We start from the raw sequence: 136,724 nt of genomic DNA on the forward strand, positions 1-136,724 counted from the left end.
TTTCTCTTGTCTTGACTTTTACAACAGCCTTCTCCAGCTATGCATAGACTAATAAAAAGCACTTCATAGACATGTGTACCTCTCTCCCACCAGCCCTCTTTGACGGTAGAAATCATGTCTTATTCATATTCGTCTCCAGCCTCCAGTGCTGAGCTGGGCACAGAGTAGGCACTCAAATGCTTGATGAACTGAAAAGAAGTTCTCCTCAAGCAGGATATAACCCCTGGAAGAGAAGAGCCCTATCTTGGGTTCTGTGATTCCTCCACACAACTTAAAGCAGAACCAGACAGGAAATGTAGAATCAAGTCCCAGAAACTTAGCTTTCCCAAGGGATGTGCTTCTCTCTAATTGAGTTTCAAACTGCCCTGTCTGAGTCCCACTTTTACCCAGCAGTTAATAACTGATATGCGACCATAGACAACACATGTTATGACTCTTCCACTTTTCTTCCAAATCTAGGGATTTTATACTCTCACAACATCTTTGTAAGGAGGTCAAGAGATAATTATTCTCCATTTTATAAATGAGAAAACTGAGGCACAGAATGAAATCCTTTAATTACTTTTTGAGGAAGTGAGGCACTTTGCCTGGGTTAAGCTCAATCATTCCCTGAGCCATACCACAGTTCTGGAATTGGAAGATATCCCATTCTCCCGCCCCAGCAAGACTGCTGGTTAGTACTCAGGTGTTTCCTAGGCTTTGCCTCCACAATTACAAGCTTGTCTTTTTTTTTTTTTTTTTGGCTGCGCCATGTGGCATGTGGGGATCTTAGTTCCCCGACCAGGGATCGAACCCATGCCCCCTGCACTGGGAGCACAGTCTTAATCACTGGACCACCAGGGAAGTCTCACAATTACAAGCTTCTTTGGATAGCAGGGTGTGTTGCCACAAGGTCAAAGACCACGTTCCCTCTCTCTTCTAATTACCACTCTCTTCCGTGTCCGGTGAAGACAGATTCCACCCCTTGGGCCCAGGAAAAAGAGAAGCACCTTGGTCATTAGCCTGGGAAGTCAAGTAAGGCCAGGAGTCACAACCAGCAAGAAAAGAAAGAGATCTAAGTAGGCAAGAATAGTTTCAATGGGAAAAAGGAGAGAGGAGCCATCATTAAGAAAATCAGGACACTCCTTTCAAAAGGTTTCCAGCCGGGGAGTACCTGGGAAGAGTGGCAGCAGTGGAGGCACAGAAGGCCAGATCCCTCCTGCTGTACCCTCCCAGATTCATTTCTTCAAGGCACCCAGGCTCTTCAGGGCCTCCTGGGCCTGCGTCAGCTGCTGCTGTAGCCTCTGGCGGGTGCTCTCATTGGAGGCCCGTTTCAGGAGGCCCTGCATTTCTTCCACCACTGCCCGGTAGCCAGGGGTGTTGTGGAAGAGCCGTACCGCCCGGTCCCCACAGGAGGCCAGAAGCCGGCCAGTGATGTCAAAGGACAAGTCACTGATACATTCCCCATGGACCTGCTCGAAGCATTCCTCCTTCTCGCCTCGCCGGGTATTGTAGAGATGAATACTGCTGCCACTGGCTAAGGCCAAGACCTGGGCATCAGGGGAGAGTGCCAGGCGGCACGGCACAGTGCTCGCTTCTTCAAAGTGGCCTGTCCTCAGCAAGTAGGGGTCCTGCTGCTTCTTGTACTCCACATCTGTGTCCCACAGTTTCCATGTACCGTCCTTGGAGACAGAGGCCATCCTGCAGCATGGAAAGTCATGGCTGTAGCCCCAACACACCCTGGAGGGGAGGGCACTGGGACAGCACTAGGGACTCCAGCTAGGAAGCCAATTCCACTGCTATGTCTACTTCCTGCTGAGGGCCAGGCACCCCACCCACTTCAGAGCTGCTGCAGAAAATGGCAGGAGGATCCTGGCTGCCAAGTGCGGCTGTGCGCCGTTGGTAAGCGATCAGAGAGGATTCACTCACCTCCGGGAGTCGTTGGAGAAAGCGAAGAAGTGGACAGCTGCAGAGTGGCCCTTCAGTTCAAAGGCTCGCACAACCTCCTGGAAGTCCCCTTTTTTCCCAAAGCAGACTTCCCAGACTTTTACATCTGGGGTGAAGCCACACGAAGCCACAAACCTGCCATACAACCCAGGTTCCTTTAAAACTTAATTTTAAGGGCAACTTTTCCTGCAAATCTGCTAAACCTTTTTCCTGAGAAAGTTAATAATCTTGTATCTAAATAACTATCTTTTAAAACTGCTTTTATACATGACCTCAGTTCATCCTCATAGCCAGGCTATAAGATACATAGTACCTCCACCCTAACCTTTTAAAAAACTATATATGAAGAAATAGAGACTAAGGACTTGAATCTAGGTGTCCTGATTCCACACTGCATGCTCCTTCGGCTGTCTGAAGCTGGCTCTCTGCTCTGTCCCTGACCCCAGCCCTAACCTCTGCCCATGCCCGATGCCAAAGCCCCTCCTTCCTCACCTGCTACAAGGGGATATAGCAGCGTATGTATTGTTCATCTGGTTGGTGTTGATGGTAGACAGCACCTGACCTTTCAGATTCCAGATGAGGACAGCAGTGTCACTGGAAGCAGTCATGATGAACTTCCCTGAGGGGTGAGGGGAGTGACAGAAGTTGAGGTCAATGACCTGATTGACTGACTCATGAAGGCCTCTGCTGCCCAATGTACCCGTGCTCCCCTCCCGAGCCAAGGATCGCCACAGTTAAGGATTTGGCTGAAGACCGTGGCCATCACGTGCCTCCCCGGGGGATGTGCTGTGGCTCCCAGGGCTCCTCCTGTGGCACCAGGGCTAAGCATAACTCTCAGGCTGCACTCACTCACCCAGGAAGTATAGCTGGGCCATTCCCTGCTGCCCTGGGAAAGCTCCAGCCTCCGAAAGCCTCTCACCTGTGTCAGCAATGCCAATGTTGATGATGGGTGCCTTGTGCTTTTTAGGAAAATCCTCTGGGGTGGCCGTGAAAGTATAGCCCCCATCCTCTCGTTTGGTCATCTTGAAGACACGAAGGGTGTCTCCATTAGCCAGCCAGACGATGAATGCTCTAGAGACAGGGAGCAGACAAGTCTCTCACTCTTTTGGGCCCAGAGACCTGTGTGTGCCAGGTCCTATGCTAGGAAGGCTCTGAGGAAAATCAAGATCTCCCTTCAGGACCTATAGTCCAGCCTCACAACTTAACCCCTAATTCAAAATCTCTTAACACTCCTTAGAAGGTAGGCCTCTCATAGCTCTGGCTCCTTTAGCTTCTCTAGGATTCAAAAAACCATTAGAGCTTCCAAGACTAATCGGAAGCCAGGCTTTGCACTTCCCACGCAGGAACAGATCTTCCCACCTTTGCTTCCTTGCTATGTATCTGCATAGCCCTCTGTGGAGCCCCAGACAGTGTTCAAGCTGTCTGGATGTTCCCTTTCTGCCACTGCAAGGGAGACCCTGGGGCCCCCCTCACTATCCCAAAGCAGGTACGGGAAGGACACAAGCCTGGGTCAGGGCTTCTGCAGGCAAACCTGGGGCTCCATCCTGTCCCACCTGCAGTCAGGGCTGAAGCGCACCAGGATGGCATGGTCCAGCTCCACATTTGCTCTCATGCTGCGGTGCTCCCGCTGCAGGAAGTCCTTGGTGCTCCAGATGCGGACGGTACGATCATCTGCACAGGTGGCCAGGTACTTGCCATTGCTGCTAAAGTCCATGCAAGATATGTTCCCACTGTGGCTCTAGGGGAAGGGTTGCAGCAAGTATGAACAGGAACCCCTTGGGCAAATGCAGAAACCATGCAGCCATGACTCCAGGGCCCTGTTGCTTGGATTAACAGCAAGCTGCTGATGGGATGTAATGAGAAGGGATAGGATGGGGCGTCCCCACTAATTTTGGTCAGAGGCAGAGAGGTCTGTAACATGCACAGAATACTACAAAGGAAAAGTGCTGTGCATGGGTACCCATGTACCTTCAATGCTGCAGCCAGAAGGCGGTGGGTGAAGTTGTGTTGCTGAGGCTTCTCCTTGTGAATCCGATGATGCTGTTTCTGCTTCTTGGATTTCAAGGACTTGTCAGGTGGAAGTCCATTTGCTTTTTGGCCTGTAAGGAAGGGTCATGTCAGGCATCCATTCACAGACTCAATAAGCATTTACTGATCCCCTATGATTGGCCAAGCACTGAATGGAGGCACAAGAGATGACCAGATACGGCGTCTCTCCTCAAGGAGAGAGAGGGATATGGGAAAGAAACAGACCCGGGTTTGGACTGTGTCTCTACCACTGAGTGATCTTGAGGAGGCTGTCTGCTGTTAGTGTATATAATATAACTATAACTGTACAGTACCTCATTGCACATGCGAAAAGGCACCCTCTCTGGGCAGGTATAGCTCAGTGGGTACACAGAATGGCCAGTGGAGTACAGATCCTTGGCCAGATATCTCTAAGTGGGGGATAATGTGCACAACAGAATCTGGTGGCCCTAGTCTCGGGTAAGTTACTTAATTGCTCTGGGCCTTGGTTTTCTACAAGAGGTGAGAATTGGATGAGATAACATATACAAAGTGACAAGCATAGTACCCAACACAAGCATTAAAAGGCTCCAAGGGATCCCAGAGAGAACCCAGTGATCAATGAGCAGCTCGACAACATGTGTGGAGCACATCCCCTGTGCTGGAAATGGTGCCAATCATCTTTGTATAAAATAGCTAATTTAATTGAGAATCAGGCCAGGGGCAAAGTTGGCATGTGTGAGATCACTACAGATGCTCCTCAATTCCTACAGTACAAAAACTCCTGAGGCCACAGACAGAGACAAATGTGCCCTCTGCTTGCCCCTCCAGCCCTCTCCTCTCCTCTCACACTACAGTCAAACCAAATGCTGTTCCAAGTCTCCTTGGCTTCATGCATGTTGCCACTGCCAGGAATATTCTCCCTCTCTTGGCCTCCTGGCAAAGTCTTACACGTCTATCCTTCAAGACCCCATGTCATGTGTTTCCTACTTGACCCTCCACCGACAAAAGCAGGGCTGATCACTCCCACCCTTGGGTTTCTTGTTTCTAGTACTGACCTTTCTATGAAACCTACTACACTATTATTCTTCACTTAACATTTTCAAATGTCCTCCTCTACCCGACACTGGACTCCCTAAAGGAAAAGAGCCCAAAGCCTACAGGAGGTAGTAGGTACTCAATAAATGCGGCATGTCGGGGAACCAGCGCATCCGCAAATGAATGACCACCCCACTCCCCCTCCTTTTTCATAAAATAACGACCAAGGAGCGCGCTGGACAGTTTACCAGCGCCCTCGCAGCAGCCCCGCAGGGAAGCTCAGGCTTGGGGGGAAGGCGGCTCGGCCTCGGCCACGGAGAGCGCGGCCGCGCGGACCCAGGTTCTAACAGGTCGTCCCGAAGGGGCGCGACCGGCCCGGCGAGGCGACCCCTCGCCTCGGGAAGCAAAACTCATGTCACAAGAGGAGAAACTGAGGCCGGGGCGGGGGGAGGGGTCTCTGGCATCCCCCTCCCCCCTCGCAGGCCCCAACGGCGGGTCGAATCCCGGGGAGGCCGGGAGGAGCCAGGTCCGGCGGGTCACCCCTACCCGCCCCCGCCCCACTAACCGGCGGGCCGGCCGCACGTCTCCTCCTCCGCGCGCAGCCACCCCCGCGCTACGGCCGCCGTCGCCATCAGGGCCAGCAGCCCGAGCAACAGCGACAGCCCCATCAGCTCCGGCATCTGCGGCAGCTCCATGCCTGCCAGGCCACCGCCACCTCAACCTCCTGCCCCCGCGCTCGCGCCTGCGCGTCTCCGCGGGGCCGCGCACGCACGCACGTGGGGCGGGGCCTGCCGTTGGTGCGTCTGCAGGGGTGGGGCCTGACCGTTGGGCATCCGGAAGGACGTGGCCTGGCTATTAAAGGGGATCTGGCCATTGAGATTGTGTGGCCGCGGAGGGTGGGGGACAGGTAATGCAGTCTCTGCTCGGGCCTCCCCGTGAATAATTTACTGATAATCGTTATTAAAGGCGTTATTCCAGCTATCATGACGCTGGATCCTTTCAAGGAAGCAAGGGATCAATTATTACTCCCATTCTACTGGTGGGAAAGTCTTCTTAGTATGAGGGGAAATTCAGATGGACTTATACTTACTGTTAATGGAGAAGGGGAAGGGTAGTTCTGGAATTAGCGGATGGGACAGCCTCAGCAAAGAGCTGAGCAGGAGGAGGCTGTGTGGAGGCAGGCCGTGACCAAAATAAAACATAGCAGGTTAAGGGAATTCCCTGGCAGTCCAGTGGTTAGAACTCCACGCTTCCAGTGCAGGGGGCACGGGTTCCATCCCTGGTCGGGGAACGAAGATTCTGCAAGCCTTGTGACACAGGCCAAAAAAAAAAAAAAAGGAAAAAAAGTAGCAGGTAAGATTGGAAAGGTCTGGAGAGCCTGAATGCCAGCCCAGTCCAGCAAACAGAGAGTAGACTCTGCTGGTTATTTCAGGGTGAGATAGCTCAAAATCCGTGTCTTGAAGATTCTCGGGATGGACTAGTGTGTGCCAAGACCAAAGACAGAGAGAAAACTAAGAGGTTGCAGGGGTCCAAGAGGGAGGTGATAAGAGCCTGGACTTGTGGGTGGCCTGAGAGTAGAAAGGAAGTTGAAAAGTTGATTTTTAACAAGACACTTTTAATTTTGAAATAATTATAGATTCACAGGGAGTTGAAAAAAATGAACAGGAAGGTTCCATGTACCCTTCACCCAGAGTCCCCCGATGGTAACATCTTGCAATCTTGCGTAACTATAGTGCAATATCAAAATCAGGAAATTGGTATTGATACAGTTTACAGAGTTTATTCACCAAAAAAGAGATATTCTGACAGACCAGTGATAGAATTTGTACTCGCTTAGCTGGAGAGGGAATGTTCACAGAACAGGTGTGCTCCATGGGCCCCCCCAGCCCCAAAACCCAGAGCAAATCAAAGCACCAAGGTCAGGGATGCCAGGTTCAAACATTTCCATGGCCACCAGGGAGCCTTTCCTGGCAGTGCAGGCCCTCCGGCCTTCAGAAGGAGCATCTGAGGACAGAGGCTGCTGCAAAGACTAGATGACGGACAGACTCACCCACAAGCTCGTATGAGGAAACAGGTCCAGTCAGAGAGCAAAAGAAGTGGCCTCATTTCCTTCCCTTTTGTCCTTGGTGAGGGGAGAAGGGGAGACTGGCACTGACTCAGCTGTGGGCAGTGGGGTGGGGAGGGCTACGATGGGGTGTCCAGGTCCAGAACATGCTGGGACTTTTTCTCCTTAATTTGCTATTTAGAATCAAAGGCCCAGCCATGAACCACTTTCTCCACCACCTAGAGACAAAGTGGTATTTTTAAGAATTTCATTCACCAAGCATTTTGTAGGTGACATTTATTGATCCAGGAACTTTGCATTTCATTTAATCCTCTCACATTCCCATCCCACAGATTAGGGGATTCATGCTCTAGTATATGCTCATTAAGTGATCTTCCAGAGGTGACACAGATGAAGAGTGAACCTGGGGACACACACAGGTCTGTGACTCCAGTCTATCGATGTGGGGGGCGAGGACAAGCAAGAGTAGGGCTATGGCTCACTTGAAACTACAAGATTCTTTTACATTGTGAGTTCAGTTGATCTTTACAGTGGCCTTTAAGACAGGTGGTGCTATGAAATAACTTTAACCAGACCATAAAAAAAAAAAAAAAAAAACCCACAAAACTAGGCTCAGGTCAAGTAACTTACCCAAGGTGAACGAGGAAGCCAGGGATAGAACCCAGAGTCACACTGGGGTCTGCAACACTCTGATGTCCTTATCCCTCCCACCTTGCCACTGGGCCTTCTCTTACCCTCAAGTGTCCTACAGCCCAACTGGAATCCAAGCTCAACACTCAGAAGGACAACTAATGACACAACGCAGAAGTGGGGGAAAATTGAGCAGATCAGGGAGGGATATCTGCCAATGGATTTTGAGGGGGCAGTGAGATTTCACCTGTGCCTTCAGGGGTGGGCATTTAGACAGACGAAACAGAGGATAAAAGAGAATTCTAGGAGTGAAAGGAAGGCATGAGCAAAGGTGTGGCTGGAGGGATAGCAGGGCTCAGTCACAAAGCACCTAGAACATCTGCTAGAAACCTGGCCTTGAGAGACAGAGAAGCAATGGAAGCACAACTTCAATTTGCAATTGAAGATCCACCTTGCCTTGACTGGAGCCTCCCTACCTCCGGCCTCTGTGTCAGGTGAAACGAAACATTTCCTCATTGTTTAAGGAGCGGTTCTCAAAGTGTGGGCCCTGGACTGGCATCATTAGAAATGCAAATTCTTAGACTTCAACCCAGATCTGCTGACTCAGACACTCTGGAGGTGGGGGCCTGGCAATCTGTATTTTAACAAGCTTGCTACGTGATTCTGATGCATGCTAAAGTGCAAGAACCAATGATTTAAATTAACTTGAGCCCCAGATGCAGGTTATTTTGCATCTCAAAGCCTCCATCACAGTGGTTCTTAACCTTGAATGCATATTGGAATCACCTTTAAAAGTGCTTGTGTCTAATTCCCACAGCCAGGGATTCTGATTTAATTGGCCTAGACTAGACCTGCTCAAGATTTTTAAAAGGCCCAACTTATTCAAATGTACATTTAGGTTTGAATTGTAGCTGTAAAGGATACCATAGGCTAATGCAAGAGTCTATGTAGAAGTCATGTTCTGTCAGACCAGGGCAGTGGCCGTGGGGTAGACGCATATGAGGTCAACTTGAGACAAGAAGAAAGGGAGCAGGGCACAACCATTAAAAGGATGACCTAGCCATTGAGGATACAACAAAAACTGGTTAGAACCAACTAGACCCAAGATGGCAGAAGATTTAACTTCCAGGAGACCTTAAGCCTCACTGTACGCTCATTGTAATACGTTAGCATATGCTAAATGACAGACTCACAGGCGCCATGACAGTTCCAAGGCCAACCATAAAAGGCCAAAAAGTGGGCGTTGGCCCAATTCCTGAAAATCTCTGCCCCTTCCCAAAAATAGCTGGAATAATCCTCCCACTCGTTAGCCTATGAAATCACCCAGCCCATAAAAACTAACCACCCCATTTTGGGGGGGTGCTCTCATTTCCGAGACGACCCCATGCCCTGGGGCTGCTCTCGCTTTCTGCGATGGACCACATTCTGCCTATGGAATGTGTACCTCTCTCAGTAAACCTGCTTTCACTTTACTATGACTTGCTCTTGAATTCTTTCCTGCGTGAAGCCAAGGATCCTCCCTTGGTGGCCTGTCCCAGGGGCTCACCCGAGACCTCGCACCCCATTTTCCTGCAACAAACTGGCCAGGCCTTGGTAACACACCACAGGGCAGTGGGGTATGGGAAAGAGCCGAAGATGACTGCTTCCTGTTGGCACAAGCGCCTGGAGGGTGGTGGCCTTCCTGGGTATGGGGAGCATGGCAAGGTTCAGGTTGGAGGGGGAAGACTGTGAGCTACCGTCTTGGAAATGATGAGTTCTGTTTTGGCTCCTTCAAGGTTAAGGGAGCTGTGGAACATTCAGAGGGGGAGGTCAGGGTGGCAATCCAATGTGCGGTTGTGTAGCTCTGGGGAGAGGGCAGCACAGATACAGGATAGGGAGCCCTCAGCAGAGGGGCCGAAGGGGCTGGCAGTTCCCCGGGCTGGCCACAGAGTGAGAAGGGCAGTGGGCCGAGGAAGGGACAGGTGGGGGGAGAGGCTCCCACAGCAGGGACTGGGAAGGCACAGCCAGGGACGAAGAAGGAGAGCCTGGCAAGATTTCTGGATTTGCAGGGAAAGAGTGATTCAAGAAGGAGGTCCAAAGGCCCGGGAGCACTGCAGAGTGGTTGTTGGATTTGGCAATGAGGGAACCAAGTGACCTTGGAGAGAGCAGTCAGTGCAGGGGTGAGGCTGAGGTGGAAGGGGGGAGGGAGGAGGAGCCTAAAGGCGGGTGCTGGGGGCAAGTGGGAGGGGAGGAGGGAGAGAAGGCAGGTGTAGACGACTCTGTTAAGGGAAGGTGGCATCTAGAGGGGGACGCAGGGTCAAGGGGATGTCTTATGGGGACCTTTCTCACAGGGTGAGTGGGTGAAAACAGCAGAGCACAAACTGCCAGGAATTTACCTTTCAGAGAGCCTCTTGAAGCCTTTGTCTGCAGCAGCAAATAGCACCTAAGGCTGGGTACATCTGTCACCTGCACAGTAGAAAGTGGCTAAAACCAGAAACCCCAAAGTAAGACAGTCTGGGTGGGCACCTCATTAACCATGCAAGCTTGGGCTAGTTAACTTCTCTATGCCCCCAATTCTTCGTCTGTAAAGTGGGGGCAGTAGTCATCATTTTGATAACTCTTCCATAGTGTTATATGCCAGGCACTGTTGTAAGAGTTTTATGTATATTTACTCTTCAGTCTTCATGGCAGGCCTGTAGAGGTAGGTGTGGTGAGGATTGAGTGAGTGAGTAAATACACATAAAGCCCTTAGAATCGTGCTTGGCACGTGGTAAACACTCGATAACACTGCAGTTATTCATGTTATCATATTATTCTACATGAATGAGGGAAAGTCAAAGCCCCCAGAAGTCAAAGCCTCCTGTTTCTAGCCTGTAAACGCCTCCACAAACATCTCCAGAGGTTTCTGAGGATGTGAGAGGATTCAGACTCGCCTGGCTTGAATGTCAGCTCCACGAGGAGAGGGGTGCAGCGGTGAACAGACTCCACAGTAGACCCTCAGGAAATATTTGTCAAATGAAACAATGAAAGGGAATTCCCTGGGTGTCTGGTGGTTAGGACTTGGCGCTTTCACTGCAGAGGGTGCGGGTTCAATCCCTGGTCGGATAACTAAGATCCCGCAAACCACATAGCACGGCCAAAGAAGAGAAAAAAAAAGGATCGATGAAGTATTGGGGCCAACTCCCCATGAGTATCAGTTCCTTCTAAGACATCCTGACCCAGTGGCCACCCACCCTCTGCTTGTGCATCTCACACAGTGGGGTGGTCACCACCCCCTGAGGCAGCGTTCTCCTTCTGGATGAAAGGCCCTGTCACTTCCACTCTGGAGTCCAGGCTCTGCTCTCCAACGTGGAAGGTGGTGAGCCTCTCTGAACCTCCCCGGGGCCAAAGAGGGAGGATTTCCAGACTGAGTGTCTTGTCATCTCTCCCTGCTTCTACCCTTGACTCCCTTGTTAAGAAGCTCCATCTGATCTTGTTCTACCTCCACTCAAAACCCTCCAGGGGCTTCCAGCTCAGAGGACAAGCTAAGGTCCCTTCACGGCCAGTGAGGCCTTCTACAAGGCCACCTCCCCCTGCCAACCGCTCTCTTTCCATCCCTGAGCGAGACACACTAAAAGCCCCTGACAGTTTCTGTTTTTATTGGTCAAGAATGCTTTACAAAATCCACACACACGCATCCACACACACTCACACACCAGATGCCTGCCCTGGCTTGGCCACCCCCTGCCCCGCTCTCTCCTGGAATCAGACCTTCCTGACCTCACCCAGGGATGCCACCTGGCAGCCCCACCAGGCTACCAGTGGAGGAGCAGAGAGAAGGAACCTCCTTTTCTGCTTCCCTGCTTAGAAACAGAGGCCTGTGCCGGACCTGTGGGGGGAGCAGGTGGGAGGGACAAGGAAGCATCGTCCTCTTCTCTCTTTCAAACTCCCTGAGTTGCCAGCTTAGGCCCCCAAGCGCCACAGCTGCTAAGGCCTCGGGATCCTCTTCTAGTTGAAGCTTTCCCATCTCCATTTTGCAGACCGGGGGAGGATGAGCCCCCCAGGTTACAGCATTAGTTGCTATAGTAGAGCAGGGACTGGAACTCAGTTCTTCCTGGCTTCCAGGAGATCGAAAGAAACCCTGCTTGACAGCCAGGACCCAGGGCAGGAGGAGGGGAGCACCCAGGGAAAGCAGCCCAGGCCCGCTGAGTGAGCAGCAGGGTCTGGCCAGCACTATAAAGATTTGCCAAGGGTGCCCTCTGTGACTGCCCGGGTGGCTTGCTCGGGTATACAGTCCGGGTCCGTCAGGATACTGGTAGATGTACTCAGCTGGCGTAGGGAGTTCAGAACAGCTGGGGAAAGAGAGAGAGAGGGAGAGACACTTTCTAGGGTCAGGGCCCTACCCTTGGATGTTGAAGAGAAAGGGATCCGGGGAGGGGAGGTACTAGTTAGCAAGACTGTCAGTCTGCCCCTCTTAGGACCTCTGTCTGCAGGTGTCCTGGTGGCCCATCTGGGGGTATGGTGGGGAAGGACAAAACCCTAGGCTATACTGAAGGCAGGATGGAGCTGGGGTCTGAGTAGGGTGGAACCCCCTGCCCTGAGGCTTGGACACTCTGCTGGGCAGGCAGGTGGCTCACATACTTGGTCGGAGAGCAGGCAGAGAGCAGTACTGGTCCAACCAGGCCAGTGAGGTCTGGCGGAGGCTCTGCAGGCTTGCTGTAGACACCATCCCATTGAAGGACTCGAACAGAGGCCGGATGAGGATGCTGAACTGGACTCAGGTCAAGGAACAGGCCTGCCATCCAGCTGGTACTTCACCCACTTCACAGGTAGCCCTGACATCTGGCCACTGTCCAGTCTTGAACCCCAAGAACCCCTACTGCAGCCGCCCTCCCATCCTGCCAAGGCCCTCCCAGCTCTCCAGCTCTCAGCCCCCTCCCCCAGCTCCTCCATGGCCTTCCTTCTGGGCTGGACTATCCCCCATCCCTGGGTTTCCTGCCCTGGCTTAGTCAAGGACTTGACCAGGTAAGGGAGTGAGAGATTCGATGTCTTCCCAAGGGCCCACCCCAGTCGTGTTACTCCGAGTTTAGGTTCTTCCAAACTGCCCCTGGGATTTAATGAGAGCAGGGCTACGGTCCCCTCACCCAGGGGCTCCCCCTCCGTTTCCCTCTGCTCCCAGTCCATCACTGGGCAACGCTGCTGGGCAAGATGCCAGGGGCCTGGCAAGAGGGGGTGGAATGTGAGCCCCTTTCCCTGGGAACAGCTCTGAGACCCTGCCTGGCCTGGGGAGCTGATCCTGCATCAGGCACAGCCTGGTCTGGCTGCAGCGCTCATCCCCGCCGCTGGCGGAGCTAGGATACTACCCAGAACTTCCAGTTATGCAGCGTGCGGGTCCGGACGTAGTCATCAAACATGTCTCGCATTTGGTCGAACCGCTGGTGTGTGATGGGCACGCCGGTAGCAGGCAGCTGCTGCTGGCACAGGCTGGGGGCACGGGGCGGGTCAGGGCGGGGAGTCAGGCAGCAGGCCCGCCCCCCACCCGCTGCCTGCAGGTCCCCCACCACCCACCTGATGGCGGCATTGAGCTCCTCGATCTGGTCCCGGAGCTGCTGGGCCTCCTCCTGCTTGGCGGCGCGCTCCTGCTGCAGCATGGCGATGTACTCGGCCGTCTTCTGCAGCGTGGCGGCTTTGCTCACCTACGGCGGCACCAGGGTGGGCGCAGGTACTGGAGGCCCCCTCCCCGCCCCCCGCCCCCCCCCGGGACCCACTGAGCACTGGGATGGGAGGAGGCAGCCGGGTGTGTGGAGGGCCCAGGGGTTTGGTCTGGCGGGGGGGCAGGGGGGTGCCCACGAAGGGGCCCCGTGGCTCTGGGCTGCCAGCCTGGGCTGGGGGCTCACCTTGAGGTTGGGCTGCGTGCTGAGGGTGCCCACCAGCCCGTGCAGCGTGTCAAACCCCAGCTTGATATTGAAGCGCCGCTTCTGCTCTGCAGAGATGTGTGTGATGCGCCGGTTTTCGGTCTGCGGGGGGGAGGGGGGAAGCGGGCAGAAAACGGGGTGAGCCTAGGAGGGAGTGCCGGAGGGCCTGGGGGGAGCAAACAGATCTTAGTGTGAGGACTGGTGCCACCTTGCTGTCTGGACGGCCCCGGCTTAGGATGGGTTGAGGGGGAGAGATGCGGATGCTCGGGGTCCCCGGGCCCGGCAGGGAGTTGAGCTCCCCAGACAGCCGCCGCTCACCACCTGTGTCAGGGACTGACAGACCCACAGACAGACCGACACGGGGGAGAGGGTCCCATGGCCCTGTCCCTCTCCTCCTGGCCCCGGATGTTGTCCCCCTTCTTCCTTCGCCTCCCTCCCGCCCGCAGAGTCCCCCAACCCCTGCAACCCCTCTTTACCGCTGGGTGCTGGGGGTGAGAGCCGCTCCGCTTTGGGGACAATCAGGGCCCTGGGAGGGGCCCGCGTGGCCGGGCCCGCAGGTGGTCGGGGCGGTGTGGGGGTCGGGGTCGGGGGAAAGAAGGTGCAGGGGAACTCGGGGACTGTCTCCTGCTGGGGTGGAGGAGGGTGGGGAGTCAGGGTGAAGCCCCAGGGCTCACCCCCACCTCCCGGTGGCCGCCATCTCACCGGGGACCCTGGGGACCGGAGGAGGGCGCTGGACACAGGTGGTGGCTCCAGGGCTTGCTCGGGCTTGGCTGCGCACAGACAGAACTTTGAGGGCTGCTGGGGCCCCCATCCCATCATCTCCAAAGACCCCATCCCTCCCTCCCCGACAGCCCACACCCCTTTCGGGTTCAGGGCCCAGGTCCCTCATTCCTCGCCCTCCTGCCCCCTGGCTGCGCCTGCCCCTGAACCTGCACCCTCTAATCCCACGGGCTCCCCACTTCCACCTTTGGCCCCCATGTCCCCTTCCCGACGCACCTGCTGTGAGCAGCTGTGTGAGGCAGGGGTTGTTGCCCCCAGCAGAGGCAGCGGGGCCGGCAGTGGCTGGGGCCAAGGTGGGGGCGCCGGGCTTTCGCCCCCTAGGGCACGGGGTAGGGGGCTTGCCTCTGGGCCGGGTGCCTCGGGGCGCCACGAAGTGAGGCCCAAACGGGGGCTCTGAATACCCCGAGGGTAGAAGGTCTACGGGCAAGGGGGCGGGGGCAGGGCCCGGACCCGGCTGGGGGGTAGGTGCGAAGGCTGTGGGGGCAGACAGTGGGGACACTCCCGGGCCAGGAGGGACAGTAGGGAAAGGGAATCTGGGGGAGAAGAGAGGCTCTTCCGGCAGCAGGGCGCGCGGCAGCAGCGGGGCCGCGGGAGGGAAGGGCGGTGGGGGACAGGGCTCCAGGCCAAGCCCCTTGGCAGGGCTGCGGTACTGGAGGAGGCGTGGGGGTGCGGGAGTGGGTGGGAGCTCGGGCTTGGGGTCCTCAGGAAGGAGGAAATCGGAGCTCAGGAAGACACTGGAGTCCAGAGGGCCAGGGCAGCTGCTCCGAGCCTGGATGGGGGACAGAGAGCAGGGGAGAGCACTGGCCTTTCTGAGGCCGCCCAGGCAGCCTCTTGCCCTGGCTGAGCTCTGGGACTGGGCACTGGGAGAGATGGGAGAAGAGGTCCCTGGCCTCAGACACACACACCAGGGAAATGAAAGTCTAGTGAGGGAAGGAGTGGACACATTCATGCACAGATTAGGCATGAGAGAGAGCATCAGTCTTCCTGCCCGCCCACTCGTTCACCAAATAACTTACCAACCCATCCATCCATCCATCCATCCATCCATCCATCCATCCATCCTTCCATCCATCTGTCCATCCGTCCATCCATTCACCTACCTATCTATTCTCTCATCTATGAGCTAGCCCAACTGGCCTTTCCACCAGCCCACTAGGTACTAACCCACTCACCAATCCATCCAACCATCTATACTTCCTTCACTCACCCACCAATCCACCCACCGTCCATCCATCTATCCACTATCTGTATATTCACCAGCTGCATATCCATCCACCAGCCCATTTATTGATCAACCAAACTACTTATTCATTTACGAATCCATCCATGAGTGCATCCGTCCAACCAACCACTCACTTACGTATATATACACCAACCATGTAAGCATCTACCCCCATCTACAACCCAGCCATCCATTCTCCAACACACCCATCCATCCATGCGTGCTCCCACTCACTCACTTGCTCAGTCACTGGGCAACCATTTACCCAGTGCTGTTAATGTGCTTGAACGGTGCTAAGTATGGGAAGATGCAGTGGTGAGTGAAGCACAGCCCTGCCAGCAAGGAGCTCACCGCCTAGTCCAGGAGAGAGACCTCTCAAACAGTGAACTATCCTAGTGCCTGAAAACACTGATGATGGAGGGAAAAAGCAACTAGCCTAGCATCAGGGGGGCAATATCTGAATCGGGCCTGGGAGTTTCTGAGCCAAAATGATAGAGTCACAGCTTCCTAAAGGCACACGGTCAGCTTCTGCCTCCGTGCTTCCGTTCACGCTTCTCCTCCCCATCCTGCGTGCCCTCTACGGGTCTCTTCTTCTGCCCAAACCCAACTCATTCACTAAGGCCCAGAACAGCCCCCTCTTCCAGGAAGCCTTCCACAAGCAACCCAGCTCCACGCTCCCCTGTCAGGCCCCCTCCCACAACCATCCTGTCTGTGCTGCTTCACGGGGGTCCTTCCTCCCCAGCTGAACAGTGCCCTCCTGGAGCGCAGGGAGGGGGTCTTTCTCCCCTTCTGGTCTCTCTCGGTGGACCGAGCATACTCAGGAAGTCCCCTGAATACCCCCTGGGCGTGGGCAGGTGGAGCTGGGCAGGGCTGGGTGGGGCGGGGCGAGCTCACCTGCAGGCGGTTATGCCCCGAGAGGTGGGCCACGCCCGCGCAGGCAGAGGGCACCTCCGAGCCCAGGATCCCACTGCTGAGGACCTGAGGGTCAGCCATGGGGCCGAAGCTGGGGGGCTCCGGGAAGCCTGAAGGTGTAGGCGTCTGTGGGGGGCGGTAGTTGGTGAAGAAATCTGTAATTCAGACACACAGGGTTAAGGCCAGGGCTGGAAGCAGTGGGCTGGCCCTGTCCCCAGGCTGGGCTGGCGGTGGGGTGGGGGCCGGTGAGGGAGGGGGGCCTTCCACAGGAGATTGTGAAACTGGGAGAGTTTCTGTCTCACTCAGGGGAAGCAGCAGCAGTGGCTCGGGTGGGACGGGCCTGAGTGGGAGACAGCAGGGGACTGCGTGGGGGTGTCCGCGGGACCCCAGGAAGCAGCTCTCCCACCGAGCCCCGACACTGGCTCCTGAGGACCCCTCCCCCATCCCCAGGCCTTGTCTACCCCTGTTACCAGCGCTGCTGGGGACTGGGGGGTGGTACTAGAGAGTGCCAGGGAGGGAAAGGGTGGGGTCCAAGGGGAGGAGGTCTAGGCTGGGGAAGGGCATGGGGTGTCAGGAGTTCACGGAGTGAGTTAGGGGTGAGACGGGTCAGAAGGTCAGTGGGTCGGGGACAAGCTGGGTTTGTTGGAAGGTCAACGGGTAGGGCTGCAAGGATAGATAGAGCCCAGGAGTGGGGGTGAAGGGGCTAAGGCGGTCAGAGCAGGGGTCAGAGGATGGGCTCAGAGTAGGGGCAGGAGTGAGGGGGTGCCAGAAGGCCTGGAGGTGTTGGTGGGGAGGCGGGCAGCCAGATTGAGGTGCGGGTTGTGTAAGCCCCAGGCTATTCTGGTTTTGGGAAGCAGCTGCCTGCGGCCTAACCACATCCCGGGCCTGGGCGCCGCCCGCCCACCCGCTCCCTTCCGGGCACCTTTCTCTGACCCTGAGCCGCCTTCTGTCTGCACCAGCTCCCGAGGCCTCCTGGTCTGGTCAGACGCGACCCCACCAGCCTTGGACGGACCCCGGCCCCCCGGCCAAGACAGTCGGTCAGGCCTTTCTCCCGGGGGCCCCTTGAAGGGAACCCAGGAGTGGGATAAGCCTGTGTCAACCCGCGAGCCTGACGGTCTTACGGTGAATCTCATGTGACTGTGAGGCCCATGCATGGCTGGGCGGCCGGCTCTGCGTGGGCCAGTCTCACGCAGGGCCTGTCTGTCTGCCTCCCTGTGTGTCCGCCCCACTGTCTGTAGCTCTGTCTGAGTCTGTGTGCGCCTGCCCTGGGGTGAGGTGCTCAGCGTGTACGTCTGCCCTGTGCCCACATCTGTGTGTGTCTGTGTGTCTTGCTCAGCCACGAGGTCAGAGGGGCCTTCTCGCTGTTCTCCTGCTTCCCTTCAACAGAAGGGCTAGGTGGCGGCGGGGAGCGGCCACTGATCCCCCAGCCCCAGCCCCCAGGGACCGTGGGCCTCGTCACGTACCCCAGGCTGCTCAGGGCTGCGGAGTGGGTCCTGCCCACTGTGCCACCCACTCCCCAGGGTCCGGCGGGGCTCCCGGAGCAGCAAGCCCCGCTCAGCCCGAGTAACCACGTCCCCCGACCGCAGCTTGTCCCCACCCTACCGTGGCAGAAGTCACCTCCTGGCCCCAGCCACTCACAGAGCCCTCCCAACCTGTCTCCCCCCCCCACGGACCTGCCATCCCCTGGCTGAGCCCCTCTCCTGCCCCTCGCCTCCCTGAGCGCCACCCCCCAGCCTCGCCCCCCTCGCTGAGCCCCCTCCAACAAACCTCCTCCCTCCAGGGAGTTACGGCCCCCTCACGGGGTTTCCTCTCAAGTGAGGAGCTCTTGGGGACAAAGTGGCAGCCCTGATGGCCCTGGTGCTCCCTGCCCTCCCAGTTCACAGGGCGCTTGAGGGGACCACGCTGGCCCCCTCCCTGCGTGACCCACACCCCCTACCATAGGTTGCCCTCGCTGGCCCCCACTCCGGCAGCCGCCGCGCACTGAGAGAAGTCGCTTCCTAGCTCCAGTCGGTCAGGTTTTGCCCAGAGCCTGGGGTGGGGGCGGCTGGGCTCCTACCTGGGGCAGGGGTCTGTGTGCCCAGACAGGGCCGCTGCCCTCGCAGGCTGGTCTGCTCCCAGGGCACTGCCATCAACACTTCTGCCCCGCAGCCCCCACCCCACCCCCACCCCTGCCTGGGTGGGGGTGGTTCCTCATTCCCTAGTCCCCGCCCCATAGGCCTCCACCTCTTAAATGACAGGCCCAGGACCCTGTCAGTTAGGAAGGAGTGGAGGGGTCACCCAAACCAAGCCTTCATCCCGGGAACCCCCTTTCTGCCCCAAGGCCTCCGCTAAGACAGGCGGAGCCTCCATGTCTGACCCCCAGCAGGGCCCCGGAGTCCCCTAAGTGTGTGACTGTCAGGAGACGTCTCCAAGGTCTAAGTGAAGCAGTATGGGAAATAGGCTGCTATGGAGACACAAAGAGACCATCGTCCACACGTGCTATACACACGATACCTCTGGAGGGACACGAGAAACCAGTGACTGGTGGCCCAGGGGCTCAAGAGAGGGAGACAGGGCAAAGGGCTACTTTAAAGAATGCTTTATAAGATATGATTCCTGAGATTTTCTTAAGAATAACATAGGAGGGGAGAAGTGGGTGAGGTCTAGATGAAATAAAAATGGCCAGGAGTTGATAAATGTTGACGCCGGTGAGGGTGCCAGGAGGGTTCACCGCACTGCTCTCTCTCCTTACCTGTGTGTATGCTCAAAATGTTCTTTAGTTTTTTTAAATGAATTATATAAATGCTAATAAATAGAACCTAACAAAGGACAGGGATCAAAGTCCCTGTCTCCCCTGAGAGTGTCCCAGCATCTACTGCTTTCCTAGGCGCTCCCCAGAGCCTGCAGCTTCAATGCTCCTGGTCCTGTTCCCTGATAGATCCCCTGTCTGTCTTGCTCTCACCTGAGGCCACACCAGCTGCATCCCAAAGCCCGACAGAGGGAGACCAGGAAGATCCCTCAGAAGTCACCCAGATCATCCGCCTGCCCAGAGGGACCTGGGACAGGCCTGAGGTCTCAATCACACTGGGGCTTTCTTCCCACTGACCGTGGCCATCCACCCACCCAGGGTGAGGGGCCTGCCCTACCTGAGATCTCCATGAAGTCATCCAGGCTGGGCTGTAGAGGCGTCAGGTCCGGCTGGATCATGTCAGCATTGCCAACATAGGCTGGAGAGGGCAGTGGTGACATCAGCAGCGTCGGGCAGGGTGGAGGGGGGCACCCATGCCCGGCCTTCCTCCCTCGGCTGCCTGGATTCCCTCAGGCCTCCCTTCCCTGCCGCAGCCCCTCACCGTCCTCGGGGGGCAGCTGCAGGGGCGTGGGGCTGGGCTGAGTCATGGTGAAGAGTGTGTCGGAGATGTCGGACAGAAAGCAATCGAGATCCAGAAGCTGCCGCCCGCCGGGCTCCTCCTCCGGGCCCCCCAGCAGCACGGGCACCACGCTGGTGAAGAGCTCCTCGCACCATCGCTCCGGTGGCTGCCACCCCCCTTCCACCTGGGGAGACAGAGCCATCAGCGGCCCCCGGGAGGGCGCCACTGCCCGACTCCTTCCCAGCCTGGAGACACAGGGGTCTCCCACTGCCCCCTGCCGAGGGGATGAAGCGGTCCGCCATCCAGGGGGCCTTCTGAGCAGAGCCCCTCCTCTCCTCTCTCAGGGGGACCCAGATTGCTGCCTGAAGGGCTAAGGTCACCCCACTGGCCTCTGACAACTCCCCCCAGGAGAGAGACTGGGATGGCCTGCTAAAAGAGATGGGGTCTCTTCCTGCCCCTACACGTTCCCCTACCTTGGTCCCCAGTTCTTAGAGCCCTCTGTCCCCCATGCCTCCCCACCACTTGCTCAGTCAACCAGACGGCTTGGGGTCTTCCCACCACTGCGCTCCAAGGCTTTCCTTCCCACGAGGAGAAAAGCTCCGTTAATACACCAGAGGACAGCAGCCACGCCCACTCCCCTCACGTCCACCCTTACCCCACCACCAGCCCCTTGCCCACCCAGAGGGAAGCGTCCATTCTCTGGGTCCAGGGAGCACCCACCTGCTTCGGGGCCAGGAGATCCCCTTCCCTGCTGGACTTACGGAGCTGCAGGAACACACAGAGGCGGACACTGGATCCCTTGCTCCCTCCTCCCTCGCTCCCCGCCAAGACCTCCCCTACTCACGAGCTCCCCCAGATCCACCGGATCCCTCACTACCCCTCAGGAGCTCTCTGGCCCTGGGAGGTAAAGAGGCTGCGAGGAGGCCCTGTAGCCACGAGGTGGCGCTGTCAGCCGGGGTCTTAATCGGAGACCGGGTCGGGGTTGGGGGAGGAGGGGAGCGCCTCCAGGCCTCCTGCAAGAGTGGCCGTGGCCAGCCCTCGCAGGGGAAAGGGCCCCCCACTGACCCGCTTCTTGTAGTAGATGCGCCACTTGTGGTACTCGCGCATCACCACCTCGATGCGCCGCTTCCAGTAATTCCCCTCCAAGACGACGGCCTGGGGAGGGCGGGGAAGGGGACTCAGTGCGAGAGGCAGCACCGACCCCGCCGCCGCTCACCCAGTCTTCCTCTGGGCCAGCCCCTTCCAGCTCAGCGCCGGGAGGGATGGGCAGGAGGGTCCCGGCTTGCTGGGGCGGCAGGTGCTTGGTCCGCGGTCTCAGCTACCTCTGGTTTCCGGTGCTCGTCAGCCTCAGGCCCCTGCAGGGGGGTCACGAAGCCACACACGGGGCTCTTCCTCCGCTCCACATCTGAGAGAGGGGGGCCAGGTCAGGGTTGCCCAGCACCTTCACCTCCCACTCCAAGGGGACTGGGACTCAAGTGCCACAGTATGAAATCCTGCCTGGCCTTCCATGCTCAGATTAAGCCCCAGGAAGCCTTCCTGCCTGCTCTAGCCCTCCCAGATCTCCCTGTTCCATGCGACCCTGTGAAACAAACCTCCCACACCCCACCTGCCCTCTTTGCAGCCTAGTAGATGTGCAGACAATGCTTGCTGAATGGGACTGTGGGGCCACAGGCAGTGAGTTGCCCCAAGACGGTCCTGGTCAGGCTGGTGGGCTAGAGGTCCAGAGTGCTGGTTCCTTGCCTCAGGACGCCCAATTCCATCTCAGAGAACCACCCCGGTCCACTCCAGGCCACCTGCCTGAGCCCTTTGCCTCTCCACTCCCATCCCTGTCTCCAACCCTGATCTCTCTCCAGGCTCCTTTTTGGCCTATAAACAAATTCCAGGCTCTCCTTTACCTCTCAAACCTTCCCCTTCCTTTGCTTCCCAACAAACTACATTTCTTCTCATCACCCCTTTGCTTTCCTCTCAAACTCTGGAAGAGCTGTCACTCACCACCACCACCTCTGCGCCTCCCGGTCGTATCGTCACCTCCTGTACCTCAGCATCTGCCCCCACACCCACCCTGCTGACCCAGCTCCTGGACTCAGGCTCTGGCCCTCCCCAGTCCCGTCCTTGACCTTGGCTGCAGTGCACCCTCCTCCTCCCTAAGCCCTGGGAAGCTTCCCTCTGTTCTCCTGTCTCCCTGACCACTTTTCACTGGCCCTTCTGCCAAGCCTTCACTGGCCCTTCTCCCCCAACCTCTCTCATCCTGCTCCTTTCCAGCTTCAGACCCATCTTCCAGCTGCCTGGGGAACCTCCACTGGGATGTCTCAAAACATCACTCTCAGATGTTTGGGAATTTCCTTCCCAAGCCTGAGCCTCCTCTGGACTGCCAGCACTGCTTCCCAGTCCTCTGGCTCCCCACCATCTCCCAGTGTCCCCATCTAATCCATGGACTAACCCTCTCAATCCCAAGGATATGCGACATTTCTTCCACTGTCTCCTCCCCTCCACCAGACACCTGGTCTGGTGTCATTTCCTCGTCTAGACCTCCTCGACTCCAGCCTCATGCCCTCCTGCCCGTCTTCCTTCTGCAGTCAAGTCAGTTCTTCCTAAAGCACAGCACAGGCCTAAAACCCTCCATGGCTCCCTGAACCTCCAGGATAAAGTCCACACCCCTTAGCTTGGCTTCCAAGCCCTCCGTGACTGGTTCCGCAGCTTCTCCTGCCTTTGCATCTCCTTCACAGGCCCCGCCTTAAAGCCAGACAGCTACCCCCCCGCCCCGCCCCAAAACAGCCCTCTGGTTTTATTCTATGTGTAATGCCTTTCCCTTCCCTCCTCTGCCTCATCCACATCTGCCCGCCCATCAAGATAGCCCAGGTGGCCCCTATTCTAGGAAGCCTTCCCTCGTCTGAAACCCCGTGGTCCCATCTGCCTCACTTTCCACCCTGCCTCGGCCATTTCTCTGCATGCTGGCCTCTCTGCTGGGAGTGAAAGCAGGAGCTGCGCCCTTTAGCCCCAAATCCTCGCATCTAGCCAGAGCTTGGCACACAGCAGGCCTTCAGGACCCTGGGACTCCTCATGCAGTGACTTTTCCTGGCAGTCCTGACAAAGAGGACTTCAAGGGTGTCCATGGGGCCCATCCTGCCTCAGCCCACAGCAAACTTCCTCTGGGACAACTGACACAGAGGAGCGGGGACCACATGAACGAGAAACTTACTGGGACCTTTAGCATCATTTACAAAGTTCTGTCCTAAAGTACATTCTCCAAGACTATCCCTATGGGATTGGGGGTGAGGGTTGTCCTGGTTGCTGAACATGGCTTGGACAGAAAACAAAGGGATGGGTCCTTGGCTGTGTGGACTCCTGCAGGTTAGAGCAAGGAGGATCTCAGAGTGTCTGCTCCTGGCTTCCTAGTGGACGATATGAGCACCAGGAAAGACCAGGCCTGCCCAGGGCCCCCAGAGAGTCAGCGCAGAACAGTCCTGGGCAAGCTCTTCCCTCCCCCATCTGGCAACCGTGTGCTCTGGACGGAAGGGCAGGGATCATGCGGCTTCCTAGGGCTGGGACGTGCTTTATTTAACAATGACAAGTTCATCCATTCATGCAGGCTCCTAGCCCTTGCAACTATGCTGGGATAGACGCTGGGACAGGGGACCCATGGATGAATCAGGGATGAATCTCCCAGTTTAGTGGGAGAGACAAGGAAAGCGCACCCGTTATATGAGCTAAAGCAAAAGGTGGAGAGTCTGCCCATGAGAGTCTGCGCAGTGTTCTGGGAGCTCAGAGGAAATCAGGATGATTTGGGGATGTGGAAAAGGAAGGGATCTTGGAGGCCAGGAGCTTGCTCAAGGGTGGCAGGTGTGAGGGGGAGGAGCCAGGCAGCCCTCCAGCAATCCCTCTCTTCCCTCTTTCCTAAAGCCCACCCTCAAACCTTCCATGCTTGGGGAGGAGTCCTGATATTTGTTATAAGCCTGCTGTGGGCTGTTGCTATTATCACAGTAATAGTAATAAATCCCAGAAGCTCACCTTCGGGGAGCCCTTGTGTGTGTCTGGCCCTGTGCTGAGATACGGATTTTCTATCTCACTGAAAACTCACAGCAAACCTCAGCCACAGGATCTAATATGATTCCCACTTTACAGATGAGCAAGCTCCAGCTGGGGGAGGCTAGGGACTTCCCCAAGGTCACAGAGCTAGGGTGTGCTAGAACTTGACTCAGCCCCTCTCTGTCTGACTCAGAACTTGGGGTCCTTCCATCAACTTGTGCCACAATCTGGGTGAGGACCCCTGGGTGGCATCAGAAATTTCTTCTGCAGAGAGAAGGGTTTGCACCCCATCCAGCTTTGAGGGGAAAGGGTAGAGGGTGAAGGGTGGGGGAGGTAGAGACACTTTCTTCCCCTGGCCTATCGGCTTTCTGGTTTGGCCGGGCCGGTCCTGAGCATTCTCAGGCGAGGCCTGGAAGCCAGCCAGCTGGGAGCAGTGGAAGGAGCGCTGGGCTGAGCTGGAGAGCCCTGAACTCCCAACCAGTCATAGCTCTGCTCCTTCTGCGCTCGGTGACCCTGACCAAGACGCTCGCCTTCTGGGCTGCGCTTGCTCACCCATAAAACGGGGCTGATAGAACCTCTCTCCCGGGGTGTTGGGAAGCCGTAAATAAGCTGATTTATGAAGGTGCTGGGCGCGCAGACGAACAGAAACCAAAACCAAACCAAACCCCACTCCTTTTCTCTGCTTGAATGGAATCCAGTGGGGCCAGTACAGAGAATACACTGCGTGATCCCTCCTGTGCTGTGTGTTCCCAACTCAGCTCCGCCTCTGATCCTACAGGAGGACGTTACTGAGCTGGACAAGGTCCAGCACAGGACCGACTGGTCTCTCAGCCTTTGCTGCCCTGCCATGGGGGATAGGTGGGTTTTGTATCCCCAAATGAATGACCGTGACCTCCTCAAGGGTACATGAGTTTCAACTGTCATTTATCAAGCACCAACTTTGTGCCGGGCCTGTTTTATACCTATTAACCCCATGTCAGCCATGAAAGTTAGGACTCTTGGCCTCATTTTTCAGATGAGAGAATGGGTTCAGAGAGGTTAGACAACTTGCCTGCAGTCACACAGCCAGCAAGGGGCAGAAACGGGGTGGGAAACCAGCGCTGGGTGATTCCAGGACCAGAGTCCCTTCCACTTTACCATGTGGCCTCTCTGGGCCCCCTTCCCCCGAAACTCCATGGGGGGCACCTAAGGACTTCAATGGAAGGCTGGTGGGGACCCACCAGGATCTGAGTGTCCCCTCTGCAAAGTGGTGCAAATGGCCCAGATAGTGTGGAATGCCCCTCTCTACCCTGGCGTTTGAGGTACCCAACTACACTAACGGGATGCAGAGTGGACCTTGAACTGTTCCCCAAATCTCAGCCCACTTTAGGACTTCCAAGGGGTGACCCCTGCTGTGCCCAGCTTCACAGTGGAGAGTACACTTTGGGACACATCCCCCAAGACCGTCTGGGTTTAGACGCTATTGAGGGGTCCTGATGCCGGGCACCTGGTCTCCCCCAAAGCACTCTGAGGCTGCTGGCCCTGAGGGCCCTAGGGGGTTCCTGGGGCAGCCCCCGCATCAGCCCTCCTGCTGGGGCCCGTGGTGCCCACTCACACTGGATATACCAGGCCCTCCAGATGGCGTTGTTGAGGCGGATCTTGTCCCGGCACAGCAGCTTGAGGCCTTTGAAATTCTTCCACTTGGGAGAAACCAGCTTGCCACTGTCAGAGGGAGAGGGCTGGGTCAGGGGGCATGGAGAAAGGGGAAAGTTGGAGGGGGCTGGCTCCCCTCTCTTCCCGTGCACTAGGTAATCATCTATTTGGGGCCATTTGAGGGACCCTCCCCCCAAAACCTGCCCCTCACTCTAACCTGCCTGAAATGCCTACCCTGAGAGGCAGACCTGTAAAATACTCTCCCAGGTCCCCACTTAAGGCCTCCGTGTTCTCTGGTGAGACCTGCTGAAACCTGTTTATCAGCTCAGTCCTCAGAACGACAATGCCCAGCGGTCTCACAGGCATCTGTCTCACAGGCTGGCCAAGGAGTGTTCTCTCCCATTTCTTACTTAAGGAAACTGAGGTACAGGAAGTGAAGGGGACATGCCCAAGGTCACATGACATGACAGAGACTCACTCAGGTGCTGCGGCTTTCTCTCCACCTGTCTCACTGGCCCCTGTAGGCTCAGGGGATGGGTAAGATTTGTCTGAGTAGAGAGGGAGCCTCTTCACCAGAGGCAGCCTCCATCTAGCCAGTTGCTGCCTTTTCACCGCCCTTGTGGTATCTGCCCAGTCCAGAATCCCGGGACAGCAATCTGGACTGAACTGGAAGGTGCACCCCTTCCCAGGGGTGTGTGCAAGACGACAGCCACCAGGGCCCAAAGGAAGGCAGCTAGGATGGCGAAGTGATGGGTCCCTGACCCTGACCCTAGTAGTCAATCAAATCCATGAGATGCAAGGGCTCTACCAGGCGAGGGGCTTGACTCTCAGCGTCCGATTGGGCACAGGCCAAGTCTGCCACCCCCGGGGAGCTGACCTAGTCAAGATGTTCAGGGTCTTAGACACCTGCTGGTCCCTCTCTCTTCCTTCCTCCCTCCCTCCTCATGGTTCATAAGCTGGGGTTATACATGAGTCCCCTCTGGCCCACCTTCTCCAACCCTTGCTCACGTGGAAGCCTGAGGCCCCAAGGCTTAGTCTTACAGAATGCCAGACCTGCTCTCTCCAGGGGCCTCTCTCGGTTCCTGGGGGTAAGGGACTGGTGGTTGTCAGCCTGACTCCTGCAGCCCCTTGAGTGCATGGGTCACTGGGTCCCCCTACTCTCTGGTCTCCAAGCTCCTGTGTTTGCTTTGGGGTGGGGGGCACTGCTACCCCCGGGCACAACAGGCCTCATTACCCAAACAGAGTACATGGCCCAAGCACCCAGGCCTGCTGGCTGGCCCCCCTCTCTCCTAAGTTAGATAAACACCATCTGTCTAGTAAGGAGCCATGGAGTGGGGGCACTCTGATACCTCCTGGGCCATCTTCTTTTGTGGCACCTGGGGGGACTCCTGAGTTTGTTGCCGCAGCCTGTATCTAGGCAACCTCCCAGCCCACTCTCATCACCCAGCGCCCTGCCTCCAGCCTCCTTGCCCTCCCTCCTCCATTTCCCTGCTAAGGCTATAGCGTTTGTAGCCAGGCAGGGCTGGGGGAGGTGAGACAGTGACATCCAAGCCCGAGAGGAAAGGATTTGGTCTGTGCTGGACCTGTTGGCTGGGAGGGGAGGAGAGAGGCCCAGCCTGGAGCAAAAAGCTTGTAACCATGGTTCAAGGGATTCTTATGACCAATAGAAATTCTGGGAATCTTGGGGATGGGCTGGGGAAAACTCTGAATGCCCCCCCTTCCCCCCACATATGTACCCTGTGGAAATTCCTTTAGGGTTTCCCTGACAGGGTCCTGCTTGCTCCCCCTCATCCCTGAGGCCATCCTTTCCCTAGCTAGCCAGCTCTGACCATGAACAAGTGTTTTCTTGGAACTTCTAGAACTTGCCTCCCTGAAGCTCCTACTCACAAAATCATGGAGCACAGGCCTCCTCCCAGTGCAGCAGTCCTCTCTGCCCATCCAGCCCTGCTGAGGGTGAAAGCGGACCAGACGTCTGCAGGACCTCCCCCAGGTTAAGCTGGCCAGTTCCTCCCAGCCCCTCTGGACTCCCTGCCTTGCTGTCCCTTCTCATCTACTTACTCTCTTGGGACACCCTGCCTTCTGCAATCCTCTCCCCTCCAAGGAACCCTTATAATTAGGGGTCTTTAAGAGCTAAAACGCTGTCCCAGTCTCAGCCTCAGTTGTGTCCTCTATGGGGGAACTCAAAGACTCCTCTGATGCTGAGCCACTACCATCCCTGGCACGTAGTCCCCCACCTAGGGCGGGCCACAGAGATTGAATATTCTGGGTGTTTAGGGAGAAAGTCCAGCCCTCTCTGCCCCAGCTGTCCCTGAGTGGGGTCACGTCAACTTCCAGTCAGCCTCCTGGTGTGGGCGGTTCTTGGAGTGTGCTCTGTCCCCTGCCTTGCCAGTTCCCCTGAGCCTCCCCTCTTGGTCACCGGGGTCTGGGATGGGGGTGGGCATGGGCCAGCCCGGCCAGAGTGGTGTCTAGTGTAAAGCAGGAAGCTTAAATGGGGAATGGGTGGGAAAAGGGGGGCCCTGGGGGAGCCTGGGGGGCAGGGGTGCCCGCATCCGGTCTCCCATGACCTTAGATGCCCTGTCCCAGGAGGTCCCATGATGTCTGAGGAGGGGAGGGAGGAAAGGGATGGGAATTTGAACTTTCCACACAGGTCTGGATGATCAGATTGCAACAGGACCTGGGCCTGGGGCCAGAGCGTGTGGGCCAAGGTTACAAAGCTTCCAGCCAATGGGGTCGAGGCCGGGCGCCACTGTGGGGGGTGGGCAACACTCCCCCGCAATCCCCACCCCAGCTCTCGCTCCCAGCCAGAGCAAGTCCCGGTTCTCAGAAGAGGAGGAGGCGCCGCAGAGGAAGAGGAATATTTACACAGAGAAAAGATCAAGGCCGGCCGATCCCCCTTTCTCCCTTACGGTCCTCGGTTGATAATTTATCCTGGCCCCTCCGCTCCGGGGAACTTTGCTCCGGGGCCCTGAGCCAAGACCCCGGTTCGCGCCCTCCCCCGGGACACAGGCGTGGAGCTGGGGCCGGGCGCGGCAGGCGAGCTCTGAGACGCGCCAAGCTGGGGTCCCAGGCAACATTAGGCGCTCGGCCTCGCGCGGAGACCCGGGTAGGCGAGCCCAGGCCTCCCGGGGACCAGCCCCGCGCGGGCTGCAGCACCACCCCGCCGGACCACGGCTGGGAAACGGACAGTTGCGCCCCCCGGATCCGCCGGCACCTTCCTCCCGCCACCCTAGACCTAGCAGGTCAGGAACAAGTGGCCCGGCAATTGAGGCGTGCAGGGGGGACGAGAGACGGGGTTTCAGTCGACGTTGGCTATGGATTGGGACAACCATGGGCGCAAGGAGTACCGCGAGGGTGGAAGGACAGAGTGGGCCTGGCCCGGGGCTGCCGCGCTGGGAGTGGAGGGCTGCAGGTTGTCCGGTGGAGCGGCCCCCGGAGTGGAGGGTGGGGAGGTTGGGATGGGCTAGGGTCCTGGGAGGGCAAGGGATGCCCTGGGGGCATTCTTTGGGGGCAGAGGAGTCGGGACGGGGTAGAGAGGCCCGCGGTGGGCCTACGGAGGTCGAGGAGGAGGGCAGGAGGTCCCAGCCCTAGGGAAGGAGTGTTGGTGGTGAGGAGTGGGAACCAGGAGGTGCACAAGCCTGTCGGGGGCCAGTGGGCTAGGCCGGGGTCAGGGGACGCTCCGGGATGGGGAGAGGAGGGTATCCAGGATGTGGCAGGAGTCTCGGAGAGCAGCCGGGACCAAGGCTTGGGGCCGGGTGGGGTGTCCGGGGTCCCAGCACGTGGTCCCGCCACGGAGGGCCGAGGCCGTCGGCCCCGGAGCCGCCCTCACCTGTAGGCCAGGCTCATGCACTCGAAGAGGCGGGTGAGTGTAGGGTCGATGCTGCGCGGCCCGAAGTCGGCGGGCCCCAGGGGCCCCTCCTGGTCGCGCCGCCGGGTCAGCGAGTCGCTGTGCGGCGATGACACCATGAAGTGACCGCTGTGGATGACCTGCGAGCGGAGCAGCCCGCCTGCGCTGCGCCGAGTACACGGGTCCTCTGAGTCTGTGTCTGAGTCCGAATCCGGACTGGGGACGACCCTCGGGCCCTGCAAACCCGCGACCAGACCCGCCAGCGCCCCGGCCTTGGCCATCGCCGCTGCCGCCGCCTCGCCTGCGAGCCGCGCGGCCCGTGTGGCCAGACCGGCTCATTAGCATGTCCCCGCCCTCCTACCCCGATAGGTCGCTCGCGGGGGCGGGGCCTCGTGGCGCGCGGGCGTGGGCGGGGCGGCCTTAAATTAGCATAATCAATGTTCCACGTGTGAGAGCGCTGGGGTGAAGCTCCCGCGAGTCTGGAGTTTGGAAGAAGAGGAGGTCTCTCCCCTCTCGGCTTTACTTATGCTGTGCCTACTTAGAGTACTGGTGGAGCCGCCCCTACTTCACCCAAAAGGGTTCTCAAGAAGAGTCGTTCACACCTGAGCCAGAAAGCGCCTCAGTGCCAGGGATTCCTGCTCCCAGCGGTGGCCTCCCGTGAAGCCCCTCACCTATCTACTGCCCCTCTGCCCTCTCTGATCTCCCGGCTCACATTCCCTCCCTCTCAGTCCTCCACACAGCTGGAAGCACCCACCTCTCCTAAGTCTTCCATGGCGCGACCCCCAGTGAGGTCTCAGTACCTTCAGTCAGCATTCTAATCATCGCTGTACCTGCACAGACGTCCTGGGGGTCACAAGAGTGTGAATCCTGCCTGGCCACGCAGGACTGGTACCAGTGGTGATGGGTGACAAGTGGCAAAGCAGAGCCTTGGTCACCCTCCCCCGGACATCCCATAGGCAGGCCATCTGCTCTGGGCCCCCTCCTCTCACCCGCGCTGTGGTCCACCTTTTGTTCCTGTTTCTGAAGACCCTCTTCTCACCCAGAGGACACAAACTGGCTGTTTGGTCTGAGGCAGTCACACCTGTCACCTCACTTAACAATCGTTAGAAGTGAGGTTCTTTTTTTTTTTTTTGAGGTGGGGCTCTTGCCCCACATCAGGAGGGGCACCAGAGTCCACAGTATCTAGAGAGGGACAGCCACAAAGCCTGGTCTAGAAGAATTCCAGACTTCCCACCCAGGGCTATCTCTGGTGGTGGGGCAGGGGAGGGCTGGAGGCAGATGTTAATCTCCCTTGGCTTTGCAGAGAGTGTGGCCTACGATAATTCACAGGAGGGGAAGGGGAGGATGTGGTCATTTGGGTGCTGAAGGCTTGGAAAAGGTTCCCCCCCACACTTTCTTCCAGTCCATGGTAGGGTCACACAGCTCCCACAATCAAACAGCAGTGCCCCGAGGGCCCCTGGGACTGACTGAGGTGTTGAAATGATTACCCAGGCTGGTCACGGGCCAGCCCTTTCATTCACCATGTCCCCTGGACAGGTTCCCTCTGTCCCTACCAAACAGTCACCTCATGTTCCCAGGAGCCCAGCTACCCTGCTCCACTTGCTCCCTGCTGTTCTCTGCAGGGAGTGCATTCTCCCTGCCCACCTCTCCCAAATTCCGGGGGTCCCTGCGTGCCCACCTCAGCCTACCTCCTCTGGAGAGAGGGCCATTCCTAAGTGGCCCTTATGGGGTCCTTGGCACAGTGAATTATCCCTTATGTGCCTGTCTGACTTCTCCCCCGGCCTCTGGGCCCTGAGGCAGAACTGTGTCCTGGAGTACCTGAACCCCCACCCTGGGCACCCAGGGACTTGGGGAACACATTGTGGGGGTAGGGATAAGAAGCAGGGCCTCCTCTCCCTTGGAGCCTCCTAGCTTCAGAGGCCCTGGCTTAAGCAGACACCTGAATTGATCCTTCTCTGCCACTAATTCCATGAATGGCCCTGGGCAATTCTCTGTCTTGCTGGGGGGTCTGTCCCTCTGTAAAATGGGGAAGTTAAATTCAGTGATTTCTTAGGGTCCTGCAGCTTGAACCACCCGTGGTTCTAAGTCCCTGCTATCAGCATTCCAGCTCACCCTCCCATGCTCCTCCCACCTCCTGTCCCCAGGAGAAAACCTGAGCTGTGTTCCGTGGTTCAAAAGACTTTCCCTTGAGCTGGTTCTCAGGAGGTTGGATGATCTCCCTTGCCCCATGCCCTAACCCTCCACAGGCATCTCCACCCCATTTCTGCCCTCCTCAGGGCCTGATAATACCTTTGGAGGCTTGAGCACTGAAAAGAGAATCCCTCTGCACATAATTCAAAACAAAACAATATTACAAGCAATAAAAGGAAGTCCAAGATAAACAAGGACCTACTGTATAGCACGGGGAACTGTATTCAGTATCTTGTAATAACCTATAATAGAAAAGAATCTGAAAAAGAATATATATATGTGTGTATATATACACACATATATACACACATATGATGAATATATAAAACTGAATCACTTAGGTGTACACCTAACAAACGAACACAACATTGTATATCAACTATACTTCAATTAAAAAAAAAGAAAAACGATTTGTGGGACTTCCCTGGTGGTCCAGTGGTTAAGAATCCCTCTTGCAATGCAGGGGACACTGGTTCAATCCCTAATCGTGGAACTAAGCCCAGGCGCCACAACTACAGAGCCCACATGTTCTGGAGCCCATGCACCACAACTAGAGAGAAGCCCAAGCACCACGATTAGACCCGATACAGCCAAAAAAAAAAAAAAAGCAAATAAAGTAAAAAAAATTTTAAAAAATCAAGTCACCAAAGCTTCCAAGAGTTTTCTATTAAAAAAAATTTGCCACAAAAAATACAAAACGGTTACCCAAATGAATTTTGGAAAAAAATTAATTCACTTATCTGAATAAAAAAAAGTCCACAAATTCTGATTTCTCTCATGATATCTTCAATTTTTTTAAATGAAAGGATACTTAATGTATCTTTTAAAATTGAGATAAAATTCACATACATAAAGTTCACCATTTTAATCATTTTAAAGTGCACAATTCAGTGGTTTTTAATACTAAAAATTTATGATGTTGTAAAACCATCACCCTTATCTACTTCCAGAACATTCTTACCACCACAAAAAGAAGCCCCGTACCCATCAGCAGTCATTCCCTCATTCCTGCCTCCCTCTACATCCTGGCAACTGCTAATATACTTTCTCTCTCTAGGGATCTGCCTACTCTGGACACTTCATATAATCACACAATACATGGCCTTTTATGTCTGGCTTCTTTTATTTAGCACAATGTTTTCAAGGTCCATCCAGGAGGTAGTGTTTATCAATATTTCATTTCATTTTATAGGTGAATCCATAGGGACGTACTACTTTGTTTATCCACTCCTCAGTTGTTGGACATTTAGCTTATTTCCACTTTTTGACTATTGTGAATAATGTTATGAACATTATTCATGTATAAAATTTTTTTTAACATACGTTTTCAATTCTCGTGCTTATATACCGGGAATGTAATTTCTAGGTCATACGGTAGTCTTTGTCTAACATTTTGAAGAACTGTTTTCCAAAGCTGTGCACCAGTTTACAATCATAGCAGCAGTGTATGAAGGTTCCAATTTCTCCACATCCTTGCCGTCACTATTGTTGCCTGTTGTTTTGCTTTTAGCTGTCCTAGTGGGTGTGAAGCAGTGGGTGACATCTTCAATTTAAAAAATATGTATATCAATCACTACATTTTAAAAAGTGTTCTAAATGCCTCAACCTTCCCGAGCCTTGAATGAGTGCTTCATTCACCTTGTGCAGCCTCCCCCAACATATCCATATGGCCATTTAAGGGAGTATGCATTCCTCATTCCAGGCACTGTGTCCAACACTTTTGAACCATCATCTCTAACGCTACTGAAGTAGTGTTGTTACCTTCATTTTACTGTTGAAGAGACAGGCTCAGCAAGGGGAAGCAGTTGCTCAGGGTCCCCAGCTGAGAAAAGGCAGAGCCAGATCTGACTCGGAAGTCCAGGTTCCTTCACCTACGCGGCTGCTGCCCTCATAGACCGAAGGCATAGCCAGTTCAGGGCGCCCTTGCCCAGATGACAGTGCCGACTTGCGTGCACTAGCCCAGCTCACCCCTTCGCTCCTTTCCTATTTGGCCTCATTCACCCATTGTTTATAACCTCTCACTACAGACAAGTCTTTTTTCACCACCATGGAGGTGTAGGATGGGTTCCTGACTGCGGTGTGAAGACCTGGCTGGCCCAGAGGTCCTGTTGACACCAAACTCTGTCTGTCTCCCAGTCTGAGTTCTCAGGATTCCCTCCCCCCACCTCCAGACTTCTCTTCGATGTCAGGAAAGCTCATCCATCCTAGAAGTGCCACCCCACTTCTTCTTCTTTTTTTAAAATATCTATTTATTTGGCTGCACTGGGTCTTAGTTGCAGCACACGGGGTCTTTAGTTGTGGCATATGGGATCTAGTTCTCCGACCAAGGATCGAACCCGGACCTCCTGCACTGGGAGCTCAGAGTCTCAGCCACTGGACCACCAGCGAAATCCCGCCACCCCACTTCCTGCATCTTCCTGGAGTTCCCACAACTCTTGTTCAGATACACCTGTAATTTCATTCTGTCCTACATCCACATGCACATGCCTTTCTTTCCCACTAGATGGCAAATTCCCTGAAAGCAAGAATCACATCTCAGTGGACCGCTTTCCTCTCAAGTGCAAATGTGGAAATGGGTATTGGTTGAATGAATGAGTTTATATTACATCTATCTACTAAGTGTGCTCTCCCTGTCTACCTACCTACCTACCTACCTACCTACCTACCTACCTATCTACCCATCCATTCATCCATCCACATCCACACACACAGGTAACATTTATTATTATTTATAATGAGGAATATTATTATGAGCCTGTCCCAGTGCTAGGTATTTCACTTTTGCGAAAGTTAAAACATATAGAAAAGCAAAGATTTGGCATTTTTAATATCCATAGAGATGGAAAGTGGACTAGCAGCTGCCAGGGGTTGAGAATATCCGGGTGCTGGAAAATGAGGAATGACTACAACTGGCACGGGGTTTCTTTTGGGGTGATGAAAATGTTCTAGAATCAGATAGTGGTGATGTTTGCACAACTTTATGAATATACTAAAAGCCAGTGAAAAAGGATAAATTTGATAATAAGTGTATTATATTTCAGTAAATAAAAATTAGGCACTTTAATATATTATTTCATTTCCTGGTAATTCTCTCCGCTGTGTGTGTATGTGGGTGTGTTCGTGTTTTTAACACCATTTTACAGAAGGGGAAACTGAGGGTCTGGAAAGGGAAGTGATTCAGAGGGTTGTTGTGAGAATTAACTATAAACAGTTAATATTTACGGAGCCTAACCTACTTGGTCTAGGGAATCTTTCTAATAGTCTCGTGACTTTCAACCCATTTTGTGGATAAGGAAACAGTCTTTGCCGAAGGTTACAAGGTAAAAAGAAAATGGGATTCAAACCCAGGCAGTCTGATGGAAGCCTGCCTCACAAACACCTAATTTCTCAAATTAAAAGGGCTAGCAATCATTTGTGAGGATGTGGTGTGCGCTGAACCTCACCCGCTGTCACCACCACTGTGTGGCTTGGCATGATCATTTTGGAAAGCTATTTGTCAGTATCTATCAGAGCTGAACATCCACGTACCTCGTGACCCAGCAGTTCCACAGAAACGTGCGCATATGTGCACCAAAAGACATGTACAAGACTATTCAGAGCAGCATTATTCTTATAAGCTCAATATTGGAAACAACTCAAATGTTTATCAACAGAAGAACAGATAAATATATCGCAGCACAGACACACTACGGAATCTTAACACAGCAACGAGACGAACACTCTACCACCAAATGCAACCATCTGGATGAATCTCACTGACAATGTGTTGAGCAAAAGCAGCCTGACATGGAAGTGTGGGTGCTGTAAGGCTTCATTTATATAAAGCTCCAAAATGGGCTAATGTCTGGTGTTAGGCTGTGTTTTAGCCTTGGGATCAAGAAGGGGCTGCTAACATTTTGTCTCTTTGCCTGGGGTCAGGTAACATGGGTGTGTTCACTGTGAGTGTTCACTGAGCTGGATACTTATGATGCGTACACTTTCTATATGGATGGTAGACTTATAATTTTTTTTAAAAGAGAGCCTAGGTTTGCACATGCACACGCAGCCTCCTGAAAGCCTGCCTCCCCTGGGGGTGGATTGAGCATTCTATGTGGTGGGGAGAGACAATGCTCCATGCCCAGAAGAGGATTTGGCAAGCGGAGAGATCGTTGAGTGGGTTGAGGGAATGAGGATGGAGAGGTAGATGAGAGTGAGAAAGAGGAGTCTTAGCTGTGTCTCTAACTGGCGGCAAGTTGGGAAGTCATTTCCCCTGTCTGGGTCTCAGTTTCTGTATCTGGAAAATGGCTGAACAAATCATGAAGGGAAAACTGATAAATATGACTACATTACAGTGAGGAAGGGCTTCCCTTGTGGCTCAGTGGTTGGGAATCTGCCTGCCAATGCAGGGGACATGGGTTCGAGCCCTGATCCAGGAAGATCCCGCATGCCATGGAGCAACTAAGCCCGTGCACCACAAACAAACAAACAAAAAGATATAGTCTCATCCTATGAGGAATGAAAAAAGTCATTTCCCTTTGCAAAAAGCACCCTTCATGCTTATATATTTACTTTTAGTGATGCTACGTTTAGTAATATTTTCTCCTATATTTGCGTGTAGTGATAGTACAAGTAGTCATATTGTTCATACATTTTTTAAAAGATTTTTTTGATATGGACCATTTTTAAAGTCTTTATTGAATTTTTACACTATTGCTCCTGTTTTATGTTTTGGTTTTTCGGCTGTGAGGCATATGGGATCTTAGCTCCCTGACCAGGGGTTGAATCCGCACCCTCTGTGTTGGAAGGCGAAGTCTAAACCGCTGGACCACCAGGGAAGTCCCTGTTCATACATATTTAAATTATGAAAATACCAAGTGAAAAAAAAATCCTACATAGAATACCTCTCATCTGAATTGAGAACAATTTGTGCTCTGAGATTGTGAGAGTGGAGGAAGAGGGAAAAGAGGAGGAAAGGCAGAGGAGGAAACATATCAGAGTAGATATCAAATGAGTATCCAGCTATCTGCCCACCTGTCCATTCATCTACCTGGGCATGTATCTATGCATCTAGTCATTTACCTATCTGTCTATCCATCCCTAATAGTCAAACTGTCCACCTATCTATGCATTCATCTATCTGTCTATCCATTCCTAATCTGTCAATCCACCCATCCATCTCTTCATCCATCTATCCATCCATCCATCCATCCATCCATCCATCCATCCAGCTCCTACCAGTCAATCTATCTGCCTAACCGTTCTTCCATCTATACATCTACCTAAGTTTCCATCTCTTTATCATCCCCCTACCCAAATATCCACCCAGCACACATATGACTGCCTGTGGGCATAAGGCCCTCAGTTAAGCCAGGGGTAGGTGGGTGGAGTGATGTTCAAATACTTATAACCTGTCTCCCGCCTCCAAGCAACTCAGGATGGTAGGGTGAGGCATGCCCCCCAGCAACTCAGAAAGGGGCAGAAATAGTGCCCGAGACTATTTCGAGGCCCACCTCAGGTACATCCTCATCTAGAGAGCCTTCCCTGTCCTCCAGGCTGTGAGTCAGGGAAGGCTGTCTAGGAGAATGTGTGCTTGAGGTGGACCTCAAAAGACAAAGTGTGAATCAGACACGCCAAGAAGGGAGCAGATGTTATGGGAGGGAACAGCAGGGGCAAAGGCAGGGCTGGAGAACCACAGATTGGCAGGTCTGGCTGGGTGAGAGCAGGGAGCCAGCAGCCCACACAGCTGCTGCACCCCCAGCGCCACCTCCTGGTCCTGCCCCGCATCTGGCTCCAGTGGGCACTGAGGCATCTACACCAAAGCGTAATCCGTGGGCCACTGCCAGGTTGTGGATTTCCTTACCAGTTCGTGATAAGAGAACTACATAAATTGCAAGTAAGTGTTTAGAAACATTTATATCGATTTAACAGAGTGATCTGATACCTATTGAATGTAATAAGAAGCTGAACTTATAATTTATCTGTTTTTTTCAATTCAATTTTTCTAGTAATCATTTTCTGTTGTATTTTGCATACTTATACATCCATGGCAGATTAAAAATAAAAATGGGCCCTTTGTCCTTTTGTAAGGACTGCAGGCACTTAGAGAAGCTCTGGTAGATGGCACAGCTTCCACCCATGTACACTTTACTGAAGTGACCTCAAGGTCATTAATACATTTCCCTGAGCGCAGGGCAAGGCAAGGACTATTGTCCCCATTTTGTAACATGACTGGCCCAGGTTCTTGTGGAGTAGGTGGCAGGGCTGAGATTTGAACCCAGGGCTGACACCACATCAGGCAGCTTCCCATGAGCTCCTGCTCCAGGGTAGGCTGAGCTGGGGGATGGGCCCCGAAAAGGAAGAGGGAGCACCTGGAGAAAGAACAGCAGACAGGGTGGGAGCTAGGGTCCAGGGCCTGTCCCAGTGTGTCAGTGGGTGCTCAGGGCACTGAGGGAGGGCAGGGAGACTTCCCAAGGAGAGCGGCCTGAGAGTCAGCCTGGGCTTCCCCACATGGTCCCAGAAGAACCAGGCCAGGCCCACTTCATTCCCTCTCCCTCTCCTTCCCTCCTCTTCTCCTTCTGCATCCACCCCATCCAACCCTGTGGACTCCCTGAGGCCAAGGCTTCTGCCCATCCCTCTTGCACCCAAAGTCCAAAGTTCAGCCAGCAAAACAGATCTCTGGCTGGCCCTCGGCAGGAACCACTGCACTTTCAGACACATCCTCCCCTCTTGTCCCGGGGGACACTAGATAAACATGGATTATGATTACTCCTCACCTATGAGGGAACAGGCTCAGAGAAGTTAAGTCACTTGCTTGAGGTCACAAGGCTCTAATTCTTGAACCTGTACTTTTTTTTTTTTAGGCTGTGTTGGGCCTTCGTTGTTGCACTAGTTGCAGCGAGTGGGGGCTACCCATCGTTGTGGTGCGCGGGCTTCTTATTGCAGTGGCTTCTCTTGTTGCAGAGCACAGGCTCTAGGTGTGCAGGCTTCAGTAGTTACAGAACGTGGGCTCAGTAGCTGTGGAGCACAGGCTTAGTTGCTCTGAGGCATGTGGGATCTTCCCGGACCCAGGATTGAACCCATGTCCCCTGCATTGGCAGAAGGATTCTTAACCACTGCACCACCAGGGCAGTCCCCCCTGTTCTTTTTGACTAGTATGGTTGAATAGTAGAGAGGAGAGGGAAATCATTCCCTTAGGGCCCTGGGGTGCAGCCCATAGTGGGGCAGGGAACAGATGGCTGGTATGTAGGGCCAGCTGGGGAGGAAGAAAACAGTGGCCTGTGGCATGACCAGAGGGATATCTGCCCAGAAACTTCTTTTATTATTATTTTTTTTTGGCTACACCTCACAGCTTATAGAATCTTAGTTCCCCAACCAGGGACTGACCCCAGGCCCTAGGCAGTGAGAGCGCAGAGTCCTAACCACTGGACGGCCAGGGAACTCCCTGCCCAGAAACTTCTTATGCAGCACTGTGGTTGCTTCCTGGGCAGCCTGAGAACCACATCCTAGGCCAGGAAGAGGCAGGAATGACGTAAGCCAGGTCACAGACCTTTTCCCTCTTCTGTTGGTAGAATGGTAACACGGGATTATATTTTTGCAGGACCATTTGGCAAAATCTATTACACCAAAAATGTTGGTACTCTTTGACCCATCAAGTTCAATTGTGGGGATTTGTCCTATAAAAATATCTCCATAAGTGTGCAAAGATGTACAAGGATGTTGCCTGCAGCACCGTTTATAACACTGAGAAACAGAATGGTTGAATAAATTTTGACAAATCCCCACAGTGGAATAGAATGCTATGTAGCTGTTAACAACCTCATCTGTAAAACAGTGATAATAATAGGATTCATCTCTCATAGTTTTTACGAGGATTAAGTGAATTAATACCTGCAAAGTGCTTCCATAGTAATGCTAGCTGTCATCACCATTACAGGTGTAGAAATGGGGAAAAACAGCTAATACGCAATGCTGATTCAAAAGGAAAGTTGTAAAACAATATATGAGGGCTTCCCTGGTGGTGCAGTGGTTAAGAATTCACCTGCCAATGCAGGTGGCACGGGTTTGAGCCCTGGTCCGGGAAGATCCCACATGTCGCAGAGCAACTAAGCCTGCGAGCTACAACTATTGAGCCCACGTGCCACAACTACTGAAGCCTGCACACCTAGAGCCCATGCTCCCAAACAAGAGAAGCCACCGCAATAAGAAGCCCGAGCACTGCAATGAAGAGTAGCCCCCGCTCTCTGCAACTACAGAAAGCCCACAAACAGCAACAAAGACCCAATGCAGCCAATAAATAGAAAATAAAATTAATTAATTAATTAAAAATATTTTTAAAAAACCAAAACAAAAACCAAACAATATGTGAGGGGCTTCCCTGGTGGTGCAGTGGATAAGATTCTGCACTCCCAATGCAGGGGGCCCAGGTTCGATCCCTGGTCAGGGAACTAGATCCTACATGCATGTTGCAACTAAGAGTTCACGTGCCACAACTAAGGAGCCCAGGAGCTGCAACCGAGGATCCCGCCTGCCCCAACCAAGACTCAGCACAACCAAATAAACAAATAAATATTAAAAAAAACAAAAACCAAAACCCCCCCAACAATATGTGAAGTATGATCCCATTTGAGTAAATGAATAATAGTAAACATTCACATATGAAGAAAGAAGAAAAGTCTGAACGTACGGCCGCCAAACTATAACACTGGTGAGTCTTTGGTGGGGGGTGATAACAGAGACATTTACTTTGTAAATTTCTATAAATTTTAAAGTTGGGTAATACCCGTGTATTGCTTTTGAAACCAGGGCGGGGGGATGGAATCCTCCAAAAAAGTAAACAGGAGTAGAAGATAGTATGGGAACGCCTCCCCTTCTTTTGAGGACCCAGAAGTCCAGAGATCAAAGCTGCCTAAACAACAGGAAAGGACTTTCCTGGTGGTGACGTGGTTACGAATCCGCCTGCCAATGTAGGGGACACAGGTTCAATCCCTGGTCTGGGAAGATCCCACATACCTCGGAGCAACTAAGCCCATGCACCACAACTACTGAGCCTGTGCAATAGAGCCCACGAGCCATAACTACTGAACCCACGCTGCAACTACTGAAGCCCGTATGCTCTAGGGCCCATATGCCACAACAACTGAGCCTGTGTACTGCAACTATTGAAGCCTGCGTGCCTAGAGCCTGTGCTCTGCAATAAGAGAAGCCCTCTCACCGCAACGACGAGTAGCCCCCCCACCACTTGCCACAACTAGAGAAAGCCTGTGCACAGCAATGAAGACCCAACACAGCCAAACACACACACACACACACACACACACACACACACACACACACCAAAAAACATAAAAACAGGCAAGGCTCCCTATCTGGCTGATCAGACACCAGGGAAGGTGGGGGTGCAGCTTCCCACCCCAGCTTGCCTGACACTTTATTCTTACTCTGCAGGGCCCAAGGACCCTATGGGGACACCTTCTCTTTAGGGCACAAGGCCCAGGAGGCTGGCTCTTCAGGGAGGCTGGGTCATGTCAGGCAAGCCATTTGCCCTCCCTGGGCCTCAGCTGCCCTCCCTGTTACATGGGCAGAGCAGCTCAGCCTCTTGGTGTGTTGTGAACAGCTAGGGGAGCAGAATGTGTCACGGGCATCACAGCAGAGCCAGGGATGGGGGCCAGCCTGGAGCTGATGTTTCACCAAGAAGAGCCGCCATGCCAAGAGTCTGTCGTCCGTAAAAATGCCCGTGGCTGCCATTTGCCAGTGGGTAGCTTTCACTCACAACACTGCTGATACCAAATGCGTGACATCTCTTCCAACATCACTTCTCCAGTTCTCCACTACCAGCTGGGTGTCTTCCAACTCGGTTCAGTTCTGACACTGTCTACCCAGAGGTAGCGTCAGATCCCACAAGTTAAGGGCTCGGTCCCACAAGCCTGCCTCTGCTTCAGACGCCAGTCAAAAGTCCGGGTTGTCACCTGTACTTCTGATCGACTGGCTATAAATCAGGGGATCCTGTGACCCCTGGCTGAGGTTCCATAATTTGCTAGAAAGGCTCACAGGACTCAGGAAAGCTCTTTGCTTTCATTTTCCAGTTTATAATAAAGGAGAAAACTCAGGAAAGCCGAACGGAAGAGATGTGCAGGGCGAGGTATGGGGGCAGCAAGTGCAAGGAGCTTTCATGTCCGCTCCTGCTGCACACTCTCCCAGCACCTCCATGTGTTCACCAACCCAGAAGCTCTCCGCACTCCTTCATTTAGAGGTTTTTACAGAGGTTTCATTACATGCGCACAATTGATTAAATCATTAGCCCTTGGCGACTGAACTCAATGTCCAGCCATCTCCCCTCCCCAGAGATGGAGGATGAGGCTGAAAGCTCCAACCCTCTAATCATGCCTTGATCTTCCCAGTGACCAGCTCAAAACTATCTAGGGGGCCACCAGTCATCGTATTAGCATATAAAAGACACTTATCACTCTGAAGATTCCACGGGTTTTAGGAGCTATGTGCTGGGAACCAGAGATAAAAACCAGATATGTATGTTTTCCATTGTACCAAGGCCAGGCCTCCCAGTGGCCTGCCAGGCGTGTCTAATCAACCCACCCAACCACCTGTCACATAGGGCTGCTGGTCCCCGGTTCACAGAGAACACCTAGCTCAGGGAGTTGTTTGTTTACATCTGTTAGCGTAGGACAGTAGTTCCAGGTCACGCAGTTAATGAGTACTGTAGCCTGGATTTGAGCCCAGGTGTCTCCGAAGGCAGAGCCCAAGTGTATCCCTCCACTGGGCTGCTCAGAGGCACTGAAGGCTGACGTGACCTCCCCTAAACATCAAGTATCAGATGAGCCCACCCAAGATTGAGCTGAAGTGCAGGTACCAGGATGGAAGGGGCAGCTGGCACATAGTAGGTGCTTTGTGAATACTTGCTGAGCCAACAAAGGACTGGCAAGTCCTTCTCCCTAGGCTCTCCAGGAGAGGGGTGAGGATTAGGGTCTCAGCAGCTCTCAAGACTCATATCTATGACCTAGAAGTCTGTAAGTCAGCGAGGGCCACAGAGCTCATGTTACTCAGAGGGAAAGTGGGGCTTGGTGTGGCTCAGGGGCTGTCTCAGACCACTGGCATGTCATGTCAGTGACCAGGCCAGGCCTCCTGCCTCCCAGCTCTGGGCCCTCCACTCTGTACCATCAGAGTCTCACGGGGCCAGGAGAGGTAGAACAGGGACCACTGTTAGTCAACCCACTCTACAGAGGAGAAAACAGTGGGCCAGAAAGCAGGTGCACCCAGCAGGCTAGCCTCCTTCTTTGTACATTTCTGGCCACCTCTGTGTGTGTCAAGGTAGGGTATGGGCATGGTTGCCCAGAGTCAGTCCTGGGAGAGCAGAATAGGGGTGCCTTGGAGGGGTGGAATGATTGTCAAGGCCAGGACCTCCCTGGTCCCTCACACCCCTGCCTGCCTGAGAAACGTCATGGTTAGACAATGCCTGGGCAGTCCAGGGCTCCCCGGCGCAGAGGCATAGACCTTGGTGCTCAAGCCTGCTCCTGTTCTGTGACTTTGGACTCCTCTCTGAGTGCGACCCCTATACAAGGAGAGAATGCTATAATGGGCTTTGAGCATAGGCTTCTCATCTTTAAAATAGGTATGGGGATATGATGTTATATTTATTTTAAGGGTTGTTGTGAAGATTAAATGAAAGTGCAGCCAGTGGTCAGCACATAGTAATTGTGGGTTTCCTTCTTCCTTCCCTCTCTGCCTCTCTCACCCCACCCTTTCTTTTTTCCTTCCTTCCTAGCCAACACCTCTGGGTATGGTGTTAGAGAAAGAACCAGGTGCTGGAGGACACAGACAATGAAGGGACAACCTCCACCAGGGAACTTGGGGATGGAAAAAGCCTTCTCAAACCAGCTGTGGGCCGGTGACAGTCAGCTCAGCCCTGCCCAGAATCCCCTCCCCCCACCCTGCCCAGTGCTGGGGAGCTCTGGGAGTCATACCAGCTGTGGTCCCACACCAGCCCCATCCGGGCATCAGGGCCCTGGACTGACATGGAAAGGGGGGTGCCAGGGAGGCACATCTCTCTCACCCAGAGTCATACAGCTAATGGGGGCCCCCAGCACTGACTGTCACCTGCCCATCCACAGGTGTCAGATATGCCAGCTGACTTCCACATCTCAGGGCCAGCCAGGGGGATGCATCACCTATTTATTGGTGCCAGGTCCTGACCTGGGAATGTTCTGTTTCCTTCCGGTTGGGGTCTGTCAGGGTCCCCTATACAAGGTCAGCTTAACCCACCTCAAAAAGGAAAGACAAGCATGAGCTGCCTTTGCCTGTGTATCTCAGGAGGAGGAAAGGCAGATGGGGGAGTGGATGAGGTGGGCACAGGCCATGAGGACACCCGTGAGCACCCAGGGACACGCCCCTCCTGTGGGCTGCTCCTTGCACTCAGAGCACAGGCTCTCCCACAGCTGCTGCGCAACGGTCCTGGCAGATGTGCAGAGTGAGGCCCAGGAGAGGACAGGGTCACCTGGAGGAGAGGCAGAGGCAGCAGTGGGAACAGAAACCAGAGCTTTGGAATCAGGCTGCCTGGGTTTGAATCCCAGCCCTGCCATTTCCGGGCTGTGTGACCTTGAGCCCGTGCCTTGACTTTTCTGGGCCTCTGTTTCCTCACCCGTAAAGTGGACAGAATATCCTTTCTGTTTCAGGTTATCAGGATGAAGGTAACAGCGATAGGAAAGCCCCCCACAGTGCCTGGCACACAGTTGGTGCACAGCAAATTTCAGCGCCTACCCCCAGCTCCCCTGAGCCTCAGGGAGCAAGCCCCCCTCCTCTGCTTCACATCCTAGCCCAAACCCCTTCTTCAACCTTGACCGGGGAGAGAGACCTGGCCTAAAGAAGCCCTCTCCCAGCCCAACAGCTCCAGCATAGGTCTCAACCTGCCTTTGTCCACCATAGGGCCAGCAGCGGGGTCAAGGGCAGCCTCAGAGGGCGGACCCTGGAAGGAGAGTCTGAGTGTTTGGGCAGGTGAGGTCGTGGGAGCGTCCAAAGCGCGGCCCCTCCCACTTCAGTGCTGCTCTGCCGTTTGTCAGACCTCGTTACCACCCACCTCGCTTTACAAATGTCACCTGTACCAGGGTCAGAGGATTTCATTCACGGCATTCCAAGACGCCAGGTGGGGCCCTGACCCCAGCTCTCAGCAGCCCTCTCATCTGGGCCCAGGTTGAGTCCTGATCCCAGCCTGAGCCCTGATCACAGTTCCAAACTAAGCCTAGCTCTGAGGTAGACTGTGTCCTTCGAGGGGTAAGGGGGGGTGGGAGTGGGGGTGGAGGGACACAGTCAGAAGAATCATCCTTCCAAGAAAGGGAACATCCTGGTTGCCACAGCTCAGAGCTCCTCAGCTGGGACCTCTTCCTCCTGAAGCTGTCCCCACCCTGAGGCTGAGGAGCTGGGCCTCCCTGGGGTGGGCCTGAGCCCACTGCTCAGGTTCCCAGGCCCCTCTTCTGAGGATCTGTCCAGATGCTGAGAGAACCTGGGCAAGATGGAGGCTGGGGATAGATCCCTGGCCCCACCTGCCACCTGATTCAGCTGGCACTGTCACATCATCCTCCTTGTGAAGGACCATAGGGACCTTGTTTGGAGGGGGCTGCCCTGTCCTCCAAAGCATCCTGGTGCCCCAGTTTCTTCTGTCCCTGTCTCCATACCAGGCGACAGGGGAACAAGCCTCCCCATGTCACAGAGGGAGAGCCAGGCCCAGAGAAAGGAAGTAACGTGCCCAAGGTCGCACAGCCAGACACAGACAAGTCCCGGCCCCCCAGGTGGACTCAGGAGACCTGGGATGGGGGCAGGGTGGCTGGGAGCCAGCAGGGAGCCCCGGCCGCCCCAAGTCAGACCACTGTGTGTGCCTTTCACCTGTTGGCTAGAAGCCTGGTGACTGGAGATCTACATGGCTTCCCTGCCCCACTGAGACAGCTGGCTTCTCCCTGTCCAGCCAGGAGGAGTCTGGGTCTTTGCCCCTGATCCTAGGGCCCACCTGGAACCAGCTTCTCTACTGGCGCCTACACCTGCCCAGGCCCGGGGGGGGGGGGGTGCGGGGGGGAGGGGTACAGCAGGGAGGAAGGCCCTCCCTCTTAGCTCCCTGGCCCCACCTGCAGCTCCGTGGAGAGCCCCCTGGACCAAGATTCAATCCCAGCCCAGCCAGGGGGGCTGAGGAGGGGCGGGAGCCTGTGAGCCTCCTGGAAGGGGAGGCAGGATGAACTCTTCTTGGAGTCTTGATCCTGAGCCCTCTCTAGGGGTATGAACTTGCCTCTTTCCCCCGGGCAACATCATCCTGAGTGAGGGAGGCAGGTACACGAGAGTATTAACCCCTTCAGCTCAGCAGAGCCTTAGAAGCGCCCCTCCCCATTTGACAGATGGGGAGACTGAGGTCCAGCATAAGGAAGGCTCCGGCACTCCTTGGGCTAAGCACCTGCGCCCACGGGCCCCCCCTCCATGCCCCTTACCTGGATTCCGAGCTATCTGTGGGTGGGGTGGCTCCCAGCGAGGGCCACGGGGTCTCCCGGGCGGTGTCCGGGGCGCACGCGGGATGCTCCGACCCGCGGCCGCTCGCTACCGGTGTCTTCTCCACGCCGGCGGCAGAGGGCTCTGTGCGCTGCACTGCGCCGTGGGCCAGGCTGTTAGCAGCGGGTGTGGACGCTGGCACAGCCCGGCCCCCGCCCTCCCGCCCGCTCGGGGTGTCCTTTGCCCCTTGATCCGGTGCCTCCTTCTCTCCTTAGCACGTGGGTGGCAGCCGCTCACCCAGCTGGCGGCCTGTGGGGCAGCCATGGCCCGGGCCATGGGCCCCGGAGCCTGCCAATCCCTGTCTGAGACCCGCTCGTGCCCGCTCACCTTTCATTCCCCTCTCCGCGGGGGCTTGGTGCCCGGCTCCCAAACCGCGGGCTCGGTTGGAGAAGGGAGGAGCCACAGATGCGGAGTCAGGCCCAGGTGCGCAGAGGTTAAGCCCTGAGCCCCAGCCCCTCTTCTCTCTTGAGTTCCCATCCTGCCCACTGAGCCCCATCCATTCCTTGAGTGCTGCCAGCTCCACCTGTGCCCAGTCCTGAGCCCCCTCCTGCCTCTGAGCCCCACTCTCTGTCCTGATTTCTCTTCACTCTCACCGATCCCCACTCCCATTCCCTAAGCAGCCCTCCCCTTCTCACGCCCCCCCCCCCCCCCCCCCACACACACACAGCCTCTACCTTCCCTGAACTCCCTGTTCCTCCTGGAAACTGTTTCTGATCTCCTCTCTCTCCCCTGAGTCCCTGTCTCCTCCTATGCCTCTGCCCTCTCCCTGACGCCCCCCCCCCCACCCCCGCCACCGCACTCTCATCCTGGAGCCTCTGTTCCCCTCCCTGAATCCCACCACTTTCTTGAACCCCCTGCCCTCACCCGCTGCGGCCTCCTGGAGTCCACTGACCTCCGGATCATGTGATCTCCCACCTGGGTCCCCACATTCCTCCTCATTCTTACATTCATTCCACAAACACCCTGAACACCCACAGGGTAGCAGCCCAGAGAGGACAGGGACAGGCCCCCAAATATTCATAAACAATGAATATTTTTTAAGTCTATGTATGTTTTATGAAATATTTGGGGCATACTTATACTAAAAGATTATTCACAATGTTCATCTAAAATTCAGATTTAACTGAGTATCCTGGACTTACCCTACCCATATGTAAAACAGGGGAAGCAGGGAAGTTTGGACCAGATCTGCTCTCTCCAGGGCCCCTCTTAGCTCCAGCTACACCTATAGAAAAACCTCAGGTTGACCTGGAAGTGGTCTGGAGGTGGTTACATCACTTGCAGAATAAGAGGAGAGCAAGGTGAAGACCGGAAGCAGGGTGGAAGGGATGGCCTTCACATCAGAGAAAGACAGAGGGAAGGAGAAGTTCCTTGAGGCAGTTCAATTCTGGAAGGCTTCCTGAAGGAGGAAGACCTTCATGGTTACCTTGACACTGAGAAAGAAGAGAGGTGAGTTAGATGGCCTCTGGTGGATGGCTCCCCCTCCCTTAATGGAAGCTGGGGAGGCTTGAGGGTCTTCTCGTTTAAGGAAGTTTCCTGAAGATCAGTAGAAAGTATCTCCCCCTTTATATGAAGATTCTTTAGAGTGAGGACAGGGTCTCATTTCAGCAGCAAATTACTACCATTTCTAGCTAACATTTGCCAAGTGCTGACCACTTGCCAGGGTCCTGCCTACACTTCCTAAGCCCTTTATGTGGGTTAATTCATTGAATCCCTTCAACAACCAAATGGGGTGGGTGTTTTTCCTTATTTTACAGATGAGGAAACAGAGGTACAGAGAGGTCGAGTAATTTGTCCGAGGTCCATACAGGTGGAATTTGAGCCCAGGTGTCCTGGCCCTGCATTTGCCATGTAACAGAGCCTGTGCTGGGGGCTGGGATTGGAAAAATGACACAAATTCTGTCCCTGCTCTCAGGCGACCTCTAGTGTAACAAGGAGGGGATATGAGTGAGTCTTTAATGACATGGGTACAGGTCAGGCTGGGATCAGGGCTGGGACAGAGTGTGCAGGGAAGGAAGGACTGATTTCTGCCTGTGAAGGAGGAGGTGTGTGCTAGGCCAAAAGGATGGGTCAGTTCTCAGGACAAGGCATTGGGAGGAAGGGCATTCTATTTTTGTTTTTATTTTTGGCCATGTCACACGGCTTGTGAGATCTTAGTTCCCCGACCACGGATTGAACCTGTGCCCTGGGTAGTGAAAGCACAGAGTCTTAACCACTGGACAGCCAGGGAATTCCCATGAAGGGCATTTTAGGTAGAGGGACATCTTGGGCAAAAGCAGGAGAAATGTCGAGATGCAGCGTGAGGCTGGGAATAGGCAAGAGTCTGGCTTGACTGGAAGGGAGTCTATAGGTTGAATATGAGATGGGAGAAAGGAAAAAGGAAGAAAATCATAGAGGAACACAGACATTATACAAAGAAGTGTAGACTCCATCCGGGAGAGGACAAGGAGCCATAAGAGAGTGTCCAGCAAGGGCAGGACTGGCCAGATTTGCTGGAACTGCAGCCAGAGGGAAGCACTGCAGGGCCAGCGTGGCGGGGGGCGGGGCGGTGCTCAGCCCAGGAGTGGCCAGTCTGCCTGAGCTGGGCCAGGACCGCCTTGAGGATGTGGATGGAGGACTTGCCCCGCTGAAAGGACTGATTGTCACTTTGCCAGAGGTCTTGGGTCTCATTCAACTCTAGATCCAGATGCAGAACAGGACTCTGTTAACAAAAGAACATACTTGTAAATGTCAACAGAACTGGGTGAAGAGGATTTGGGGGCAGATGGAAGGTTTAGGGGTGACAATGGCTTTCCTGGTTTGAGTCCAAGTGCCTGGGAGGAGGCTGACCCTCTAAATCACATAAGGCGGTACGGAGGAAACTGACTGTGGACAGAGGTGGGAGATACTGCATGGAAGGGTTGCCATGGGGTGACGTCCAGCAGTCCTCAGGACAGCAGGTAATGTCTGAGAATCTCACAAGGAAGATGATGCAGCTCTGAGGCTGCTGAGGGTGTCAGGTTGTTTCTTTCTTCAGCCTGGATTGGTGCCTCCCATGTACCTAGCCCTGTGCTGGTGGGAACATGTTCATAATGTGGTGGGAGGGTGTCCCCTTCCGCAGAAAGATAAGACAGCTGAAGTCAGAGCCTTCACTTTTTATGAAGTGCTTGTTTAGACTCCTGTGTCTATACACCAAAACTATTTTTTAACAAAACAAAGGAATTCTACACCTGTTTGAATAGCTATAAAGAAAAAAGACTAAGCATATAAAGTGTTGGTAAGGATATGGAGTACCTGGAACTCATATACTGCTGGCAGGTATGTTAAAACAGTTTGCAAAACTTTTTGGCAGTTTCTTTCTTTCTTCCTTCTTTCTTTCCTCCTTTCAAAACTTTTTGGCAGTTTCTTTCTTTCCTTTCTTTCTTTCTTTCTTTCTTTCTTTCTTTCTTTCTTTCTTTCTTTCTCTCTCTCTCTCTCTCTCTCTCTCTCTCTCTCTCTTTCTTTCTTTCTTTCTTTTCTTCCTCCCTTCCTTCCTTCCTTTCAAAACTTTTTGGCAGTTTCTTTCTTTCTTTCTTTCTTTCTCTCTCTCTCTCTCTCTCTCTCTCTCTCTCTCTCTCTCTCTCTCTCTCTTCATTCCTTCCTTCCTTTAAAAACTTTTTGGCAGTTTCCTTCCTCCTTCCTTCCTTCCTTCCTTCCTTCCTTTCTTTCCTTCCTTCTTTCTTCCTACCTTCCTTCCTTCCTTCTTCCTTTCAAAACTTTTTGGCAATTTCTTTCTTTCTTCCTTCCTTCCCTCTCTTTTTGGCTGCATTGGGTCTTTGTTGCTGCGTGGGGCTTTTTCTAGTTGCGGTGAGCAGGGGCTACTCTTCATTGCAGTGCACAAGCCTCTCATTCCAGTGGCTTCTCTTGTTGCGAAGCACGGGCTCTAGCCACGCAGGGTTCAGTAGTTGTGGAACGTGGGCTCAGTAGTTGTGGCCCGAGGGCTGTAGAGTACAGGCTCAGTAGTTGTGGTGCATGGGTTTAGTTGCTCCGCGTCATGTGGATCTTCCCAGACCAGGGATTGAACCCGTATCCCCTTCATTGGCAGGCCGATTCTTAACCACTGTGCCACCAGGGAAGTCCAAGGCAGTTTCTTAAAATGTTAAAGAGACACCTACTACCTGACTCAGTCATTTCATTCCTAGGTATTAATCAAGAGAAATGAAAGGCTATGTCCACACAAAGACTTATGTGCAATGTTAATAGCAGCTTTGTTTGTAAAAGCCTCAAGCTGGAAACAATCCAAAGGTCAAGCAACAGGTGAATGGATAAACAAATTGTGGTATATCTGTATAATGAAACACTATGCTGTGATTAAAAAGGAACAAACTGTGATAAATGCAACAGTCTGGATGCAGCCAAAAAAAAAAAAAAAAAAAGCAAGGGAGTGATAATCCCTAAATTTGGGAATTCTGGGGTGTGGTTACCTTGGGTGTGGGCAGGCAAGATAGGAACACCGAGATGTAAGGTCTTTTTTTGTTTGTTTGTTTTTTGGTCATGCTGCATGGCACGTGGGATCTTAGTTCCCCAACCAGGATTAGAACTTGCACCCCCTGCAGTGGAAGCATGTAGTCTTAACCACTGGACTGCCAGGGAAGTCCCAGATGTAAGATTTTGGGGAGGTTCCAGTTCTGGAGCTGGGTGGTAGATTCACTGATGCTCATTATAAATTAATAAATCTACAAATAAATGAACTAAGAGCAGGCTATGCATGGACTAGAGATGAGAGTGTATTTAAAAAAAATAAGAATTAGGATTAATCTTTTCCTGTGTACCTGAGGTCCAGATTTTAAAAGGTATGTGTGTGCACACGCGCGCGCGCGCGCACACACACACACACACACACACACACACACACACACTGGGATAACTAGATATTCACATGCAAAAGTATGAAGTCAGATTCCTACCTCACACCATATACAAAGATTAACTCCAAATGGATCATTGGGGACTTCCTTGGTGGCTTAGTGTTAAGAATCTGCCTGGGAATGCAGGGGACATGGGTTTGATCCCTGGTCCAGGAAGATCCCACATGCCATGGAACTTAGTTAGCCTGTGTGCCATAACTACTGAGCCCATGCTCTAGAGCTGGTGAGCTGCAACTACTGAGCCCACATGCTACAACTACTGAAGCCCACGAGCCTAGAGCCCATGCTCTGCAACAAGAGAAGCCACCTCACTGAGAAGCCTGCACACTGCAATGAAGAGTAGCCCCTGCTCACCACAACTAGAGAAAGCCCTTGCACAGCAACAAAGACCCAATGCAGCCAAAACAAAACAAAACAAAACAAAGAAAGGATCAATGACCTAAACAGAAGAGCTAACGCTATAAAACCCTTAGAAGAAAATACAAAGGTAAATCTCTTTTATCCTGAATTAGAAAATGGTTTCTTTGATGTGATGCCAAAGCACAAACAACAAAAGAAAAAACTAGATAAATTGGACTCATCAAACTTTTCATAAAAACTATTGTGCATCAAAGGATGCCATCGAGAAAATGAAAAGACAACCTGCAGAATGGAAGAAAATTATAAACCATGTGTCTGATAAAGGACTGGTTTCCAGAATATATAAAGAACTCTTACAACTCAAAAATAAAGAGAAAAATACCCAACTGAAAAATGAGTAAAGGGTCTGAATAGACATTTCCCCAAAGCAGATATAAAAATGATCAATAGTACATGAAAAGATGGTGAACATCATTAGCCACCAGAGAAATGCAAATCGAAATCATGAGGTAACACTTCATACCCACTAGAAGAGTTATAATAACAAAAAGATAGAAAATAACAAGTGTTGGTGAAGGAATTGGAACCTTCACACATTGCTAGTGCAAGTGTAAGATGGTGCAAGCGCTTTGGAAAAGAGTCTGACCTTTCCTCAGAAAGATTAAACATGGAATTATCATATACCCACCCATTGGTACATAAGCAAGAGAAAAAAACATGTCATAAAAATTTGTATGCCAGTATTCATAATAGCATTATTCATAATAGCGAAAAAGGGTAAATCACCCCAGTGTTCACCAAGTGATGAATGGATAAACAAATTGTGGTGTATACATACAGTGGAATATGGTTTGGCCTTAAAAAGGAAGGAAGTACTGACATGCTATACAACATGAATGAACCTTGAAGACATCATGTTAAGTGAAATAAACCAGTCACAAAAGGATAAATACTGTACTATTCCACTTATATGAGGCACCTAGAGTAGTCACATTCATAGAAACAGAAAGCAGAATCCTGGGTGTCAGGGGCTACGGCAAGAGGGGAATGGAGAGGGAGTAGTTAATGGATTTAGAATTTCAGTTTGGGAAGATAAAAAACTTCTGGAGATGGATGGTGGTGATGGTTGGAGAACAAGGTGAATGGACTTAATGTCACAGAACTGTATAATTTAAAATGATTAAAATGGTAAATTTTATATTACTTGTGTACCACACAAACAAAAAAAATCAAAAGGAATCGTGTACTAATAAATGCTACAACATTATGTTACATGAAAGAAGCCAGTCGCAAAAGACCACATACTATAGGATTCTATTAGTGTGATATGTCCAAAACAGGCAAATCTAGAGAGATAGAAAGTAGGCTAGTTGTCTGGGGCTGGTGGTGGGGGTGGGATTTTGGGGAAATGGGGAGTCACTGCTAATGTGTATAGAGTTTCTTTTTGGGGGTGATGCAAATGTTCTAAAATTGTGCTGATGGACCCACAACTCTGTGAATGTACCAAAAACACATCGAAGTGTGCAGTTTCACTTGTTGAATTGTATGGCTTATATCTCAGTAAAGCTGCTTTTTTTTTTTAAGGGGGTGGTGATTGAATCCTTGGAGAATAATGAATTTAAAGACTGAACCAGGGAGCAGAATCGTGAAGATGAAGTGTCGCCTTTCTCTGGTCAGCCCCTGGAAGTCCCTGGCAGGTAGCAGGTGTTCCTTAAATTAAATCCAATGGATCATTTCTAGAAAGAGGAACTCAGACTTCCCTGGTGGTGCAGTGGTTAAGAATCCGCCTGCCAATGCAGGGGACATGGGTTTGAGCCCTGGGCTGGGAAGATCCCACATGCAGCAGATCAACTAAGCCCGTGCGCCACAGCTATTGAGTCTGCACTCTAGACCCCTCAAGTCACAACTATTGAGCTTGTGTACCACAACTACTGAAGCTTGCATGCCTGGAGCCTGTGCTCCGCAGCAAGAGAGGTCTGTGCACCACAACAAAGAGTAGCCCCCACTCACTGCAACTAGAGAAAGCCCGCACACAGCCACGAAGCGTAGCCCCTGCTCACCGAAACTAGAAAAAGCCTGTGCACAGCAACGAAGACCCAATGCAGCCATTTAATTAATTAATTAATTATTTTTTAAAAAAGGAAAGAGATGGTGGTAAATGGTGTTGAAAAAGAAGGGCCTTGGCAGTAAGAAGCAGTCCATGCCCTTGGCTAGAAAAATGCACTTGAAGTGGTGGTGGTGTGGGGGTGGGGGTGGGGGTTGGGGGGAGGGATGAAGTCAGACTGAGTCAAGGAATAAAGGGGTGATATGAGGAAATGGATGCAGGGAGTGCAGAGTGTAGATGGTATGTTAGTCGGCTTGGACTGCCATAACAACATACCACACACTGGGTGGTTTAAACAAAAGATATCTATTTCTCATAATTCTGGAGGCTGGAAAGCCTGAGATCAAGGTGCCAGCAGATTTGGCTTCTTTGAGAGGTCCCTTCCTGGTTTGCCGACAGTGGCCTTCTAGCTGTGACCTCACATGGTGGAGAGAGAATGAACTTTGATCTCCTTACCTCTTCTCATAAGGGCACCTCTCCCATCATGGGGCCCCATCCTCATGACCTCATCTAAATCTAATTACCTCCCAAAGGACTCACATCCAAATATCATCACATTAGGGGTTAGGGCCTCAACATACCAATTTTGTGGGGAAGTACTCAAGTACTCAGTTCATAACAGGGTACTTTCAAAATATCGGGGCGGGGGGAGGTGAGAGGGAAGTATCAGTCTAAAGGGAGAGATAAAAGGTGAAAGAGACAGAGAAAAAAAGAGACCTAACTACCACAGTGGGGGAGGCATTCTGGAGGAGGCAGGTGAAGGTGAGACCCCATAGCAAGGGTACCTGGGCTGGCTTTGGAATGAGGGGAGGCTTCTCCTCCTGGAGGCAGGAGGGAAGGAAGGACACTGGGGCAGGTGCAGGGAATATCCAAAGAGGTGGGGCAGGAAGTGGCAGAAGTTTTGCTATGTGATGGGCGGTGGAGTCACCTACTGAGGGGTCAGGAGCAAGTGTGGGAGGTCTGAGGAATGTGGGGAAGGTTCACAGCAGCCGTTTTTGCGGGGTATTCCACAGGGGACCCACTGGGCTGGACAAAGGGGGATTGGTGACAAAGACGGGCCAAGCCAAGGCAGGAGCGCCCATCAGATCTCACCAGAGCCTCTTGGAGCGAAGAATGCCTGTTGCCCGGAGTAGGAGGGGCCGAAGGAGGGCCAAACAGGGGCAGTGTCCAGGAGACCCCTGGAAGCTTAGTGGAAATAGTGGGTCTGGAGGATGCAGACCAGAACCAGGGAGATCATAGGCAGGAAACTGGGAAGTTGGAAGGGCTCTTGATAGTACCCAATACCTTGGTGGAGGGACAACAGGGACTATGGGGCACACAGTGTAGCCTGGGGAGGTAGAGAGGGCTTCCTGGAGGTGGTGAGGTTCCAGCTGAGTCTTGAAAAGGAAAACCAAATTTCAATTACCATAAAAATGTGGAATAAGCATTGCCTTCACAGTCTGTCAGCAAGCCTGTCCTGCCCCACTCCATCAGTTTTGTCTCTTTCTCAGACATCTCCATCATGCCCCCTCTGCTCTGGCCGGATTGGGAGAGTCCTTATTGGGCTCTTTCAGCCTCTATGCCTTGGCTTATGGACTTCTCTTTGGTTTCACTATTTTCTCCTTCAACTTCAGAACTCCTATTCATCCCTCAAAACCCAGTTCAAATGTCACTCCTCTGGCGAGCCTTTTTTATTGCCCTGGTGCCACCTTGGTGCTTTCTCAGTAGTGTGAAGTGAAAAAAGTTCACTTACTGCTGTTTGACTTTAGACAAGTGACAATCTCAAAGTGCCTGTTTCCTGACAATGGCACTGGCCAAGCCTAGCTGTGACGATAAGGTACATGACATCCTCAGGCATCACGTGGAACTCACAAAGGAAGACATCGACCCATGACCCCCACCATTCTGTCTTGTACTAAAGTAAGCTGAGTGTGAATGTGCCTCTGCTTTAATCCAGGAGCTCTTTGAGGACAGAGACGATGCCCCGACAGGGCCCAGCCCAGGGCCCAGCATGAAGGTATCATGTGCTTCGTGGATACTGCACATATAGGAAGAATTGATATTGTCTGTCGTTTACCGGTAATGAGACTTTGGGGAGATGACATCATCTCTGAGAATGTTTCCTCATCTCTAAGATAACAATGACTCATATTAGGTATTCATTTAACTACAGGTAAGGGATTCAACATTCACTACCTCTAATCCTCACATTGGGTATCATCATCCCATTTTATAGAAGGTAAAACTGAGGCTGGTGGGGGGCGATGAATGACTTGTGCAAGTTAGCGGCAGGGCAGAAGCTCCTGGAGACTGGCCAAATTCAGAAAATTGTGTGAATTCAAGGGGTAAATGTGAAATAGCCTTGCAAACTGGGGGTGGGAGAGTCCGCGCCAGGGGCGTGGTGAATAATGCCCAGGAGAAGGGGAGCGGAGAGCACCGGTCTTAGATATCCCGACGGCAGAAGGATGGGTTGCCAGGCGATCCGCGGGTGCTGGAGGCGCGGCGCCGCTCAGCCGGGGTGGGAAGGGGTGCGGCCCGCCCCCTCCCCGCCCCACCCTCAGTCTCCACGCCGCGGCCCCTTTAAGAGCGGGCGGGGCGCCCTCTGGCGGCGGAGCGGCGCGCGCGGCCGGAGCCGGAGCCGGATCCCGGAGCCGGAGCGGAGCGGAGCGGAGCCGGGGCGGAGCGGGCCGAGCGGGCCGAGCCAGCAGCCGAGCTGGGGGCGCGGGCGGGCGGCATGTACCGGGCCCGGGCGGCGCGGGCGGGGCCGGAGCCCGGCAGCCCGGGGCGCTTTGGGATCCTCAGCACCGGGCAGCTCCGGGACCTGCTTCAGGATGAGCCCAAGCTGGACCGGATCGTGCGGCTCAGCAGGAAGGTAGCGCGGGGGGCGCGGGCGGGGGGCGCGGGGGACGGGCCGCGGCCTGCCGGACCTGCCGAGCGACCGAAGGGCCGCGCCGGCCGGGCCGCGGGGCCGCCGGAGCCTGGCACGTACGAGTGGGCCCGGCGGAGCCGCCCCCCGGGGGAAGGGGCGCCCGGAGCTGGCCAGGGGCGGGTGGGGCGCCGGAGACCCAGGGAGGTGCCCATGCACCCCCGGGATGGCCGCGAGGCGTGTCCTACAGCGGATGCTCCAGGGAGGTGTGTTCCGGGGGACAGGGGGCGTCTGTGTTGTGGGGGGCCCTGGCTCGCACACCCACGTTCTGGAGGGCCAGAAAGGGGAGGCGCCTTCCATAGGGAGAACTAGGGGCCTGTTTGACACCTGGGGGGACCGTTGGGAGGGTGTCCGTATTCTGGGGGTGCAAAAGGGGGCTTTGTGTCTTCCGTTGGGGAGGGGTACTGAAAGCTGAGGTGTGTATTCCATAGGCCACCAAAAGAGAAAGTTGTATATTTCACAGGAGATAGGCCCGGGCTGGTTGCCTGTGGGGGGGCAGAAAGGGAAAGTGTACATTGGAGGGAGGCAGGCAGGAGGGGCATGTGCCTCCTATAGGGGACAGATGGAGGGTAGTGTGTTCTCCAGGGGCAGGGAGGGGAGCCTCGGCCCGCCTAGTAACAGAAGGAAAAAGCGTTCTCCAGGGCCAGGAAAGAAAGGGGTCTGCTTTCTGCAAGAGACGGAAAGCTGGGAGCAGGTGCTAGGGGATCAGGGAAGAAAAGGGGGTGTGTATTCCTTGGGGTGTGGGGATTCCACTAGAGGGCAGAGGAGGGGGTGTGAGGGAAGAGAGGGGGGCTTGAGGGGGTGCTGTGCAGGGACAGGGTGAAGACATCACTCTGGAGAGGAAGAGCAGGGGGTGGGAGTGTTTTCGGCACAAACACCTGAGGAGGAAGCAGACAAAGGCCTGGAATGAGAGGGAAGCTGCCCATGCATGGAAAATGGGACAGAGGAGGGAGGGGGACTCCTGGGGGACCTGAGCAGACATATTAATTGAAAAATTAAAAATTAACTAACATTTGTAGAGGCCTTCGTAGTTTTCCTCGCTTAAGTCACACAACAACCCTGTAAGGTGGATGCTTTTAGCTCCCTTTGTGGAAGAAGAAACTGAGGCAAAGCAGGGTCTGGGCTCTTATAGTCCCTCCACCTGTTGGCTCGCCATCCTGAGATTGGGGCGACTTCAGCTTGGTCCACAGGCACTGTCGCCCAGGGTGGCAGTAGGTGGCCACGGGCAGACTCCCTGAATGGGCATCTTGGCTCTTCCCTGCCCGCAGTTCCAGGGCCTGCAGCTGGAGCGCGAGGCATGCCTGGCCTCCAACTACGCGCTAGCCAAGGAGAACCTGGCGTTGCGGCCCCGCCTGGAGATGGGCCGTGCCGCCCTGGCCATCAAGTACCAGGAGCTTCGGGAGGTGGCCGAGAGCTGTGCAGACAAACTGCAGCGACTGGGTGAGGGACGGCCTGGTGTCGGGGGCAGTTGGCCATCTGGTTGGGTGGCCTTGGGAAGTGCCAGGATCTGAAGGTTGGGACTTGGGCAAACCTACTCCTCGGTCAAGTTTGAGGGGTGCTACTCCTGGAAAATTCCTGAGTTGGGAAAGCAAGCAGTCAGTGAGTAGACCTGGCTTGGAGAGGCCAGAATGGGGCCCTGGGAGAAGAGGGGCCCAATACCCAAGGGTCTGGGGTGCTCTAGGAGACAAGGCCCTTGCTTCCTTCCTCTTTTGCATTAGGACTGGGGGGAGGCGCACACATTGAGCCAGCGGGTGTGATACAGGTGAGGAAACAGGCTCCACAGAGAGGAGGGGAGGTGTAGAATCGCACACAGGGTCAGTGAGAGAGTCAGGACTGAGCCCTGGGGCTCTTGCCTACCTGTCCTGGGTGACAGGCCCTGAGGGCAGGGGCTATTCACTCCGTCCCTCTGTGGCCCTCAGAGGAGAGCATGCATCGCTGGAGCCCCCACTGCGCACTGGGCTGGCTGCAGGCTGAGCTGGAGGAAGCTGAGCAGGAGGCTGAGGTGAGAGGAGGGCCAGCTGGGCCTGGGGACCGGGAGGGGGCCCCCTCCTATCATCATCCCCCTCTTAATTCTTACATTGCAGGCTTGAGAGCCCCTCTTCCAGGAAGCCTGTCCTGAGTGCCTGGCCCCCAGGAGGGCCCGCTGCATTGCTGTCCGCACTGGACACAAGGCCCACCATCCCCACCTGTGACTTTCCCTACAGCTTCCTGTGAACATCTCAGGGCAGCTTAGGCGGGGTCTGCAGAGGAGCTGGGACAGCCGTCTCAGTGCTGGGTTGAGAGCATAGTGCTCAGTGAGCTGAAGGAGGGGGAGGGGGAGGGGCCCTGGACCTGGTCTTGATGAGAGACCCTTGTCTACTTCAAGTGTGTCCCCATCTCTGATCCTGCCTCACCCCTGACCCAGCAGGTCTGAAGATAGTAAGGAAATCAAGGCTTGAGAGTAGAGGACTTTGTCCACAGTCACTCAGTGAGTGGCAAGGCCCAGGCTGGAACTCAGGTGCCCCATACGTGAGCTGTAGGGTGGTCGCCATCGGGAGGGTTTCAGGGTGGGAGGAGAGAGGACCAGCCCTCAGTCTCTGGTCATGTTCCTCCCAAACTGTCCCTTCCTTCCTGTCCCAGGAGCAGATGGAGCAGCTGCTGCTGGGGGAGCAGAGCCTGGAGGCCTTCCTGCCTGCCTTCCAACGAGGCCGTGCCCTGGCCCACCTGAGGCGGACCCAGGCGGAGAAGCTGCAGGAGCTGCTGCGGCGCCGGGAGCGGTCTGGCCAGCCAGCCCCCACTGCTGCTGCGGATCCCCCCAAATCCTTCCCCGCTGCCGCTGTCCTGCCCACCGGGGCCGCCCGGGGGCCACCAGCAGTGCCCCGGAGCCTGCCCCCCTTGGACTCCCGCCCCGTGCCCCCACTGAAGGGCTCCCCTGGGTGCCCCCTAGGTCCAGCCCCTCTGCTGAGCCCTCGGCCCTCCCAGCCAGAGCCCCCCCACCGGTAGGATCCAGGGTACGGCCCCCCAGTGGGGGGCCCAGACAAACTTGATGCGTGGCTCCTCCTCCTCCCCCACTGCCTGGGTGGGGGGAGGGGCAGGCCCCTCCCCCTGGCCCTAGGCAGGCCCTGGCCCTGGAGGCTGAGCTGGGGAGGAGGGTCACCTGGAAGATGCCCAGAGAGAGGGCCCGGGGGGTGGGGTGGGCAGGGTATTATGCCTCTGGCACTGAGGAAACTCTGCCTTTTTTGCTCCCCGGCTGGGGCTTCCCGGGTGATGGGCCAGCCCCAGCGAAAGAACTTTACTCTTGGGGCCCTGGGAAGATGCCCACTTCCTTCAAGGGGCCCTGCCTAGGGGGCCTGTCGCCCCCTGCCACTCCACAGGGCTCGCACAATGCCAAGGCTGACAGGAGTGTTTTCCATCATGTCCTGAGCCTACCTTTCCCCCAGTTCTGGGGTCCACCACCTAGGAGCCAGGTGGTCAGGCCCCAACTGCAGGGGCGGGGACATCATGACCATGGGGCTACTACCTGCCCCATTCATGCTTCAGACCCTGGGGCAAGGTAGGCCAGGGGCTTCTGACCTGCACAGGTGAGAGCGGGCCATCCCCTGGAAAGACCATTCTGTATTTTTCTGTCCCCGTCTCCTTAGAATGGAAACTTTTTGAGGGCAGGTCCTTGTCTTTGTATGTTCTGTCCCCAGCCCCGCCTCCCAGGGGCCGTCAATAAATGTGATGATGAGGAAGCCGATGCTGCCCGACTCCTCTCTGCGCTCATCCAGCTGCTCTGCTGTTGCAGCCTCCGTGCATTTCAGCTCCTGCGCTTCCTGCTCTTGAGATGCCCTCCCTTCCCCTCTGCCCATCCAAAGCCCAGCTGTCCTTCAGGTCCAGACTGCTTCTGCCTCTTCCATGAAGCCTTCTCTGATTACCAACCCATGGGAATCTTTCCTAATTCTTAAACTTCCCAGCACTTCTAGCCAGAAGCACACTCTGTTCCATCACTGTTCTCCCACTGCCTCACCTGTATGCACATTCTTTTCCTGGGCAGCCTGTAAGCCCAATCAGGATGGTACCTGCTCCTCTGGCCTGCCGAATGACCACCTCCACTGAGTGATGGAGAGGGTTCCACAGGGCTTAAGCTATCTGTCTGCAGCTGAGGTAAACACTAGGTGGCCAGCTTGGCTGATGACTGTGGGACAAGAAGACGGGAGAGTGAGAACATGTCTTGGATCAGCTTAGGTCAAGTCTAATGAGATGAAGTTTGGCATAAAGTCACAGAAGGTCCTGCAAGTGAGAGGGGACAGTCAGAGTGCTATAGAAGCTAATGTGATTTTGGTCCATGTTAGTGTTGCTATAACCATCTAGAATGAGGCAAGTGCTGGGTTGGCTCTACTTTTTACTGAAGTTTTAAACTCTAAGGGAACACCCAAACAGCCCCTTTGGAGTATAATGAGAAAGATGGGGACTAAGTCCCCTACGGAACAGTTGAGGGATGTTTGACATTCAAGTATGCGATGCTAGCCTTTGAGTCTCTAAAGGACTGCTTCACATAGAGCCAGAGGTCAGAGTCAAGACCAATGGGGTGGAAACCACAGGGAGCCAGATTCTGCCTCAGTATGAGGCTCTTGATTCATGGTTGCTACGGGAGGTAGGTTGGTCCCCATCCCTAAAGACAAGTGAGCAGCATCTGAGTGACTGCTTGATGATATCTTCAGAAATTTAGGCAATAGAGGGACTGGCCCATGTAAGCTTTTAACAGCCCCTCAAGTCCAGTCAGATTCACCCGCATCAGGGGCAAAGCACTGATAGTGTCCATTTGAGAACTTCCATCCCACAGTGGCCTCAGTTCTCCTGTTCCTCACTGCTCGCGCTTGAGCTGCTGGAGGCGAGGGCCCCCAGAGGTGACAGAAGACTGAACAGCCCCGGAAGACCTCCTGCATTCTCAGCACAGCCTGCAGCAAGCCGGGCCCCTCTCACCCTGGCCTCCCATTCCTGGTCCATGCTTTTAGGGAGTTTTTCATTTCTAACCAAAAGGAAGAAAGGCTAAGGGTAGGCATGTCTGAGCCTCCCTCCACTATTGTGAACTGGGGAGCAGCCTCTACAAGGCAGAGGCTGATGTCCATGATCTGGTTTAGCCTTCCCTCTCCAGGGCAGGTAACAGGAGGAAGGAATGACCCAGGCAAGGGAGGGACTGGGAAGGGAGAAGAGTGATACCATGGGAACAAGATGGGGTCCTTCGAAAGGCCTTCCACACCCCTCACCTTCCTCAAAGAGCTCAGGCTCAGTTTTAGAGGGCGCAGGGAGTAAGGCTCCTCAGTATTTAGCTCCATCATGAAAAAGACCAAATACCTGAGGCAGGTGGGTATAGAAACCACCAGAGTGGAGTAGACCTAGTTCTGGGCCATGGGAAAGGCTTAGAGTTGGATGGTTAATAAACTTTATTAACCTCTCTGCTTGAAGGTACATGGAATGTTCTGGAAAGTTCCAGGCAGTCTGAGCACTCCCACCAGATCATTTCCTATTTCCAGATTCTGGGGTCCCAGGGAATGTTCCTGGCTGTAATCCTCTGAGAGAGAGAATAAACTTGAGGGTCTCCATCAAGGGGCCCCTGAGAAAAGTCCTACCTTTTATAGGCCATGAGTGCTTTTACAAACCAAAACCAAAAAATTGCCCAAATAACAAAACTCTCACCCCTTTTTGATAAAAATAAGATGTTCCTGCCCTCAAGAGTCTGTTACGTGCACCTCCTTGTTTGGAAATCACTAGCTTCTGTGTATTTTCCTAAGTCTCCCTCCTTGTTTTGCAAATATGAAACATAATAACATTACATGTACTTTTGCGTGCCTGTGTATGTGCTAATCAAGGCTTACTGAGCTAAGCAGGCCTGAACCAGAGTGAGCTCAATCTTTACCACTGAATCATGTGGTCACTGCAAAGCCATGGCTAAGAACTTGCCCCTGACCCCCAAGGCCAGAGAGAATCCAATGGTTTCCAAGAGACCAAGTTGGACTAGCTGAGGGTTCATCCCAATTTATACAAGGCTTTTACACAAAAGATTGAGTGCAGGAATTGGTGTTGTACCAAGGGACCTCTGGCTTTGTCTGGGTCCTTGCCACTGCTGTAGACCTCTCAAAAGATTCTTCTTATCCCACAATGAAAATAAGATTTACACTCTGCTTCTCTGTATAAAGTGTGAGCTTTTATAACAACATAGGAGGTAACTGAGGAATCTGCAAACTCAAATGCCTGTAGGGGCCAGAAGGTCACAGTACAAAGCAGCTCCATTCCCACAAAGTACACTCTCCCCCATTTTCCTGGAAATGCATGATTCCTGTTTCTTCCCCCTCCTGATAGACATGGGATATATAGAGATTTCTCTACTAATAGCAAGGGTGTACATTGTCCCCTGCTGGTGAGAGTGCAATGGACTGGGAAGCAAGGTCCTATCTAGAAGGCAGACCTTACAGCTTCTCCCAGGTGGTCATGCAGGTATGGGAGGAAGCTCAATGGTGGCACACTTTTTTGAAAGAAGAAATCTAGATTTTTATGCAAAGTCTCCCAAGTTTTGAATGTTGGCTAAAGTTAAGACACTGTGCTAGCCACAGCTAAATGTTGCATGCAGATTGGCTGTGGCCTGTGGGTCAGTTCTTAGTCCTCCTGAAACAGGCCTTCTTTTGTCTAGCACTATTCCCCACCCTAGGACTGAGGGTGTGAACACCGATGGGGCAGAAGCAGGGTCAGAGGGCCAACCCACCTCAAGACTAGCGATGGGGCTCCAGGTCTGGACAGCCTCAAGGGACACTGGCGAGATGGCTAGATCCATAGTGACTCTATGACTTTACGACAGATGGTGAAAGTGAGCTCTCTGCACTGGTGTCTGGGGGATGAGAGCATCGAGCATCCCCAGCATATGCAAGTTCATGAGGTCCAGACTCAGGTCTCGCTATCACCCTAAAACACTAACAGAGGGACCCTCAGCTGCCTTGCACAAACTCCATGGCTGCCAGGGCTCCAAGCCTGCCCTGAGAGCCAAGCCGCTGAGGGCAGGCGAGGTGTGCCTTCTACAGTCCTGCTCAGAGGCAGGAAGCAGTGCATGACCTCATCACGGGGCCGAGGAACTGAGAGGGCAAAGGCCAGGAGAGAGCACTGAATTCCAGAGAGTGGACTGAAGTAACTGCCACTTACCAGCTGTCCCTTCTCTCAGCCTCTCTTCATGGGATCTGGTGACCTTCCAGGAAGCCCAAAGGCCGGAGACAAGACCCCCACTCCTTGCCATTTTCCCAAAAGTGGGTGTGGTGGCCACTCACTTGGGCTCCACCCTTGGTGTCTCAGCTTCAGGCTGTGGCTAGAAAGGATGGAGATGATAGATAGATAGATAGATAGATAGATGGACAGATAGATAGATAGATAGATAGATAGATAGATAGATAGATAGTCAATAATGACCAACAGACAACTCACTGGCCTAAGGTAGGCTATTCTTACTCATCTTGGCTCATGCTGGGACCATTACAGAGGGCAAGGTGCACCCAGCGAATGAAATGCCAGAACCTGAGAGGGAAGCAAGAAATCTTACCCCTTCAGCACTGGGAGGTGTAAAGGATCTCTTCACCCAGCAACACACAGAGGACAACGGAGGGAAAAAGTCTGGCTCAGGAGGAATAGAAGTCCTGATCAAGCCCAAAGACAGCATCACAACTGCCTAGCCCTTTGAGTCCTGTCTTCTCGTCCGCGTCTCCCCACTTTGGATCCGTGTGTGCTGTTCACTCAGCCTGGTACTGTACTTCACCGCCTACCCACCCCAGTGAGCGCAGCCTAGAGCCAGCTGGGCCCCTCTTGTCCCAGTCTCCCTTCCTAGGTCCAAACTTCTAGTTCTGTTTCAGTTTGTGACCAAAGGGAGAAAAGGGTCTGAAGCTGACCATGTCCCAGCCTTTCTCCTCTTCCAGGAGCAGGGGAGCAGCCCCTAGAAGGCAGGGGCTAATGTCTATGGCCTGGTTCAGCCTCTCCTCCCCAGGGCAGATAAGAGGCTGAGAAAGGATAATTGTGGGGGGCCAGGAAGGGAGAAATGATATAACAGGAACCGGCTGGGGGAGGGTCCTTCAAAAAGTTTTCCCTACAACTCCCCTCTCATGAAGAGCCCAGACTTGGTTTCAGGGATGTTAGGGAGTGGGGTCTCTCAGAATTCAGCTCTGGCCTAAAAAAAAAAAAAACCAGAGGTAGGCAGGATGGCACTGTAGAATAGAGTGGGCCTAGTTCTAGGCCTATGGAGAGGCTTAGAGTTGGATGGTTAATAAATTTTATTGACTACTCTGTTTGGAATTGCATAAAATGTTCCAGAAGTTTCACAGAGTCTGGACCCCACCACCTCAAACCTTCTGGGTCTATCTCCATGTTCTGGGGCCCCAGGGAATGTTCTTGGCTGTGATCTTCACTGAGAAAACAAACTTGAGAGGTCTATGTCAAAGAGCCCATAAGAAAGGCCCCAGATACCACAAACCATTAGTGCTTTTACAAACAAAACCCAAAAGAACCCCAACTCCATTTGATAAAAACTTTGATAGAATCTTGCCCCAAGGACACTCTGTTATGCCCCAACTCCTTGGAGAATCACCAGCCTTGTACATTTTACTAAGCTTCACTTCCTGTAGTTTGTTTTGAACAGACGTTTCCTCTTGTTTTCCAAATATGAAACATAATAACATTAAATGTCCTTTTTTAAAGAACACATGCCCTTCCCCCCAAACCAAGGATTACTGAGCCCAGCATGTCTGAACCAGAGTGGGCTTAAATCTTTACTACAATCAAATGGTCACTGCAAAGCCATGACTAAGACCTTACCCCCAGCCTCCAAGGCTAGAGAAAACAGAATGGTTTCCAAGAGACCAAGTAGAACTAGCTATGGGTTTATCCCAATTTATACAAGGACTGCACGCAAAAGATTGAGTGCAGAAATTGGTGTTAATATAGCAAAGCACCTCTGGCTTTGTTTAGAACCTAGACTTAGGCCCTTACTCTCGTGGTAGGTCTCCTGCAAAGGTTTTCTTATTCCACAGGTTTGCACTCAACAGTGCGTACACACTGAGTACCTGCCATCTCACAGCTAATCCACGCCCTGCTTGCAGTGATTCAGTTAAGAGAACTGGATTACCACAGCTCTAGCCAAGTGATAACCCAATGCTTAGCACCAATTAGGAATACAGTAAAAACAAAAAGAAAAAAAAAAGGAAAGAAAAGCCTCAGTCAGCTCTGAATAATAAAGTGTTTTCATCATGTGCCTCCTGTCATTTAATAGTCCTGTCTACCCAAACTCCCCCAATTCCCACAGCCTCAAGTAGCCAAGTTTCAAGGACTTGGCTTGTAGGGCCTGCGATGAGCACTGCCAGCAGGCAACACTCAGGCAACTCAAAATCCCAGTTTGTTGCTCTACTTCTGGGAAGGGAGGAGCTGCACAGTTAGCAATGGGGATGGGGCCGACTGGTCAAGGAATGACCAGGTGCCAGGCACACAGTCCCAAGGATAAACCTGACTCTACTGGCACTAAATATATATACAATTTTTGGCCGCCACAGCATGTGGGATCTTAGTTTCCCTACCAGGGATGGAACCTGCGCCCCCTGCAGTGGAAGCACGGAGGCCTAGCCACTGGACCGCCAAGGAAGTCCCTGGCATCACAGTTTAAACACTGAGCCTATTAGAATATGGATAATCAAGTGTGGCAGACTGCAAGAGAGCAAACGATTTGCTCCTCTGCCACCATGCCCACAGAGTAATTTCTCCAAGGTCATATATTAGATAAGCATGGGCACAGGAAGGCTCATTCCTTAGGCTCATGACCTTGCTTTCTTTCCCACTCCCACTCGCACCAACAGAAGGTGGAGTGGGGTCTGACCACACGAATGGTCAGGTTCCCACAGATCACATCCTCACCCTACAGCGGGTCTCACCTGTGGCTTGGGGGACTCACAGAAAGACAAGTTTCGTACAACCCCAGAGTTTTTCTTTTGGCAGCCACAATTGGTCACGTTGCACGTTTCAAGGTTACAGAGGAGCCCAACGTTACACACGTGGGGCAGGAGCAGACGAGTCTCGCTCGGAGCTTTACAAGAAAGCCAGAGCAAATGTTCCAGAAGTTGACAACATCTGGAAGCAGGCACCCCTGGGCCTCCAGGAAACCCCTCACTCTCGGGCTTTCGGGACTCTTCATGGGGGGGGGGCGGGGGCGGTTCTTTCTTGGGCATCGCAAAGCCTCCTTCTCTGGACCAGAAGGATAGGGATGTGCAGGTCAATGGCTAAGCTGGCCGGGTGGGGAAGGGGAAGGGGAAGGGGAAGGGGAGAGCAGTTCCTTTGGACCCCAGCAGAGGTAGACAATGCAAGGCAACGGGTTCAAGATGACAGGAAAGGCCATTTTCTTGGGGGGAGTGGCTGGGAGGCTGGCTGGGGGCTGCTCCCCTTCTCTCTGCTCTCCGATTAAAAACGAAAGCCCACGATGATAAAGATTGTGAGCAGAACGAAGACGAAAGCGGTGTCTCGGATCTCGTCCCAGTGTAAACCCTTCTTGGCCCGGTCCTCCCGCTGCTTGCGAAGGGCCTCCCGCCGGGCCCTCAGGCGCCGCTCGCGCTCCAGCTGCTCGCCGTAGTGCGCCTGGTAGAAGGCGTCAAAGTCGAACATGGTGCGGTTGGCTCCCGACGAGGCCTGACCGCGGCCGTGGGTCCGAGAAGCGCGCGGCGGGGTGCGGGGCGAGTCGGGCTCGGCGGCGGGAGTCTTGGAGGGCCGGACGCCGGGGCCGCGCAGGTCCTCGTCGCTGAGCAGGCCGCGGTCATACTTGCGACGCAGGGTGGTACTGCCCAGCACCACGTAGGCCTGGGAGATGCGCGTGAAGCGCTCGGCAGCCTCGGCGCTCCCCGAGTTGCGGTCCGGGTGATACAGGAAGCTCTGCCGGTAGTAAGCCGCCTTGATCTGCGCCTGCGTGGCGGTGGAGGGGACGCCGAGCAGCTCATAGAGCGCCGTGCGCGAGTACGGGCCGTCGCCCCGCGAATAAGTCCTAGCTCCTAGGCTCAGGCCTGATCCCGAGTTTTGTGGGATCCCCCGGGCCTGCCACAACCTCCAGAGTAATAGCCGCGGCAACCTCAGATCGCGCCGGGCTGCCATCTTGAATGAATCAGGCGGGCCGTGCAAGATGAACTGGCCAATGGGAGGCGTGCGTTTTTCGCTGCACGTCCGCTCTATAGCCAATCGAGTACAAGAGAAGGCGGGGAGAGCGGTGGAGCATGCGTATTACGAGGCGGGCGCCAAACTGATGACATAAAAGCCGGGCTCGGGGAGCCGCTTGCGCTAGACGTGTGGCCGAAGCGCGGGGATGGCGTCTCGCGGGCGGAGACCGGAGCACAGCGGGCCCCCGGAGCTGGTGAGGCCGGTGACCTGCGGGCACCCTCTTTTCTTCTCCCAGGGCCTCTGTGTCCTGAATCCTCCCCCGACTCCCCTTCCTTTTTTTTTTTCTCCGTGCAGTTCTACGACAAGAATGAAGCCCGGAAATACGTGCGCAAGTAAGGGGAGCCTGGATGTTGTGGGGCGTCGGGGGTCGGGAACCGGCAAGTTGCCCTGATTGCGGAGGTTGCTTGGAAAGCACGCAGAATTTGGGGGTGGGGGAAGGAATAGACCTGAGTTGATTCCATTTTCAACACTGGCAAAGTCAACTTTAAACCTCAGAATCCTCTCTGGATCTCAGTGACCTCAACATCAGAACGGGAGTGATCATACCTACTTTCTCTAATGTGGCAGCTTATTTTAAGCGCGTGACAAAATAGGTTGGACGCAGTGGACATGTGTAAGGAGTCAGTGCTGTTGGGGGAAAGGAAATAATATTCATTGAATGCTTACTGTATGCCCCAATTTACATCATCTCAGTAAATCTTCAGAACAGCTGTTGGTAGAGTATCTGAATTTCACAGAGGGTGGTTTTTTGTATGATTATGAAGTCCATTAACAGATGAGGGCTAGAGCAAGGACTTCCAAACGTCTTCTTTCTGATACAGTACTCTGTAAGAAAGTTCTGCAGATACCTGTTTTCTCTTTTTTGTTCAAATTAGAGTACCAGACAGAGTCAGCAAAAATCTCTGGGTAGTTGTCATTATGTTGTAAATAGAAACTTTTTTCCAGTTGCAGAGCCTTGTGTTAAAGCATTTTGAAAACTGTTATGTGTGACCCTTTCCCTGGATCTTGGGAAAGCCAGATACACTCTAGACCTCTTCTGTTCAGTATGGTAACCAGTAATCATCAGCTGTCTATTGAAATATATTTAACCTGCTAAACTTAGTATGGAGAAAGTGTGAAGTATTTTATTGATTGTTTTTTATGTTATGTTTTGAAATGATGTTTTGAGCATATTGGGTTAAATAAAGTTTAGTATAGAGTGTAATATTACAGTCAATTTTACATATTTAATTTCTTTTTAAACGTAGCCTCTAGAATGTCTCAGGTGGTTTGTATTATGTCCCTGTGGACAGCGCTGCTATAATTTTTGTTGTGCCTTGTTGACCCTTCTATATGGGGGTAGCTATACTTGATAATTCTTCTAGAAAACATGTTTTTAAGTAATACAATGTCAGAGGCTGGTGGAGTTGAAAATACCCAATGGTTGATCCTTAGATAAATGATTTGTTCTCTTCACAGTAGCTCTGCAGCTGGCACGCTTTTAATTTGTGTCAGAGCAAAGTAACACGTTGTATTGCATGGACTTTTGGGCTCACTTTTATTTTTATTTATTTTATTTATTTATTTATTTATTTATTTATTTTGAGGTACACCAAGTTTAATCATCTGTTTTTATACACATATGGGCTCACTTTTAAATGGTTGTATTTGAGTTTGTTGACTGGGAAAGGGTACCTCAGGATGATTGTTCCTTTCTCTTTTTCTTTGGCTTTTCTTGGTCTGGGTGAGCTTTCAGCCCAGAACTCCTTTACCACTTGCTGTGTTTCTGTCTTTTTAGCTCACGGATGATTGATGTCCAAACCAAAATGGCCGGGCGAGCATTGGAGCTCCTTTATCTGCCTGAGGGTCAGCCCTGTTACCTGTTGGATATTGGGTGAGATCCTGGGGCCCAGTTCAGATAGTCCAGGTGGTGGGATGTCTTTGCTGCTCACACTGTTGAGTCCCTGTTTAACTGTGTCTTCTAGCTGCGGTTCTGGGCTGAGTGGAGATTACCTCTCAGATGAAGGACACTACTGGGTGGGCATTGATATCAGCCCTGCCATGCTGGGTGAGTATGTCCTGTCTAGCACTGGGGTGGACTCCCCTCCGTGAGCGTGGAGCAGTGATGCAGATTGTTTGATTCCTCACCTACTCTTCTCCAATGTAGATGCGGCCTTGGACCGAGACACAGAGGGAGACCTACTTCTGGGGGACATGGGTCAGGGTATCCCCTTCAAACCGGGCTCCTTTGATGGTTGTATTAGGTAAGAGTCTTAATGTCCTGCTTTTAGTCCTGGAGGCCAGTGCTTCCCAAACCTGGCTCTGTAGCAGAATCGCACAGAATACTTAAAAATACACATCCCCCAGGATTTTCAGATTTATAAGGTCAGTGCAAGGCCCTCAAATATGTATTGTTTTGTATTTCAAAACTACTCCTGTGATTATCTTGCACTGCCAGCTTCAGGCACCATGGTATAGATATCTCTGCTTTGTGTGTGTGTGTGTGTGTGTGTGTGTGTGTGGCCTGGGGGTGGGGGGCAGGGAGGTGGTCTTCTGAGCCTCCAGGAGCCATTTTGTGGGTCCCAGCAGCCATTTTGTTGGTCCCAGCAGCCATCTTGTTGGCCCCAGCAGCCATCTTGTTGGCCCCAGCAGCCATCTTGTTGACTTCTTTTCAAAGAACTTTGTAGTGGAGGGTGGCCCCGACCACTCCAATCTCTTCAGTGGCTTAGGAGTCCTTTCTGAGGCATTAGGTTCAAGTTTTGAATGCGTACGTAGTACTTTGATAACAGATCTTAGAACACTGAAATTACTGTTAGAAACATGAAGTTGTTCTTTGTTTTCTGTGGTAAGTTCTGATTAGTATTTGGTTTAGTGTTTTGTTGATGGGGTAGAAGTGGGGGTAGGGGAGGAAGTCATAGTTTAATTATTCCGTGGGGGATGACCTCCTGTGATAATAGATTGAGCTGTAGGGATACACAGTAGGAATATGGGTGAGGAGTACAAATTTGGATTTGAAGATTGTCTTTTAGAGTAAGGGATTAGCTTACATGTGGGAACAAGATTGGAGAGGAAAAAAAGCGTTTCAAAAATAGCAATTGCTTTTTAGTAATAATCAGGTGAGATGTTCTAAGCTACAGAAAACCAAATGTCAGCAATGTGGTCCTGTATGTTTCAGTAGTAAACAATCATTTTTAGTTTGTTTTTAAGAGGACAGGTGGTATGGCAAGCTTCTCCTTTTCAACACTTGTTACGTGCAAGAAATTGTCCGAGGTGCTGTGGAGTTTGTGGAAATGAAAGTCCAAAAGTTTGTAAGATTCTTCATGGTTTTTTAGGTGCTGTAAGATATGGACCAAGTTACTAAACACGAGCTCCCAGTGTGGGGTGTGCACTAGGGAGTCGTGGGAGCCACCAGAGTTACGAAGAGAAGTAAGCGCACAGGAAAGCTTTGCGCAGGAGGGGCCGGGGCTGGGCTTTGAAGGCTGGGAGGAATTTGGATAGTCAAGGAGAGGGTTTCAGAGTGAAGGAACAGTGTGGGCAAATGCATAGAAGTGGGTGGGGAAAGGAGTCTCATAGACATAGGGATGAGAAATTCCACGGAAGATGAGAGTGTGTGGGGTTGGTTCCTAGAAGGCTTTTAACTCCGTCCTGAAAAGTGTGGGCTTTATTCAGTAGTTGATGGGAAGCTGGGGAGTGACAAGATTGGGTCTGCGTTATAGGAAGATTATTCAAGAGAAGTGAGAGGAGAGATAAGTGGTTGAAGCAGTGGCAGCGGTAACGAGTGCTGACCCAGGAGAGTGGTGGAGGGAAGTAAAGCCGGGAGAGGCGGTCCGACACACCAGCAGGGTTTGGGGGTCTTGTGCGTGTGTGTGCACAGCAGTGAGGATGGGAGTGCCGGAAAGGAGGACATACTCACTGCTTGAGGTTCTAAATCTGGGGATCGTGGAGACACTTAGCAGGTACAGTTAAAGGAAATGATTTAGGAGGAGAGCGAATGGCTTTGTGTAAGTCCAAAGCGTGTTTCCCTTGATTGGAGGAAGGGATGAAGGGGTAGGTGGCAAGGAGAGCCTTGACCTGCTGAGTAATGCTAAACTTGAGATGTGTGTAGAGACAAGATTGAGGAAATGTTTCCTTGGACTGGCCCCGAGAAGTTCCCGCTCACCTTCTGTAGACCCTGTTGGATCCAGTGTTGTAGAATAATGACCTGGAGTGGATCTGCACGTGCCAACGAAGAGTTGTGGGCAGGAGGGTTTCATCTGGAGATCGAGAATGTGTGGTGTTGGTTGTGAAGAGGTAGGGATGAGCTGCGCGTGTCGCTCCCTTTCCTGACTAGGTCTCTTCCTCTTTCAGCATTTCTGCGGTGCAGTGGCTTTGCAATGCTAACAAGAAGTCCGACATTCCTGCCAAGCGCCTGTACTGCTTCTTTTCTTCTCTTTACTCTGTTCTGGTAAGTATGAGATCTCCTCCCCACCCGGGCTGGCTGCCTGTCCCTCCCTTGCCCTGCAGGTAGCGTGATGAAGGGGAGGTGCCATGTGGGAAGGCCATTCAGATGACTGCAGGGATGGCAGGACCTTTTTGTGGCTACTTAGGTCCCCATCCTCAGCCTAAAAAAAGAGAAAGCTCGGGGGGCTGACACTCTAGTGAAATGAGAAGACACCGAGGTCAGAATCTGAGACTGATCACAACTCCTGTGTCCTCTCTGCTGAATTTTAATCAGAAGTTGGCTTGGGGGCCTGGGCTGCAGAGAGTAAGGACGGGGATAGCATGTCAAGGACACACAGGACACCTTCTAGAGTGCACACATCCTCCAACTCCCACCTTGCTTTCCCCCTGCTGCCAAGGCTTAGATGGGGAGCAGGGTGGTTATTTACCACTGAGAAAGCTTTCATTAGCTTTATTTTGTCTTTAGAAATGATGGTGTCGACTTCCATTGTTCAGTTTGAGATTCTGAGTTCTGAAAATGACTTATTTCACTTTTTTTGTTCTTTGGGTCCAGGTGTTTCTTGGTCCCCGTAGTCACCTCACCTCACCTCTGGCTTTCTTAGAGCGGGTTGTTCTGGCAGTTAGCTGGCTGGTCTTGTGCATTAATGTGGTTTTTCTTCCACTCAGACCCTGGGGTTAATCCTGAAGTTCTGAGGGCCTTTGGGTTTGGCTTACTCTCTGCCAAAATGCTCTTCCCTGAGACATTTAAATAGCCAGCTCCATACTACATTCAGGTCTCTGCCCCAGTATCCCCTCCGAGAGAGGCCTTCCTTGAACCAAAACTAAACTTGATAGGTTCTGTCACGTACCACCCCTTGTCCTAAGTATTTTTTTTTTGGTGCTTAATCACTACTGTAAATTAGCTGCCTCCCGCCCTGAAAAGTGAGCTGCGGAAGTTCAGGGGCTGTCTCCTTTGTTTGTGGCTATTTCCCAGCCCTGAGAACAGGACACCTTGCACGTGATGGGAACTCAGTAAATATTTTGTGAGTCAGGAAAGGAGGGCTGAGTGTGTTTGGACCCCATGGGATATTTGCAAGGTAGCCATGTTTCTCTTGCAGGTCCGTGGAGCCCGGGCTGTCCTGCAGCTGTACCCTGAGAACTCAGAGCAGGTGAGCCCCTCGGCTAGTGGAGGTGCAGGGAAGGGGGAGGGACCCAGAACAGGTAAACTGTCCTGCTCCTCGCTTACCTGCTCTCCTGTTGTCGGGAAGGGACAGAACAAGCAACCTTAGGCTGCTTGGTGGGAAAGGAGGGGCTGAACTCCCCAGAGCGGTCCCTGTGGCCCCTGCTGGCACATTTTATGACCTGATGTCCTAAGGAAGAGGGGTGCCTGGGGTGGGGGCGGGGGTAGGAGGTTTGTCTTCTCTTGACGGAGAAACCATCTGATACTGCTGATTTCCATAACTGAAGAAATAACGGGGTGGGAGAGCGGACCTCAACAGTGGTCTGCTCTGTGGAGGGTGATGCGTGAGCAGGGAGGGGGTGGGAGGTACCGACTCCGAGGGACACGTGGCGAGCTGTCCATGACTAACAACACGAAGGAGTCTGCCTCGCAGTGGGTGGCAGTTCATTTCCTGAGATTTGAGTGAGGAGGTGGGTCCTTGGCCTAGAAAGTGAGAATTGGGGAATTGGTGGTTCTGTGATCTATCGAGGGAGGTGTCTGCCGAGGCTGGTTCTAGGTTGCACCTTTTCTGCGTGGCTCTCGGGGACGTGGTTGGGTGTAGTCTGGTAAAGAAGACCTTCAGTTCTCCCAGGCAAGGTCCATCCTGGGGCCAGGTGGGGGCCAGGGGGTTGGGCAGGAAGCTGCTGCTCCCCCAGCTGCTCTGTCTGACACCCCGCTATTCTCTCCCCAGTTGGAGCTGATCACGACCCAGGCCACCAGGGCTGGCTTCACTGGTGGTGTGGTGGTGGACTACCCCAACAGCGCCAAAGCCAAGAAGTGAGTGTCGGGGCCAGGGCGCCACCCCTGCTGCAGGAGAGAGGGTGGCCGTGCCGTGTGGCCCCCACAGGCCCCTGATGAGTGGACCAGAGCAGTGCTGCGTTGGGTCACAGGGGGGCCCCTGGGCAGGCAAGAGGCTTGGCTGTGTCTGTACCTTTGGGGCGGGAGGGGGGCGGGAGGACGTGTCTCGCCCTATGAGGCTTTCTGAGCGGCCCTCACTCTCTGCTTTCTTGTTTCAGGTTCTACCTCTGTTTGTTTTCTGGACCTTCGACCTTTATACCACAGGTGAGGGACCTTGAGTTTGTAGGCCCATCTTTTTCTTGTTCCCTTCTTGTGGGGCTGGGCCGTGTACCTCTTGGGAGGGCTCAGGCCTGGGTGCCAGGCCTTCTGGGGTGGGGCAGATGGGTTGAGAGATCTCCAGGGTGATCTGAGCACTTTGGTTCCTGCAGGGCCTGAGTGAAGCTAACGAGGAGGAGGAGGAGGAGGAGGCCGGGGAGTCCACGTTCACGGCTGAGAGGTAAGGCTGCTGTGCAGCCCTGCCTAAGGCGCAGGCGGTTGCTGCCACCAGGTTCATCAGACACGGCGGCAAGACCCCTCTATTTCTCTCTGCTTTCACCAAGTCTCCCAGGGTCCGATGTGGCAGTGATGCCAAGGCGGAAATCGGACCGGGGAACCCTCTGGGACTGTGCCTGCATCTACCTCCAGCTGAGCAAGGGGGGCCCTTCCGGATATCCGTGGGCAGCCTTCCTCTCTGCCTGCCCTCTTGCCACACCCAGCAGGCTGTCCTCTCCTCTCAAGGCTACCTCCTTCACCTGCATCCCGGACCCCATCCCCTCTTGGCTCTTGTGGCTCCCTTTCCTCTCCGGCATCCTCGTCTTTATTCTCCGAAGTCATTCCCATCAGCACACAGATGTGCTGCGCAGTTTCTCCCATCTTCAGGAAGGTCTTCCCTTAACCCCGTAACAGCCCCTGGCTGCCGCCCTGTTTATCAGCTTCCCTTTATGACTGAACTCCTCACACCGGCTCCCCTGCCGTTCTCAGTCTTCTCCTCTGGTCCATGCTTGTCTCATCACAAATCGCTCTTGCCACCACCAGCCTGTCTTGCCAAACCCAGAGTCACTTCCCAGTCTCTTCCTTCTCCGTCCTCGTTGTAACTCACCTGCTCAGTAGGAGTTGACGCAGCCAACCGCGCCCTTCACGCTTTCGTCCTTTGGCCTCCCACCCACTGTCCCGGTTTTCTGTTAACCTCGCTGGCTGCTCCTCCTCAGTCCACTCTGGGGCCAAGCCTGGACCTCTTTTCTCTCTCTGCTGCTGCCTTAAACACACCAGCTACAGATTCAGAACCTCCAGGTGTGTATCCTTGGTCTCAATCCCACCTCTGAATTCCAAACCACCTCCCCTCTTAAGTCTCCATACCTGAACTTCTCACAGGTCTCCAGAACAAAACAGAGTTCTCAGTCTTCACCTCCGAACTTCTTTCCACCTTTCTTTCCATTCTCAACCCTTTCTGTCTTCCTTAACATCTCACATCCAATCAGTCCCTCCCTTTTCCCCAATCCTACGTGGTCTCCATCACCGCTGCCCAGATGACTGAAAGCTACCTCAGTTGTCTCCCTGTTTTCTGACTTGGCCTCTTTGAATTCATTTGCTGTGCAGCAATACAGAGCCTCCCCTTTGTCTTGTACTTTTTAAAAAACGTAGATCAGATCTTGCCACTTTTCTGTTCAGAAGCTTCAGTTGAGTTCTCCTTGCCTTTATTTTCCCTAACACCTTTCACTGCTCTACATCAGAAGGATTTGTTTACGTGGTATTATTTCTGTCCCCAACTAGAATGAAAACTTAGTGGGGGCTTGTATTGTATCCCTGACACCAGCAGCGTGTCTTGTTAGCAAAAGGTGTTCAGTATTTGTTGAAGGAACAATTGATGATACAGTAGTAGAGAAGGTTTTTCTTAGTTCTGATTGATAGGAGTGAAAGGTCTTGAGACTTTTAAGACATTTAAGAGGAAAGACGGGCAGAGAATGGATGAGTTAGGAAAGCCCAGGGGTGGTGAAAATCATGAGTGTGGTCCTTGTGTCCGCCATGGAGTGATGCCCCCTGACCCTTGACCCTCCACAGATCTCCCTTAGCTTCCTCCGCCCATTCCCCATGGGGCCTTGCGGGCTCTCCCAGCTGTTTCTGCTCTAAGGTGCCTATCGCTTGCTCCCAGCGAGTGATCCCATCTCCTGTTTCACAGGGAAGTACAAGTTGTTTAACTCCCTCCGTCCATCTTAGGCTCCCTCTTGTCCTCACACCAGTGTCTACAGACGACATGTCCTAACTGTAAACTTAGGTAAGTTGTGGGGCCTGAGCATCCTTTTCTCATCTGTTTAAAAATGGGGGGATGTGCCAGCCACTCGGGCAGTGTGTTGAGGAGTCAAGGGCATGTCTGTACAGGACTCAGCTCGGTGCCTGGCGTGGACCTCATCTTCCTACAGCCTCTTCCTCCTGAAGTCCTGGGATTTGGGGAGGGCAGGGAGGAGGCCGTTGTCTACTGTAAGGCTGACCGGGCTTCTCCTGGTGCTGTCACTTCTGTCTAATCACATTCAGGCCGCTTATAAATAAATAGGTAAAGTAAAACAAAAAGACAAAAACGAAAAAAAAATTTTTAAATAAAGTTCTGTAAACGTTTACCTAATTTTTCTGTAATTTCCTCCCCTCTCCACCCTGTCAATGTTGCTTGATTTAGTATTCCTTAATCCTCACCACCCCGCCTCTACCTCTTGTCAGCTGCTCTCTCCAAAGGCTCCGTCCCCTCTGGCATTTGCACTGCAGACTCCACTTCCCTCTTGGCACCTGTGGTCCGGGCCGCTCACCATCTTCACTGCCTCTGTCTCCCCGATGACCCTGCCCCATCGTCCCTCCTGCAGCTGATTATCTTCCCCCTGTTCACTGCGGTACCCCAGAGCCCGTCCTTCCTTAGAGACTCCTGGGGATTAGTCCTGCATCTCCAGCTGCCTCCTGCATCACGTCTGGCACATCGGACTCCTGTCCCCTCATTGTAGGCCTTCTTAACTTTCTTCCGTGAGCTACTGTCTCTGTACACCTTAACATCTAGAACGTGTTGTCATTCCTTTGGTAGAAGGCCTCACTGCTTCCTGGAGGGAGGGCATGTTTCTTGCTGGTGTTCACACCACCATGAACTGGCCCAGCCAAGGGGGATTCTGAGTTTTTTTATTTAATCTGCCTTTTATCTTTAGGTTAGAACAGATGAGAAGTAGCAGCAGGAAGGCTGTGTCAAGCAGTCGGGCTTCCACTGGTCTTCAGGCAAGGAGGACGCTTACAAGAATGACTCAATCCTCAGCAGATCCTCTGAGCCTCACTTGGGCCCTTTCCCTTCTCCCAGTCATGACTCCAGGCAACAGGGCTCTTGTACTCCCTAACCTTCTCCTTCAGTCCTTTCCCTGTGCCTCATTTCCATGCATTGTTTTTGTCTGGAATGCTGTTCCACCTTCTGCACGAAGAAATACCAGCTTATCTCTATGGCCCTCTTCTTTCCCCCATCACTCCCTTAGCAGCTCCTGGCCTCTCTGCACTTGCTTTGCCTCGTGCGGGTGGTCGCTGCCACAGCCCAGCCGTGGACTCTTCAGGGGGCAGGGCTGCTTCATACCCATGGTAGAACCTCTCTGGGCCGAGCATGCAGGTACTCGGGAATCGGTTACGCAAATGGCAAGCAGCCTCCATGGGATGCGAAGGCTGAAAACAGTTTGATTGCAACTGCCAGGTGGGGATGTGGTTTGAGGGCCCAGGCTCCCCGTTCTCAGGGCCTCTCTCTCCGGTAGAGCTGTGGGAGGTCCCCTTTCTCCTCAGCCAGGACTGGAGGCCGAGATCAGCCCTGGAGGACCATCGTCGGGGCTGCCACGAGCTGGGTGGCCTTGTTTTCCTGCCTCAGACATTTGTAGTTACTAGAAGCCCCAACTGGGTCTGTACCAAGTGTGCTGACCCCACAGTCAGACTAGGGCCTTAAGTGGCAGCAGCGGGCACGGGGCCTCTGGCTCTCCTTGCATCCGCTCTTGTGAGCCAGTCCTGGCCTGGGTTGCCCCAAAAGTAGCTTGGCCCCTGCCTGCCCCACAGGCAAGTATGTACACCTAACGTGGTCGCCCACCGCGAGGATGCCTACACGCAAAGGGGACCCCCACCTCGCCTGCCTCCTAAACAACTTCTCTGGCCACAGCAGGTGTCACCAGAAAGGGGGTATCCAGAATGGGGATTTCTGTTGCGGAAGGGGCATCTGAGGCCACCTGACTCGCGGGAAGCTCACCACGTTCTGCTGCCCAGGTTAACCCGCATGCCCGCCAGGCCACCCCTTCCACCTGGCTCACAGCTGTGTCTCCCGCACAGGGTCCCATTCAGGATGGAGAGGCGGGGGCTGGTGAGGAAGAGCCGGGAGTGGGTGCTAGAGAAGAAGGAGCGCCGGCGGCGGCAGGGCAAGTGAGTGCGGGCCGGGTGGGCTGTGGGCTGGAGGGGGTCTGGCCACCCAGGGCCCGGGGCTCACCTGGCCTCAGGGGTCCCAGGGGGTCTTCATTCTTTCTCCTGAGACTGTTCTGTTTCTCCCGCCATGGTTATTTCTTTGCACAGGAAGGTTCGCCCTGATACTCAGTACACCGGCCGCAAGCGCAAGCCCCGCTTCTGAGCAGGCGGCCATGACCTGTGGGACAGCTTGGGGACCACACTGTTGGGAGCTGTGCCACCCAGCCCAGGCACTTGCCTTTGGAGAGTTTCCTGTATTGAAGTGCCTACTTTATCATCTGATAAAAACAGTTTTAGAAAAGTTCTAAAAAGTTTTAAAGTTCTAAAAGTGTTTTCTTCACTAAAAGTTGAGAGCATCTTACTTTGTTCTAAAAGCACCTTGTTCTAAAAGCAATAAAGCACTTTCTCTGGCACTCTGGCTCTGTTATTTTCAGCTCTGTGATCCTAAACCAACTTCTGAAGTTCCTCTTTTGGTGGGGGCTTGATTCCCAGGTATGAATTAGGTTTAAGCAACAAGATTCCTTTAATTTAGGGCTGCTTATGTGTGACTTAGATGAGACTATTATAAATTACAACACCAGGCAGAGTTGGGAAGCATGGGTAGGATGAAATGTATCCATGGTACCCGTTGGCCTGAGGCCTGTGCCCAGCCTCTGGTTTCCTTTTGGTCTGAAGGCATCACCCAGCCCAGCAACCTAGGCTGACCTTTGGCCTGAGCTGGTCAGTTGCTGACCAGCCAGGAACTGGGCTGCCTGAGGGGCCTGTCTTCTCTCCAATCCCTAGTGGTCAGAAGGGCAGGTTCTGCCCTGGGGTGTGGGGAGGACTGCCTAGCAGGCTGATGAGAGGGGATCCAGCGGTCGCTTGTGACTCCTGGAAGAGTGGGGGGAGGGAGCAGATCTGGGCCTGCAGTACAGAATAGACATCAGGCGTTAAGCAGGAGCGGGGGGTCAGGGGGGCTGGAAGTTGAAGGCTGAGGGAGGGGGTTGGGATCCTTGGCCTGAGCCCCATGGTGCCACTGATGTTCACCCCCGAGTTCTAAGGCCATGACGCTACCTAGAGCAGAAGCCTAGTACAGATACAAATGTTTATTCTACATAAAAATTTCACAAAATGGGCAGCTGGTTGTACCGAGACCTTTGGTGAAGGGGCGGGGGGGAGTCGCTGTTCAAGAAGGCAACAGGGACAGTGGTCACAGTCACTGGGCAGGAGCAAAGCTGAGGGGAGGTGGGGCCCGGCCCCGGCCCCGGCCCCTGCCGCATGCGCTCGCATGCACACGCCTTGCCGGTCAACGAGGAAGGGGGTTTTGGGTGGGGGCGCGTTTAAGACTCGAGAGGTCCCAAGACAGTGGAGGCGCCCCTCCCTGGCTGGCTGCTGAATACTGCATCCGAGACCCCCGACACCCACGTGGGCACGTCAGTGGGGGGCAGCAAGGGCAGGACGAGATTGCAGGCCTGAAGTGACACTGACTTCTCGAGCACAACAGAGCAGGGACCACTGTCCCAAACATGCAACACACAATGGCTTGAGGACCCGACGAAGGCCTGCCGGGGATAGTGGCTGGCCCGGCCGTGGGCTTTGCCGGTGCAGAGGCCTGACTGAGACCTGCTCTGCCTCCCTCCCTCCGAGGGCGGGTGGAGACTAGGCACCAGTCAGCCTCTTCCAGAATGTTACCTGGGGTCAGGCACAGCCCAAAGGGGTTGCTCCTGGGGCTGTAGGAATGTGGGAAGGGAGGCTGAGGCAGCTGAAGACCTGGTGGACTCTGCCCCAAGGTAGGGGAGGAAGCCTGGTCTTGACACGGCCAGAAGCCACCCGGCCACGGCACCCTGAGCCTCCCTGGCAGTGATCGGCTGTTAGAGGCTTAGCGCTGGGCTGTCTCTCAGGGCCACCCCTCCCCTAACCCAAAAAGCAGCACCATGTGGCCAGCTGGCCCCCAGCCCTCAGGGGGCTCGACTTAGGGGGACAGCTGGAGAGGACACAGGATGGGGCAGGTGGGCTGGTCAGTAGGAGGCAAGGCTGGGGTCCAGAGAGAGCCTCTATCCCAGGAGAGGGCAGACCCCAGGCTGGAGTGGAATTACTGAAGGCCGGGGGAAGGGAGCATGGCTAAGCCCCGGCCCCACTCCCGCCCACAGCCCTGCCTACGGGATGGCCTGGGCCAGGCCCTGAGGCTGCCCCTTGCTGGCCCGTCCCCACCCAGCTGGCCGTTTCCCAGCCTGGCTGCCCTCTGCCTCTTCGGTACAGACACACACTGTCACAAAGATCATGCACACGATGGCGCAGGGCAGGGTGGGAATGGGGGGAGGCGTGGCAGAGGAAGGAGCAGGCGGGTGGGGAGGAGAGGGCTCTGAGCCAGAAGGTGGCAGCAGCCAGGTGGGCCACCTGGGAGTGGACCATCCGGAGGGTGGAGTGGCGGCGGGGCGGGGGGCCTCTATCCGAAGATGCCCCCGAAGGTGGAGGCAATGACGATGCCCAGGACCACACAGCAGATGAGAATCATCATCTTCTTCTGCAAGGGGGGCAGGGGGGGCAAGGAGAGGACTCAGGGGCGTGGGCCAGGGGCCAGGAGGGGGCCGAGCCTCTGGCAGGGCTCTGAGGGGCCCGGGCCCCTGGGGAGGGGGCTCTGATGGGGGCTGAGGGGGACTGGCGCATCTGGGGGACTGAATGAGGGAGAAAGGGACGGCCTGGAGCGTGTCTGGGTGGGGTCTGAATGGGGCACTGAAGGCCCGGGAGAGCCCAGTGGAGGCTCTGCTCAGAGCTGAGAGGCGGGCAAACGCAGAGCGGGGAGGGATTTGTGACGGTCCAGGGGGCTCTGTGCGTGCACGCGGATGGGGGCTCAGGCGGGGCTGGGGCTACTGACCCGGCGAGCCTTGCTCTGGTACTTGACAGCCTTCTTGGTGTCAGACACGGCCCTCTCCACGTAGTCCACCGAGTGTTCCACGTTGTACTCAATCCTGTCAATCATCTCCCCCTGCAGGGCCAGGGGCACCCGAGCTCCAGAGGGCTCCCCTCAGGGTTGCGAGGGGGCCCGGGGCAGGATTTCAGGAAAAGAGCACCTGAGGTTAGAGGAAAGGGGGATGTGAGGAGGATGGGATACAGCTTCTCACCTGTGCCCTTCACCTCTGCCAGGCACCCTGAGCAGCTCCCCGACATGCAGCCATCCTAGGGCGGGAACTGGCCATGCAGCCTCAGCCAAGGGGGCAGGGACCATGCACAAGACGCTTGGCTGGGGCCCTGACCCCGGGGCCGGACAGAGGACGGCGCCAGGTGGAGGAAGGCAGGGGCGGGAGTGGGTGGGAGGGAGTCTGCCACAGGGATGATGGCGGGCCCCCCCACTCCATCCTCCCCAGGCATGATGGTTCCATTTAGCCCTGACAGGCTTTGGTCTTCAACCTTTAAGAGCCCCCTGCCCAGTTCCACGGCCCCCAAGGGCCCTGCAATCTAGTTCCATGCAGCCCCCGGAGGCCACTTGACCGTGACCCTGCCCAGGACTCCCAGCAGCAGCATGTTGACAGCTGACCGCTTTCTCCAAGTCCGCTGCTCCCACTGGCGTCCACAGCACCGTGGTCTCTCACCCCCATGGCAGCAGCAGCCTCCTCAAGGCCTCCCTGCTTCCTAACTCGGGCCGTGCCACTCCCACACTGAAAACCCTCCAATCTAGAAGGGACTCTGGCAGCCCCGCACTGCCTGCCAAGACCCCGTCTCCCTCATCTCCAACCTCCCTGTGCTCTAGCCGCCCGGACTTCCTTTCTGTTCCTCACGCAAGTCACGCTCTTGCCGGTCTCAGGACTGTGGTGTTCTTGGTCCCCCTGCCTGGGCCAGCTCTTCACTCTTCCCCTGGGAAGTCTTTGGAGCTCAAATGCCGACTCCTCAGAGACGCCTTCCCTGACCACCCTGTCCAACGTGGCCACTGCAGTGACTGTGTTACTCCAGGTGTGGCCCTTGGACTATAGCATCAGCATCACCCTTGAGCTTATAAAACACAAATTTATGAACCCCACCCCCACCTACCAATCTCTGGGAATGGGGACCAGAATAGGGAAATGTATAACAAGCCATCCAAGGGGCTCTTGGGCACTTTCAAGTTTGAGAACCACTGCTCCGTCACATTGCCGGCTTCTAACATCCGGCACAACTGGAGAATACACCGTTCATCATTTACTGCTGCTGCCCTTTTGCCCAACAGACATTAGCTTCGGGAAGCAGGCCCTCAGCTGTCCTGGTCACAGCTATGCCCCCCAGAAAAGTGCCCCTCCACAGTGCCCCCATGACAAACAGCCAAGGGACAAGACAGGACAAGGCTAGGTGCAGGTGGGTAAGGCCATGCGGGGCCAGAGGTCCTGGAGGGCCAAGCAGAGCCATGCAGAGAGGATCCTTCAGGTGGGCAGGGCCCTGGGGGCAGTTTCAACAGCACGCGGTTAGTTACCTGAAGACTCGGTCCCTCCCGGGCAGGGCAGCGTGGCGGGCAGAAAGGGTAGGGTTAGTGAAGCCCTGGGTGCTGCTGGGGGCTGGGGGAGGGGTGGTGGGGCCCTGGGCGCTCACCTGGCTCTCCACCAGCATGGCCATGTCCATGAACATGTCGTGCAGCTCCCGGATGCTGTTCTCCAGCTTGATGATCTCACTGTGGCGTGTCTCAATCTCGCTCAGGGCCTGCTTTGAGATGCTGGAGTCCATGATGATCTAGAGGGTGGGAGCAGTGGGCTGGGACCCAGGGACCCGCTGAAGGGAGCAGGGCGGAGGTGGGGGAGATCAGGGCCAGGACAGCAAGAGGCCAAGGGCTGAGGCAGCTGGGATGGGCAGTGGCCTGAGCAGAAGGTTCTGGAAGCAGGGCCTGAGGCTTCTTCCTTAGCTGCAGCCCTCCTCCCACATTCTGCTCGGCTCTTACTAGCTGTTACCTGATTTCTCTGAGACCTGATTTCCTACCTGCAGATTTCCTACCTGTAACATGGGGCTAATAACACTCCCCACCTGTGCCCACGCAGAGTAACAGCTGAGTGGTAGTTCTTAGCACCAGCACTGCAGCAGCCCAAGATGACTGCCCCAAGGACCCAGGCCTTGGTCGGCCTCTCCCCCGTCCCCTCCCCTCCTGTTCTTCCTCCCAAGCTGAATGTGACGGACCCCTCCTCCTAGAACCATGTGCCCAAGCTGCCTCCCCAGCCTATGTGCCACCTCCTTCAGGAAGCCCCCCAGCTCGGTAGAACGTGCAGCTTCACTTGAATGTGGAGAGGCCAAGGGTGCTGTGTCCTCCAAGACGGGTAAAAGGTCCTGAGGCTGGTGGAAGGAGCCCCTAGCTGGTGGCGAATAAGCAGGGGTAGCCAGGAAGCGGACCCGACTGGGAGGAACCGGGAGACCCGTCTTAATTCCACCTTTGCCACTAACATTTATGGGACCTCTGCCTGGTCCCTTCCCATCTCTGGGACTCAGCCTGTTCTTCTCTAAAACCTGCCTCACAGGTGGCTGTGCCCAAATACTGCCCAGGTCCGGCACCTTGCACGTACACCAGGGTCCTGGGAGGGAGGGCTCATGGCGGGAGGGGTCCACACTCACCCCGGAGGCAAAGATGGCCGGGTTCCCACTCTCCAGCATGTCCTCCAGCTCCTCGCTGGTCGTGGTCCGGCCGGCTGTGAGCAGGGGTCACACTGAGGCAGGCCCTCCCCAGGGTGGTCAGCGGCAGCCCGGCCCCGCCCCTCACCTTGGCCCCGTCCTCCGCCCGGCCCCACCCCTTAGCTTACTGATCTCCAGCTGCCTCTGGATGCGGCCCTTGCAGCGCTCGCGGTAGTCAGACTGCGTGGCGTTGTACTCGGACATCACCTCCACAAACTTCCGGGACAGCGTGGAGTGCTGGGGGCCCGAGATGCGGGTGCAGGTGGTCAGGCCCAGCCCCACTGGGCCCCAGAGCCTCAGCGCCCGGCCGCCTGCCCCAGAGGCCCCACCCTCACCTGTGTCTTTCGGATCCTCAGGTCAGCCGATGAGCGGTTCAGGCCTTCCTCCTGCTCGATGCTCTGCTCAATGCCTGGGGAACAGCCGGCTGCTGATACCCTGCCCGGTTCGCTGCGGCCTCACCACCCATACACCCAGAATCTGGCTCAGGACCTCCCCTGGGGGCACTTTGGTTGTCTGTTGAGCAGGGTCACACAGGAGCAGAGCAAGAGGGAGTGCCAGGCACTGATGGAGGAGGGGCCAACAAGGGCTCTTCCGGGCATGACTGTGTGTGGATGTGTGCACCTCCTAAGTGCTAGCCCTGGTGGCTCAGGCCCACCCTGTCTCTGCTGCTCAGGAGGGCTGTGCATGGCAGAAGGGGCGGGGCATGCCATGGGGGGGGTGCAGGGCCAGGTGGCCACAACCACAGGGCATGGGACCTCCAGGCCTGTGCACTCGGGGCACGCACACCTGTGCTCTCACGAGTGCACGGGGCTGCTGTGTGGGACCAGGCAGTGCTGGCTCCTCCTTTAACCCTCTTCAGCTGAAGAGGTCCCGGGACAGTGCCCCAAGGGGAACACTCCTTGGACGAGGCCGCAGGCATCTGTCCTGAGGCCCAGCCCCGAGCCTGGCACAAACACGCCTTGCCAGGTAGCTGCTGAGTGAATGGTACGTGGTGGCACCCTCACAAAGGAAAGCAAGACCCAACTGAGTCAGGGGAATCCCATGGGCTACGTGGAGGAAGCAGGCCCGGAGTGCCCCCCACACCCCAGACAAGGCCTGGAGCCCAGACTCACTCTTCAACTTGGAGCGAACTTTGTTTGCTGTCTTCTTGATGTCGGACATGAGTTCCTCCAGCTCCTCCTTGGTCTCTGGGGAGGTAGAAGGGGTGGGGGGTAGACACCCTGGGCTCCCCCATGCCTGATATTCAGGCTCAGGCCCGAGGGGGGGCTCTGGGAAGACCCTGGGTCTCCCCTCGGCCCCTGGCTAAGGCTCTGCCTGCCCCTCCAATTCGAGGCTGGGGCCACACCAGCTGCAGCCTCACCCCTTCTCGTGCTGCCTTCCAAGAAGCCTCCCTTCCTCCTTCGCTGGCTCCCCCCACCCCCTGCAGATAACAGATGGGTCTAAATTTAAGGCAGAAATAATTGTGGCGCAGCTGGCGATGCCGGAGTTGGCACGGGGGAACATTCAGTTGCTACTTGCCTGAGTCGAAGGTTGGGGTGCGGGCTCACCTAGCGCTACCTGGTGGCTCGGGGGTAAACATCCAGTGGATGGGCTGACGGGGCCAGGGGCCAAGCAAGCAGAAGCCAGCCCCACCCATCAAGCACCTTGGGCAAGGCAGACTCTGTTCCACCCCAAAGCCCTCTCCCCAGCTGCTGAGCTGAGTGAGGGCCAACTGCTGAGCGCCCGGTAGATGCATGGGGGCCGGAGGCACCCGGCCACGGTCGGAGACGGGAGAAGAGCTTCAAAGAGGTGGGCCCCTGGGGTACAGTCGGCTCTGGAGGCAGCGTGCCGCTGGGCCTATGAGAGGGTGAAGCTGGGGGAGGGCTAGGGCACAGTTTCTGGCCCTTGTTCCAACCGGAACCATCTCCCTAAAGCTGGCAGAGGCCGTGGGGGTGCCCATCCTGCCCCGTTCCCTGCGAGGGGATGGTTGGCAGAGTGGGGCAAGACAGCTGCTTCCCTCTGGAGCGCTGGGTGGAGCCCAGCCTCAGGGCAGCCCCCCATGACCGCCCTGGAAACCAGGACCGAGCTCCTGGCGGCACCCTTGCTCGTCCACTTTGTGCTTGCTTCTGGGGTTGGGGACTCCCCCAGAAGGGACTCAGGAGGGGCATTTACAGTGGCCGATCCAGTGGGGGGGGGCCCTTCCCAAGTGGAACGTGAGTGAGGTGGAATGGGGGGCTTCCAGGAGCGGGGGAGGGTGCCTTGTTCACAGGAACAAAGGAAAACTCGGTTACCAGCTGCTATGACGTCTCAGCCTCTTTTGCTCAGACCCAAAATAGCCCAACCCGGATGGCAGCCCCCAGAGGAGGCAGAGCAAGCCTCGGCCCAGGAAAGCCCCCCACTCACTGCCAACCTGCCTTGCGATGTCTCCTCAACTCTGCTCCGCCTCTGCCCTAGGACCCCCTCCCCTTGGGGAGTGCCCGTTACTCAGCCCACATCAGTGGCCGTCAGCCGGGGCCTGACTGCTCAGCTCCCGGCTGGCGATTCTACGCTGGTCACTACTGATGTCTGGGGACGGTGGCACAAGGCAGCCAAGGCTGGGGGAGCTGGGCAGCTCTGTCGCCCCCCCACCCGCCCCACCTTCCAGCGGGTGAGAGGCTAACTCCCAGCTCTTTATAGTCCTGCCCCCAGGCAGCCCCCTCCTGAGCCTCACCAGGAGTGACCCACCAGGGACACGCACGGACCCAGACACACGTGGGCACACAGACAAACCACGTCACGTGCTGCCGTCCCAGATGAACCTCTAGGGAGAGGGACAAAGCAGGACGACATGGTGCCTGCACTGGGTGGATGCCCTGCTCTGGGTGGTCCCTCCTTCCTCTCCACCCCTTCCTAGGACAGTCTCCCCGGCTCCCAGCTGACTCACTCTGCCTTCCAAGGGCCTGGCCCTGGCCCCAGGTTCAAGCACACTCTGGGGCCATGGAGAGACTTACTCTGGGGCTTGAGGATGCCTGTGGGCCTGGGGCTGAGAGGCCACAGGTAAGGGAGGCGGTGCTGGAGTTGAGGATGAAACCAAGCCTTGGGTGCCTGGGTGGTGGGCTATGGGCCATAGGCCCTGCCCCATGAACACCTGGGCAGCCGCCGGACCCTCCCCCGTGCTTTGTACTGGGGCCCCCTAGGCTGGCGCCTTCCAAAAGAGCTGGAGAAGGGAGAGAGGAGGTGCGCGAGCCGTGAGAACAGGCAGGCGGTGCACACACGCAATCTGATGAGTCCAGGTGGCTGACCTGGGCCCTGGTGCATCCCTGCCTCCCCGGGGCCGAGGCTGAGGCCCCTCCAGGGGACGGGATCGTGGGCCTGCAGGCTGTCAGCCTGGCCCATGTTAGTGCAGTAGTCACCAACACCTCCACGGGAATCGCCACAGCCAGGTCAGGGGGACCCGTCTGGGGACAGAGTGAAACGCAGACCCACACGGCCTCCCTGTGCAGAGGGAGAGAGGGGACTTCCTGGAGCCCTGAGAAGGCCCGGCTCCAGGGCACCAATGGCCAAGTGCCGGGGCTGCCAGCTTTCTCCGGAAACTCTGCCCGCTTGGCCGGCTCGCCCTCCCACAGCGCTGGTGCCTCAGCGCGGCCATCTGCTCCCCTGGGAGGCGAGGGAAAGGGAGGGGCTGGGCTCAGAGGCCTTCTGTTGATCAGCGGCAGCTCCCTCCCTCCTTCCCTCCCTCCCAGAATCCCAGGGCTGCAGCCCGCCCGCGCTGCCTCGGAGAAAAGCCAGCTTACCTGGGGAGGGCGGGGCCGGCTGTCTGACCCCGCCCCTTCTACCAGGCGTCGGCGCGGACCCCCCACCCCAGGCCTGGGACAGCCACGTCTCCTGAGGCTTCCACGGAGCCCGCCGCAGCCTGGCCAGGACCAGGCAGCCCTCAGCCGACCCGCAACGAAGGGTGTCCTCCCGGTGGCCGCGCCTCCCTGGAGGCCCGTGGGGCCCCTCACACCTACACACTCACTCTCATCAGGGTTCGGGGAGGCCAGGATGGCGCTGTGCTTCCGCTTCACCTCCTCCACATTCTCCGAGATCTTGTCAATGAAGCCGCGGATCTCCTCCACCTGTGGACCAAGTCCAGGTGGTCCGCAGGCGAAAATCCAGGGAGGGGGCTTCTTGGGCCCAGGGCTTGCCCAGAGTAGGGCGGGAGGTCAGGGCTCAGGACCCAACTGGGCCAGGTTTCAGAAGGGAGGTGTGTGGGGGGGGGGAGGGGGGTGCTCCCAGATCCTTCTAGACCGGGGCAGGGGTGAGGAGGAGCAGGCAATCCCAAATGTTGCTCCCCTCTGAGCCTTAGTCTATTCACTCTCAGAATGGGCTCATCATTCGGCGCCTCTGGGCTGCTGAGCCAGGCGCAGGTGTGTAAGAGCCCTGGCCTGCCTCCGAGGTGAGCCGTGGCCGCCCCAGGTCTGCCGGTGTCTGGGGAGAGGCAGGTGTGCTGCCCCCACCTGTTCGAAGAACTCATCCATGAAGCGGTCTCGGTCCACGGTGACGGTGACGTCATCATCGTCATCGCTGTCCTTGGCCTGCACAGGGGTGTGCACACATGAGCGGACCTGTGGTGGGACCACTGGGGCCCACGGGACCTGGGACCCCCAAACTGCCCGGCATCCACAGACAGCAGGCTCGCAGGCTGCAGCTCGGGGACCCTTGGCGAGGACAAGGCCGGCTGTGCCCACAGCTTCCAGCCACTGTGAGACCCGGAGGACCCCTGGGGACCCAGCTCGATTATGGAGAGAGGCCTTGCTTGTCAAGTTGGTGACAGGGCCAAGTACCCACCGCCATGCCAGGCACTCCTTCCCCTGCGCAGCTGCCTCCCCTCCCCCAGAGGACTGGCGTCCTCACCCTAGGGTGCTGCTGGGGAGGCCCTGCCATGGGCTAGGCAAGCAAACCTCAGGGCTTAGTCCCTGGCCACTGGCCCCAGCTCACACCTTGCCTGAGACAGGCTGCCTGGAGCTCCTAGCCTGAGAGCTACTGCCTTTGGGGGCCTCTGTGATCCGCCCGGCTTGCTCCCTCAGACCGCCCGGGGACCTCTCTCTCGCCTTGTTAGTCTTGACATTGACCTTGGTTCTCTTTCCTGCAGATCCAGGGTTGGGTCTGGCAGGCACAAGACGCCAATCATGTTGCCACTTGGCTCGGGGCCTGCCTTCGGCCTCAGCCGCAGGTGCAGGCCCCACCCCACGGCCCCAGGAGCAAAAAAGTCAGCCCGTCATGGGGTGGGGGTAATTATAGCTTGGACTCCCCAGCATGCCAGCCACCTCATGACTGCACGCCCCACACCTGGAGTCAGCCAGGGTCAGCCCACTCTGCCGGCAAGGCCAAGGTCCCTCTCCACAGCCAAGGCCAGGATACTCAGGGCAGGATGGTCACCTGGGGTTCTCGGGCTGCGTCATGCCTCCTCATTTCTCAGCACCCCACAGGGAGGAGGTCCTGGCCTGCACCTTGATGCTCTCTTGCGAGGATGGAGGCAGGCAGAGGTTGAGGGACCTGGGAGGCTGACGGACTGGGGAGGCTGGGCCCCTGCCGGCAGGGGAAGAGGCCGTGTTCTGGGCCCAGCACAGACACTGACTGGCTGAGGGACTTCCCCTCTGGGTCTGTTTGCTCCTCTGTGAAATGGGGACAGTGATGCCTTGCTGGGGGAGGTGGGCTGAGACCAGATGGGGAAGCCCAGCATGTTCTGTAAAGGGCTATGGCCCGGGGGCTCTCAGGGTCCCAAGACCCCACCAAAGTGGGACCAACCAAGAGGGGGGTTGTTTGGGAGCGTTATGGAGGCGGCCCCTCTCATCAAGAGATCACACCTCCTCCCCCAGCAGCTAAAATAAATCCTCGCTCCCACAAGTGCCTGTGGCTGCCGCCAGGTGGCCCCCATCCCCCACCAAGCCCACCCTTAGCCACAGAGAATCTAGGAGCCATTGCCACACTTTCAGGCCCAGGAGCGGAGCCAGAGGAGCATTCCCTAGGGAAATCAAGGCAGGGGGCAGCCTCAAGGAGCCCAGGGCCCACTCCCCCGCAGCCAGCCAGGTTGGGAAGTGGCCCCAGGAGTTCCTGCCGTTCAGTATCCTGGCTTCTCGGTCCTTCTGGTGCCCAGAGAAGGATGGGGTGGATGGGAAGGGACAGAAGGAGAATTTTCCAGCTCCCTTCCCTTCCGGAGTAATGACCAGCAAGAGCCAAAGACAACGACGCCTGAGTCACCAGAGATGAGAGTCACTGACAGGGACCCTGGGGCTGGTGTCCCCCTCTAGGCCTCAGCTTGCCCACCTGTGAAAGAAGACATCTTCTCCAGGCATCCAGCCAGCTCTGACCTGCTACCTGCACAGCCTGCCTGCAAAGAGGCTGGACTCGGCCAGTTTTTCCAACAGAAGGGTGGAGGGAGAGATGCCACACCCTCCTCCATGCTCTCCATCAATTGGAGGGTTTAGGGCCTGACTTCACAGCCTTGGTCAAACCAGCTGTGGCTCTGAGCAAAACCTGGAGGGTTTGCTCCAAGGGCACCCTTCCTTACCAAGTGCTACTACTTCCTCCTCCTCAGGACCTTTTCACTCTTATCCCCACCTTCATCTCACTGCCCCAGCCTGAAATCTGAGATCCCACCACACCCCACCTATAACCATCTCCCTGCCCCTGCAATCTACCCACTATCCTCCCTGCTGTCCCCATGCGGCTCCCTCTGCCAGCAGCGCTGATTCCATGAAGCGGACATTCCCCTCATCCTTAGATGCCACCTCCTTCTGAAGCCTTCCTCAGCTCCCAGAGGGTATCTCGCCCCTCTGGTTCCCTACACCCTATTCACATCCCTACTGGAGTCACAGCCACACACCCTCGAGCCCTAAGGGACCTGAAAAGTCACCTTGGCCGCAGCTTCCAGCCCCAGCTTTCACACCTCTGGGGATGGAGAGCTCACTAGCTCTCCCAGGCACTTCTGCCTATCTGGGGCAGCCTCAATTGTTGGAAAGTCCTTCCCTTTCCTGTGGTTTGGCCCTAAGCCATAAAGAACCTGTTGGTACCCTCTCCCTGGGCTGGCCCTGCCAGAGATCTGAAGGTAGCAGCCCCATCCTCCCCGGGTTTTTCTTCTCAAGTTGACCTTTCCCTCTCCTTCAGATCCTTTCCAGAGGCCTTAAGTTGCAGCCCCTGGCCCCGACTTCTTCCACTCTGCCTCTGTCTTCTCCAGAAACAGGATATAATCTGAATCTGCTGATTGTGGTCTGAGCAGTACCAAAGAGCCGACCCATCAGCTCCCTCTTTCTACATAATCTACCTCTGTTAATGCTGCCAGAGAGCACGGAAGTGATGGTATAGTTCTTCCTGCCCAGGAAAACCCCAAGCCCTTCCCCCACCCTGTTTACGTGGTTGGATTTGGGGCTCAAGTGAAGGATCTTCATTTGTTCTGATCCTTGTTCCAGTGTGAGAATCTGATGGTTTATTCCCTTGTTGCCCCTTGCAATTTCATCCACATCTGGGTCAAAGCCCTGAATGGTTAGGGCCCCAGCTTCTTTGGGAATCCGCCAACCCTCTCTACGCGGCAGTCGCAGCTCTGGAAAGAGGGCTGGACTAGAGCTGGGGACTTGAGAGGCTGCAGCGTGGAGGTGGCAGCTGGAGTCGTGAGGCGGTTACAAGCTCAAAGGTACAAACGTCTTCTGGACACACCCACCCAGACATCGTATGGGCACCCTGCCTGCCTCCTGGCCAAAACTAAGTTCCACCTCTTTCTCCTGAAGCCCTTCTCTGAACCCCCCACCCCTGCTCAGAACCCCCATTCTCACGAGTCCCCCACGTCAGAAACTGGGGGGCATCCACACTCTTCCTCCTCCTCTCACATCCCACCAATGTCCGATTCGTCCTGGTGTTTGATTTTGGTCCTGGTGTTTTTAATTCAACCATCAGTGGTTCTCAACCCTGGTCCAGCACCAGAGGCCCTTGCGGGGGATTAAAAAACAAACAAACTGCTTCCAGACCAAATGAGAATCTATGGGGGTGGGGTTGATGAGGTTAAGTTTTTTTTTAAGCCCCCCAGGATTGAGAACCACTGGTCTGGTCTCACCCCTCTCTGGCCAGCTGGCTATCTCGGCTCTGGCATCATCACCGCCAGACTGAGAACCAAGGGAGAGAAATCGGGGCAGGAGTGAGCCAACGCTGCCCCCTCCACAGGGACCTGCTGAAACAGGGGAGAGAAGACCCCATGAGAACCACCAGGTGCAAGGCCCCAGTGGTCTCTCCGGGCGGAGGCTGCAGGATTCCAGGATACTTTCCTGGAAGTAAGAGTGTGATTCCTCTGAGAGGTGCGGAGGCCAGGCAGCCTCCATGCCCTTCCCGGGGGGGGATGGCGGCAGGCCAGCAGGCAGGGTTGATTCATTCCTGCTGGAGCAGGAGTTGCTGTTGTCTGTCTCAAGGGCTATTTTTTTTTTCCTTCTTTTTAATGACTAATCAAAGCCAATATCACTAAAGCAGAGAGGCCCAGAGCTGAGTCAGGGGTGTATGAGAGGCCAAGCTGGGTTTCCAGAAAGAAAGGGCTCTCCCTTCTGACCCCTTCCTCCTTTCCCCATCCTGCATACCTCCCCCTCCACCAGACCCCTGCTCTCAGTGGGTCTACCCCTCAGCAGGGCCCCAGAGAAGCTCAGGGAGGCAGCCTCAGGGTGTGGGGAGGGGCTGGGCTCTGCCTCCCTCCAGGTGCTGTGTGACCTTGGATAAACTCCTGGCCCTTTGTGGACCTCAGTTTTCCACTTTGTAAAATAGGAGGTTGGACTAGATAGCCCCTGGAGGCCATCTGTACCTCAGATGAACATGGGGCCCAAATCCATTGTTTTTTTTGGAAACCCCAAGGAGGTGATGGCAGGGAAGAAAGGAGGGGGCCCCTAGCCTAGGTCTATTCTTACAGCCCCGTTTCTTCCGCTCTGCAGAGTGAAGCAGGCTGGCTCCACTGTACAGACAAATAAGCACCGAGAGGTTAAGGTACCAACCTGCCTGCTGTTGCCCCTGCCTCCTGCCTGCGGGACCCCCAGTCTCTTCCCAGCATTGAAAGAGAAAAAGGGAACTGGTCAGCAGAGGGCTGCCCCAGTGAGCTGGGCCCTGCTCTAGACCAGATGTCAGGCCCACCCACCATTCTCTCTCAGTTGGGCATCCCAGCCCCTCTGCCTTTACTCACACTGGTCCCTCCTTTTGGACCACCCTCCCTCCTCCCATTCAAATCCAACTTCTTCTGGCCATCCCAAGTCCTCTTCTTCCAGGAAGGTTCTTCCTGGGGCTGGCTACCCTCCTCTCCCTCCTCTCTCCTGTCGCAGGCCCCTCTCTGTCTCACATGGCCCAGAATGTAGATAGACACTGTTCTGGGCCCAGGGAGGGGTGGGTCAGCTCTGAGGAGTTCTCAGAAAGAAAACCAGGGAGGCCTCTGAACTGGGGGAAGGATGACGCTGCAGGCCAGGTGGGGCTGCCTCGGGCCACCTTGTTCCCAAAGTCTCCCTGGCTGTATACTCTGGTCACACAAGTCCTCACCCCTCCTAGGCCACCAGGTTGCCCTCCTGATCTATGAGGGCTGTTGAGAGCATCCAGGCCCCTGCACTGGCCGCCGATGACCCCTTCATTCTCCCTCTGCGTGGGAGGACCAGCTCCATGAGAGATGAGGGCTGGAGAAGGCTGGAGGGCTGGGCCTGGCCTGCAGCGCTGAGGAAACCTGCCAGCTCCTTCCCCAAGTGTGACTTTTATAAATAAGCTCACTTCGCTTTCCTTCCAAATGTGGTGGTGTTGGGTGGGGAAGGAGGAGGAGGAAGGGGGAGGGGGAGGGAGGGAGGGTGGGGGTGGTGCAAGTGGCTGTCCCAAGCACCACCCTCTGTCCAGCCTCTCAATTCCTGGGGATTCTGGCTCCTGGGGTTCAAGGTCTCCCCTAAATATGAAGTCAGAGCCAGGAGACCTGTGGCCACCCCTCTTGCCCTGAGAAGCTGGCTTCTAGATTTTCCTACCCTCACTTCACAGGTGGGAATCTACAAAGCCCAGAGGGAGATCTGTGGGAACGGCAGCCCCCCTAGACTAATGGTTCCATCCCACCCAACGTGAGCTCCTGCCAGGCGACCCTCAAGGCTGCTAGAAACCTCCAGGGGCAGGGCCACCCAGCCATGAGTACAGCAGCCTGCATGGGGCACTGAATGCCTGGAGTGGCGGGGGGAGAGGTGTCTGGAGAGGAAGCCTCAGTTTATTTTCAGAGAAGCCAGGCCTCACCACCTAAGGACCACTCTGGCTAGTGAGTGTGCACACATGTGTGCTGGACGGGGGGGAAAGGGGGAATCACAGACACACCAGAGCAAGGACCTGGTTTCAAGCTCCCTACAGCCCAAGATCTCATAGGCCTTGAATCTCAGCCAGGTCTAAGTCTGACTATTTTTAGGACTAGGTAAAGCCCCTTTCTACCATCCCACTTGATCTATCAGGCCAGCCACATCTCTCTAGTGCCTCAGTTTCCCCTTCAGCAGAGGGGATGAAGCTGATGAGTCAGAGGATGTCAGATGTAAAGGACTGTGTTCCCCCGATCACCCGGTTCCCACAAACACTCTCTCTGACCCACCAGGCACCCAAACATCAGCAAATGCACCACACAGCCATTCATTGCCAAGATAACAACACTCCTGACTCAACCAAGCACAGGAAGCTTGAGGGCAACCACAAGGGCTGGCGGGGGAAGTGTTTAGACACCACAGAGAACATGAGGGGCCATCTCCTTCCTTTGAGACCTCATGGGGTTTACTCCGACCGGGGTCTGGGCACTCATCCAGGAATAACACAGGTCGGCCGGGAGAGTGGGGGCCGGCAGCCAGATCAAGCGGGAGACCAGGGGAGACGAGGGGAGATGAAGGCAGACGTGGAGCCAGCCCCATGCTGCCCGGGAGACAAGACTGGTACAACGGGGGAGACCCAGGCACAAATGCAGGCACCTATGGGCAGAGAGGACAAGCCCTGGGATCAAAAGCCCAAAGGACACTTGGAACTTTCCATATATGGGGACTCAGGTCTCTGGCTCTAGGGTGGGAAGCAGGGGAAGGGTTCTGGGGAGACCCTGAGCTAGGGACCCCCTCAGAGATCAGCAGGTGGGAGCCTGCCATCAGGGTGGTCAGCCAGGGCATCAGAGGAGCCTCAACCGGGTCTACAGCCCTGATCCCCTCTCCCCACAGGCAGGCTTCACTTCCTTCTCTGCCCCCCACAGCCCGCCAGAATTGCCATCTTTAAGGGCAGAGCTGCGAACCTGGTTAACCCTGGTTAATAGCTGAGGTCAGGGGAGGGGGCCCTTGATGATGAGGAGCCGGCAGCAGGGGTCTCTATCCGGGCTGGGAGAGGGCAGGCTCTGACTCAGAACCTTTGCGCATCCTTCTACTCCCCCCACCGGAACCCCACCCCAGAAGCCACACCCCAGGGGCCTCTGAAACACAGGTGGAAAAATAGGTTCAGGTCGGAATCAGACCAGGGAACCCCGGAAGGGTCTGGAAACGCCCGCCCGAGCTTCCCGGAAGCCAGGAAGGTGGACCGGGAGCGGGTCTGACCTCCCCCGGACCAGGGCGGGCAGCAGGTGCCGATCGCCACCGGGTGGGGAGCCACAGGTGATGGGAGCTACAGGTGATGGAAGGTGATGGGGGCTGCGGTCGCCCCACGAGACAGCGCCGGCCGGAGGAGTCCGGCCCCACCCGACAGCCCGGTTTCCGCAGCGCGCTCTGCAGCGGGGCTCTGGACAGGGGACCGCCCCCGGCCCCTTCCCACCGGTCGCGCCGTCTATCTAAACCAGAGGGAGGGCAGGAGGGTCAGTGATGAGGCACAGTGGAGAGACACAGTCGGGACCTGCTCCGGGGGGCGAGGGAGAGGCCAGGCTTCGGTCCCGCCACCGACATTCCAGGATGCCCCTCCGACCCCCCAGAACAAGGGGGCTCCGAAAAGTTTATCCAGGACCCCGGGCTCCAGCCGCCAGTCCGCGGGCCATCGGAGCCGAGCTCACGCGAGCCCGTGACCCCAGTGGGTCCAAGGGGCGGGACCCGGAGGGGGGTCGCCGTCCCCGACTCGGCACGGCTCCCTCCCACCCTGGCCAGGGACGCAGGGACGACCGCCCCAGGGGTGGCCGGAGGCGGTCGGGGAGCGGCCCGGGCGCTGGGCGCGGGCGGCAAGCGGCGCCGCTCAGGGGCTGGACTCACCGTGCGGAGCTCCTGGGTTCGGTCCTTCATGCTCCCGGGAGTGGCAGCGGCGCCGGCTGCAGCCCTGTGAGCCCCGCATGCGCGGCGGCCGCCCGGCGGCTGCGCAGCGCCAGCCCGGCCCCGCCCCGGCCCCCGGGACCCCGGCCCAGCCCCCAGGCCGGCCCAGCCCCCAGCCCGGCCCCGCCCCGCCCCGCCCTGGCGGGTCCCGGCCTAAAGCTCAGTTCTAGGACTCTGGCTCCCCGCTCGCCTGCGCCGCTTCCCACCTTCCATCAGGTCCTCCGAAGGGTCACAGCCCTGGGACCTCGCCTCCCTGCGTTCTCGAAGCCCGCCTGATCCCTGCCTGGGGTCGGTCCCCAGAGCCCCTGCTCCCTCCCGTCCCAACCCTCCCTCTACTCAGCCGCTCAGCATCCCTCTTTCCGGACCCTGGATCTTCACCCGCAGAGCCCCTCACATCCCGGAGAGTTGCTACAGGTTAGACCCCCACCTCCCTCCTTAATTTTATTGCCTTGGAATCTCCAGCATCCCCCTCCAAAAGCCTCCTCCAGCCAAAACCCTCCAGAGTTCCAGCCTTTGAGCCCCTACCCTTCCTGCCTTCCCCCAACATCTCATCCAGACTCAGGCTCTGGCCCTCTCTTTCCCCAGGAGAGTCTGATGTTGAGTGACCACCCCTTTTCCTTTAGTTTCCATTTCTAGCAAGATGCAGGAACCCCTCTATTTTGGGGGAAGTTGATCTAAGTTATACCCCCTCTCCTTCCCCTTTCCCTGTGTTCCCAGCCCTGCATCCCAGCACCCCCCCCCCCCCCCCCCCCACACACACACACATCTTACTTCCTATCTAGAAGCTGGGAGTAGCTAAGCTGGGGCCAAGCTCTTCTGGACTAATGGGAAATCTTCTCAGTACTATAGAGGGGTGGTGGGTGGGGACTAGTCAGTAGCAGATGCTTCCTTTCTGGTTTCTGCCAGCATCTTGTTGAGCAGCAGCCACACACACACCCCCAGCTGTCCCCTCTGTGCCCCGGCCCAGGCGCTCTTGACCTCGAGCCAAGCACTCCCCCTTCCCTTCCCCAGGGCTGCCAAGGTGTTGCTCTGGAGCTGAGCCAGCCTCCCGCTGCCCAGTGTGTCCAGTCCTGGCACTTATCCCAGACTGTAGGTGCAGGTTAGCTGGCTGGCAGACAGGCTGGAGACACTGTTCCAGCCATCCCTCCTTCCCTGGAAAGTCTGGCCCAAGACCAGCTCAGATGTAGCCTGGCATGAGAGATGGCCACACCTCTTCTACTTGTCCCAGACCTCAACCTTGAGTGTCCCGCAGAGCAAGCATTGGTGGTGCTCCATTTGACAGATACGAGAGTGGGACTTACCTGCTAGAGGAACTTGCCCAGGGTTACTGGGAATAGGTGACAGGGAAGCTACTGATTCCTGGTTCAGAGTACTTTCCTGTGTGCAGGGTGACTCAGTGGGGTGAGTCATGGATGCAGCCCCAGAGCCCAGTGTCTGGCCCAGTGGAGAGAGGGCAGGAAGGGGAGACCCAACTCCTGCCCTCAGAGTGCTGGTGTCATGCCAAGCAATACTTATTGAGGTGCATATTAAATGACAGCATGAAAAATGAATAAAGAATGGATGTGGTGGGACTTCCCTGGTGGTCCAGTGGTTAGGGCTCCACGCTCCCAACGCAGGGGGACCAGGTTTGATCCCTGGTGGGTGAACTAGATCCCGCATGCTGCAAATAAGAGTTCGTACACGGCAGCGAAGATCCTACAGCTGCTGGAAGATTGCCACAGGGCAGCCAAATAAATAATTAAAAAAAAAAAAACAATGAATGTGTGCCGTTCACCTTAAACTGCCTTTCTGATACAGCTCGTCCTCTCATTCATTCATCAAACATTACCTGGGAATGGATGTTCTGGGCCACGGTTCTGCGCTTCAGGTGCTCCAAGTGTGGTGGGAGAGACAGACATGGTTTCAATATGTGAAGGATTCAGTGTGGCTTCCTAGAAGCAGTGATGAGCTGGGTGTTGAAGGAGGGGCATTGCCGCGGGCAGAGGTGCAGGCATTCTGGAGAGGAGTGTGCTCAGACGCTGGGGTGAGGCTGGGGAGCATCCAGAGACCCTCAGCAGGCTGCTGCAGTGCTCAGGTGTGGGGGTGAGCGTGGGCGGGAGATGTGGCCAGTGAGGGAGGCCTTGAGCGTTAAACTTCATTGTGCAGACAAGGGGGAGGCAGTCAAGGGTCCAACTTTCACTCCCTTAATCAAAGGCTATTCCCTGAGCATCTACTGCGTGCTGCCTGTTCTAGATGTTGAGGCCATGGCATTAAACCAGACAGACAAAAGTCCTTGTCCTCATGGGGTTCTAGTAGAGGAAGGAGATGATAAACAAACAAATAACAGATTTAACGGTGATAATAGGCTCTGGAGGAGGTAGAGTAGGACAGAAGGGGTAGGGTGCTGGGTTGGAGGCAGGATTCCAGTTTTAAGTGAGGTGGTCAAGGGAGGCCTTGCTGAGAAGGTGGCACTTGAGTACATATCTAAAGGAGGTGAGGGAGTGAGGCATGCAGGCCTCTGGGGGAAGAGCATTCTGGGAAGAGGACCCATCAAGTGCAATGACCAGGAGTAGGCAGCATGCCTCGCATATCTGAGAGGCAGCAAGGAGGTGAGGATGCCTGGAGCGTGATGGGTTAGGAAGAGCTCCAAGGAGGTGAAGTCAGAGGAGTCGAGGGAGGGGCGTTGGAAGTAACTTTGTGTCCCTTGACTTGGACTCTGAAGGGGATGGGAGCCCCCAGAGGGTTTTGAGCAGAGGAGGGACCTGATCCATCTTGGGCTTCAGCAGGATTGTTCTGATTGCTGGGCAGGGGACGTGGGAGGGAGCAGGAACGTATTTAGGAGGTGGTTGTGGTCACGAAGGCAGAGAGGCCAAAGGCAATGGCAGTGGTGGTGGTAAGTGGTCACATCCTGGATACATTTTATTTATTTTATTTTATTTTTTGGCTGCGCCATGTGGCTTGCAGGATCTTAGTTCCCTGACCAGGAATTGAACCTGGGCCACAGCAGTGAAAGCACCGAGTCCTAACCACTGGACCACCAGGGAATTCCTCTGGATACATTTTAAAGGTAGAGCCAACTGGGAGAAAGAGAGGCATCGAGGATGCCTGGAGTCAAGTTTTTTGCCCTGAACACCTGGAAAGATGGTGTTGCCATTTGCAAAAGTGGAGGAAGAACTGGAGGAGGAGCAGGTGGCAGGTGGGGGTAATCAGGATTGGGGGTTTGGACCTCTTAAGGTTTTTGAGTGGCCCGCTAGACATCTCACTGGGGAGGGCAAGTAGGCCACTGCCCATATGAACCTGGAATTCGTGGGAGAGGTCCAGGCTGGAAGGGGCCAGCATAGGTGGTCTTAAAGAAAAAAGGCCAACGTCTGTATGGAGGCCAGCTTGGAAGGCTGCTGTGGTGTCCAGGGGAGACACTGGGACTGTGTGAACAAGAGCAGGACGCATCAGCTGGAGAGAAGGGTCAAAGGCATTCAAGAGATTTATTTCATATGACTGCACTTTATTTCGATTATGAAAAGAATGTGTTTGTTGTAAAACATTAAAACAGTGACAGGGGCTTCCCTGGGGGTGCAGTGGTTAAGAATCCACCTGCCAATGTAGGGGACACAGATTCAGTCCCTGGTCGGGGAAGACCCCACATGCTGTGGAGCAACTAAGCCTGTGCACCACAGCTACTAAGCCTGCACTGTAGAGCCCATAAGCCACAACTGTTGAGCTCAGGTGCCACAACTACTGAAGCCCATGCGCCTAGAGCCCATGCTCCGCAACAAGAGAAGCCACCGCAATGAGAAGCCCACACACTGCAACGAAGAGTAGCCTCCGTTCTCTGCAATTAGAGAGAGCCCGTGTGCAGCAACGAAGACCCAACGCAGCCAATAAATAAGTAAATAAATTTATATTTTTAAAAACAGTGACAGATATTATGAGCTAGAAGCCACAGGCCCTGTGACTGACCATGGGCAGATAAGCACAGAACTGGCACCTGGGGGAGGGGTTTGACCAGGACGTGTAACATTTAAGGTGTCTGCCCTGACATCCAGAGCAGACAGGTAGACAGTCAATGAGGAGTTAGTGTGGCATTACAGGCTGGGGACTTGGGAGGTGAGAGGAGTCTGGCTTGGGGTGGAAATGGAAGTTGTGGGCCAGAGTCCAGGGAGTGTGTGCATCTGTGTGTGAGTGTCCGTGTGTGCATGTGTGTGTGTCTGTGTTGCTAGAAGAAACAAGGGCTGAAGATGAAACTGACAGATGAGGGATGGCCAGAGACAGAGGAGCCAGAACCATGGCAGGAACTAAAGTAGAAACTGCTGCACAAGATGCCATGGGTACCTGAGCAGGCACCTCTCTGGGATCAGGGACCACTTCCCAGAGGTGGGGCATTTGAATTGGGGTTTAAAGGATAAGTAGGAGGTGGCCAGGTAGCGAATGGGGCAATGGCATTCTGGGGCAAGGCTGTGAACAAGGACATGGACAGTGAGAGAGTAGGACTTATTCCTTGTGTGAACCAGGCAGTCCCCACAACACACATCACTCCCATTCTTTAATGTGGTTAACTGATGGAGATTCAGTCCAGACCAATGTTCTGTAAAGCCCTGTCCCCACTCTTGTTAAAGGGGCATCTCTGTGCCCCAGCACTGGCATTCTGCACCCCTCTACTTGTTCAGGTTTCCTTACTTCCTGGAGTGGGGGAAATCCTAGTACCCCAATATAGCTTTCCATGTCCTTTGTGGTCTGGCCCTGCCTCACTTCTTGGAGGCCACCTTCCCTCCCACCCTGTGAGCAGCTGGAATGCCTGCTCTGCGCCCTCCTCTCAGGCCTTTGCACATGCCCCGGAACCCTCTCCTCCCTGTTTCCTTCCTCCTCCCCACGCAGCTGGCCAGTGACTTCTAGTCCTTTCCTCCTTGACATCACCTCCTCCAAGAATTTGTTCCTGACCACCCAAGAATGAGCTTTGGGCTCCTTCTCTGTAGTCCCACAAAGGTCTGTATTTATTCCAAGTATAGCACTTATTGTCCTGTGTGTTATGTGTCTGTCCCCTCATTAGATGGGGACACCTAAAGGGGAGGAACAGGGTCATGGTCTTGTTGATTCCCCAGGGCTGGCACAGAAAGTGTGTTTGTAGAGCGAGCGATAGACACTCGCACGCTTGAATGAGCCGTGTTCCTATAAAGGAGCAGTGAGGGACAGGCTGGGCCTCTGGGGGCTCCCTAAGCCCAGGCACAGTCTGGGGTTTCCATCCCAATGGCTGGGAGGGTGGGGGTGGGGCTGGGGATTGCTTGCCCACTGGATCCCTGATATTGGGAACTGCTGCCACCTGCTGGGCAAGGCCGGTGTTGCCTCGTCCATGCCCTCGCTGCTGAGCACCTGCGTGCTGAGGTTTGGATGACAAGTCACCATGTGTCCTCCAGAAGCTCGTGGGCTGGTGGGAGAGACACCCTGACAGTGACAAGACAACGATGGGAAAGTAAGGGGCTGTTGGGGTCTGAAGGAGGAAGAGGAGGCAACCTGTATAGGATTCAGGAGCAGGGTTGTCCCTGGGGCCCAGTGGTAGGAGGTACAGAGCAGGAAGGGGCAGCCGATCTGGGCTCCGTGGCTGGGCAGTGAGGGTGTGTGAATGGGGTGTATGCGTGTGTGTTGTTGAAGTCTCCCATTGTGGCTCTTCTGCTGCTTTCTGGCAGGTTTACTCCCTCTTTCTCCTCTTCTGGGAGGTCTGGCCCATTACTATACAAAGCGCTGGTCATTGTGTAAGGGTCACCCTTACCGTGACCCTATCAAGGAGGCCTTCCATTAGTTCTACTTCACAGATGAGGATGGTGAGGCTCAGAGAGGTAAACAAACCAGGTACTGAGGGTTGGGTGACATGGTTTGTAAGCCACCTAGCCCTGCAAATCCAAGCTTTTTTTTTTTTTTAATGTATGTATGTTTGTTTGTTTGTTTATTGGCTGCGTTGGGTCTTCCTTGCTGCACACAGGCTTTCTCTAGTTGTGGCGAGTGTGGGCTCCTCATTGTGAAGACTTCTCTTGTTGTGGAGCACAGGCTCTAGGTGCGAGGGCTTCAGTAGTTGTGGCACATGGGCTTAGTTGCTCTGCCTCATGTGGTATCTTCCTGGGGCAGGGATTGAACCCGTGTCCCCTGCATTGGCAGGTGGATTCTTAACCACTGCGCCACCAGGGAAGTCCTCCAAGCTGTTTTGACCACAAAGCCCAGCCTTGCCCAGCAGGCAGCTCTCCTTCCCCCCTCCAGACTCCCTGACCCCAGCCCACCATCAACCTGAAACCATCTTCCAGCTCAGTCTTGAGGCCTGGGCTCAGCCATCCTGGGGATGCGGCAGAGGAGGGAGATATGGGCAGTAGGCAGCTGGGGAACCAGTCTCACTGCCCAGTGTGTGATATTTAAAGTAGGGCTTTGTGGACTTCCTAGGTGGCTCAGTGGTAAAGAATCCACCTGCCAATGCAGCGGACACGGGTTTGAGCCCTGCCCTGGGAAGATTCCACATGCCACAGAGCAACTAAACCTGTGCACCACAACTATTGAGTCTGTGCTCTGGAACCTGTGAGCCACAACTACTGAGCCCATTGCCACAACTATTGAAGCCCACACGCCTAGGGCCTATGCTCCACAACAAGAGAAGCCATTAAAATGAGGAGCCTGCACACCACAATGAAGAGTAGCCCCCACTCACAGCAGCTAGAGAAAGCCCATGTGCAGCAATGAAGACCCAATGCAGCCAATAAATAAATAAAATAAATAAATAAATTTATAAAAAAATAAATAAAGTAGGGCTTTGTGATGGAACTGACTACATCCCTGAATCTATTACCCTCATTTTCTGAATGAGAAGACATTAAAAAAAGAAATTTGGCCCAATATTCTAATTAGAACATGAAATAAGCAAATGAAATAAGTGGCACCCTAGTTATATTTAGTGAAAACATTTAACATTGAAATATTCAAAATCACATATTTTTATGAATAACTTTATTTCAAAACTATTCTTTTCCATGCCCACAGTTTGTGAAAGTTTATTCAAACCCTTCACTTGCATTTTTTTTTTTTTTTTTTGGCTGCAATGGGTCTTCATTGCTCTGCAAGCGCTTTCTCTAGTTGCGGTGAGTGGGGCTACTCTTTGTTGTGGTGTGTGGGCTTCTCATTGCGGTGGCTTCTCTTGTTGCAGAGCATAGGGTCTAGGCGTGTGGGCTTCATTAGTTGCAGCATGTGGGCTCAGCAGTTATGGCACACAAGCTTAGTTGCTCTGCAGCATGTAGGATCTTCCTGGACCAGGGATTGAACCCGTCTCCCCTCCAATGGCAGGCGGATTCTTAACCACTGTGCCACCAGGGAAGTCCCCTTCACTTGCATTTCTGCTTCTCATTGTCCTATGTCATGTGTCATCCCTAGCACCTCCTTTGAGTTCCCTAATACAGTTTTCTCGAACATGCCATCTTCACTAGTGCTTGGAAATACAGAACTTTTTGAATCCATGAATGCTGCTGTAGCTGGAAAATTTTTTCCAGGTCATGAGAATGATTATTTTTCACCTAAGTGCTGGGTTAATATTTGTGATCTCCCTAGGGTAGCACAGAATTATATAAAATAGCAATCTCCTAGTCTTTTCTCATTTTCTTTCCCTGCTTTCTCTTCACAGCACTTCTCAGCATCTGGTATACTCATTTTTTTGTTTATTGTCTATCTCCCTTCTCTAGAATGTGAGCTCCAGAGGTCAGGGAACTCCGTCTATCTTCCTGTTTTATGTCCATCACCTGGAAACATGCCCGAAGCATAGTAGGTGCTCAATAAATATCTGTGGAATGAATGAATGAATATAAAGCTCTTAGAAATGTTTGAGAGCCCAGTGGCAGCCAAGGCCATGCCTGCAGATGGCATTGGAATGGGATGGGAAGGCAGCCCTGCTGGACCCAAGCCCATGTAAGGAGGGCATCTAAGTCAGGGGCAGCCTGTTATCTCAGGGGATTAGCTACATACAGGGAGACTGAAAAAACTGTAAAAGATATTGAAAACAATTGGGGGAAAAGGGAGTAAAAATCTGGAAAGGGGGAAAGCTAGGATGAACCTTGTACCACTGGATTGGAATTTAAGGTCTGAATGGAAGTTATTTTTCAATATGTGGAAATTGTATTAGTTCAGGTTTTCGGATAACTAGAACCAACAGGATAAATATAGAGAAAGATTTCTTATGAGGAATTGACTCACATAATTATGGAGGCTGAGAAGTCTCACAATCTGCTGTCTGCAAGCTGGAGCCTTGGAAAGCAGGGTGGTGGAGTTCCAGACTGAGATGGGAGGCCTGAGAACCAGGGAGCACTGTTGGTGCAAGTACCAGTTCGAGGGCAGGAGAAGAGCGAGAGCCCAGCTCAACAGTCTGGAAGACGGAATCCAACCTTTCCCCTGCCTTTTTGTTCTCTTCCGGCCCTCAATGGATTGGATAATGCCTGCCCACATCGGGGAGGGCCACCTGCTTTACTCAGGCCACCAAGTCAAATGCTAATCTCTTCTGGAAACACCCTCGCAGACACACCCGGAAGTAATGTTTAACCAGATATCTGGGCATCCAATGGCTTAGTCAAGTTGACATATAAAATTAACCATCGCACGTATAAGGGAATAAACATAGGTATAAATATGTAAGTTTATGTGTGTATATAAATGTGTCCACCAAGTGGGCTGGGAGTAGAGGTTACCTTAATTGCATTGAGCACAACACCCAGATCTTGGTTTCTAAATACTATTCTCCACCAAAGAGAAACAGGTATTCTTGCTGAAATGGCTAATTCCACGGCTGAGACAGGGAAAAACAGGATGAACCCGGAATATCTTGTTGAGTCAGAAAGAACAGAAGTATCCAAAGAATGAGGGTTTACATCGAAATGACAAGAGGTCAGCAAGGGACACCCGTTGACCAATCCTGGGACAATCTGAGCATCAAAATAAATGATACGAACGGGTTAAAACCTACTGAATAAAATAGGAAATCACAAGTCCATCTGACACAAATAAGTAAATGAATAAATAAATGGGGGTGAAGAAAAGGTTCTTTATAATAGGCCAATTAATAAATGTAGAAGAAATGATCAAATTGGAAAATTGCAAACCACTGTATTCATAATTAATTCAGGCAAGAAACCTATGGGTGAAAATGGGATGAAAAAGGGATGTTTCATAGTCTTAAAGTACCTCTCTTCCCTGATACTTACTAATTACAATCAAGTGATCAACATTCCACCACCAGTCACGGTTCCAGATGATTCTGGATACAAGAACGCGGCACTGTGGATTCCTTGGTGTTCCAGGGGTTAGGACTCGGTGCTTTTGGCACTTTGACTGCCGTGGCCTGGGTTCACGATATCTGGGCATCCAATGGCTTAGTCAAGTTGACATAAAAAATTAACCATCACACATATAAGGAACTGGGTTCAGTCTCTGCTGGGGGACCTAAGATGCCACAAACCATGTGGCATGGCCAAAAAAAAAAAAAAAGAAGAACACAGTATCATTTTTGTGATATTTCTGCCTAAAATGTATAACAGTGGTCTAATTGTGAGGAAGGGATAGACAAACCCAGATTGAAGGACGATCTACAAAATAACTTCCCTGTACTCTTCAAACGTGTCAAGGTCAACATTCAAAGAAAGACTACAAATTGTTCTAGATTGAGGGAGACCAGAGATATGACAACCAGGTGCAATGTTTGATACCATATTAGATTTTTCTTTTTTTCACCCTCAAAGGATATATATGAACAGGTTATTTCAAAGTAAAGTTAAAATAAAAGAAATGCCTAGCATGAGGGTTAGCCCTTCCGGCTGACTCCTGCTGGCCCACGGGATTCATTTCTGGACAAGCTCCTGTGGACCCCCCGTGACTGGACGTGAGGGGCCTCTGCGTTCCCACTGTCCCCGGATTCCCTGACAGCCTTTGCTGATTCCGTCTGTTTCATCCCTGCTAGCCCCAGAGGCCCAACAGCAAGGGTCCTGTCTAGATCACGACACAGAGCAGCCTCTGGAAACACACGGAGTGGATCTCCTCCACGAGAGGGGTGTTTGGGGGTACAGCTCAATTCCACCTCTTCACCTGGGGTTCAACCAAAGAAAGTGTGGAATCTGGCTGGTGGAGGCGCACCTGGCTGAGTGGGACCCACGGACAATCAGGGGTCACGTCTGCAGGGAGCTTCCTGGGGGGGGGTCTCGTAGGAAGTATGTACTGTTTAGACGGGGGTTGAGGGTCTAATCCCCAAGGTGGAAACTTACGGCAAAGACCTATCAATAGAGAGGCCTGAACTTCCCTGGTGGCACAGTGGTTAAGAATTTGCCTGCCAGTGCAGGCGACACAGGTTCGAGCCCTGGTCTGGGAAGATCCCACATGCCACGGAGCAACGAAGCCCGTGTGCCACAACGACTGAGCCTGTGTTCTAGAGCCTGTGAGCCAAAACTATTGAGCCCACGCACCTAGAGCCCGTGCTCCACAACAAAAGAAGCCACCGCAACGAGGAGCCCCTGAACCACAATGAAGAGTAGCCCACGCTCTGAGCAACTAGAGAAAGCCTGTGTGCAGCAACAAAGACCCGACGCAGCCAATGAAAAAAAAAATCCAATAAATAAATTAATTAAAAAACAATAGGGAGGCCCATTTATACCTCTGACGTCACTTGTGTGCTCACTGGTCACACTGGGGGAGGTGTGGGATGCTGAGATCTGAGACCACCCCCGTCCCCACCCCTCAGACCCAGCAGACACCCACACTCCAGGATCAGAAGGTTGGGAATATTGGAGGAATAACGAACGCTGTTGTGGGAACGCGGCAGCATCCCGCTGGGAGGATGGATGTTCAAGACGTTAGGAGGAATTTGCCAGAAACAGTTAAACTTTTCCCCTTGTTTTCTGCTGAGCGAAGGTTATGGCTGTATGTGCGGGTGATGCCAGCTCTTCAGGATGGGGGCACCTGTCTCTCAGTGTTGGAGCCTCCCAGGCTGTCACTCCCTTCTCATCTCCTGACATGGGCAGAGCATCCCCTTGAGGTGAAGGGCACGTGTGACTGGGCAAGACACAGGCTGAGGAAACTCGCAGGTCTGGCCCAGGATCTAGGAGGGGAGGCGGGGCCTGACAGGGAGTGCCTTGACAGGAAGGGAGGGCAAAGGGCCCTGTCCTCCACCTGCCCCACCCGGCTGACAAGAGTCCCAGTCACCTGGCCACCCTCTCCGTCTGGGGCCCTTGAGGGGTAAGTGTCCTCCGGAACCCACCTTGTCTCTTTCCTGGGGATTGGGTGACAACTCCTTTCCTCCTTGGGGGTCCCAACACCCTGCCCCGTCTGCTTCCCCTTAGGTGGGAAGGGGCCACACCTACTATCCCCTCAGCACACAGCAGTCTCCTGCTCAAGAGACTGGGGTACTGGGGGGCTGGTGCAGACCCTTCCCCTCCTGACATCAGCATCAGGTCCAGGGAGGAAGGGCCAAATGCGGCACCTCATCTAGGCAGGCCCACAACCACAGCTCCCTCCTCCGTCACCCCACCACAGAGCCCAGAATCCCAAGCGGCTGGAGCACTGGGGGACACCCAGACAGAGCCCTCGCTGGACCAGATCCTCCGGGAGCGGGATGAAGCCATTGCCAAGTGAGAGGAAGCTGCTTGCAGGGGATGGGAGGGCGGCGGGTGGCTCACCCTCAGGGCTCTGTCCTGCCACGAGGGGAAGCGGGGACGTCGGGCATTCCCAGAAGGAGAGCCGCACGAGTGCCCACCCTATCACAACGTGGGGGCTATGGCCACACTTGTCCACTCCCAGGGCCCAGAACCAGATACGCAGGGCCCGAGCCTCAAGCTGCCCTCTCTGCCTGTCAGGAAGCGGGCAGTGGAGGCTGAGCTGGACACATGCAAAGCCAAGCTGCGAGCTGTGGAAGCCCAGCTGTTGGAAGTTCTGGAGGAGAAGCTGAGACTGAGGCAGGAAGTGGAGGCCTGGGAGGTAGGGTGGGCCTGCCGGCCGGGCCCGGGGAACAGGACCAGACGGGCACAAGCCTGGCCCCTGAACCTGCTCTCCTTCCCGCAGGAGGACATGCAATGGCTGGTGAGGCAGCAGGTCAAGAGTCAGCTGCAGAGAGAGTCCAGGGGTGCTCTGGGAGCCCCCATGGAGCCCGGAACTGCCAGGACCTCCTGGTTCCGATTCCCCCTGAGTCGGTGGGGACGCTGGCGATGACACAGCTCAGCCCAAGACCTTGGAAGGAGTGTGTTTATTCATTAAAGTTTGAGGTCTGACCCCCTCTGCATCCTTTGCCCTCTCAGTGCCCACCTGAGTCCTTCTGTGCAGAAAAAAGGAGCAGACCACGGGGCCTTCAAGCCCGGGGTTTCGTGTCCCCTCTGGCCAGCAACCCTTAGTCCAGGAAGTCTCGGACGGCAGCCATGAAGTCCTGCGGGCGGTCGCTGTGGACCCAATGGCTAGCGTTAGGCACGGTCTGCATCTGGGCCCGAGGGAAGAGCCGTCTAATCTCAGGGTGGTGGCTGGGACTGTCCGCCGGAGAGAAGGCCACCAAGAAGGGGTGAAAGTAGGAAGACGGGGAGAGAAAGAGAGAAGCAGAGGCCAAGCGGGGAGAGACGAGAAGCCACGTGAGTCCACCTGTCCAGTGTTTTTTCTGGGTTTTCGGGTACCCCCCAGACCCACCCATGTACCCCAGCCCTTCCCAAGGCAGCCTCCCCAGGCTGGGGGTTGGTAAGTCAGGTATGCCCCTCCCACCACCTAGCCTTGCTTACAGCACAAATTGAGAGTTTCCACCCAGGAGGAAGAGGGCTGGCCCAGAGTAGGTTTCTTGCCGTGGTGGGAAGTTCAAGATCTTGTCCAAGTGCTGGGCCAAGGCATCCAAGTTCAACCTCCACATGAAGCGCCTGTCCACCTCCACCAGGTTAGTGAGCAGCAACTGCCGTATGGTTATGCTCTATGGGGGTCCAGCAGGGCGGTGGGGCGGGGGGCAGGCGGTCCTCATGAGGCCTGGGGCCACCACTCTTCCTCTACCCACACCACCATACAGGGGCTTGGGTGCACTACCTGGATAACAGAGCTGAGCTTCTCATCGGCCAGTTTTCGGGCACTGGAGAGGGACGCCTCCTCTGGGATGTCTACGGCCCTCATAGCTGCTACATATCTTGGAAAGTTCGAGCTGGATGTGCTCTCCACTGGGCTGATGTCCACAGCTATTAAGCGCTCCACCAGCTCTGGCTGCGGGAGAGAATCAGACTGGGGACCTGAGGGCAGGCAGAGCAGGTCTCAGGCATAGTTCCTGGATCCTGAACTTGCTCATCCAAGGCTTGTTAGAGTTCCAGGTTGCCTGTTGGGCACTTGGGGTCTACAACGGATGGGGAGGAAGCTCTGGATAGAGAAGGCTCACCCTCTGAAGTGCCAGCAGCATGGCTGTCCTGCCTCCCATGCTGTGGCCAATGAGGACACAGGGCACTAGGCCCAGCTGGGGCAGGAGGTCCTGGAGATCCTGGCTCATGGCCTCGTAGCTCATGTCTGGGCTGTGGGGGCTGTCACCATGGTTCCGAGCATCCACTGTCAGCACCTGGGGAACGGGGAGGGGGCAGCACTGGCATCCACGTTCAGGGCATAGCCAAAAGCCTGGCAGATCTGCAGGGAGGTGGAGAGTCCAGTGGGGGGGGGGGTGCGGATCCAGAACTGGATAAAGGGCCCAGATGGTGAGGAGGCCCAGTTCTTAGACCTTGGAGGCCCAGAGGAAGAACTTGGAGCCTCCGTGCCAGAAGGCCCAAGGAGTGTGACCACGTCTCTGGAGGTCTGGCCTAGCTGGGTGGCAACTACAGGGAAAGCAGACACCAAGGACTGCCAACAGTTGGAGCACAGCAGGACGGGCTGCTCGCTGTACGAGGTGGAAAGCCCCCTGTCATCTCTGGTGAACAAGCACGGTCTGGCCCCCTTAGGGGTAGGGTGTTGGTGCTTCGGCATCTGACAGCAGAGCCTAGATCAGGGTGCAGCACGCAGACCTATAACACGAATGAAGGCCTGGATGGGTGAAAGCACGAGGGAATGCACGGGGTTCATCTAGGGCCTGGTTCTGCCCTGCGGCCTCCATCCTTAGAAGGTCAATCTCTTCTTTCATTTCTGCCCAGAAAGACCTGCCACTCCCAGCGTTGAGGACGGAGAACCTGGCCACACCTTGGCCTCCCCTAGGGCCCCGCCCACCCATGCCCCGCCTCCCCCCGGAAGCTCACCCTCCGGCCTGTCTGCTGGGCCAGGGCCTTGGCGACGGAGTTGAAGTTGGCTTTGCAGCCGAACAGCCCGTGCAGAAAGACAAGGGGCGGGTGGGCTGCCTCCCCGTCCAGAAGCCTGTAGGAAAGCGGCACCGGCCTGGCGGGAGGAGCAAGGGTAGGGGAGGTCTGAGCCGGCTGGGGAAACAGCCTGGGAGGGGGCGGGCCAAGCGGAGGAAGCGGAGCTATCTGGGTCGGACTGGAGGGGGAGGGGCCAAGGACGGATTCCCACCGGACGCCCTTGACTGACCTCGCCTGGGTGCCGCCGTGGCTGCTGCTGGGTGCGACAGGCACTCTGGAGAAGCTGGGACTGGAGGAGCCGAGCCCCCTATGGGGGAGCCTCCAGGCGCGGGCCCAGCTGAGCATCTCTGGGATCTCCTACCCTACGCTCACCTCGTGCTGTCCCCCGGCTCCGCCTCGCTCAGGGCCCCGCCCAATTCCGACTGGAGCTCCGCCTTCTCCCCGGCTCCCGATCGTGGCGCGCCCCGCCTTCGCTCACGTGTCCTTTCGTAACCCCGGAAAACTGTCGTCCCGGCTCCGCCCCTTGCGCCACTACGTAACCTCGCGGGCACCACGCCCACAGGCAAGAGCACCGCCTCTGACCACGCCCGAATGCCTGGCCCCGCCCCGCTAAGCTCCGCCCGGACCCTCCCGGCGCAGAATCCTTGCGGGAAGTCGGAGCCTGTGTTTTGGGAATCCGGTACCCGTCGCTTGTGATGCCCTGGGTTTGGGGCTTGAACTCTGGCCGGGGGGCAGGTCCTTGGCAAGCCGAAGAGGCCCTGCCTGGGCCCGCTGCGGGCCCCGCAGCTGGCCTGCTCCTCTGTCCTCATGCGCCGCCTGGGGTGGATGCTGTCTTTTCTGTGCCGCAGGCGGTGGCCCGGCGAGAGGCGCCAGGAGTGGCTCCCGTCGTCGAGGCGCCAGCTTGGCGGCGCTGTGCTCCACAGTCGGGCGCCCGGGCGGGCCGGACGGAGCACTTCTTACCGATCCTGAAGTCGACTCCAGAACGAGCTAGGAGAGACTCTAGAGGTCATCTCCAGCCCGCCACCCGCCCCGCCCTTTGCTGATGGGGAAACTGAGGCAAATAACTTACAAGAGGTAGAACCGGAACCTCTGGTCTGCGAGTCAAGATGGGAGGCCAGGTGTTTGTGCTAGAGGGGGCATTTGCTGCACTGAACTGAAATGATTCAGATCTGCTCACCCCCGCCCTCCCATTTACCAGCAGAGAAGTAAATAATCCTCCCACCCCCTTAGCACATCGTGCAGGGAGGGAAGTCGCCTCCTTTTGGAACACTGACTGGCTGCCATCTTCTCTCCCCAGTCTGGGGTAGTAGTCGCAGTGGCGACACGGTCTCAGGTCTCACCTGGCTTGCACAGCAGTCCAGCCTTCAGCAGTTGCAAGAGTAGCTGCTCTTTTTGCAGCGTTCTTCTGCTCAGAAACCGTCAGGGGGAGTTCCCTGGCGGTCCAGTGGTTAGGATTGCGAGCTCTCACTGTCGAGGGCCCCGGTTCAGTCGCTGGTAGTGGAACTAAGATCCCACAAGCCGAGCGGTGCCAGGCATCCCCAAGGACTATACTGCACACCTCCCTTCTGGTCCTTACCCCCACCACTTCCCACTGGGATGCCGTGTCCACCTTCCAGATAGCCAGTTGCCCGAGTCCTCCACATCTTTTAAGGTCCAGGGAAACTGCCACCCTTCCTCAAGCCTTTCCAGATTTCCCCCGTTGAAACTAATCTCTTCCACCCCATGTTCTCAAAGCATCTGTCAGAGTCTGGACTTCTATGTGTTCACCATAGGCTGGAGGCTTCTGAAGAACCTGGGTCATGTTTTGTTCATCTGGTGCAAAGTGCAATAGTAATTTTACTGAATGATCATGGAGAGATTCAGGCGCTAGTTGAGGCCTAGGTGTAAGTTCATCTGGTGGCTGGGTCAGTCCCCCCTCTAGGACATGGCACTTGGGCTAGACATAGTTCCACTGGCTTCTCCCCCAGCTCCTCAGGACAAGCCTGATGGAGTCAGTACAGCAGGATGCATGCTAACTCCATGGCCTCATGAAGTGGCCCCCATCTTGAGCCAGCCTGGTGATGGGCAGGTGTTTTGTTCTAATCTGAGGAGGGCTTTGAGGTCGCTGGGGACTCTAAACACACCAGGTGGTGCGATCATTTGTTGCCAGCATAGTCATTAGGGGAGTGATGAGAACATCTGAGCCCTGGAGCGGGATTGGTCCAAGGCCTGGGAGGGGTCCTTGGAGGAGATCAGGCAGAATGTTTTTCTAGAATTGGTGGATAAAGGGGGGGTTGGTGATTCAGACTAGTAGTATTTCAAAGGTGGTTTCAAGTGGGCCCCCAGCCCCACTCTAGCTTACTGTCTAACTGGGTAACCTGAACTTGGCCCATAACCCTTGACCATCTGCCCCCAGCCAGAGCCCTGGCTCTAGGGGCAGGAGCAGTCTTGGGACGTTTCTGAGTCCTGGGCCCCAGCTGTGTCACGTGCCTGGTTAGGGCCTGGCTGGTTGGCAAGCAGAAAAACCAGTTGGCTTGAGGTTTTCACTTGACCACTCCAGAGAAAGCAGGAGAGGGGTTGTTGCTGCCTTAGAAGGACTCTGGTGATGGGGTGTTGTGGAGGGGTCAACCTGAGTGCCGGCCGCCCCTTCCAGCTTGTCAGGAGTGGGCCACTGGACTTGCTGGTGGTTAGTGAGGGTCTCCCTCTTGGGGGGGTGTCAAGCTGCTGATATGCTGAGGTTGATGTAGGTGTGGAATGAGGACACTCTACCTCTGTGATCGACTCTCCACTTCTGCATCTCTGTTTGCAGCCATTCAACCTGGGAGGGTGTTCGTATCCTTATTTTACTGCCGAGGCTGTGTGACTCCCAGTGCAGTACTCCCAGTAGTTCGTCACCGCCCTTCTGGCTGGAGACTGAGCCAAGGGGGGTGTGGCCTGTGGTGGTAGGGACACTGCAACCTGGTGGTGGCGGCATTGAATGGGTTAAGACAGGGAGGCGGCGGGTGTCCCTTAACCGCACCTGGCCCAGTATCGGTCACGTGGCCAGGGTTTCACCTGCCCCGCTGAGCAGGGACAATCAGGCTGCTTGTTTCGTGATTGGTCACCATGGTGACAGGAGTGCGCCTGGGGAGGTCACCAGGGCAAATTCTTGCCCGCCGGCAGGGTGGCGCAGGGGTGTTAGTCAGGCTGGGGTCGCTGGGGCTCCTGGAAGACCCCTCGAGGTTTCCCTTGGGGCTGCCCCCAGGACCCCCCCAAGTGACTCTGGTCCAGCATCCTCCCATACCACCCCCCACAAAGAACCCAGCTTCTGTCTTCCCAGATTTTCAACCTGAGTTTATTAAACTGCCAAGACTTTCATATGCATTATCTTGTTTAATCTGCAGAGCAGCCTGTTCCGTGTGGGAGTGGTGGTAATCCCTGTGCCTCACCCCCCCACCCCCCCACACACACTCAGGGAACACTTTGAGAACATTTGCTCCTGCCTTCCATCATTCAACAATCAACAGATATTCTTGGAGCCTCATGCCTTTCTAGACACAGGCAGCTTTCTAGAGACAGCCAGTGAACAAAACAACACACTAATGAACCACACAACAGTGGATGGTGTGGAGTGTTTATTTTCTTTGGAGCAGGTTGGGGAGGCTCTGTGTAGAAGACAAAGACTGCACGAGATCATCCTATAGCCCTGGTGTCCAGAACACTTCTGGGGACACTTTCTGCCACCTTCAGGCCTTACCTGTACCTCCTCCCCTCCAAGCTTCCCACCAGGCTCACAGATCCTCTGTCTCCTGCTTTCACCCACTTGCTCCACTGCTCCAGAACCCCTGACAGGCCCTGCTAACTCCTGTCAACATTTTTCCTATCTCCAGACTCACGTACAAAGTCCCTGTACCCCCAGTAACAGCCTCATCACATGCATACATTCTTAAAGTTGGTGGGGGTGAGGACACCTCCTCTTTTGGGGTGGAAGGAGTCTGTGTATTTTGAAGCCCAGCAACTTCCACTTCCCTTGAGAAACAGCAGCCTGCAGGATGCACACCCGCCTCCTCTGCCTGCAGTCTGAGCCTTCCTTTACTGAGCACTGTGTGCCAGGCACTGGAGATGCAGCGGGAGCCCTGATCAGTTCACAGACCTGCCAGTCTGGTGGGAAAGATAGGAATGGATGTGTGATCACACACCCAGGAAATATGCACAGGAAAGTGAGAGCATAAAGCCGAGGAATCTGACTGGCCCTGCGGAAGTGATGCTTGAATGGAGATCTGAAGGATGTGTAGGAGTTGGCCAGGTGAAGGGGTTACAGTGGAGGAGGGTGTTCCAGAAGTGGGGACATCATGTGCAATGACAAAGCCATCCCATTCCTCAAGGCAGAATCAGGAGTCATTTCTGACGCCTCCTTCCTTCCTTTCGCCATCCCCATCCAATTCCTCACCTAGTTCTGTTGATTTTTATCTCCCAAATAGCTCTGATATCCATCCACTTCTGTCCATCTCCACGGTCCCATCTCGCCCCTCCATCACCACCTTCTTATTGGACTTGTCCATTTTGGCCCCTCTAGTCATTTCCCTACATAGTAGGCAGCTTGATCTTTCCCAAACATATAGTATATTTCTGTCAATCCTGTTCGTTCCTTTTTACATTTTCCTATTTTTTGGTGCTCTGGGTTCTGTGCTCAACGCCCCCAGGGATGCATGTGGCAGACCAAAGAGTAGAAAAGCTGGTTTACGTGTTTCAAAAGCTGAAGCCGCGAGGGGAAGAGGATGCCTCAGTAGAGATAAGTGTCTTGGCCAAGAATGGGAGGGGGGTAGTCTGCCACTTACTTCTTGGCAGGGTCCCCAGAAAGTAATGGCTCATGGGTTTACTAGGCAGGCAGGACCATAGACAGCTTGCAAAATTGTTCCCAGCTCCAAGGCCAAAGCAGACACAGTGCAAACCACAGGACCAAAGGGGCCACGGAGACAAGATGGTGATATCTCACCAGTGATCACTGTTGCCTGAGGGCTGGATACTGTCCAACCTCCCCCTCCCCCCAGCCTCCTCCCTCGTCTCCCCCACCACCGCACCCCCAGCAAATTTGGCCCTGCTGAATGTCCTGGAATTGTGGCCCAACCTCAGGAGGATTGAAGTTCAACCTGTTTCTAACTGCCTCAGCAGAATGGAGGGTCAAGGAAATAATGTTATTGCCTGGCTCAGTTTACGGACTGACTTTCATAATTGCCACAATGCCATGTACCCGGACTTTCTTTATAAATCAACAATCCAATAATTCATTCGGCAAATATTTACTGAGTACCCGCAGATGCCAAATATGAATTTTAGAGTCAGGGATATGGCATTTCCATGGCCCTCTTCCTCAAGGAACACAAAAAGCCAAAACCAACCTCCCCCACCCCCCGGCACTTCTGCTCTCAAGTGGGGAAGACAAGCCATCAACAAATAAACAAACAAATAAATATGTAAGTACAAATTGTAAGTTCAGTGGGCAGGGTGCTGTGTTCAATAATAATTGGGGTGGTAGATATTAAGCAGGGTGGTAAGGAAAGGTCTCAGGTAAGGTGAAATTTGGAGGATAAGCAGGAGGTAGTGATACAAACACGAGGGGGAAAAGTGTTTTAGGCAGAGGGAATAGTGTGTGCAAAGGCCCTGAGGTGCACAAGACCTTCCCTTGTTAGAAGAAAAAAGAGGGGGTGGGTCCATGTAGGAGTCTGGTCCTTATTAAAGAGAAATGAGAGCCAGTAAGGATTTAAGGAGGGAGAGACACTATTTCCATTTTTAAAGGACTATCAGGCTATGCAGGAGAAGGCTGGAGAGACAGATTAGAGGGGAAGTGGAGGAGAGGAAGGAAAATCTTTAGGAAGCTATTGTATGTTGAGACAAGAAGCTCTTGAAGGTATTGTCCAGTTGAGACAAGATGGTAACTTTTGACTGGGAGTTGGCTGTGGAGGTAGAGAGAAGTAGATAGACTTGAGATATATTTTGAATTAGAATTAATAGGATTGGATTAAGAATTGTTTTTATTATTTTTTTTTATTTTTTAATTTTGGCTGCAAGGCGTGGCTTGTGGCATCTTAGTTCTCCCACTAGGGATTGAATCTGAACCCTCAGCAGTGAAAGCACAGATTCCTAACCACTGGACTGCCAGGGAATTCTTGGATGACGAATTAGATGGAAAGAGAGGAAAATGCTGCTGAGGCAAAGGAAGAGATCAAGGACAACTCCCAGGTTTCTGGATGGGTAGTTGGGCCATTTACAGAGATGGGGAAGGCTGGAGAGGAATTTTTTTTCCCGTCTATAGGGTACCAGTGGTAAGGGAGACTCTAGAGTTCCGCTTAAGGCATGTTAAGTTTGAGATGCCCAGGAGACAGCATAATAGTTAACATTTACTGAGTTTAACATGCCAAGCACTGTTCTAAGTGCTTTATGTCCATTAACTCATTTACTCTTCATAATGACTGAGAAGGTACATGTAGTATTTAATCCCTCCTTTAATAGCTGAGAGAATTGAGCCACAGAGAGGTTAATTAATTGCCTGCGATCACACAGCTTGGAAGCTGCAGGGCCAGGATCCAGTCCCAAGTGGTTCAGCTCCAGGGGCCATGCTGTTAACCAGTGTCCTTACACTGTCTTCGTGGAATCCAAGGAGGCAGCTGGATGCACGCGTGGAGGGCTCAGAGGAGAGGTCTGGGAGCTGGAGGATGTTAAAGCATGGGAATGGGAGAGACACTCAAAGGGGATAACAGTGCATTGGAGGAAGAGAAGAGGGCCTATGACAGAGGATCTTTGGAGGAGGGCAGGAAGGGAGATGGAGGAAGTACACAGACGGAGGAGGAAGGCCAGGTGAGGGTGGTGTCACAAAGGGTAGGACAAGTGAGAGTTCTGAGGAGGAGAGAGAGCAATCACCTCTGTCAAAAGTTGCTGAGAGTGTGAGTAAATTCCTGATGGAAAAGTGACCATTGGCCATGGCAACCTGGAGCCCACTGGGACCTTGCCAGGAGCAGCGTGGAGTGGGGAAGGGGTGGGGGCAGGAGCAGACAGGAGTGGCTGACTGGTGTGTGGGCAGGGAGTAAGTGAAATCAGGGATGAGATAACTCTTGAGGTGAACAGAGACATGGGGTGGCATCTCTTTGGAGATATGAAGTCAAGGAAACTTTTTTTTTGAGATGAGAGATACACAAACATGTTTATATGTTGATGTGAAGGTTATAGCAGAGAGTGGGTGGCATTTGATGAAGCAAGAGAAAGGCGGTATTTCTGAGGGAGATTTTATTTGTCTTCTTTTTTTTAATTTTAATTTTTAAAATTTAAAAAATTTATTTATGTTTATATTTAATGTAGTGTATTGCATCAACCTTTTTAAATTTAAATTTAAATATTTTATTTTAGTTTTTGGCTGTGTTGTGTGGCTTGCAGGATTGAACCCTGGCCCACGGCAGTGAAAGCGCTGAGTCCTAACCACTGGACTACCAGGGAATTCCCTGGCTCTACCTTTTTTTTAAGAAAAAAAAACTTATTATGAAAAATTGTAAACATATATGAAGGGAGATAGAATCACCATCACCCATCACTCAGCGTCAGCAATTATTAACTCAAGGCCAATCCTGTATTACCTCTATCCCATGTATCACCTCTCCCATCTCTGCATTACTTTGAAATATATCTCAGACATCATACTATTTCATCTGTAAATATTTCAGTATGTTTCTCTAAAAGCAAAGGACTTTTTTGTTTTTTTAAACATAAGCCACCTTATCATTTACCTACATTTTTGTTGTTGTTTTTGTTTTGTTTTGCCACACCGTGGGGCATGTGGAACTTCCCTGACCAGGGATCGAAACTGCGCCTCCTGCAGTGGAAGCACAGAGTCTTAACCACTGGACCACTGGGGAAGTCCTCATTTAGGTACTTTAAAAAGTGATAATTTCTTAATATTATCAGTTATCCACTCAATGTTCACTTTTCCAATTGTCTCACAAATGCCGTAAAATTAATTTTAACAGGTTGAATCAGGAACCGATTAAGATCCACAGCTGTGTTTGGTTGATATGTCTTTTGTTTCTTCTTTTTTGCTCTATAGGTCCCACATCTCATTTTTTTCCTTGGAGTTTTTATTATTGAAGAACCCATATGTCCTATTGAGTCCTCCACATCTGGATTTTGCTGCCTTTTTCTGTGTATTGTGTTCCTCTCTTCTTTGCATGTGCTGTAAATTGATCTTCTGATCTAGAAAATTGATCAGATTCAGATTTATTTATTATTTTTATTTTTGTTTTTCTGCAAGACTGCTTCACAAAGACGTTGTACTTAATTCTTCTTTTACGGCAGCCAAGCTGTATTGGTTAGGACACCTTTGGCTGGAAACCTGAAATCAAACAGGCTTAACCCATAAGAAAAGCCACATCTCCCACAACCAGAGATCTAGAGGAACTTGAGGGCCCCAAAGAGGAGGCAGTTACTGGATAGAAAATGTTTCCAGGGCTCCAGGTTCCTCCTCTCCAGATTGATGTCCTCATCATTGGTCAAAATCCTGCAGCTCTTTCTCTTCGGGGTTCAAATTGGTGATAGAATTCCAGATGTCACTCACTACCTGACAGGACAACCTCCAGGGGAAGAAGGGGTGCTTTCTTTCTCAGGTATTTGGAAGCCTAGCCCTGCTGCCTGGCAACAGACCTTCCCTCCTGTCTCATTGGCCGCAGCTGTCACATGCCCACTGTAAGCCAATCACCATGGAGGGAAAGAGACCAACCACCATGATTGGCTTAATCTAATCAGGAATGATCACTGGAGCTGGGGGTGGGGGGTCTGTCCCAGTTATCTACAGAGGCATAGAGTGAATATCTCATATCCTTGCACACTGGGTATTTCTGAACAATGTTACCTAGAAGTGGAATTGCTGTATCTCAGACGATTTTTATATTTATAAGGGAGTTTATTTTTTATAAAAGTGGTCAAATTGCCCTCCAGAAAATTGGTTATTGTATCAATATGTGCTTCACCAAGAAGGGAAAAGGAAAACAAGAGGCAGAGGAGTGCAGTGGTTAACAACTTGGACTCTAGCAGACCAGATGCCTGGGTTCAAACCCCAGTGCCTCTGTATAATATCTATGTGAACTTTGGGCAACTAGTATCACTTCTCTGTACCTCAGCTTTCCTATCTATAAAATGGGGATGATGATGATACCACTGTTCAGTCAACACTTGCACCTAGAAATTGTTAGCTATTTTTTTCTCTCCTATGGGATATCATCAAAGTGCTGGTTATTGTAGCAAATCCATTCTCTGCTCTTGTCTGTGCCTCTGGGAGGCTCACCTTTGCAGGCTGTATTAGCCTTGCCTTCTGGCTTCTGCCTTCTGGGTGAGAAGAGAGAGATGCAGGCCTATTTGTTTCTGCTGTTGCTCCCTGGCTTGCTGTGGTTCCAGCAGAGGATGTGTCCTTCTATGGCTGTAGCTACTGTCCAGCAACCCTGTTTCCCATGGCTCCATCTTTCAACACCGCTCCTGTAACTTGGTTTCTTCTCATTGCTGCTTTAGGCTTGGGGGTGGTAATGACTCCCCACTGTTCTTAGTTTCTTTCTTTTTTTTATTGTTAGTTTAAAAAACTTTATTTTATTTGTTTATTTGGTTGCATCGGGTCTTAGTTGCGGCTCCCAGGCTCCTTAGTTGTGGCATGCAAACCCTTAGTTGTGGCATGCATGTGGGATCTGGTTCCCTGATCAGGGATCGAACCTGGGCCCCCTGCATTGGGAGCGTTGCATCTTAACCACTGTGCCACCAGGGAACTCCCTATTGTTAGTTTCCTGATACCCCAATATCCTTTACTGAATTCCCTAGCTCTACCCATATCTCTCTATACATAGTCCCTCCAATAAAGTCTCTTTAAAATCCAGCATGCTGTCTGATTTCTCTCAGGCCCTCAGTGATACAATCAGTCTTTAAAGTTTGCCAATCTGAGAGCGAAAAAAATTTTTTCTGGTTATGCATCTTTTCATATGTTTATTAGCATAGATAGTTATTTTTATAATTGCTTCTCCTTTGCTGATTATTCTTTTGGATTGCTATACCTTCTCTTGTTGATTTGTAGAAACTCTTTTTATGTTAGGCATTTTAACCATTTTTCTGTTACATATGATGCAAACATTTTCTCCGTTTCTTGCTTGTCTTTGACATTATTTTTCCCTGCTATATAAATTTTTTTTATTGCGGTAAAAAACACGTAACAAAATTTATCATCTTAACTATGGAATATAGCTTAGTAATTTTAAATAAATTCATACTGTTGTGAAATCTATATTCAGAACCTTTTCATCTTGAAAATCTGAAACCATACCCATTAAAGGACAACTCCCTTTTTTCCTCTTCTCCCTGCCTTTGGTAGCTATCATTCTACTTTCTGTCTTTATGAATTTGACTGCTCTATGTACCTTGTATAAGTGGAATCATACAGTATTTGTCTTTTTGTGGCTGGATTATTTCAGTTAGCATATATCCTCAAGGCTCATCCATATTATAGCAGGTGTCAGAATTTTCTCCCTTTTTAAGGCTGAGTAATATTTCATTGTATGTATATACCACACTTTGCTCATCCATTCATCCACAGATGGACATTTGCATCCCACCCCTTGGCTATTGTGAATAGTGCTGTGAACATGGGTGTGCAAATATCTCTTAGAGACCTTGCTTTCAACTCTTTGGGCACATACCCAGAAGTGTCATTGTTGGATCATGTGGTAGTTCTATTTAAAGTTTCTTACCCGTATACTGTTTTCCACAGCAGCTGTACCATTTTACATTCCCGCCAACAGTCCACAAAAGTTCCAGTTTCTCCATATCCTTGCCAACAGTTATTTTCTTTTCTTTTCCCTTTCTTTCCTTCTTTCCCTTTCTTTCTTTCTTTCCCTTTCTTTCTTTCTTTTTCTTTCTTTCTTCTTTTTCTTTCTTTCTTTCTTTCTTTCTTTCTTTCTTTCTTTCTTTCTTTCTCTTTCTTTCTTTCTTTCTCTCTCTCTTTCTCTCTCTTTCTTTCTTTCTTTCTTTCTTTCTTTCTTTCTTTCTTTCTTTTTCTTCCTTCCTTCCTTCCTTCCTTCCTTCCTTCCTTCCTTCCTTCCTTCCTTCCTTCCTTCCTTCCTTTTTCTTTCTTTCTTTCTTTCTTTCTTTCTTTCTTTCTTTCTTTCTTTCTTTCTTTCTTTCGAGTTTTAGGAATTCTCTCTGTATTCTGGATATTAAGCATATATCAGATATATAATTTGCAAATATATTCCAAAACCATCCCGTGGATTGCCTTTTCGTTCTGTCCCTAGTGTCTTTTAATGCACAGAATTTCAAATTTTCAAGTCCAATTTGTCTATTCTTTTCTTTTATTGCCAGTGCCTTTGATGTCTATCCAAGAAATTGTTGCCAAATCCAATGTTGTGAAGCTTTTGCCCCACATTCTTCTAAAAGTTTTGTTGTTTTACCTCTTATGTTTAGGTCTTTGATCCAGTTTGAGTTAGTTTTTGTATATGCTGTCAGGCAAAGGTCCAACTTCGTTCTTTTCCATGTGGATATCCAGTTGAAAAAACTGTCCTTTCTTCATTGAGTGTTCTTGGCATCCTTGTTGAAACTCATCTGACCATTTTTGTGAGAATTTATTTCCGGGTTGTCTATTCTATTTCATTGGTCTATATGTCTGTCTTTATGCTAGTATCTCACTGATTTGATTACCGTAGCTTTGTAATATTTTGAAATCCAGAAATGTGGATTCTCCAACTTTGTCCTTCTTTTTGGCTATTCATTTCCCTTGTGATTCCATGTAAATTTTAGGATGAATTTTTCTATTTCTGAAAAAAAAATGCTGTTGGGATTTTGACAGGGATTGCACTGAGCCTGTAGATCACTTTGAGGAGTATGGATATCTGAGCAATTTTAAGTCTTCCAGTCCATAAACATGGGATGTCTTTCCATCTATTTGTGTTTTCTTTAATTTCTTTCAGTAACGTTTTGTAATTTTCAGTGTACAAGTCTTTCACCTCCTTGGTGAGGCTTTATTTCTAAGAATTTTATTCATTTTGGTGCTACGGTAAGTGGAATTGTTTTCTTAATTTCCTTTTCAGACTATTTATTTTATATTTTTTATGCACTCAAATCTAATCATCTTTTCTTTGACTTCTTCTGAGGTTTGTGTCTTGCTTGAGGAGGCTTTCCTCGTTTTGATATTATAAAAACACTTTCTGCATTGTCTTCTAGGTCTTTCATAATTTGTTTTGTTGTGTTAGACCTTTAACCCATTTGGATTCCCAATGAATTGCTAATTCCCTAGTGATAATTAGGATGTGGACAGAAGGCAAGGTGGAAGGATAGGGATGGTAAAAAGTGCTGGGACTTGGCTGGTGGTCCAGTGGTTGAAACTCTGCATTTCCACTGCAGGGGGCACGGGTTTGATCCCTGGTCAGAGAACTAAGATCCCTCATGCTGCTGCATGGCATGGCCAAAAAAAAAGTGTGGAGGCTGGGTGGGGAGAAGGAAGGGAGGAGGGGTGACATAGGGCCAGGGGATTAAGAGGTACAAACTACTAGGTATGAAATAAGCTACAAGGGTATGTTGTACAACACGGGGAATATAGTCAAAATTTTATAATAACCATAAATGGAGTGTAACCTTTAAAAATTGTGAATCACTATATTGTACACCTGTAACATATAACATTGCTGCACATCAACTATACTGCAATAGAGAAAAAGTGTGGCGGCTGGAAAAGCTCTAGGTGGCTGCACTGTTGGGTCTGGGAAGGAGGCAGTGAAGGGCCTGGAATACCAGGCAAAGAAATTTGGGTTGAATTGTAACTCCGTGTCCCTACTCAAGTTTTTCAACCTTTTCTCTTACTGGCTTGCATACAAATTTTGTACGTCAACCAGGTTGGCCTTTTGGTCAGCTCCTGACTTCTGGTCTGATGCCTTGCCTTTGCCCAGTTAGTGACTCCTGCCTGGAAAGCCTTTTCCTCTTAGCTCTGACCATCTAAAACCTACTTATTCAAGACCTTTTTCAGGGAACTCCCCACCTCACCACCACCACCACCACCAAAGAGCCTTCCTAGACTGTTACAGCTCTTCATGACCTCTGAACTCTTGTAGAACGAATCTGCTGCACATAAGACACAGTCATTTTCATCTCCAAACAGCACCATGGACATGAACCTTGTCTCTCCTTTACTGAGTATCAGCTCCATGCTGGGCATTCTGCTGGGCTTGGGGCATACAAAGGTGAACAGGATGCTTAGGTCCTTCCCCAACCGAGCTGATGGTCTGGGGCAGGAGAAAAGAAAAGAGGTGATTCTAACACCGAGGGACAAATGCCATGGTGTAGCCCTGGGGATGCACAGGACTCTATGGGAATAGGCTGGGTGTCAGGGAAACGTCCCTCATCTGGGACATAAAGTGACCTTTAAGCTTCCCAAGAGGGGGGAAGTGAAGATGGGGAAACTGTGCTGAGAAGAGAGAATGACTTTTGTTGAGGGTCCAGAGACAATGGGATTTTTGAGGAAATGAAGGCTGTCTGGTGGGGTTGGGTCTTGGTGGCAGGGGCGGGGAGGCAGTGGGGCAATATGAAGAATGCAGGCGGAAACTGAGAGGCAACCATGGCTCAGCACTTGTAGGGGCTCTTAAGACATGCCATGGAGTCTGGGTGGGCTCTTCGGAGCCATGTGGGCCTGGGGGATTTTAAATAGGGGAGTGATGTGGCCAGATTCAGAACTGTGTCACTTTGCTACTCTAAATGGCTTGGAAAGGGACACAGCAGGATTGAGGGTGTGGAGAGGAAGCCTGGAGATGGGAGACCCTCCTGAGACTGTTACAGAAAGATGGTGGTGGCCTGGTTGGAGTCATGGCAGTGCAAGTGAGGAAGAAGAGAGGTATCTAGAAATAATGACAAGGTTCACAGGTAATTGACAGGGTGGTAATTGACAGCAGGTGGCAGAGCCTGGAGCCCAGCCTCATCAGCTTGTGAGCCTAGGTGGTCTCATCGTGTAATGCCTACCTTGCAGCATTCTTATGGAGGTCAAATAGAGCAGGGACAATACCACCTCTCTTACAGAGGAGAGTGAGAGGTTGCCAGTGACTTGCCCAAGGTCCCTCAGCGAGCACCTGGGCCTATGCTCTCTCTCTTCACCTGCTCTACAGGGCATACTTGTCTTGGCAAGGATCACCTTTAGTGGAGCCCTGGCAGGGGAGGGAGAAGGAAGGTACTGTCTGTTCCTCTGGGCATGCCACAGACCTTGAGGGAGCCACAATAAATGCTGTGTTTGTTTGATAAAGCACTTGGCTTTTGGTCTCAGTAGCAGGAAGAGCTAGAACAGGTGTGGCAAGACCAGGGCGGCTGCAGCACAACAGTGGGAGGTGGGGTGGACCGAGCCCCAGGGCCTGGCAGGGGGCTCCCAGGGCTGTGGATTTTGAAGAAATCCAAGGATTTTCTCACCACCCAGCCATCTCCCTCATGTTCCCACACTCCTGCCTGGCTGAATACACCAAAATATTAATGATACCAACGCATGTTAATTGCGGTCCTACTATGTGCCTACCATCGTGTCAGGTGCTTTTCAAGCACACAGACATGCCTTTATTCCACAAATGGGTGCTGGCCTGCATGGGGTGTTGCAGACACAGAGAAGCTCAGAACAGTGCCCCTGACCTTGGGACAGGACTTTCTTCAAGGGATGTCTCACAAGAAACAGAACAACAACATGGTGTTGTATGTGCTGTGACGGGGTTAACCTAGACTGCATGGGAATCCAGAGGATGGCTCAGCTGATCCTCCACACAGCTCAGTGCTATTATCATACCCATTTTGTAGATGAGGAAACTGAGACTCAGAGGATGAACTGCCCTGTTTTCCTGGTCAGTTTGGTTCTAATTTTCTCTTCCACAGCGGGTGATAAGGGTAAAAGTGGGGATGGAAAAGACAAGTTACAGGGGCCCTCATGGGTTATCTGGTCCAAACCCTCTGTTGAAATGATGGTGAAACTGAGACCCAGAAGGGAAGCAAATTGCTCAGAGTCACACAAGGAAAGGAGTGGATCCCAGCTGACTCCCAGTCCAGTCACACCAGCCACCTTTCTCTTCTCTAGCAGTCTCAAGATTTCCTGGGACCCCTTACGTGGGAACCTTCCTCAGCTTGTGGTCTATATGCTGTAAACTCTACTCCCTCTGTTTAGACCCTAAACTCCAGAAAGAATAAGGAGAGGTTGAGTTAGGACAGATCCTGAAGCCGGGCAAGGATGTGTGTGCATGTTGGAGTGGGAGGGTGTAGGATGGGGTAGGATACCTCACTACCCGCCAGGGGAGCCCAGGCTTGGGGAGACACTAGGGAGCCAGGGTAGGGTCTGAGGCCCCTGAGCCCCGCCCGCCCCCCCCCCACCCCCCAAGGATCTGATTGGGTCTACCTACCTTCTCCGCCACATCCCTCTGGCTCGGTTTGCAGGGTGGGGGTCGGGGGTGCTGGGGATGGGCCACAGTGGGCTGGCTGGCTCTGAGCCTCAGGCTGCAGCTCTGCCACAGTGTGGCTGGGAGGCGGTGTGTCCAGGCTGCCCTCTTGAAGCCAGTGGTAAATGAAAAACCTTGCTCCTTCCTGCAGGGCCCTCTGGGGCAAAGAAGCCACCTGGTGCCCCTCAGTTCTGGCTTGGCCCAGCCTGACTCCCTGGTATCACTGGCCAAGAGACCGTGGGGGTTGATGAAGGCAATGCAATCCCTTGGTCATCTGCCTACACCCCCAAATTCCATCCCAGTTCCTCCCCCTCTACTGCTAAGCCTCCTCCCTCTCTGACCCTTCCCCCCACTGAGCCCCTTCCTCTTCATGGACCCCCTTTTCTGAATCCCTTCCCTCTCATTGGACTCCCTCCCCTCACTTCCTCCCAACTAAGCCCCCTTCCCCTGAGGTCTCCCCATGGAGCCCCTCCCACCCTCTGAGCCCACATCTCCTCCCTCCAGCTCTCCCTAGGATCCATTGCCGTCAGCCCCTCTCACCTTCACATTCCACCTCACTCCGTTTCCCTCCCCCCAGGCTAGAAGAACTGGTTCCCAAAGAGGACTGGGGTGGAGAGAGACGAATAGCAACCCAAGTCCTTTCCTGGAATCTCACAGAGAATGAATGATCTAAAGCCAGCGTACTCTTCCTGTTCACAGTAACCTACTTCTTCTTCCTCAGGTCATAAAGGGTAACAACATGTCTGTTGTTCCTTAACTGGAGGAGAACTTTGGGGAGCTATGTGGAGCATTCGACTGAAAAAATCTGCCTGCCCCTGGGGCCTTTTGCTTTCGCTTTGCTGCAGGCCAAGAGGTTCGAGCTATGATAACTTTGAAATAATGGCAAACCTCTTCAATGTCCTGTGACCCTTGCTTCCCTGCAAGTTTCTCTCCTGGCCTGGATTCCCCAAACCTCTAGGACGCCTGGTCTACATGTTCTGTGTCTGCTTTTCATCTCTCACTCGCTTTTCTGTCCACTGCGTCTGCCCCCACGCCTCTTGCTTAGGCCACCAGTGACCATCTTGTTGCTTTTAATCCTCAGGCTTCTTGCCCGATGACTTCCGCAGCCTCGGATGCCATTGCCAACGCCTGCCTTCTTGAAACTTTTTTTCTCTTTGGTTTCTAGACTGACCTCATCCACTTTCCCGGTTTCGGTTACCGTATGTATGCTAACAACTGCCAGGTTTACTATTCCTGAGTTCCAGATCTCTATATATGCCCCATCACTTCCTGGATGTCTCTGCCTGGAGGTCCCACAGGCTTGCCAAACTCTGTTTACTCACAAGTGAAACCATCATCTTCCCTCAACAACCTGGTCCTATTTTGGTAACTGGCACCACCAGCCAATCAGTGACCTAGGGCAGAAAATTGGGGTTATCCTAGCTCTTTCCACTCCCTCACCCCGCATATCCAAATGGTTCTCCAGCCCTGCTCATCTTGCTTCTTTTACAGCCTCCCTCCCACCCCCATCAGGCCTGCTCCCCTGTCCCACTGTCCCTGCTTTATTTCTGGGCTGCATCATCTCACACAGGGATAGCTACACAGCCTCTAAGATGGTCTCCTGCCTTCATCCCCCTCCTTGAGTCCCAGTTCTGCAGGGGCAGCTGGAGAGGTTATTTTAGAGCATAAATCTGACCAGGTACGTCCGTCCCTTCCATGATTCCCATAACATCAGAGGAAGGCCCAAAATGTGTAATTCTGCCCAGGAGACTCCCCGTGTCTTGGCCTATTCTGGGCCCGGGGCCCCATTGCCACTTCCCCCCTCACTGTTGTTATCCACCCAGCCATGCGGAATCCCTCTTTCCTGGCTCTGGACATGGGCCCCCTTTCCCACTGCCTGAACCTCCTACACCTTCTCCAAGACACAAGTGCTTCCAAACCTTGTTTACCTTAGCATTAGAGTGTCACCAGAGAGTTCTGAGTCCCCTCTCTTTCCCTCCCTCAAGGGTTTCAGGAAGAAAATGAGGCCCCTCTCTCATCTCTCCTCCTGGTGAGAAGATTCCACTCAGCTTCCTTTGGTGGTGTGTTTTACCAAAACAATAGATCTTTTTGTTCTCCTTTCACAAATATGAAATCATAGCATTGAACGTGCTCTTTCACACACCACAGGAGCGATTCAGGTGCGCGCGGGAGCACTGTGGAGGGCTGGGCTCCAGGTGGACACTCTGGAGAAGGGGGTCCCTGACATCCTCCTCCCACCTCCCCCATGCCCAGATGTGCTCATGCCCGCCCCTCCAGACTGGGCCTTCGCCGTCTGAATCCCCAGTGAACAAGCCAAAGGACCAGCTAGCTAGTGAGCACCCAGCTCAGTTTACAACCCCACTTTCTCGCTAGGCTACCGAGAAACTCAGTCCCTCTCTAAGCTTCAACCCAGGCAGCGGGAGAGCAGAATCCAGCCAAGGCCAACCCTTGCAGGGGACGCTCTGCAGGGAGCTGGAGGCCTGTCCGAGCTCAGGACAAGGAGGCGCCGGCAACTGCAAAACGAAAGGTTTTTATTGAAAAACATCAAGTGGCCCTTTTCAAGACTGCGGGTCCCTGCCCAAAGAGGGCTTTGAGGCCGCAGCCCGACGGGGCGGGCAAATAGCGGCGGTCGGCCCAGCTCCGCGCTCCAGAGGCGCAAGGTTTCATGGTCCATGCTGGCTGGTCCCTGGGCTCCGCAATTCCGCCCCCGCCCCCCCTCCCACCCCGGCCCGAGGAGGGGTGGCAGCCGGTGAAGGGGGAGCCGGGCGGGCCCCTCCCGGTGAAGGGGGAGCCGGGCGGGCCCCTCCCCCCCCAGTTCAGCGAGAGAGCTGCCTGGCATCTGGGTGGGCTGGTCTCCGATGCATGGTCGCATGCAGGACTGGTGGGCGCGCCTGCTCTTGGGAGTGGTGGAGGCTTCCCGCGGCCGCCCCCTCAGACGTAGTCCTTGCGGTCGTAGGCTGTGCCGGTGCCCGTGCCCGGCCCGGTGGAGCGCGGTGCGGAGTAGAGGATCTTGGCGGCCGTGTACGTCTTCTCGCGCGGCGGGCACGAGCAGCAGAGCAGCGCGCCCCCCAGCAGCTGCAGCGCCGCAGCCGCCCAGCCCACGTACAGGGCGGAGCCCATCTCGCGCTTCTGTGCTTCTGGCACCAGGGGGTTGTAGAAGTCCCGGATGATGGTGTTGGCCGACCAGGACACCGGCACGAGGGTGAGCAAGGCGGCCAGCAGGAAGAGCACGCCCGCCACGATGGTGATCTTGGCCTTGGCCGTGTCGTCCTGCACGCAGTTGGTGCACTGGGCGCCCACGAGCGCCACGAGGAGCCCGAAGGCGGCCAGCAGGATGGCGACGACGATGAGGGCGCGGGCCGCCTGCAGGTCCTGCGGCAGCGCCAGCAGCGAGTCGTACACCTTGCACTGCATCTGACCCGTGCTCTGCACCACGCAGTTCATCCACAGGCCCTCCCAGGTGATCTGCGCCGTGATGATGCTGCTGCCGATGAAGGCCGTCACACGCCACATGGGCAGCGCGCAGCACGCGATGGTGCCCAGCCAGCCCATGACGGCTAGCGAGGTGCCCGCGATCTCTAGGCCCATGGACATGGCTGCCGCGCCAAAGCCGGCTCTGCCGGGCGGCTCCGGGTGCGGGACGACACGGGGCCGGGCGCCGCTGGGGCCTGGGCGGGAGCGGCGGTGCGCCGACGGACTGACGCCCCGATTGATAGACCGACGGACGGACACGCGGACGGCGCGCGCGCTAACGGCTCGGCTCTGCCCGCTGGCGCCGCCGCTGCGCCTGCACCTGCCTCTGGCTTTGTAGGCGGGCGGCAGCGACTGGGCTGGCCCTGGGCTGGGGGCAGGTTATTCTTCGATCCCGGCCCAGCGCTCCGGCGGGGGCGGGAGGGGCGGAGCCGCGCTCTCCAGGGCCTGGGGACAGTGACGTGGCCCCTCTTCCCACCTTCCCTAAGCGCCCTGGGAGGAAGGACTTGGACGGGAGTGGCTCACCGCGCGGGGTTGGGGGTGCCAAGACAGGGCGGGGCGGAGACCTGTGCCCCCGCCCCTCGCTCCTGGGCACCCCCTGCTCGGAAACGAATTCTCCGGGGGATGGGGTGAAAAGCACAAACTGCTTGACGCTCCCCCCACCCCGCATTTTCAGCGCCGTTGGCACGGGAGGCGTGGGGAAGGGGGCGCTGCCAGCTGCCAGGGATCCGCGGGGACGGGGAGGGCCCAGTGTGGGCGTGGCCGCGGCTGTTTTCGCGGAGTGGGCGGCCGCCCCGGGAGCTGCTCACCTGCTCCTCGGTCCCTCTGGTCTCTGAGGCAGCGCTCCCAGCGCACGATCCCGGCCTGATCCCCTTACAGAGCCCCGGTCCTCCCTCCCGCTGAGCCCGGGGGGAGTCATTAAGGAACCACCTTAATGAAACGGTGGTGAAAGAGCTTTGATCCGGGCAAAAGTGGGAAGTCAGACACATTACCTGCAGTGGCCTTGCTCCCACACCTGGGCTCCTCACCCTGCTTAGAGACCTACAGAGTTGACCTTGGAGGTTCTTTCTGCCACTTCCCTCGCGTCCTCTCATCTCAGGGCCTCCATCCTTGCTGTGTCCTCTGCATGGGACATTGAAAAGACCACATGGCCCACCCCTTCCACCTTTCAGGTTTTTGCTCCCAGCCAGGCCTTCTCTAACCACACTATTTAAAATCACAGCTGGGAATTACCTGGCGGTCCAGTGGTTAGGACTGCGCGCTTTCACAGCAGTGGGCCAGGTTCAATCCCTGGTAGAGGAACTAAGATCCCATGAGCCACGTGGTACAGCCAAATAAATAAATAAAATTGCAGCTATTCACCCCACAATGTCCTGTCCCCTTTTAATGCTTTACATTCTTTTTAGCATTTAACACCGTCCATCATACTCTATATCCTTCTTACTTATTTTTTATTCTCTCTCTCTCTGCTCTACTCTGTCAGCTCCATTGGGACATCCAGAATGTCCCCAAACAGGCAAGGGTTTCTGCTGGTTTTATTCACTGCTGTATCTCCAGTGTCCAGAACGGTGCTGGGTCCTCAAGAGAAAGTTGATCTAGTGACTCGAATGGAGGAAAAATATCATTTTCTTGCATTCCTGCAACCTTGTCTGCCCGGGGCCCTCCTCCTGGCATAAATGACTGATAATGGGAGACTACTCTATAACCTGCCTTTGGAATCTGGTTGGAACCCAGGGCACTTCCAGGTGAGAGGAGATACCTCATTGAACCGGGCCTAGGGGTTTTTCTGGTTTGCCCCACATCTCTCAAATCACAGGCATGCAGCCTGTGTCCTCCTCTAAGTGTCCAAGCCCTGCGATGAGGTAAACAGGGCCAGAGGCCCATTGAAACCAGGGTCCTGCTTCTTGCAGGGGCAAAGGTCTTGGGCTGGGCCTGTTGGGGCTGGGCTGGGCAGGGCTGGGAGTGCCCGGCCAGAGGGCCCAGCTGATGCTGGGTGGGGGCTGCCCTGGAGGAAGTTCTTGAAGCCCAGGCCCATTCAGTGGAGTGCTGGCTGCTACAGTTTCCTGGTTAGTGGGGTGGCTTTGGGTCAGGGGAGAGGCAGAACAGCCAGTGTGGCTGTGTGTAGGGTGGGGGCCTGAGATTGATGCTTTTGTCCCGAGAGTGGGTTTCCTGCTAGTTGTTTTGTGAGCTCTGTCTCTTGCTATCTGTGAGGTTGAGGAAAGCCACGTCCCCTCTCTTAACCTCTGTTTCCTCCTCTACAAAATGAGGAAACTGATGTCTACACAGCCTGCCTCACAGGGCTGAGGAGAAAGGAGGCAACATATGTGTTGAAAACACACCTGGAAACAACCTGGGCTGAACAAGCCCGTGTGCAGAGAAACTGTGCGGAGAAGGTGTGGGGTTTAGTTGGGCAGACCTAAATTGGAGTCCAATGCCCCTCTCACCAGTCCTGTGACCTTGAGCAAGTCCTTTCCCACCTGGAGCCTCAGTTTCTTCATCTGTGAAGAGGGGTTTGTTCTGAGTTGCTTGGGTTTGGGGAACAGGCAGGAAGAGGTGCCTATTCTTGAGCCTGAGTGAGGTGGACCTGCTGGACAGGGCTGTGAGGAGATGAGACCAGCAGGACAGAAAGCTTCCTGCCCAGAGGCCAAACTTCAGGGACACTGGGCAAATAGCTTCAATCAGCTTTTTGCTTAATATCGTCCATGGTCCTTACAACTCAATAGTAAAGTGACAATTGAAAAAAATGGTCAAATGATCTGAATAGGCAATCACAATAGACAGGAAGATATACAAATGGCCAAGGTGCACATGAAAAGTTGTCCAACACCATTAGTCATTAGGGAAACGCAAATCAAAACCGCAAAGAGATATGAGGATAGTTAGAAACAAAAAGTCGATAACAGGACTTCCCTGGTGGCGAAGTGGTTAAGAATCCTCCTGCCAATGCAGGGGCCACAGGTTCAATCCCTGGTCCCACAAGACCCCACATGCTGCGGAGCAACTAAGCCCATGTGCAACAACTACTGAGCCTGCACTACTGAGCCTACATGCTGCAACTACTAAAGCCTGCACGCCTAGAGCCCGAGTTCTGCAACAAGAGAAGCCCCTGCTGGCCACAACTAGAGAAAGCCTGCGCGCAGCAACGAAGACCCAACGTAGCCAAAACAAAAACAAAAACAAAACAAACCAAAAAACCCTCAACCAAACAAAAAAAATTAACAGGTGTTGCAGAGGATGTGGAGAAATTGAAACCCTCTGACAACGCCGGGGGCATTGTAAAATGCTGCAGCTGCTTTTGAAAACAGTCTGGCAGTACTTCAGAAGGTAGAATTACCATACGACCCAGCAATTCCATTATTAAGGTATTTACCCAAGAGAAATGAAAACATATGTTCACACAAAAAACTTGTGCACAGAAGTTCATAGCAGCATTATTCCTAATAGCCCAAAAATGGAAATGTCCTAAATGTTAGTTTATGAATGAATAAACAAAGAGAAGCATATCTATACAATGGTATATTATTCAGCCATAGAAAGGAATAAAGTTCTGATATATGCTACAATGTGAATGAACCTTAAAGACATACTGGTATGTGAGAGATACCAGTTGCAAAGGGTGGTGTATTATATGATTTCATTTATAAAAATGATCCAGAGTAGGAATATCTATAGAGGTAAAAAGTAGATCGGTGGTGCTGGGGTGGGGGTGTTGGGAGGAAATGGGGATTGACTGCTAACGGGGACAGGGTTTCTTTTGGGGGTGATGAAAATGTTCTACATTTGATTGTGCTGGTGGTTGTGTAGCTCTGTGAAGATACTAAAAAACCATTGGCTAGTACAGTTTAAATTGGTGAGTTGGATGGTATGTGAATTGTATCAATGAAGCTGTTAAAATAAAAACCAGCAGGTGCTCAAGGCCTGCAGTGTGTATTTGTGTGGTATGTGTGTCCCCGGAGAGTGGAAACGAGAGTGGGATGAAGCTGTCTTTGAATGGAGAGTGCTGTGGGGGTGGTGAGAGGAGGGTGAGGCTTGTGGGCTCCAAGCACAATGGTTGTCTCCCCTTCCCCCATTCCTGAGCCTCCTGTCCAGAAACAGCAGCATAACCCAAGGTGGGACCAATACTCCAAAATCCCTCCAGTTAGTGCTGAGTGACCATAGGAAGGGGAGTTCTGAGGCTGTCTTGGTCCAGGAGAGCTTCCCGTAGGAAGAGGTTGGGCAGGAGCTGGTGGAGAAGGATTTGGCTGGTGGAGGTGACTAGGTGTGTTTGGGGTGAATTGTGTGTGTGTGTGTGTGTGTGTGTGTGTGTGTATAACTCCAAGAAACAAGGGGCTAGAAAAAGAGGAACTGAGAGTGCACACAGCTAGGAGATTAGCCTGTTCCCCATCTCCCACGCAGTGTTCAACCCCCCAGAAGTAGCCATCAGGGCCCCAGGGCCTGCCTTCCCCTACAGCAGTGGTGGCATCCTCCCCTTTCTCCCATCCCAGCATATTCAGCCTGGCCTCCACCTCTCCTCAGTGAGCAGTCTGTACTGAATTGTACCATTGGCTTTCTTGGTTCTCCAGTTTGCAGATGGCAGATTGTGGGTCTTCTTGGCCCCTATAACTGCATGAGCCAATTCCTATAATAAATCTTCTCCTATATGTATCTGTATATATTCGATTCGTTCTGTTTTTCTGGAGAATCTTGACTAATGTGATAACATTCTCCCATGAAAACTGGGCCTGGAGATTACTTCCTGGGAGTTTTAAAATGACAAATACTTAATACTTACAGGGCTATTTAAATTATCTGTTTCATATGGAGTGAATTGTTGTAGCTATGTTTTTTGAGAAGTTGTACCATTTCATCTAAGTGGTTGAATTTATGTGTTCATAATATTTCTTATTATCCTTTTGATATCTGTAGGGTCTGTATGATAGCTCCTGTTTCATTCCTATTGGTACGTTGTATCTCCTCTCTCTTTTTTGGTCAGTCTTTGTCAGCTAGAGGTTTGTCATTTTTACCAGTATTTTTTTTCCCCCTCAAAGAAATAGCCCTTTGTTTTGCTGGTCTTCTCAATTTTCAATTTCCTTGATTTTTGCTCTTCTTATTTTCTTATTTCTACTTCCTTTGGGTTTATTTTCTCCTCTTTTTTTAAAAAAATATTTATTTATTTATTTGCTTGCACTGGGTCTTGGTTGTGGCAGGCAGCCTTCTTAGTCGTGGCATGTGAACTCTTAGTTGTGGTACACATATGGGATCTAGCTCCCTGACCAGGGATCAAATCCAGGTCCTCTGCGTTTCGAGCGTGGAGTCTTACCCACTGCACCACCAGGAAAGTCCCTTTCTTTTTCTAAATTCTTGATGTGGGAGTGTAGATTATTTATTTGGGACTTTTCCTCTTTTCTAATATATGCATTTAGCACTATAAATTTCTCGCAGCACTGCTTTCTCTGTGTTCTACAATTTTGATATGTTGCATTTTCGTTTTCACTTAGTTCAAGGCATTTAAAAAAAATTTCCCCTGACCTATGGCTTCCTTTTGAGTTATGGAACGAGAAGTATGCTGTTTAGCTTCCAAGTGTTTGGAGATTTTCCTGTTGTTATTCTGTTATTGATTTCTAGTTTGATTCCGTTGTGGTCAGAGAGCATACTGTGTGAGTTCAATTAATTTAAATTTGTTGAGGGAATTCCTTGGTGGTCCAGTGGTTAGGACTCAGCGCTTTCACTGCTGGGACCTGGGTTCAGTCTCTGGTTGAGGAATTAAGATCCTGCAAGCCGATTGACAGGGGGAAAAAAAGAGAGAGAGAGAGAGAGAAAATTTGTTGAGATTTGGTTTTGGCCCAGGATACGGTCTACCTAGGTTTTTTAAATAAATGTGTGTTCTGCTGTTGTTGATGGAGTATTAAATGTTGATTAGATTCTGTTTGTTGATGGTGTCATTGAATTGCATAACTTTGCTATGTTCTGTCTACTTGTTCCATCAAAGTTTGAAAGAGGAGTGTTGAAGTCTCCAACTATAATTGTGGTTTTCTCTATTTGTCCTTTTAGTCGTGTCAGCTTTTGCTTCACAGTTTGCAGCTCTGTTGTCTGATGATGTATACCCATTTTGGATTACTATGTCTTCTTGGTAGATTGACCCTTTTATCATTACATAATGTCCCTCTCTGTCTCTGGTAATTTTCTTTGCTCTGAGGTCTAGTTTATCTCACATAAATTTAGCCACTTTTACTTCCCTTTGATTATTGTTTTCATACTATATCCCTTTGCCTATGTCCTTATATATGAAGTGAGTTTCTGCTACACAGCATATATTTGGGTCATGTTTTTAAATCTGCTCTGATAATTTCTTTTAATTGATTCAGAGGTATACCTTGTCTTATTGCACTTCACAGATACTGTGTTTTTTTAAGTTGGAGGTTTGTGGCCACCGTGCATAGAGCAAGTCGATCGGTGCCATTTTTCCAACAGCATTTGCTCACTTGGTGTCTCTGTGTCACATTTTGGTAATTCGTGAACTATTTCAAACTTTTTCATTATTATTATGTTATGGTGATCTGTGATCAGTGATCTTTGAAATTCCTATTGCAAAAAGAGGCTCACGAGGCTCATGATGGTCAGCCCTTGTTACAATGAAGTACTGTTAGATTAAGGTAGGTACATTGTTTTTTAGATATAATGCTATTGCACAATTGATGGATACGGTATAGTGTAAACAACTCTTATATGCACCAGGAAACCAAAGAATATGAGTTAGTCACTATTACTGTATTTGCTTTTTTTTAAAAAATCATGACTCAGTAATGTTTTTGTTTTTTTTAACAGTTATTTTTTATTTGGCTGCATCGAATCTTAGTTATGGCATGCAGGATCTTTAGTTATAGCATGTGAACTCTTCATTGTGGCATGTGGGATCTAGTCCCCTGATGAGGCATTGAACCCAGGCCCCCTGCATTGGGAGCACAGAGTCTTAGTCACTGGACCACCAGGGAAGTCCCTGTATTTGCTTTATTGTGGTGGTCTGGAACCAAAACTGCAATATCTCTGAGGGATGCCTATATTATTTACTTTATTTATATTTATTTTATTTATTGTCTGCATTAGGTCTTTGTTGCTGCACACGGGCTTTCTCTAGTTGATGCGAGTGGGGGCTACTCTTCATTGTGGTGCGCGGGCTCCTCATTGTAGTGGCTTCTCATTGTGGAGCACAGACTCTAGGCGTGTGGGCTTCAATAGCTGCAGCACATGGGCTCAACAATAGTCGTGGCTCACGGGCTCTAGAGCACAGGCTCAATAGTTGTGGCACATGGGCTTAGTTGCTCCCTAGCATGTGGAATCTTCCCAGAGCAGGGCTTGATCCCGTGTCCCCTGCATTGGATTCTTAACCACTGCGCCACCTAGGAATTCTAGGATGCCTGTATTTAAACTATTTA

At 53.7% G+C, this 136,724-nt stretch overlaps 8 protein-coding genes, 1 long non-coding RNA gene and 2 other non-coding genes across 20 annotated transcripts; 4 read left to right on the forward strand and 7 right to left on the reverse strand.

Moving 5' to 3' along the window:
• Window positions 1–719: 719 nt before the first annotated feature.
• On the reverse strand, window positions 720–10,111 carry TBL2 (transducin beta like 2). Of its 4 annotated transcripts, none has more exons than XM_057748224.1 (8): window positions 10,042–10,111; window positions 6,062–6,278; window positions 3,895–4,025; window positions 3,480–3,664; window positions 2,846–2,997; window positions 2,419–2,545; window positions 1,909–2,061; window positions 720–1,680 (listed from the first exon to the last, which is right to left on the reverse strand). In XM_057748224.1, exons 2-8 carry the CDS (start codon window positions 6,171–6,173, stop codon window positions 1,218–1,220), a joined length of 1,323 nt encoding a protein of 440 aa, XP_057604207.1. In that variant the 5' UTR covers window positions 6,174–6,278; window positions 10,042–10,111; the 3' UTR covers window positions 720–1,217. The 4 variants fall into 4 exon arrangements, with proteins under 4 accessions (XP_057604207.1, XP_057604206.1, XP_057604205.1 ...); XM_057748223.1 differs by having other exon boundaries at window positions 7,022–10,111; XM_057748222.1 differs by lacking the exons at window positions 6,062–6,278; window positions 10,042–10,111 and adding an exon at window positions 5,537–5,716.
• A 13-nt stretch (window positions 10,112–10,124) lies between these two features.
• Window positions 10,125–29,626, reverse strand: MLXIPL (MLX interacting protein like). The gene is given in 18 exon segments (XM_057748221.1): window positions 10,125–10,753; window positions 10,879–11,976; window positions 12,266–12,395; window positions 12,985–13,108; window positions 13,193–13,320; window positions 13,522–13,641; window positions 13,748–13,950; window positions 13,953–14,166; window positions 14,242–14,309; window positions 14,536–15,088; window positions 16,436–16,608; window positions 19,579–19,659; window positions 19,783–19,984; window positions 20,521–20,565; window positions 20,866–20,955; window positions 21,123–21,205; window positions 25,421–25,527; window positions 29,285–29,626. Coding segments are annotated over 17 exon segments (2,739 nt in total). The 5' UTR covers window positions 29,584–29,626; the 3' UTR covers window positions 10,125–10,753; window positions 10,879–11,857.
• A 26,253-nt stretch (window positions 29,627–55,879) lies between these two features.
• VPS37D (VPS37D subunit of ESCRT-I) lies at window positions 55,880–59,974 on the forward strand. The gene is made up of 4 exons (XM_057748226.1): window positions 55,880–56,207; window positions 57,530–57,701; window positions 58,181–58,263; window positions 58,881–59,974. The coding sequence occupies exons 1-4, from the start codon at window positions 56,070–56,072 to the stop codon at window positions 59,241–59,243; spliced, it is 756 nt and encodes a 251-aa protein (XP_057604209.1). The 5' UTR covers window positions 55,880–56,069; the 3' UTR covers window positions 59,244–59,974.
• A 6,229-nt stretch (window positions 59,975–66,203) lies between these two features.
• DNAJC30 (DnaJ heat shock protein family (Hsp40) member C30) lies at window positions 66,204–67,397 on the reverse strand. The gene has a single exon (XM_057748227.1). The coding sequence runs from the start codon at window positions 67,374–67,376 to the stop codon at window positions 66,696–66,698; it is 681 nt and encodes a 226-aa protein (XP_057604210.1). The 5' UTR covers window positions 67,377–67,397; the 3' UTR covers window positions 66,204–66,695.
• A 112-nt stretch (window positions 67,398–67,509) lies between these two features.
• Window positions 67,510–78,755, forward strand: BUD23 (BUD23 rRNA methyltransferase and ribosome maturation factor). 2 transcript variants are annotated; one of them, XM_057695025.1, is made up of 12 exons: window positions 67,510–67,632; window positions 67,734–67,771; window positions 69,217–69,312; window positions 69,404–69,486; window positions 69,586–69,682; window positions 71,766–71,862; window positions 72,956–73,006; window positions 73,748–73,833; window positions 74,073–74,118; window positions 74,283–74,350; window positions 78,214–78,303; window positions 78,451–78,755. In XM_057695025.1, exons 1-12 carry the CDS (start codon window positions 67,585–67,587, stop codon window positions 78,503–78,505), a joined length of 855 nt encoding a protein of 284 aa, XP_057551008.1. In that variant the 5' UTR covers window positions 67,510–67,584; the 3' UTR covers window positions 78,506–78,755. The 2 variants fall into 2 exon arrangements, with proteins under 2 accessions (XP_057551008.1, XP_057551009.1); XM_057695026.1 differs by lacking the exons at window positions 78,214–78,303; window positions 78,451–78,755 and adding an exon at window positions 76,108–78,207.
• Window positions 77,637–77,770, forward strand: LOC130829577 (small Cajal body-specific RNA 20). The gene has a single exon (XR_009047601.1). It is a non-coding gene; the product is annotated as a small Cajal body-specific RNA 20 (non-coding RNA).
• A 1,921-nt stretch (window positions 78,756–80,676) lies between the features above and the next one.
• On the reverse strand, window positions 80,677–96,157 carry STX1A (syntaxin 1A). 2 transcript variants are annotated; one of them, XR_009055525.1, is made up of 10 exons: window positions 96,108–96,157; window positions 88,398–88,475; window positions 87,917–88,016; window positions 85,053–85,127; window positions 84,276–84,349; window positions 84,069–84,177; window positions 83,884–83,957; window positions 82,879–83,016; window positions 81,197–81,392; window positions 80,677–80,845 (listed from the first exon to the last, which is right to left on the reverse strand). XR_009055525.1 is itself a non-coding variant. In XM_057749575.1 (10 exons), the coding sequence occupies exons 1-10, from the start codon at window positions 96,135–96,137 to the stop codon at window positions 80,768–80,770; spliced, it is 867 nt and encodes a 288-aa protein (XP_057605558.1). In that variant the 5' UTR covers window positions 96,138–96,157; the 3' UTR covers window positions 80,677–80,767. The 2 variants fall into 2 exon arrangements, 1 of the variants encoding a protein (XP_057605558.1); XM_057749575.1 differs by having other exon boundaries at window positions 81,197–81,307.
• A 2,958-nt stretch (window positions 96,158–99,115) lies between these two features.
• Window positions 99,116–99,187, reverse strand: TRNAE-UUC (transfer RNA glutamic acid (anticodon UUC)). The gene has a single exon. It is a non-coding gene; the product is annotated as a tRNA-Glu (tRNA).
• An 8,095-nt stretch (window positions 99,188–107,282) lies between these two features.
• On the forward strand, window positions 107,283–108,396 carry LOC130859862 (uncharacterized). Its single transcript, XR_009055339.1, has 3 exons — window positions 107,283–107,375; window positions 107,673–107,767; window positions 108,198–108,396. It is a non-coding gene; the product is annotated as an uncharacterized LOC130859862 (long non-coding RNA).
• Window positions 108,364–110,844, reverse strand: ABHD11 (abhydrolase domain containing 11). 5 transcript variants are annotated; one of them, XM_057749211.1, is made up of 6 exons: window positions 110,652–110,843; window positions 110,366–110,501; window positions 109,528–109,701; window positions 109,188–109,358; window positions 108,896–109,077; window positions 108,364–108,568 (listed from the first exon to the last, which is right to left on the reverse strand). In XM_057749211.1, exons 1-6 carry the CDS (start codon window positions 110,765–110,767, stop codon window positions 108,520–108,522), a joined length of 828 nt encoding a protein of 275 aa, XP_057605194.1. In that variant the 5' UTR covers window positions 110,768–110,843; the 3' UTR covers window positions 108,364–108,519. The 5 variants fall into 5 exon arrangements, with proteins under 5 accessions (XP_057605194.1, XP_057605193.1, XP_057605192.1 ...); XM_057749210.1 differs by having other exon boundaries at window positions 108,364–108,652; window positions 108,956–109,077; window positions 110,652–110,842; XM_057749209.1 differs by having other exon boundaries at window positions 108,364–108,652; window positions 110,652–110,841.
• A 17,813-nt stretch (window positions 110,845–128,657) lies between these two features.
• CLDN3 (claudin 3) lies at window positions 128,658–129,602 on the reverse strand. The gene has a single exon (XM_057750284.1). The coding sequence runs from the start codon at window positions 129,433–129,435 to the stop codon at window positions 128,773–128,775; it is 663 nt and encodes a 220-aa protein (XP_057606267.1). The 5' UTR covers window positions 129,436–129,602; the 3' UTR covers window positions 128,658–128,772.
• Between the last annotated feature and the right edge of the window lie 7,122 nt (window positions 129,603–136,724).

This window comes from Hippopotamus amphibius, chromosome 9, assembly GCF_030028045.1.
Source record: "Hippopotamus amphibius kiboko isolate mHipAmp2 chromosome 9, mHipAmp2.hap2, whole genome shotgun sequence".
NCBI classification, from domain to species: Eukaryota; Metazoa; Chordata; class Mammalia; order Artiodactyla; family Hippopotamidae; genus Hippopotamus; species Hippopotamus amphibius.

Coding starts and splice junctions, on each gene's coding strand:
- TBL2 (XM_057748222.1), bottom strand. CDS start 5,666: ATGGAGCTGCCGCAGATGCCGGAGCTGATGGGGCTGTCGCTGTTGCTC. Junction 4,026..5,536: donor GACGTGCGGCCGGCCCGCCG/GTTAGTGGGGCG, acceptor CCTTCCTTACAG/GCCAAAAAGCAAATGGACTT. Junction 2,546..2,845: donor CATTGGCATTGCTGACACAG/GTGAGAGGCTTT, acceptor CTCACCCCTCAG/GGAAGTTCATCATGACTGCT.
- VPS37D (XM_057748226.1), top strand. CDS start 56,070: ATGTACCGGGCCCGGGCGGCGCGGGCGGGGCCGGAGCCCGGCAGCCCG. Junction 57,702..58,180: donor AGACAAACTGCAGCGACTGG/GTGAGGGACGGC, acceptor TGTGGCCCTCAG/AGGAGAGCATGCATCGCTGG. Junction 58,264..58,880: donor AAGCTGAGCAGGAGGCTGAG/GTGAGAGGAGGG, acceptor TTCCTGTCCCAG/GAGCAGATGGAGCAGCTGCT.
- DNAJC30 (XM_057748227.1), bottom strand. CDS start 67,376: ATGGCAGCCCGGCGCGATCTGAGGTTGCCGCGGCTATTACTCTGGAGG.
- BUD23 (XM_057695025.1), top strand. CDS start 67,585: ATGGCGTCTCGCGGGCGGAGACCGGAGCACAGCGGGCCCCCGGAGCTG. Junction 69,683..71,765: donor TCCTTTGATGGTTGTATTAG/GTAAGAGTCTTA, acceptor TTCCTCTTTCAG/CATTTCTGCGGTGCAGTGGC. Junction 78,304..78,450: donor CGCCGGCGGCGGCAGGGCAA/GTGAGTGCGGGC, acceptor TTCTTTGCACAG/GAAGGTTCGCCCTGATACTC.
- STX1A (XM_057749575.1), bottom strand. CDS start 96,137: ATGAAGGACCGAACCCAGGAGCTCCGCACG. Junction 84,178..84,275: donor TGAGGATCCGAAAGACACAG/GTGAGGGTGGGG, acceptor TCGGGCCCCCAG/CACTCCACGCTGTCCCGGAA. Junction 83,017..83,883: donor CGGCCATCTTTGCCTCCGGG/GTGAGTGTGGAC, acceptor CCCACCCTCTAG/ATCATCATGGACTCCAGCAT.
- ABHD11 (XM_057749209.1), bottom strand. CDS start 110,767: ATGCTCAGCTGGGCCCGCGCCTGGAGGCTCCCCCATAGGGGGCTCGGC. Junction 109,359..109,527: donor TGCTGCTGGCACTTCAGAGG/GTGAGCCTTCTC, acceptor TCTCTCCCGCAG/CCAGAGCTGGTGGAGCGCTT. Junction 108,653..108,895: donor GGAAACTCTCAATTTGTGCT/GTAAGCAAGGCT, acceptor TCCGGCGGACAG/TCCCAGCCACCACCCTGAGA.
- CLDN3 (XM_057750284.1), bottom strand. CDS start 129,435: ATGTCCATGGGCCTAGAGATCGCGGGCACCTCGCTAGCCGTCATGGGC.